The following is a 144,179-nucleotide window of genomic DNA, read 5'->3' on the forward strand; positions in this document are numbered from 1 at the left end:
AGCAGTCAAAAGGAGACAGAAATGTCACCAAACAAAATTTATAGAGAATTCAACAAAATTTCTAGAGAATTCAACAGAGAATTTATATATATATATATATGTGTGCACATATATATATACATATATATATATATATGCGCACACACACATACACAGTCACAAAATCATTCACAAGCAGCTCAAGTGTTAATAAAATCCATTCCATGCTCTTCTATCTACATTCTGTAGCACACCAGAAGCAACTACACCAGTACACTGTCATCATCAGGAAAGCACCCTCTGCTTATTGGGAAGGAAAGTGCAGCACTCCGCTCATTGGGAAGGGTGCTCTGTACACTGCAGCCCAGGTTGGCTGGGGTTGGTTAATTTCAGCTGAGCCTCCCTTTCTTGCCAGCCTGGATTTGAGCCACCAGGTTTGTGAAAGGGAGGGAGAGCCCAGAGCCAGGGGAAGAGGCATTCACCTGACCTGAACTCGGTGCTGCAGGGAGCCAAGAAAGTAGATTTAAAAAACAAAAATCTGCTAGCCGGACCCCTTCCCCCCGCTTCCAGCTTCTGAAAACAGCTGGGCAGCTGATGCCAGGCCAAGCCAGGGGAAGGAGTAAAGGGGGAGCCGAAATCAAGCTAGCTCCACCTTTGATTCTGTAGTAAGGGTTTCATTCCTGGAGGCACGGTGCCACTCCGCCCCATTGGAGCACATAGGCCTGTCTCATCCCACCCCACCTTTCATCCGTGCGGCTCTCCTTCTCTGGCTAACCTGCCTCCCCCACCCTGCCCATTTTGTTAGCCATCTTTCCCTACATAACAGGCTGTGCTACCTACTATGGAGTGGTGAGAAAGAACACATTTGGGTAAAAACAAGTCCTGGCTAATGTGCTGCTCTCTCCAAAGTGCGCCTGGCTTAGCAAAGTATTTAATTAGCCTCCACAAACCTTTTCCTCACCTGCAGATTATAGTGATCTCAGCCCAAGAAGCCCTAGAATGTGATTCCTTCTGAGGACATGCTCAATTGAAATGTAATGACATTGACTTGATGTGCAACAGAATGTAGTAAGAAGAGCATGGAATGGATTTTATTAACACTATTGAGCGGCTTGTGAATGATTTTGTGACTATAGATATTGGTGACTTCTTTTTCTGAATGTCACTGTAATTGGCAGTGAAAGTCCCTAGATTTGTCACTGGTCACTTTGACACTTATCTTCTTCCTAGGGAAACCAAAAAGTCACTAAATCTAGTGACAAAGTCACTAAGTTGGCAACACTGCTACGGATGATGGCAAAAATTAAGTAGGACTAACTGAATAGAATTTAGCAGGACCATCAGAGATGGCCTGAGCCAAAGAAACCCAGAGAACTTTTAGACTCATATAATTTAAGGTTATAAGGGACCATCATGATCATTAATGTGACCTCCTGCAGATCACAGGCCACAGAACCTCACTGAGTTGCTGAAGTCCTCAAATCTTGATTTAAAGACTTCAAGTTACAAAGAATCCACCATTTACTCCAGTTAAAACCAGCAAATTACCTGGGCTCCATGCTGCACAGGAAGATGAAACCCCCCAGGGTTTCTGCCAATCTGAGCAGGGGGGAAATTCCATCTCAACCTGAAACATGGCGATGAGTTAGACCCTGAGCATGTGGGTGAGACTCACCAGCTGGTCAACTGGGAAATAATTCTCTGCAGTAAATCAGAGCCCTCACCATCTAGTGACCCATCTGCAGCTGTTGGAGATATTTGCTAATAGTAGTCATGGGTGGGCCATATGCCATTGCAGGCAATCTCATCATCCCATCCCCTCTATAAATTTATTAAGCTCAGTCTTGATAAAACAAGTTAGGTTTTTTGCCCCACTACTTCCCTTGAAAGGCTATTCCACAACTTTACTCCTCTGATGGCTAGAAACCTTCATCTAATCTCAAGCCTAAATTTACTGATGGACAGTTTATGTCCATTTGTTCTTGTGTCAATACTGACCCTTAGCTTAAATAACTCCTCTCCTTTCCTGGTGTTTATTCCTCTTATGTAGTTACAGAAAGCAATCATATCTCCCTTCAACCTGTGTTTGGTTAGGCTCCTTAAATCTCCTCTCATAAGGTAGGTTCTCCATTCCTCTGATCATCCTAGTAGCCCTTCTCTGCATCTATTCCCATTTGAATTCATCTTTCTTAAACATGGGAGACCAGAACTGCACAGTGTTCCAGATGAGGTCTCACCAATGCCTTATATAACGGTAATAACACTTGTCCTATGTCTACAAGAAATACCTCATCTGAAGCATCCTAGGATTACATTAGCCTTTTTCACAGTCACATCACATTGGCCAATTCAGTTGCACTGAGCCACTTTAGGCAGCTGGCAGACACCGAGACAGATTATTTGCTCTAGTCTATCTTCTTTACACTGTTCTATAACTTGTCCACTGGATAAAAGTCCAATGTGTAATTAATGGGGTTTCTTAGACAGGTAGAAGTTCTGGAATCACCCTACATTGTCCACCAGCAGCGGGTGTGTACCAGTGGCATGTCCAGGTAAGGTGAGGGTGTAGTCAGTACATAGCACATGCATGCATTTCATTTCAATGGAGTTACTATTAATTAATTTGTCCCTTTGTGTTTATTATTAGGCTGTTTGCCTGACACTCATAGATGCATACCAATAGATGGAATTAAAAATTCCAGTAATGGTGAGGGCCTACAAATTGCTCTAATTCATAGAAGAATGACTCAACGTAGGACACACAAAAGCTGGGCTATAATAGGCTGCTCCCACAGAAGGAACTCTCTAAATGCAACAATAAACCTTGGGGTGTGCAGTAGGGCTGATAGAAAATTGGAAATTCCATCCTGTGGGAAAATCCAATAATTTGACATTTGTTTTTTCCTAAATCAGGATGGAAAAAGTCAAAATACCAAACCTTTTTGCAGAAAGAAAAGTTCTGATTTTTTCAGTTTGGAAATATTGAAATATTTAGTTTAAAAAATAGAATACATATTTATGATCAAAGTAAATAATTTCAACTTTCCCAAATTGAAATATTTTATTTTGGGTTGGTTCATTGAACTACATCTGCCCGAGCTGCTGTGATGTTTCATGGGAACTGTTGTTTGGGTACCTCATGTCCCCCTTCTCCTCAATGGGCTCTCTGGCTGGACTACATCTCCCAGGATATACCACGGTCATGGGATTCCCATGATGCATCAAGGCAGTTTAGCGAGAGAGGCGGCCACAGTACATCATGGGAAATGTGTCAGGCCAAGGGGCCAAGGCCATAGGTAAGAATGGGGACATGAGGTACCTAAACTACAACTCCCTTGAGGAAGTGTGGCAGCTCAGATGGACACAGTTTGTTAAACTGACTTGAAATAAAATGTATCAATTTGCTTTGATTTGGCTAAAAACGACCTGAAACTAAATATTTTGTTTAGTTTTTCCCAATTGAGGGGGGAGAGAAGGTAAAACATCAACTTTGGAAACCACATTTTTCATTGAAAAAACTATGGAAAACATCAACTTTGGAAAACATCAACTTTGTGGAAACCACATTTTTCATTGGAAAAAAAATTAGAAAGAAATTCCAAATATCTCTAATCAGATCTAATGTCAACAGATCTATTCTAGGGCTGAATTTGTTCTTGAGAGTCTTTGATATACATGTAGCCCTAACACAAAGCTATTGCATTCTGGTTCCCTCTCTCTTTCAAGACCAACATAATCTCTTATTCCAAACTCACATTAATTTAAATCAGGAGCAACTCCATTGTTTCTAGTGTAGTTTTACTGGTACAAAACCAGTGGAAGTGAGAAGCAGTCCCAATAATCTTTAGACCATGCACTACACTAGAACATGAAGAGTTCTCCATGAAGAGGCAGACTTTTAATTAATAGGCACTTTCTTCATTTTAGTAACCATATGGCACCAGATTCTGCTCTCAGTTACAACAATAGAATAAGTCAATGGATTTGAATCAATGGAGTTTATGTCAATGGAGTTATTTCAGATTTACTCTGGTGTAACTGTGAGCAGAATTTGGCCAGTAACACCATATTCTACCATTGATCTTCAGGGAAAATTAGCATTTACTTAAATGAGAATAAGACCGGTCCTCCATATGATCAAGAGTCAAAAAAACAGTGGATCAACAAAGGGGGTGTCTTTGTCATTCTGTTTGTTCCTCATCACACTTTTCCCTAGGCAAATTTTAGTCCCTAGAAAACAATTTTTATTTCTCTCAGCCCACAGCCTCCTCCACTTTGCTATCTAGCTAATATCATAGTATCTGGGTGCCATTAAAAAAGACAAAGTGAAAATTATGTTCCATTTTGCATTATTCTTTTAGAAATAGTCTTTTATATTCTTGCTAACCAGGGTTTCTTAGGATTCTGAGGAAGCAATTAAACAATGTTAAATATACATACATATAGGTTTTGGAATGAGAAAATAGAGGACAAGAAGGAATACAATGAGCAGAAAAAGGTGAGGATGGCAAGGCCATTGTTGAGAACTGTGCAAGAAAACAGATCAGAATACTGAGCATAAGTAGCTCTTCATTATAGTGTAAGCATATATCATTGTATTGTTAGATAATCTGGTATGCATACATCTTCATAGTGGAAGATAATTAAAGCAATACCACTGACCCTATAAAAACTGACCATCATTTAAACAATCCCAGTAATATTATAGGACTATGGGCTGGATTCAGTAAAATAGGACGTCCGACTTCTATGCAGTGGAAAACAGTAGAGCTCTGCAAAATATTGACTTTCATGGCTTTTTCAAATATGCCCAGGCTTCAGCAGTGTGTGCAAGTTGAATCTACCATTATGGAAACAGATGATCAAATTTATTACAGAACAGTACTTTTTATAGATTTTTTAAAAAAATCTATACAATTCCATAGGAATTCTCTATTTGTATAACTTACAAGTCAATGGCAAATGATAACATTTGCTATTAACTCCAGGGGTTTTTACAGTAACTTTTATAGAACTCCGTTAATTCCTGCATAACCCTATGGATTTCATCCCTAGTATATTCTAAACTGTCTGTAAATATTAAATCTGGCCATGTTTGATTAGTTTTTCTAACCCTTAAATCCTGACACATTATATATTTTAAAGGATTTTTGTATTGCAACATATTAAGACTAATTTGAAAAACCTGTGAAAAAAATCTCAAGGCTGATTGTAGTACATAGGAACACGGTATAAGAAAGTAACAGAAAAAAATGAAAAAAAATTGTTTAATTTATTTTACAGTTATACAAATAATAAAACAGTAATACCCAAATGCTGTACACAAAATAATATTAGAGGACAAGCGTGACAGAATACATCTTAATACTGTAAACTACACAAATGGTATTGTGACTGCTCAGTAGCAATAGTACTGTGCAGAAATGCTCTACTCCATAAACTCTCTTCCTTTATTATATACATTTAGAACAATTGTGCTTTTCCCTACACAAAGAAACATATCTTCAAAACAATAAAACTTAATGTGCAATATAAAGCTTAAATCCTGCAAGAGGCTAGGCGCCTATTTGTTCTGAGCACTTCAACTCTCAGTGAACTCAATGAGAGCAACGAGCACTCAGCACTTCACAGGATCAGACCCTAAAAAGAAAAAAAATGTACTGAACCCACAGGTATTTATCTGCAAATTGCAGTCAATTCAAACAAGTCGTCATCCTAATGAGCGTGTTGATTTTATTTTTAATGAGAAGTTTATTTCAGGGTAGGATTTATTAATTGTGGTTCAGTTTGCAAAACACATGAAATTGCCCAAACCCCTTCAAGGCTGGAAACATTCAGTAGATGTTAGACTTGGGGGGTGGGAGAAGGAGAACTGGCCCAAAGCTGCAAACTTAACAAGCAAATATATTATCCATTATTCTCCATTAAACCACAGGAGAGAGGGTCCCTGCCAAAGAAATGTGAAAATACTAGTTTATAAATCATTTACAACAAATGTGTCTGAATGAAAACGAATTCCTCTGCTAACTTTGTCTCACTGTAGATCTGCCTCAAGATTCTGGCAACATAACAAACAGTTTCCAGAATTTTGCTTTCAATTATTATTCTTTTTAAAACATATTTGCTAGAATCATTACTGGTGATTGCTACATCTTGTGTAGGAAGAAGTCAGTCATTTGAGACCATTCCTCATTCATAATCGGCTTAATCTGATGCCCAGTTTCATATCCCCACCAAATCAGGTATCATTATAGCACGCGGGCGACTTGTCCATTATTTTCTCTAGTTAACATAAGTCAGCGATAAGTGTTGGGCAATAATTACAATGGATGTTTATACTAGCAGTTCTGTAAGCAGTGTGGGGAGATGAAAACAACAGAACTCATCCAAAGCTGCTATGCAGATTTGAGCTAGATTGTTGTACTGTGAGTTGAAGAACCACACAGTGAAATCCATTCCCCTGCATAGGCCCTATGACCTATTTAAACCTCCACATAAGTTCTATGAGGCCAATCCTTCACCAACCTCTACAGGAAAAAGAGGGTCACATAGTGGAAGCAGTGTGATTTCACTGTTAAGGGAGGGGAGGATTTGGGGAATTTGAATGGAGGTTCAGGGGCAGCCCTGTACATTATGGACATCAGCTTTGTAATCCTCGTGCAGCAGTGTTTAGGAGCAGGGCATGGCAGGCCAGGGATGGGCTGGCATCCATGGATCTGCTGATGTGGAGAAGATTTACCGGATATTGACCTTCACAAAGGGAGATACAGGATCATGGGGAAGGCGGCTGCAGTAATGGCCACAGGACTGGGAATCCCCCTCTTCAGTCTACCAAAGAATCTCCCTACATTACATTGAGCTACTGGGTTTGTTTGTGGTTTTTGCACTGGGGTCAGTTTCATCAACAGAACTAGATGTGAACACTGCAAAATAGGCTCATGCATATCTTTTAAATTCTCATTCATATTCTGCCTACTTCCCCCAATCTTCATCTGCTGAATTTAAAATCTGAACAGAAAAAAACTCATCTACTATTCTGTTTCAAGGTCTCACTGGTTTCCCTAAGTCTACTAAAAAAGCGATTTATTTTTCTTTTTTTGTGCAATGGGAAATAAAGCATGTCCGTCTACTTTGAACTTTCTCTATCTTCATTGAACTCATATTGGAGTATTAAAAAGTTCCCTGAGATGGGGCAGAAAAAAACAGTTTTAATACACGAGGAAGCCCTTTTTTGACTGTAGACTCTGCCATCTCAACAGGGAGACCAAATTCACAGACCACAAAGTATGTAGTAATAAAGGTATGTGAATAAGCTAAAAAGGCACTACTCTGAGCTTCTCTGAGATGGATATCAGTAAATCTCTCAGTGGACAGTCAATCATTCTATAAAAAATAATGGGTGGAACAAGACAACCTCCTTGCATATTTACTGTTAACAAGGATATCACCCATATTTGTTTTAAAATGCAAATCTTTAATGTTTACCCTACACAGTTTTGCAAACCCAAGTTAAATACGTTCCATTCAGTGCTGCCAAGTAGCTCTAAGTGATTCCCCTATGATTTCTGGAATAAAAAAACAAAACAAAAAAGGTATTAATCCATGATCATGTAGGCCAAATCTTGGATCCCAGCACAAAGCCAAAGCAAACAAGTGTTGTGCAGGAAAGCTTGGTGGGGGCGGGAGAGAAATGTTGATTATGTCTATGAGATGGACAGCTGTGCCTTCAAACCTCAGTCTGTTAGCTGCAGTAATAAGTTCTGTGTCCTCCTGTGAGGGGAGTCTGGCTAGTGGACTTGCATGATCATAGACTTTCCCCTGCCATGTGTAATGAATCCTGGACCCTCAAATTAGGAACAAGATTTATCCTTTAGGGCTAAAACCCACCATGTGTTGTATAGATGCAGGGGGGAGGAAGGAGGAGTTAGTCAACAAGGCAAAGATATGCTCTTAGAACTTTCTTAAGCGCTAGTTCTGGAGCCTGACACACATGACTGGAGACATAATCAGGCTTCAGACCCCACTGTCATTAGGGAGCAATCAGAGTGAAAGTATGATATGGAGCTCATTCCACTAGAACCATCACGTCCAAAACCAGCAGTTGGGATCAGGGGAGTCTTCACTTGGCTACAGTCATTCCTCTACCAAGGTGTGAGTAAAGTTCTTTAAACTAGCTCTTCCCCCTTTTAAATAGGTGCATCCTTGCTCATGTGTCAGGTGTTAAGTTTCCTGATATACACATTCTAAAAAGGAAGTATTCTGATTTTACTTAACTCCAGTGCATTCAATCACTCTAATTACCCAAGTCTGTGATATGAACAGACTAAGAAATGGTACTACAGACTCTTCTGTACTAGATTCTGAAGATACTCCTTCTGCCACTTCTAAATCTCTTTCTTGGACAAGTACAGGACAAGAGCAGTTGTTCTGAGTAATAAAATGAATGAATGAGGTTTGGAAGAAAATAACTGATATGGGAATAATACAACAATGTGCTATTTTCATCAGTTACTTATCAACATGTTGGACTGATACAAGACAGGTATATTGTCCAACACTGTGAGAAATTTAGATTTAAAAAGGACTTTGTTCAATTTATGCTTTATTTTCCATTCAGTTTTTTTACCCATTCCAATATGACAGGGATATTACATATTGCAAAATTTTGCTACATTAATTCTTTGTCATCTTGGTTAAAAGAAAACAGATTCCAAATAATTAAAACCTCCCATTGACTATGTCATAATGTTTTTATTACAGTAATTAAAAACTGAATTTTGCTCCAATGGAAATAAAAATCACACTCATGTTTAAGTGCATGGAATAAAAATAAATTTGGATATTTCTAAAGAACAAATCACTTGAGACAAAGTCAGCTTAGGGAATTTGTTTGAGGCTCTTCATTCAAACAAAGTAGGCAACATATATTCCAGTAAACAACAATACCCAGAAACATTTTTCCTTCAGCAGCACAGCAACACAGTACTAAATGTACGTTTTCTGCATGAAAAGAAAAACAAAGGTATTTGTATACAAAAAAATCAGTGTAATCTTTGGTACCAAATGTAAGGGCACCTTCTTATTAAGTACGTCCTCTCCAGTTGGCAAGTAACAGAAACTTTTCCTTAAGAATGGCTCAAAATTACCAATCTCATAGTGGTTCTGTTTAGCTGGTACTGACAACCGCAGTTAAAAAAAGCAATCTGGAGGTTTAGAGTTGTGCAACAGCAGGATACAACATAAATACTTTTTAAGTATTTGATTTCCCCCCAATAAGAACTTATTTCTTCAAATACAACTTTTTGAAGATTTTATTTTTAATTGTTCCTATTGTCCTCATAAAATCCTTTAAGGATTCCAATACCCAAATGAATAAAACAGCAATCAGAAAAAACACCAACAAAACAATGAGGTTATAATACAAGGTCAAACAGTCCCCTGACTGAAGGCATTTACTTGCTCTATTTAATCTTATGGACATCACTTTCTCCACTAATTCCACCATGATTTCTGATGACAAAGGCTGTTTTATTTCCCCAAGGACAGATTCCATCTGTTGGGTATCTCTTCTATAAACTGCTCAATTTTGTGGTGGCAAGTCAGCATTAAATGGACTATTTGCTTCTTCTTTAATTGACGATGAATGCATCATTGGATCTTGTAAACACTACTGATTATACATTCAAGCTTTGTTCTTAGTGAAAGTGGCACTTACTTGAACCCTTGCAGTCAAGATATCTTAGTTTTATAGCACTTTACAGGTATAATATCAGCTGGTCATGGACTTCAGGTAAGCTTCCTTTTCCCAATGGCTTAGTGGGTATTGAAATATATCCTCTGTTGGATCCCATTGCCTTTTCACAACATCTTTATGATGAAGTGACTATTCTGTACTTTATATTGTACTTTACATGTGCTTTATTGCTGTACACATTTCCCTGTTGTTAATTTCAGTGCTCCTTGGTTATGTAACATATGTAAAGTTTTAAACTCTAATGGCATCCTATGAGGGCTGGCATTAGAAAAGTATCGATATTTTAGATCATCGTAGTAATGATATTTGACTGGTTTTCCATAGAAATCCTTTGGGAATGGCCAGAACCCATACAGGTGAATTTCATCACAAAATCTGGTAGTGAGCGTGTACATGAGGAGACCGGTGCTGGGTCGTTTGATGTGGACCTTGTTTGTCAGCCAGTAACTACAAAGCAAACAAGAAAAAGACAAGTCATGAAATGTACATACAACTCCTTGTAAACAAAACTTGTGAAATACACTTAGTTTATCTTCATTATATACATTATTTTTCTTTCACGCATGTTTTTATGGGCTTCATTCATTTCCTTGGAATGGATATATACAGATTAGCTGGTTTCTTCTCCTTTAGGGCAAGATGGTGAGCAATTACTTGCAAAAGTAATTCCATTAATTTTCAGTGGTATGACCTGTGTAGGTAACTGCTCACTTGTGTGAGAAAGGAGTTCACAAGTTTTTAAAGGGGTTAACTTTCTTTTTGGAGGAGGAAGTTGAAGCCTTGACCAACACAAGGTATTGCTCCTGAACTGAAGCTTTACATTGGCTCAGTTGTATACTAGGAGTTAGGAATTCCAAGACAAAATGCAGTAACCACTTGAGTTCTGGAACTGCCAGCTCCAAAAGCTATAAAAGGAGATTTCATTCATTTTGAAAAGACACTCTTTTTACATTATTTCATAGACATTAGATGAGGGGAAGACCTAGAATACCAGTTTACCTAGGTGATGGGGACTGCCACCCTCAGGGGCATTGTTAACAGGTCCAGAGGGTAACAACTACACCCTCTTTCTTAATGGGACAGGGCCTTAAGTTTTTTTTTCTGTTGTGAGATGGGTCATGGTATGGAAACGTTTGGGAACCACTGATTCAAGATTAGCACCTACTAATCAGGATCATTCGCTATAGTTAAACACTAAGATAGGAGGAAGTATCTGTGCCAAACAAATGTCTAAATAGTTCACTTTGACTATGAAATAGTTCAAATCTTTGGGCCAAAGTCTTTTAGACTATTCTTCAAAAATATGCATGTAGCTGTTCTAATTATCAGGTAACTGCATACGCAAAACGGGCCATGTAGACATATAGCTGATCATTTGTACTTAGAAAGATCCAGTTTAATAAATAAATATCTCATTAGCCAGTTTAAAACACACAAATATGCAAATTAATTGCTTGTGCAAAAGTAGATGCAGTTATAAACATTTTTGTGTAATGACCTTTAGCTTCACTTAAGAAAACACATGAAGGCAAAACTGTATTTTTGTAAAATCTGATTCATTGTTTCATTGAAAAATAAAGGACATTTTTATTAAAGTAATCTGACCCTTTAACTCGTTTGCATGTTTATTACAAATTTGAGACTATTCCTTTTCCCCATCACAAGGATTGCAACTTTTTTATAAATTTACCATTAAAATGAACTACCTCTATCCTTGAGTATCTTTATACTTACTAACAAAACCCTCATAAATCTGAACATGCTTTTGCAGACTTGATAGACAAATCTGTGTGCGAAATCAAGATGTTACCAAAAGGTGATGTATCTAATTTCTAATCTAAAATACTGAGCAGTGTTGTAGTTACACTGTTTCTTTGGTTTTCAGCAAGCTCTCCTTCCAAACGCAACAATGACAAATATACATCTTGGCAGGCTTAGTTCTGGATGTCATTAATCACAGGTTTCTCAGGTTTTTTTAAGCATATGTTGGCAATGAGATAGAGCCTCTCAACTGCAAAAGTTGATGCAAAGAGTGACAGACAGAGAAAGAAACACAAGAATGTGAAGAATCAGCTAAATTTAGGCTTTTTTTCTTGCGTGCCAAAAAGAAATCCTGACTGATGACACTCCACTGGAAGACCATTCACATCTGTTTTCTGGTACATTTTGAATAAACTGAGGGAACTGTATTCTGGGAGGAGGCACTGAGTTGAACCATGTTTTGACAGAATTTTATTTTCTTGGTTCTATTCAGGTTTGCCAAGTCTGTTTTTAAGAGATGGATGTGCCAGCATTTCACAGGTTTATGAAAAAGGAAACACTTTTGTTAGGGCCAATGGAACTAATCCACATAACATTAAGATAGAGCTACAGCTACACTGACAATGACTCATTAGGTCAACTTATTTTCTTCTAAGCTATATTAATTTTTATATTAACACCAGGTTAAAGAGAGGCCAGGCACATGAGTTTGAGTTCCAAATTCTAACAAGCTCTCAAGGCAAACAGGTGCTGAAAAAAATTGCAGATAACCTGCTCCGTCCATTGAACAATGAAGACAGCATGTTATTCTCTAATGATAAACCTTTACCTACACACTAGCTTGCCATTCTACTACCCAAGCAGACCTGCCTCGCACTGAACCTTTGACAAGCACAGAGGCTCTTTCACATATCATTCTTGCCTAAAAAACAAGTGAATGAAAATATGAAGTGCAAGGCATAACGGTACTGCACAGCTCTCATAACTGCAGACCAAGAGTTACATTTTGTCTTGCTCATATATATTTACTTAAAAGTTTCCCCATCTGTAAAACTGGGATAATGACATTTACCCTCCTTTGCAAAACACGTGGAGATCTCTGGATGAAAAGTGCTAAACAAGAGCTAAGTTTTATTATTAATTGAAACAAACAAAAGTGGTCTGATTTTTATGCAGAATATGCATACATTCCACTGAAGTTAATGGGATTATGTTTGCTCGCTCCACTGAAAATCAGGTCACTTTTACATAGGTACCTAAATATGGGTTTTAGGAACCAGCGGGCATTTTCAAAGACACAAATGGAAGTTGGGTGGAGTGCATGGAAAGTCAAAGGGAGTTAGGCATCTAATTGAAAATCTTCACCGTCTTCCTATCTTTAGGCACTTAGTTCTGAAAAATATGGCCATATTCATTAAATAAGGTTTTGGCGTATTAGTGGCTTGGTAAGGACTGGCCTCATTCTTGCTCAAACACTTAGTTAAGGTTTGTCGAGCACTTTGAAGAGGTAAAGGGCACTCTGTAAGGGTTAAATATTATTACTGTTTGGAGCAGGGGTTCTCACAACACATTTTTTGGTTGTCTCAGAGTGTGGCCACCAGCTCTTGCCATGCTGATACTTTTCTCTAAAACACTTAATTAACTTTAGGAAAAAAACAAATACATATGCTTATACACGTGTCCAAATCATTGTAATTTATTTATGTAGGTTTTTTTTTGCAAACTCAATAGTAAAAATAATACTTGTATGGTCGTTAATATCACTTTTCACAGCACACTTAGTAGCCAGCTAAGAGGCTGGGATAAGTGATACTAACAAACATACAAATATCACTTATCACAGCCTCCCAGCTAGCTAGTAAGTCTGCTGTGAAAAGTGATACTTGTATGTTTGTTAATATTACTTTTCTCAGCAAGCTCCAGGACAAATTAAGCCGGGGGGGGGGGGGGGGCACAGGAGGAGGCAGCGGGGCCAGGGGCAATGAATGTGGGGCCAGGGAAGGCAGTGGGGCCCAGGGCGATGGGGGTGAGCCTGCATGGCCGGAGCCGGGGGTCAGCGCACGTACTGTGTGGTCAGAGCTGGGGGCTGCACAGCTGAAGTCTGGGGTCAGAGCCTGATGCTGCGCAGATGGGACCGGGGGTCAGCATTCTGCTCCATCACCTCTGGAGGGCATTCTGCAATGCATCACCTCTGGAGGGCAGTGCATGCAGGAGCAACTGGGAGGGAGGGGGAAAGGTCGATAATTGCCCCCCACATGCCCCATCACCACCCAGGAGGTTTTCGTGACTGCATGAAAAGCCCCTAGTGGCCGCATTTAAGAAATGCTGGTTTGGAGTGCATACTTATGGTTGTGTGGTTGGTTTTTTTTTAAGATACACAGATTGTATTAATTTAGAGCAACATTGGGACCTCGTGTGAATACATGTGTTTACAGACATGAGTAAGAGTAGCAAAATTTAGCCTTTAATATCAAAAGTGTCTTAAAAGCATCAGAAGCTCCAAAATCCTAAAAATATTCATTCTGTTAAAATTGACCTTTTCAGACTTGCAGTCTGAGTCTCTGAAGTGGCTGTGGCTTGGACGGTGGTTCTTTCATCTCAGAAAAAAATGGCCTTTGTTTAAAAAGAAAAAGAACCTTCCCTCCTCCTCCCCCTCCCCATTCCGCTCCCCCCACCCCCATCATTCCTGTTGCACTCACACAGTTTTAAAAAGCTGACAGGTTCTGTGAGCTGAAAGCAGCTCCAGGCTGAGTCATGGACACTTTAAAGACAGCAGAGAAAGACTCAGGAATCTGTTTAGTTTAAAAGGCGTATGAATGAAAGCAAATTAAGAAAGCGAATATTATGGTATGTGGTTATGATAATTGCAGAGTACTATGTGTTATTCTGAATCTTTTCATTAACCTGCATTTTTAGGCAGGAGAGACCTCTGAGATGTTCCCTCTGTTGATCCAGCATTTTACAACTGGTACGATTTTTATTGTCGTGTTTTGTTTTAACAAATGCTAGGCTCCCTGAGCTGAAAACAACTTCAGACTGAGCAATAGTCAGTTCAAGACCTTCAAACCACAGATACAGATACCTGCTCAACATAGGCTGAAGCTGAACCCAGGGATCTAGTTTCAGCAGAAACAGGTGTTGCAGGGCTATGCAGAATTGGTGTGGCAGGCTCCCCACATGCAGGAGGTTGCAGAGTTAAGCTGCTTACTTACTACACTGCTGCCTTTCCCTCAGAAGCCCAACCAGGTGCTTCCATTTGTTTTTTTTTGTTGGGAACCTTCCATGGCCTCCTCTTACCCTGGGTGAATTTCACTCATATAAGAATTAGGGTTGCCAACTTTCTAATTGTACAAAACCAACACCCTTGCCCCGCCCCTTCCATGAGGACCTGCCTCCACCCCACCCCTTTTCTGAGGCCCCACCACCCATTCACTCCAGTCCCTCTCCCTCCTCGCTCTCCCCAACCCTCATTCACTTTCACTGGGCTGGGGCAGGGGGCTGGGGTGCGGGAGGGTGTGAGGGCTCCAGTGGGGGGTGCTGCCTGTGGGGTGGGCCCAGAAATGAGGGGTTGAGGGTGCAGGAGGGGGCTCCGGGATGGGGTAGGGACACGGGGAAGGGGGTGATTGGAGCCACCAGGGTCCCTTTTCCACCGGGCATTCCGGTCAAAAAATGGATGCCTGGGGACTCTAGTAAGAATGGCAGAGTTAAATGTTCAAGAAATAAAACTGCAATATACAGACAGTTCCGTATTTTTGGCACAAGGAATTAGTACAAGTTATTTCCAAGAGACAGAGATGAATATTCTATTACAGCTAGGATGAAAAACACCCCCAGCATGCCAAAGTCTATCACTAGTAGAGTTTACAGTAGGAATTAAAAACCTGCAAGGAAACTTTCTTCTACTTGTCAAAACTCTTATCCAAATCATACTGAGAAAAATGTTCGCCCACTCATACAAATGAGACATGGGTCCAAACTAAACTTCGCACTCAAAATATGGGGTTGGTTTAAATATGTAGCTGAATTTTGCAGCTTGAGATCAACTCAAATACAGATCCAAAGGACACAAGATGTGAAATGAATAAAAAGGTTAGAGCAGTTTGAAGCTTACAGCCTTCTTTAGAAATCAGATTTGTAATTAATCAGGAATGAACACATCTCACCTCTGCAAAGCCAAGATCCCAATCACTGTTTGAATTGATTTTAAAATAGACCTTTTCGTCTACTTGGCCTCTGTCATTTAGTCCTGGATTATATGACTAAAATGGTTAATGACTAGAATTACTGCCCCACTGTGAGATCAATTAAGGCTTAATTTTTGGAAATTCCTTAAGGTTGCAAGTAATTGTTTGATCAATAACCATATTGCACCTTTCCCTTCCTGCCTGTGAACACATTCAGTTAAATCTAAGCTATAATGACAGCCTCTTTTTATTTATTTTTAGGAGTATGCTTTGAGAGTATGGTTTCTCTGTAAGATTAAGAATTCCAAGTAGCAAAGGACAAGGCAGCTCTACTCAGGATCTGGAAAATGCAGCAGGCATCTTTAGTTTTTCACAGGTTATCTCTGGACCTACATTCACAGCGATCGACGTCCTAGACCTGATTTTCAAACTGGCTGTGGACATAGCAAAAACAAGAAACACCACCAGTCCTGAACAGACTGTCGTCTCCTTCAGGCTAAGATCAGAATCCTCCCAAGTCTCCTGGCAAGACAGAGCAGCCCTATTAACAAGAAGTTCCTGGATTCAGTCAAATTCTAAAACATCCTTGTATATTACTTCCACTCATCAAAAGGCCGTAAAACAGAAGACCAAGTAGGTCATTATGACCATTCAGTGTTAGTGTTAACATTAACCACAACGGCTGATATTCTGGCATTGAAATATTTGCTCCTTCCCCAAAGTTCTCAAGGGTTTCTATGGTTTTCTGATTATCTCTGACAAAAAAAAGGAAGACAGTGCATCAGTGACCGAAAACATAAACAGATATCGACATGCCCCAGTACAAGGAATACAAGCTTATGTCCTGGCTATTGAAGAAACAGAGAAATCCCACCTTTCTTCCACCATAGCAGCTGCTAACTCACATTCCATTGAACTGTCACAGATTGTGAATCCTCTTGTTAACGGAGTACTTCAGCTACTCCCACTGAGAAGTATTATCAGAGTCCTTCTTGGAGAAAGTCATCCACATCGAATATTGACTTTTGGAGCCCTAGGAAGCATACTGCAGGCATAGGCCTGATGACAAGATACCCTCTTGCTTTGAATTTTCCCATTCTTGGCCTAAAGTTGCAACAGGCAGTGAAAAAGTCAACTACTTCCATCCAAACTTCCTCATGCCTCTCAAAAAGCAATGACAGCAAGCATTTGCGTATCTGCTTAAAATGGATGTATATAGTAGCAATTTGCCAATTTAAATATCCTGATTAGTCATCTTAAAACAGAAGTCATTAGCAAAATACTGTTTGGCTAATGGCATTAAACAAAGATTAGTATACTGAGTGTATACTACATAGAAAGCTGAATTGGCCATTAAAGCCTTGCATTTTGTAATATTAAGATTTAAAAAGATTTGTGAGGTAAATTTTTTATGTATCAGAAAGAACACAACAAAAATATGTATATAAATGAGACCTGTTTACATTTTCAGTGTTTAGCATTAAGGATTATTCCTTCACATTAATGCATAATTTCTATTGAACTTCTGATGCAGAAGTCCCAGGTACAGGATTTTAGGAGAGGAGTGACTGGCAACAAGTCTGGCAGACACACTTAGAATAAAATTTTCATGGACAACAGACTTGGAGAAGTCCTATCGTGGTGGAAAGGTGATGTAAGGATGGATTTGTCTAATGGTGCAATGGCCTCACCATTTTGCATTTTTCAAGTGTGGCAAAGTTTTGAGACAGCCTTTCAGCACAGTGGTTTCACCCCAGTAAGATACAAGATAAAAGATGCTGAGGTACTGTGACTAGCAAAAATGGTGCCATATTAATCATTACATATTCCTGCATGAGAAGTTAAACAGCTGAAAATCTGAACTGACGTTATTAAGGGTGAAATCAAATGGAAAATGGTGGTGAGGGTAGATTTTATTTCATATATTTTACACCATTTTATTCAGTTGTGGATGGAAAATACAGCGTAGCTAAAAAACCAAGAGTAAACTTAAAAAAAAAAAAGTAACAGAATCAGCTGTTGGCTATCAAACTATGGCACATTAACTTTCTTGGTACATGTCCTGTAGCATTCTGAAACCCCACTGAAGTACAGCCCATGCTGTTATAGGCTAATGAAAAATAGCACAATATGTTTATAAGTACAAAGACAGACAAACTTTGTTCCCTATTGTTTAATGAGTATATACATATAATTACACACACAAAAAACCCTTGTTAAAAGAATGTAATTAAGGTTGCAAAGTCAAGCACTCAAAAGTTAGGAAATGCTAGAATTAAGGTTGCCTGTGCTACTTAATTTGGCCCTAATTTAAAAACTTGGCATTACGATATGACCACATACTATTTTTTCCCACAGGACTTCAGGTCCCAGCCTATGCCCCTCTACAGATTTTGTTCTCTTCTTCATTTGAATCAGGCAGCTTCCTCCTCCATGTTACCGGAGCGCAGGAGAGGTTAAACTGTTGCCAATTACATCTGTACAATGAGAGCACAAGAAGCACTGTTGAGTGCTTACCTATGAGCTAATTTGCAATATTTATTGTATGGCATTCTTAAGCAGTTAGTATACAAGACACAACTGTTTTTATCAAAAGTAATAATGCACTTTAATAAAGGGAGATGCACTTGCTCAAACTGTTAGTTTCTCTTTAATGAGCTCAGTCAATGCTACTGCCCCCTTTCCTCCTCCTTTGACCTGACGGTGCCAAGTGGTTTCTGCTAAATATTTTCAGGCACATTTAGGTTCCTGTTTATAAAGCAGATGGTGAATGAAAAGACCATTAGCCTGGGCTTTTGATGATAGTGTTTTTGTTCTTCTGCAGAATGAAGGGAAAAAATCAGTGACTGAAGCTGTAAAGACAACCAAGTTACAGGAGGCACTATATCTTGTTATGAATAAGCATGAATGTGCTAAGAAGACTGTGTATTCATCTTAAATCACCACTATGGAGAACTTTAAACATTTCAAATGTTCGTTTTAGTGACTGTGACAAAACATCTAACAATATATTAAAGCTCAGTTTGTACAACCTTAAAAATAATGGCCAAATTCTCTGCTATAATGTAGCTGGTTTACAGCACTCCAGGGGTGTAATCTGGGCTGAGAGCAAATTTAGCCAATCATCTAGAGAAGACCACCTTAGTACAAGGATGATACTCCAGTGACATAGATGTGATGTACGGGCACTTATGTCACACACCCCTCCCTGCAACCAGTGTACTGTGGAAAAGTAGGCATGGCAAAAAGACAGGGGGCCTGACTACTATGCAGCTGAACCACACCAACCTCTGGCTGTGTTTTGACTTGCGTTTAACTTGCCTTTATAACCTAGCATATGTTAGAACTGCCTTCAAGATGGCCCTGTGCAGAGCAGCATCAGGGTTGGGAAACTGCAAATATGAGCTTTAAATGGACCTTTGTACCTACCTCTACCTGCACTTTATTTCAGCTGAAGCTTGCTCACTGTCTTTATCTGTCCATGTTAAACGAAACACCTGAAAACACTTTTTTCCCTTTTAAGGTGGCTCTGAACCTTCTGGGACAAATTCTGTCTATATTTAGACCTGCAGAATTTATGATTTAAAGGGGAACAGAATTTAGCTTTATGTTTTCAGGAATGTCCAGAGGAGCTAGAACTGTACACTATCAAAAACATCAAAGGCAAGTTTAAAAATAAAATGTTGTAAGCCTACTCATTCAGGTACATTGTCTTGCTCCCACACAAGAATTTACTGTGTATATTCAAGTAGGGTGTAAATCCACACTAACATTAAAAAGCCCACTGAAGAGTAGGTGCATCGATGATTCTTAAAAAATAATCTGTTTGTGAAGTTTTCCAAAGGCTAACTTTACATGACCAAATAAAAAAAAACAAATATAAATAAATAAAAATCACAATATAAGCCTATATATCACTGAATAAAACACAACCAGAATAGACTGATATCCCATAATGGCTGCTGAAATGTCGATTGAGTATGAATTATTAAAATTGATTGTTAGAAGCTCAGAAGACAAGATCCCACATGGACAAGCTGACCCATGATACAGTAACTAGTTCAATTTGGACTTCACTGCTGAACAAGTTTTAGATGAATTTAAGAAAAAAATAATGTACTGATCTCTCTTAGAAGATCAAACACACATGTGTCACACTATAAATGTAATGGCAAAATACCATCCTATATTACTTTTCAAGCACAGGTGAAATGAACTCAACATGAACTTAGACATACTATTCCAAGGAGCCTCTATATGATTTCCTTTTGCAATATTTACAACTGCAAGCCATGCATAATACTAATAAGAAATCTATTCCATATGCTTCTGCGGAAAGAGTACGGACTCAGCCTCCAAAATGATAAACATTTCAAAATAAGAACAGCATGATTGTCTTAAAAGTTATGTAATTGTCATGTCATGCTTTTGTGTAGGAGCAATACTTCTATCCTCAAACTTCCAAGTTAACTTTTCTGGTTACTAATGTTGTTAAGACCTACCCAAAGGCAGACAATCTGGGAGCAAAATACTAACATGCTTGGAATGTCTCCTAAATAATTATCAACATATATGCATAAAACTATTTCAGCTTAGGGTTATTTAACTCAGAAAAGACCTAAATACACTCAGCACACATTGTAAAAACAATACAGATTGTTGTCTTGATAATGGCTCAATCTGCAGCCCCTACTCATGAAAGCAATCCTCCCTCATGAGAGTTGTTCTGCTGACTTACATGCAACTATTCATGTGATTAACAGTTATGCCTCATACCGGAAGTGAACATTTAAACTAGACCACAATCTACCAGACCTAAGAACTCCAGTGATAAATCACAAAACCACCTAACTAGGTGCTTAGAAGACTCTAACAACATATAAAAAGCTGCAAAACTGTTTTCTCCTAGATAAAAATATTAGAAGGATAGCAAGCTATGGGAGTAGTTATGACTATTAAGATATAGACTCTAAAAAAAAAAAAATCGATTTAAGAGTGCTATAACATGTATTTTCCAGGAATGGTTAAATAATGTATGCTGGCTATTCCTCTGTAATTGTGGAGCCATAGCAACAGAGCTTGTTTTTCCTTTACATTAAATGTAGTGCTACAAGATAAATTACCATTTGTTATTTTAGAAAGAAAATATGTTAATCTTATCTAAAATTTGGGTAAATCTTACCCTGTGCCACAGTAAATAACACAATTAAAATGGAAACATGAAGGTATTTTTTAAGAAGCTGTCAAATAAATGCAGTCAATCATCAAGGATCTGTCTCCTGCTCAAAATGGAGTCAATGAGAGTTTTATTATTGATGGCAATAGGATCAGGAGTAGGCCCAAATTTATTAGCTAAAGACAGCATTCAACATCTCTGTGCTGAACTTCAAGGCCTTCCATGGAATTGGCCCAATGTACCGCAGATGCTTTCCAAGACAAAGATTTCCCTTGACATTCCTCAGGAACTATGAAGCAGCCAAGTTCAAAGATGGAGTTCCTGAGAATAGGTGAAAAGTCTTATTTGGAAACAAGGCTAAGGCTTTGAAACTCATTACCAGAAATAAAGGACCACAAATCTCTCTGCCCTCAGAACAAAGTGTTAAATTCACTTCCAATTATCATTTCCTCAGCTGATATTTTGAACCACAAAAAAGGAAAAGAAAGAAAAAGCAGTGTAGGCAAAAAGGGAGAGAGAGAAAGAAGCAGGAGACAGGTAAGTAGAGAGAAAGTAAATACATTTAAAAAAAAAAAAAACTTCTACTGCTTCAGGAGGAAGGGAAAGCAGACCACTGGTCTAATGAGATTTTGGAGGCATTCTAATAATGGTGTGCACCATTATAAAGAACATAGGTGGATAATCTCCCCTTTCTAAACTATATAGGACTCAAATATACTCTACAAATTCTTCACTTATTTCAGCAAGATTATACTATTGTGCCTTGGCTAGATAGGATTTCTGATAACATTGTTATGTCTTTTCCACCTGTGTTTTGTCAATTTTGTTGCTTTTATTAAAATGAAAAACTTTAATATGATGGAGTTCATTGCTCTCTCTCAGATTTCTCAATTGTTCATCTCACCTCTCATTTTCAATGTACCATTTAGATAGGATGTATACTGTTAATCAAAACTAATTTCTAGTTTTGTGTTCTAATTTTAGTTTTCATAGTGGGCATTTATTCTGATTACAGATCTTTTACTTCCAGGGTGAAATTGGAGATTCATTTTATATATCAGATTCATTTTACATACCTGTTTCTTAGTCTACCAACATAACCAGTCTCTAAAACATTTGCATGTCCTTAAAAATCTCAATAATTAACCAATTCAGGAACTCATTATTAATGAGACAATTTTATATCAGCAGAACAACAATTAGATATATGATTAGAAGCTGAAAGCTTCATTACAGTTGCTTAAAGGAGGTTATTTCCTAGATTACAAAATTCCTAGGAAGCAACTGAGGCCCAGAGTCACAAAAGGACTTAGGTGCCTAAAATCCAAAAAGTAGGTACCATTGAGAACCTTACAATCCCCACTAAACTGCCACCTAACCCTCAGAGGTGCCTAAAATCCAATGATGCCTAAATTTCTGCTGTAGATGTCCCCTAAGCACCTATGTTTTTGGCTCTGGGCATGCACACAATCCCTCAGTATAGGGGCCTGGGTACCTATCTCATGCCTAAGCCACAGCGGGATCCTCAAACCAGGTGAAACTAGATGTTCCTCTGTCTGTCTCACCTGAGCACCTAACTCAGGGTTTGTAGATTCCACTGGGTGGCCAGACACCTAATCCCTTTGTGGATTTGGCCTGTGTCCTGTCTGGATCTCAGGGCAAGTCTACACTATAATGCTACATCGGCGAAGCTGCACCGATGCAGCTGTGCTGCTGTAGCACGTCTGGTGAAGACGCACTATGCCGATGGGAGAGCGCTCTCTCATAGGCATAATTACGCCACCTCGGCGAGAAGCAGAAGCTATGTCGGCGGGCAAATGTCTTCCACTGATGTAGCACTGGCAGCGAATGTGAACTCTATTCCTTAATGCAATGTCACTATGTTCTTAAAAAAGTGCCTACCTCACAAGTTTCTCCAAAGAAATGGCATTTCCCATCAGTGGTGAAGTTCAGATGTGCCACATACTAAATTGTTGATTGGCCCATGTTGCTCACATGTCCTTTTTATTCATTCCACAACCATCTGTTCACACACTTAAGGGACACACTGAAGTACATATAAACCTGGTAATGCTTGATTATTATCTTCCTCACAAGTTTCTTTATCTGTGCATCTCAAAAACTGTATTTTAATTGCTTTGGGTGTTGCCTCAGGTTTTGGCTTTAAACAACTGTCCAAAGAAAGTCATCAATTCACATTCTTGGTCGTAAAAGTGATAAGTCGTTACTGTGAAATTACAAAAGGTTCCCCATTTAATTCTTTTTTGGTCTCAATTCTCTTCTCATACACACATGCACAATCCTGAAAGAGTTTTTCTGCAAAATATTTTTGTAAACACTGATTATTCAGAGAATGCAAGTTTGCTCTTTTAAAGCACAGAAATTAGTTGAATCTATTTTTGATTAACATGGACTGTATCTACACATAGTGAACAAAACGTGCATTAATATTGGTTGAAAATTATCAGCATTAGTGTTTTCTTACTCTATTTGCTAAGTACCCTGATACTGCAAACCTTTTCACATATGCTCCTGTGAGTAGTCCAGTGGTAGTAAACATAAGAACGGCCATACTGGGTCAGACCAAAGGTCCATCTAGCCCAGTATCCTATCTTCCGACAGTGGCCAATGCCAGGTGCCCCAGAGGGAATGAACAGAACAGGTAATCAAGTGATGCATCCCCTGTGGCCCATTCCGAGCTTCTGGCAAACAGAGGCTAGGGATACCACAGAGGCTACGTTAAGCATGTGTGAGTTTACAGGATCAGGGCCTAAGATCACACTTGATTAAAATGTTTTTATTAACAAAAAGTCAGGAAAGAAAATATTTGGAATTCTTTAAGACAGAAAAACAGCTCTGCAAAGTAAAACAGCCAAACGGTCAAAAAGGAGAGATGAAAATTTATGTGTGTGAGTTGACGAGGATGGGGATATGAGGGAGCTAGGAGCTTTCTTCAGTCTGGTCACATCAGGTCAGGTCACATCAAATTAACGTTTATCCAAATCTTAATTCACAATTAGTGAAAGAGACCAGAATTTGAAGCAACTTGAGCAACTGGCAAAAATGTCATTTTTAACAAATGCAGAACCTTCAAGAAGTTTGGATAGTCTGACGGCAAGTGCACTCTACGAATCACATACTCTTATGGCACTATGTAACTAATAAAACATAACAACAGCCTCCTGTAAACCACAAGTAGAAGGTAGCAATACTTCCTGGAGACGTGGGTTAATGCTGATGCTCATGAAAGTGACCAACGAATAGCTCGGGCAATAGCATAATGTGAACAAGGAGCTGTGCTACACTGCTCACGTAGCTCTGCGAATGCACCTTAATTAGGACACATCTCTGTTGTTCCAGGCCCTTGTTTCCTCAGATCACAGACTTTAAATGATGCTGAATTGTACAGTTCCTTTTGATGTGGTTAAACATACACTGGAGACTGTATCAAAACCTCTAAGCTCATTTTCACTGGTGAGCTAAATCAGCTGTTAATGAAAATCTCCAGAGGTTAAAGGCTAGTGAACTACTACACCCCTTAGTCCACTGAAGCGCCAATTCAACACAAGGTCAGAGCAGTTAAGCATGCTGATAGCACAAGCATAAAGCCAATCTCTTTGGCAGCAACAGTAGTGTTATGATTAAAATTAGGAGAAACAATGGGCCTGGTCCCACGAACACATACTCTATTGAGTAGTCATTTTTCATGCTAGTAGTCCCATTGGAGTCAGCGGAACTACTCACATGAGTAAGTGTCAGAATCCCTAGATTTTTCTGTTAGATATACTTTAAATATTTCATTTTCCTTCTGTAAGCATACTTGTAAGAGAATTAAAACAGCACAAGACTGAGGAAAAGGGAGAACAGCAAAGAGATAATGAGACAGACATCAAAACATGCTTGTGAAAAGATGAAGAGTATAATAACCATGACTTGGAAACAAAAGTAACATGAGTAGAGGAATTAGTCAAACTATTATTGACTGACTATAGTAGCTAATCTGATACTCATTGCAATATTTGTTACTTTTATCTTTGATAAGAATATTTAAATCAGTAATACTATGGGAATCATAAACAAAAAAAATCCATTGTGGTATTTTATTTCAAACTTAAAAAAATTATATTTCATACTTTGCCTTCATTCTTAGTAATCCTGCATAAAAAGACCCTAACACTTAAAAAATAAGAGAAAAAAACCTAACTAAATATAAAATAAAGAGGTTCTAGTCTATTGAAGTTAACAAGCTAAAAGCAAGAAACTAGAGAGATCTAGACACAGACAGATAAATAGATAACACGTTCTACCCAGAAACGAATTTAGTGAGGTTAGTTAGTTATCCATAGTAATGTTTGAAATTATCAGCCAAGTACAATTCTCCATTTATTCAGATATGGGTCCTAATCTTTCAAGAATGACAAGACTTATGCTGTGTGTAAACACACACACACGAAGATGGAAAGAAATGTGCAAAAGAGTGAGTGAAAGAGTAAAAAAGGAAGTAGTGGACAAAGGATACTTTTTAAAGTACAGTAATACCAGCTATATCTAAAAGCAAAATGATAGGAACATATTCATAAAAGACAAGCAAACATTTATTGCATGAAAGACTAATGTTGTTTACAAAACTGTGCAAACCCACCCCGCTGCTCTGGGTACATAGTGGCATTGCTAGCCCACACTGAAGCCCAGTTTTTAGCAAACTAGATAGATGTAAAGCAGATATGATGACACAAGCTGCATGTTACACCTCCAGTTGGAGTGGAGACATAGCCTAGTCATTCATAGTTAGCGTGTACTAAATTTCTTAAACAAGAATCAACACCTAGCATAATTTACTGCAGATTAAGGGTTAGTCTTAATTGTGCTGGCTGCAAAAGTCCCTCTGGGAGTGCTGCCCCACACAGGGATCACGCAGAGGATTAGGCACCCATCCTACCTTCTTACCTCTTCCTGACACGGTCTCTACACCCCCTCCCCCGCCCCCCATCTGGAGGAATCTCCAGCAATCTCTATAAGGCAGTTTTATGGGGGCTTAAGCTTTCAAAAGAGATGCAGCCAGGGCAAGAGTCTGGCCCATAAGTTTTAGTGTGTCCTGTGCCATCATATGAATGTTTCTTGGACAAATTCATCCGAATCTATTAAAAGATTGGTTTTTGTTAGACAAAATGGTCTGTTTGTTGCAAAGGGGGGTAGCCTTTAAATGGTGGTCACACAAATTATGTTGTAGCTAATACAAGTCCTGGTTCAAAAAAGCACTGGCACTCAACTTTCAGCAAGTGTCAAATCTCCCTGAAATCAATAGATTGTAAATACATGCTTCAAGTTAATCATGACTTAAGTGCTCTGTTGCACAGGGGCCGTAGTTCTCACTTTTCCTGGGGATCTCTATTTGCAAGAGAGGGAGGTGTGAAATAGAATGAGGCATGCATATCACATGGTTTGTTGCAAAACAATATTTGGTTTGAATGGACAAGACTATGTAACCATACACCACTCACTCTGGAAAAGCCATATAGAATGAAGAGCTGTACTCCCCTAGTGAATAACAGACAACTTTTGGCTGACGAGAGATGATAACCCAGCAGTATTTAGGAGTACTTAGGAAAACAGCATGATGTAATCGAACTGCAAAATTATAGTGTTAGGAATATTCTGCCAGTGCAGAAGTCTGATTAGCTGATCCCTAAGTGCTTTGCAATAAACAGTATATTTCAGTTGTAATTTTTAAAACATGCATTAAAACACACACACACACACACACACACACACACACACACACACACACTTGGGAATCTTACTATTTTATGCAAGCATTATCACAAATTACCTTTTATCTATGTTTTGTTCTTTTTAAATTGCAAAAGCATACCATTGGAGTGGTATAATTAAAGTTAACAACTTGCACTGATTCTACCTTCCACCATTAGCTCTAGTCTTTCCTAATAACACAGATAATTGCTCTTATGCTAATATCCAAGAAATGTGTTTTCTCTATAGAAAATATCCCAATATATCTCCCTTTTGGACACACTGTCAACACTAAGATAAAAAGGAAAAATGTAAAAAATTAAAATACACTGCATGATGTTCAATACATTAAGGATGTGGTTAGCAGCCTTTACTTTTTAGATCTGATGTGAAGTTCAAAACTACACATCATGAAGTTTAAAATAAATGTCCTGTTCCACATACATATGGTGAAACACATGCTTATTATTATTTGGTGTTGTTTGTTAGAACAACTACAATCATACAGCTGAAAATTTGACCACTTTTTCTTTAAATCAAGACAATTTAAGGTCTCCTTTTTAGATATTATTATATATAAAATATTCATTACAGAGAATTAGATTTGATAAATATAATAAACCAGGACATATTAATCAGATATAAAACTATGGATTTTGCAGTTATACATCCCAGTTGTCAGTGTATTTTTATTAGCCAATCAGAACCACCATGATTAAGGCTACGATAAGGCACGGGTATTTTTAATAAAAGTCATGGACAGGTCATGGGCAATAAACAAAAATCATGACCCTGATTTGTCCTTGACTTTTACTAAAAATATACCTAACTAAATCTTAAGTGCTGGGGGGCGTGGGTGGGGGGCGCTCCTCTGGACGCTGCTGCTCTGGGAGGTGGGTGCTCCGGGCCCTGCCACTGCTGGGGTGCAGTGGGGCCCAGGGCCCCGCCAATGCTGTTGCTTGGGGAAAAGGGGGGGACAGCCCAGGGCCACCCTGCCGCTGCTGCTCCGGGTGAGGGGCAGCAGCCTGGGGCCCTGCCGATGCTCCCGGACCGCTGATCCGGGCAGCACCTGGGACCAGCTGCTTGGGGCTGCCTGAGCAGTGGCCGGTGTGGCTGGCCCTGGGCTGCCCCAGCTGCTCGGGCGGCACTGGGGTCAGCTGCATCGGTCGCTGCAAAAGTCACGGAGGTCCTTGAAAGTCACGGAATCCGTGACCTCCCTGAAACACTCACAGCCTTAGCCATGGTGGATACGTATACAAATAAAGTACTTAAATAACCAAAGAGGTACAAGTTACAATCTAGGACCCAGATTCAGCAGAGTCCTTATGAACAGAAGTTAATGGGGTTTAAACACATGCTTAAAATTAAGCATATGCTTAACTGCTTTCCTAAAAAGGCATGGTTTGCTGAATCAGAACCTACTGGAATTTAATGCTGTGAAAGATGCCAGACTGACAGCCTGGTAAAGTGAAGTTCTCTATTCATCCATAAAACACATACAGCACACCTACAGGCACCACTAGCTTCCACATACTGCCGTGCCAAAATGCCACAGTCTACTTCCTAGTTTCCATGTCCACTCAGTCTCTGACCTCTTGCTAACATAAGTGTAATTAGCACCAATTGTGAACAGCCACTAGGCCAAGGCCACCAACTTGTTTCATACAGGCCATATAGCCACCAGTTGACAATGACTGCCAATCACTGCTGGACTAGGTCAGAGAGAAACCTGTGACATATAGATGAAAGGCTCTAGATACCGTTATTAATTCCTTGAGCAACCACTTAACCACAAAAGAATCTGTGATGCACAGCAGGGGATGGCTGGCAGCATGTTCTCCATGAGGATCCCATGACTAGCTTCCTTCATTGGTCTGACAAAACCCAGATTTGATAGCTTTCTGTATCAGCCCATCTTTTCTATTGGGTGTTTGGGAAATTGAGATAATGGAGCATGCTTGAGGGGCTTTATTATATGACTATTAATTCTTGTCAGGCAAATATAAGGGTGTGAGTGTGTATATGTGTGTGGTTTATTATATAATTTGTTTTATTTTCTTATTGCAGGTTTTATGGGTTTTTAATATAGAACAAAGGTGTCCAAGTGGAGAGATGCCCATTATTACTATTATAAATCAACTCAATAAAAGAGTGTCATGACTAATTTCCAATAAACTAGCTAACCAGTTCCAATGAACTGCATGGAAGTCACAGTCTTAAAAATGAAACTGTGCAAATCTATTTTAATATTTTTTAAAATGCAAATATTATTCGCTTTGTTGCTTATACCCCTCAAGCAAATACTAAAATGTCTAGTTGAATAAATAAGCTGCAAGTCATTGTATATTGCCAATGGCCCTACTTATTTACCAACAACCATATAATTAATACTAATTTGAAGTGAGATCCTTAGTTTGAATTCAAACTACTCAACTTCAAGTCATCAATGTTATAGAAATTAAGTGTGTGTACATACTGGCACAGTTCCCAGACGTTCCATGCCCAGAAGTTTATAAAAATTGAAAAAAAAAAAAAAAATACCAAAAACAGAAAAAGCCTAACACTCGTAAATCCATGTACTACTTTTTTAATCTGCCCTTTCTTAACTATATTAATAGGCAAATATTTTGCCAGAATATCCACAACTGTTTATAGAGGTCTCCTGGCTAAGGCACTCAGGGAGTTCAATTCCTGGCTCTGCCACAGATTTCCTGTTTGACCTCGGACAAGTCATTCAGGCCCAGATTCCCACCCGTTGTCTCCCTCCACCTTGGGTCATGCTGTGAAATGACCCAAGGGATTTAGGGAGACATCAATTTAACCAGTGACTCGCTTCCTTTGTGAAGACCCCATTCAATGCCCACTGACTTATTGGAAAGACACTCATTGACTTCAATGTGTGCTAGATCAGGCCATGAGTTCTGTCACTGAAGCTGGTGGCCGGCATTCACCAGTGCATCATGCCTGAAGCTCCTAGACTCACTATGAAACTGGAGACCATTACAAGGATCTTGTCTAAATTCTCCTGTGAGGTTTCTCCTTAACAGATCTTTTTGTGACTGACATTTCTGCTAAGACAGAAAGAAACAAACACTGAGACCATGTCTTGTGAGAAGGGTTTTGTGCCTAAGCACCAGAAACCTGTGATTATGAGTCTTCCTTCCAAAGAGTTTCAAAGGTTTGCTGAAGTAGATTTATGTGTGGGAATGTAATGAGAAACTGGATACTGCTCTGATAAAAGTCATACCAATTTCAGGCCACACATGTACATCTTAAGATCCTTGTGGGTGTTACAAGTTTTACTTGAAGACATGATTTTTGTATGAGTGTAAGATGTAACCATTTTGCATTTTGGCACAACTCTGATACACCCACAACTTCCTCTTTGCAAAGTTTTCTGGCAACAGTGCACACATTTAGATTGAAACCGACACACAAACTCATGCTCCTCCAAAACACTGTGGAAAACGGTTACTGCATTTGCTAAAAATGACATCTTATCTCAGATTCTTTCTACAGATAGTGTTTAACTGTACAGCAGAAAATGATTATTAATTCTGAATGGAAATCCCCCAGTCCCATCTCTAGCACACAAACAGCAACCAAATTTAAAAAGTAAAAAAGTGCTAGCAGTAACTTCTATGCCTCAGCATTGTCATTGATGTACTTTTATGTTTTGATGGGGGCAAACTACATGAGATAAGACTCCTGTTCCCATTCTCTACACAGAGCTCATGTGAATTTGGGTATATTTTCAAGTGTGATTTCTATCAGGAAATAGAGTAAAAATGGAAGTCACAGTCTCAAAGAGGGGTAATGGTCATAACTTTTAAATGACCAGTTAACTCCGTTTTTAGGCACCAAGCCCACAGCTTGCATTTAAAAAGTCTCCTCTTACTGTTTCAAATTAATAGGTGTTATATGAAAAACAGATCCCCAAACGACCATTCTTAAAAATCTACATGTAAACTAAAAACAGCGGATTTAGAATGTGTTACACAAAGAATAATGGATTATTTATTACTTGACTTGTATGTTAGAGCTATCAAAAGAAAAAAAGTGAGCCAAATCCTTCCTTCAAATATATGCCCACTACTCCCACTGAAATCAGGAGTTGTTATGGGTCATATCTGAAGGCATACTTAAGCCCCCTTGATTGGAATTTTTGCTGCATTTTCAACAGTAGGACAACCAAACCAATTTGGTTTAGCTTACAATTGTTAGGGCTCTGCCCTGTTCTCATTGTAGCCAATGGCAGAATTCCCATTGATTTACTGGCAACAGGATTGGGCTATTTTTAAAATTCCATATAAAGTAATAAGCAATCCTGTGATTTGTAGTGAGTTAAAAGATACCAGTCAAAATCCTGTGGTGACATCATCTATACCTCATGATCACCTATGCAGTAATGTGTGAGAGCTGACAATATACATCTTCCAAGACCTCCTACAAAACCAGGTAAGATTAGAGCGAATACTCCTGAAATATCTAAGGTAAAAATCAACTTTAAAACGATAACACGAACAAATCTTATAGGATTTTCTTATACATCCTGTAGAACAGTGTTTTTCAAACCGTGGGTTGTGACCCACTACTGGATCGCGGCATGTAAGGCGCTGGGTCGCCTTGCTCTGGTCAGGACGTTAAAAGTCCTGTCGGCGGTGCTGCCCAGCTAAGGCAGGTTAATGCCTACCTTTTCCGACACCGTGCTGTGCGCTGGAAGCGGCCAGCAGCGGGTCCGGTTTCTAGGCAGGAGGGGCATGGGACTCCACGTGCTGCCCCCACCCCGGTAACTGGCTCTGCACTCCCATTGGCCAATGGGAACTGGGGGGGGGGCGGTGCCTGCGGGCGTGAGTCGCACGGAGCCAGACCTGCTGCTGGCCGCTTCCAGGGCGCAGCATGGTCCATGGTGCACCCTGGCTGCACTGCTGACTGGGAGCCGCCAGAGGTAAGTCCATGCCCCAACCCCCTGCCCCAGCCCCAAGCCCCCCTAAACCTAGAACCCCTTCCTGCACCCCAAATCCCTCATCCCCAGCCCCACCCAAGAGCCTGCACCCCCAGCCCAGAGCCCTGACCCTCCCACACACCAACCCTCTGCCCCAGCCCTGAGCCCCTCCCACACCCCAAACCCCTCATCCCCAGCTCCGCTGGGTCATGGGCATCAACAATTTTCTTCACCTGGGTCCCCATAAAAAAGTTTGAAAACCACTGATGTAGAAGCACTAGATGACACAAATCCAATTATTTTTAAATACTTTGCAAATTACCTTTAAGGGCAGAAACCTCCCACCATCGCCATGTGCACTTTCTCCCTAATATTATCCCCCAATTTGGGTGCGTAGCCCATAGAGCTAGCTTTAGCATTTATTTTATTTAGTAGTGACATAAGGAACCTATAGGCCTGTATCTTGTAACACACTGGCTTCAGCAGTTAGCTTAAGGCTTGAGGCCATCAACTTTGACGCAAATAAATAGCCTAACAGTCACTCTTAAGTTTTGGGGAACTGGGAATAGAGTGTTTAAGAGGGATGTTTGGCCATAATGACACTAGCCAACCACAGGAACATGAGCTAACACCAGCTTTTGTTATTTTAGGATGGGAACGTCTGCAGATGTCTGACCACAAAAGTGCCATGGCAATGAATGGACATCTATGATAGTTAGTTGAGATCATTAATTTGTACTTGTTTCTCCCACTATTCAAAGGGGGGAAGAAACAACACATCCAGCTCCACCCTCTCACCCTCCAAAGCTCTCATTCCCAATTTCACCTCACTCCACCCCATCCAACACCTAGAGCTCCACAGAGCAGCTTCATCTCTTTTCTACTCATGTCAGCAGAGGGAGCATGGACCTCAGAGTAAGGACCACAGAATTTGGCCCAATGTGTTAATTCACAAAATCAGTGCTATCTGGTATCCCATTTAAGGACTCTCTGCAAAGCCAGTTCTGTTGCTATCCTAAGTGAAGGTTGAAGGGAAATATAATAGTACAATCTATATTAGCATTATTTTATATTGGAAAGTGATATTTTCCTTTTTATTCTTCTAGTGTGGCATTCCTGTAATGCATTGAGCATTACTACATTGTTTACAGTAGCGTAAACCAGAAGTAACTCCATTAAACCTGAATCACACAAGTGTAAAATTGGTATAAGTAAATCAGAGTCAGATTCATGTGGGTTCAGAGATGCTCAGAAGTCACAACCTTTAATGTGAGTTGCAGCCCTGCTCCTCACATCATCAGGCCATTACTGCATTAAAAAGACACTGGCAAATCACATTTCAACTAAAATTTAGCATTTGTAAAACCCAACAGAAATATTTCCAATAAAAAGTTAAATCCTTGTAACTGAAACATTGCAATATAGGCTTACTGCATAAAAACCCAAATGAGAAATTGTGGAGAAACTCAGATTTCAGAGTGATAGCCGTGTTAATCTGTATCAGCAAAAAGAACAGGAGTACTTGTGGCACTTTAGAGACTAACAAATTTATTTGGGCATAAGCTTTCGTGGGCTAAAACCCACTTCATCGGATGCATACAGTGGAAAATACAGTAGGAAGATATATATACACACACAGAGAACATGAGAAAATCAGACGTCAAGAATTATAACATTCAAAAACCAGTTGGAGAACTCTTTTGGTCACTCAATTACAGACCTAAAAGTCGCAATTCTCCAACAAAAAACTTCAAAAACAGACTCCAACGAGAAACTGCAGAATTGGAATTAATTTGCAAACTGGACACCATTAAATTAGGCTTGAATAAAGACTGGGAGTGGATGGGTCATTACACAAAGTAAAAACTATTTCTCCATGCTAATTTTTCCCCTACTGTTACTCACACCTTCTTGTCAACTGTTTGAAATGGGCCATCCTGATTATCGCTACAAAAGTTTTTTTCTCCTGCTGATAATAGCCCACCTTAATTGATTAGTCTTGTTAGAGTTGGTATGGCAACACCCATTTTTTCATGCTCTCTGTATGTATATATATATATATATCTTCCTACTGTATTTTCCACTGAATGCATCCAAGGAAGTGGATTTTAGCCCACGAAAGCTTATGCCCAAATACATTTATTAGTATCTAAGGTGCCACAAGTACTCCTTGTTCTTTTTGTGGAGAAACTGACAATTAAAAATCAAATTACCCTGACTAGCGTATTTTCATTAGCAACCCGAGTTAGACACAAAATGGAAACAAAAACAGAAAAAGCAGTAAGGAAATTTTTAAAAGAAATCTTTCATTGTGAGTTGTTTAGAAAGACAGGTTAAGGCATTTACTGTATTAAAACATATACAATATATGATTTTTAGACGAATCGTGTCACTTAAATTTTTAATTTTCCAAAAATATATATATTTTGTTACTTTGGCAGCAAAAATAGAGAAAGAATGTTAACAGGACAAACCACAAAGTGCAATATTGATCCCTCCCAGCAATTGTTTAGCATAGAGCTACAGGAGGACAATTTGATTTATGCATGTTTGAGTTTCACAAAGTATTATTTTTCTGAACTGCCCGCTGTGAAGGACATCAGAGAGATAGTGAAGTTGTATAAAAGGTCATTCCCTTCAAAATAAGCTGTTTGTCTCAACTTATAAAGGACAAGGGCTATGCACTGAAAAAATAAACATGAACAGGCACAACCCTGTACTCTTTACTCAGGCAAAATTCACAAAGACTTCATTAGGAATTTTGCCTCAGTAGGGAGTACAAGATCAAGCTCATTACTGTCTTTCAAAAGAGGTGGCAAGATGAAAATCTTAATATAGGGAAAGCCTGAAGAATGGTTATGTGATTTCCCCTACACAAAAGACTATGAAGGCATGAAGAAATTTCTAGTGATGTGGCTGCTGAATGGTGAACAGTTCAAGGGAATGAACTGTTGCAACTAAAAAAAAACAAAAAAAAACAGGATCATGCATTACATTTAAATTAAGATGCACACGAGAATATTGTTTTTGGACTCCCAGAGGGGAACAGGGCTGGACAAGGCAGGTTCACTTAATAGAAGAATAGTATAAAAGACTGTAAAATTGTTTACAGCAGAGGGAATCACTGGCAGCTAATGATCTTTGGAGCAGTGTTAACAGCTGCTCAGTTATCCATGTGGTCTGCAGAGCGGCATGCCATGGAAGAGAGCATCCCTTGCTCTGCTAGTTTTAATTGCCCGCCATTAGTGGAAATGAAGAGCAGCATTTGGGCCACAATGCTAGCCGGTCCTAGTAAGTTCTGCTCCTCTCTTTGTCTCCTGTTTAATGTGGCTTCCATGGAAGTTCTGACTCAACAAGGTACTTGAAGAGGACCCTACATGTACACACTGCACTTACTTTCCTATTCAGCTGTCTTATGGTGTATCATTAAAAACAAAAACAAGCAATCAAACAAACAAACAAACAACAGCTCTGCATGAAGTCTCAGGTCCATAACTAAACCCTGGTTTCATCTTTCTGAATTTTTTTGTTCAATTCAATTATTTTTAAAAGCTGTGTGGTTTGCTTACTGGAATTACCCTATAATTAACCTTCTGGTCAGTGGCTAAAGAGAGTGAATCATTTTAATCAATTAAACCTTTAATTTAGAGCTTCTACTTCCTGCTGTTAATCTTGAACACCATGGGATATTGATTACCTCAATTATTTTGTCAATAATGCATGCACAATTACATAAAAGTTCAGTAAAAGCTATTAGACATAATGCATAAGCAAGTCACGCAACTGTCCAAAGAAAAACTCTTAGTGCCCCAAATTGTAAAGTAGTGATATAAAATGATATCTGAGCAAGCAATCCAACGCTTAAGAGAAATTTCTTTGTATTTGCCCACAGGAAATGGATTACAGCATAACGCTATTTGATCATCCTGGGCAAGAACTGCTTAAGTCAGAATCTGAATGTAAAGGTCACTAAAGATATGCAATAGCTTAAAAATGCAGTTATCATACTGGACCTAGTATTTACATAATATGTGCATACAAAGCTTTAAATCATCATGAGATTTCTGAGCAATACCCATCATTCACAGAAGTTTAATAGAGCATGAAATCTGCAAAAAGCAATTTCTTTTTCAAACACCACATTACCTTTTTTATGAACCAAACAGCCCACAAGTGACCAGAAAAAGAAAAAAGTTTTCTTTAAATTCTCTCAGACCGTGGAGGGAGACTAGGACACATTCTGAATAAGAAAAGTGCCAGATCCAGCTAAAAGTAATCCTATTAAAGACAACAGAGTTAAATGAGTAAGAAGAGAAAGGTTTAGTGCCATGTGTGATCACTGCAAAACTGTCTGGTTATTATATATGACAGTACACATGAAGATATAATGTGGTCATACTAGATCACCTCAATAGTCTATCAAGTCTAATATCCTGTCTCTGGAAACTGCTTACACCTGATGGTCACAGAAAGATGAAGGAAAAACCATGCCCCTGGATGACTTGGCAATGCTGTTCATAGGCAGAGAGCAGGCGTGATTCCTTCCTGAACCCTGCAGCCATCAGCCTACATGCTGAAGCATGAAATTTCTTTAACCCTTGCTCAACATATCAAGTTGGAAACAAGAATCATAAAGTCATCCAGCCTGTTTTACACCACAGGTCTCCCTAGAGCGCCAAATTTTTAATGAAAATTTCAGGTGAGTCAGACCACAGGGCTCCTCACATTGAATTAAATATAGAGTCGCACAGGACAAAGTTTTGCTTGTTCTACAAAAAAATGAATACTTTACAATTTGATTGTAAGCTCCTTGGGGTAGGGATTGTCTCTTAATGTGTGTTTGTAAAGCACCCACAGAGATCCATTGTATTCGGGATGTCTACATTGCCATAAGAAAACCATAGCACTGAGTCTCAGAGACCAAGTCAGCTGACTCGGGCTGCAGGACCATAAAATTTCAGTGTAGACAGTTGGGCTAGGGCTGAAGCCCAAGTTCTGAGACTCTCCCCTCTCATAGGGTCTCTTAGCCCAGGCTCCATCCTGAGCTCAAATGTATAGACTGCAATTTTGCAGCCTGAGCCCCACAGGCCTGAGTCAATTGACTCGAGCCAGCCACCTCCTAACAGTGATTCGAGCCAGCCACCTCATTACAATGTAGACATATTGTAAGACTGACTGAGCCTTTGAGCATTACCATCTTACAAATAATACACTGTTCTACTTTGAAGGCCTTTGTAGAATTGTACTTGCAAATCTAATAAACAAAGTCTCACTAAAGAGCCTCAGTTTGTACATCAGAATGCTATGGAAGTGCTCTATCTCTCAAAAGGAAAAAAAACCAACAGTGAATGTGTAAGCCATAAAGGGCCTCTTCTCTAACAGAGATGAAAATTCCTTTCTTTCAAAACAACTTTATGGAGTCATTTAAACATCAAATTGCACATTTTATTTATCCCCATTAGATTATCATTTCAAGTTCAGGATACTACTTTGGAAGATCCTCCTAGTATGTCTCTGACATGGTCTTATAAAAATCTCTCCATGTTTCACTTAATATAACTTTGGAAGGATCTCAAGACATAATAAAAAAGCAACATTAGAGCCTTAATGATTTGCAGACTGATACTCTTATCATGAAGTCTAATTTAAAAAACCACCTTCATATAAATGATTATTTAAATGCAAAATAAAATGTAAAACAATGAAGCCTTGATAATATGAATGCAAGTGAGAGGAAACACAAAATGACTATTCATGTGTTTAAAGGTTAAAAGGAAGTTTCTATGTCTTTGGAGAAAATGCAAATATTAATTTGGGGGAATGATTCTAAACGTCACATTCACATATGTGTACTCCAAGCTCTTTGTGGTCCTTAATGAAAGTCACCACACTATATTCAAGGGCAAGGATATGAAAACTATAAGAATCCTGATCTTTTGCAAAACAAGGATCACAAAAGTAATGGATATACAATTAGCACCATACTGTAAAATAAAGTACCTGAACAGACAATACCACTTTTTGCAGTTAGAACATAAGAATGGCCATACTGGGTCAGACCAAAGGTCCATCTAGCTCAGTATCCTGTCTTTTGACAATGGCCAATACTAGGTGCCCCAGGGGGAATGAACAGAACATGTAATCATCAAGTGATCCATCCCCTGTCACCCATTCCCAGCTTCTGGCAAAGGCTAGGGACACCATCCCCGTCCATCCTGGCTAATAGCCATTGAGTTCAGCCTTGCTATCTTTCTTTCATCAAAAGTTAAAACTTGATCTCCTCTGATTGTTTCAAACACTGATGTAAAATATACCATGTCTAACAGATTATTTAGCTGGTGTATACAATAAATTATATGTTTTTCACAAGTCTCACCCCCACCCCCCGCTTTTTTTTTTTAAACAAACAAGCAGAGTATTTGGGCGTACATATCCTGTTTCCTTTTTACCACGGAGCTAGCAGCAATCTTCTACATGTTTTCATGCTATTTCTTTCACTTCTGCAGTAGCTGAGGACTCCATTAATTATCACAGTTTATTTATTAGACAGTAACTTATGGAGACTTGTGCTTAAGCGTAGCAAAAAATACAGTTATACAGATGACAAGTTCAGCCTCCACATAAGACAGTTTTAGGAGTGTTGCTTCTGGAACGTGTCTTCTCAGGAGAGCACAAATCATCACACAATTCACATAGGGTTTGAAATAAAAATGAATGGAACAAAAATAAAAATAGAATTGTCATGTACTAAATGTTCCTCAAAACTACTATACTATAATATACAAATTATAGATACTACATGAGGTGGCAATCAGTGGTTCTGTATTTGTTTCAAGCTATTACTGAAGTCAGACAAGGTAACTATACAAACCTTTTTATATACACTAACCTTGCAAAGTAGTTGGGAGTCTGTGCGGGCGGGGGTGGACGGGGGGGCACAAATTTTACTTCATGTTTTCACATTATAGGTTTGCCACTGGGAAATGTGGAACTGAAATTTAGGCATAAATTTTATTTTTATAAAATCAGTCTTCAAGATTAATCTTTGCCTATCAACTTCTACCACTGCCATAACATACAAATTGTTCTGCTTGAAATACATAGACCAGATACATATTGTGGTGATAACTTTTGAGATTTATCTCTAAACATGAAAGAGATGGTACTTTTTTCAGAGGCATAAATTGTATTTAGTACTAAACCTTATTGCAATTTTTGTTTTAAAAGCCAGAAAAGCCTGCCTATTAGGAAATCTAGAAGGATATTTACTCTAAATTTAATCAATATATATCTGTATGCTACCTGTCAATCAGGCACATGAAGCCAAATTGATCCCTCATGTCACTTTGTGGAAGCCAATGGAGTTGGATCAGGGATGAATCAGACCCAGGACTTTTAGTTTTTGTTTTCATTAGATGAACTTTCATTTTTATTCATACTGTAAATGAGAACAATGAATAATGACGACTTCCATACACCTGCTGCAGGGGTGCAGCTAGAAGTCCAAATGAATGGGGTGATTAATCCCCTCCACCCCAAAAACTGACTTCAGAGTAATGATTTGAAAGAGATTTAACAGATTTTCTGAAACATCACAGAAGCTGAAGTCCCAAACTTTTCTAAATACGGGGTCTCAGAAATAGGGTAATCCTAACAGATTTAAAATTGTTGGCCTAAATTTTCAAAACTGACTAGTGATTTTTGGTGACTCAGTTATAGGTTACCAATTTATGATACAATAAAGGGACCTGATTTTCAGAAGGTAAGTGCACAGTGCTTTCAAAAAATTAGGCCCCTTCAAGGTGCCTCAAGTTGGCCACCCAAAATGTAAGCACCCTAATCACTAGTCACTTTTGAGAATGTAAGTTACTACTACTACAACAGTTGTTTGTTAACTGAATCTGGACTTACTTTAAAGGATTTATTAGGTTATGTATTTATTCATTCAGATTTATACATGTTAAATAAAGATCACCTATCCATATGTTCCAGGCACACTAGAGACAACCCGAAAATTCAACAAAATCAGTGCCCAAATGTAATTAAAGTATAGCAGTACAATTCAAAACAACCCACCAATAGCAACCAGGCAATCCAATACCAAATTTACCTCCCCCTCTAACAATTGTCCTCCTATTCTCAACTGGCTGAAGAAAAAAGACGAAGTTTGCCATCTGAAGGTAGTCCAAGTTAACCTCTTTGGACAAGAAGGTGAGCGAACTGTAAAGCAATTTTCATGGAAAGCACTATGCCACAGCAGCTCCTTCTCAGGTCTACTAGTGAGACTTCAGCTCAAACATCTCATCTGATCTCAGCTGTGGTGGTCTGGTAGACAGGCAGGTTCTAAGCTGTTTAGGGCTGTATAATCAAAATAGACACCTTAAACAACACCTGGAAACCAACAAGTCACTAGTGAAGTTCATGGAACATGGGTTGAATATGTTCACAGCAAGGTATTGCACTTAATAGATGAGCTGAAATATTGCACCAACTCCAGTTCGTGGTCTTAAGGTGTATCCCTATGTGCATCATGGTAATCTAATCTTAAAATGACAGACATGAATGACAGTTACAAAGTCCACATCCAAGAAGCGCACACAATTTTATCTGGTTGAAAAAAAAATAGTCTCCTAGCTCCACTGGACACATACATAGTTTTAACAACAACTACTTTTAAGCTTTCAGTTATTCTGACTAGTTGGCTGTTTTTGATGGCCCAAAAGGCTCTCAGTTCAGGACAAAACAGGGAACATTTTGAAAGGAGCTCAGGTTTTTCACATCTGCCAGACAGACTCTTTTGTAGAACACCATTTCTGGAGATGGAATCTAACTGTTTCTCATGAAATACCAATCCTTTTTGTCCTCCACAGCCTGGCCCAATAGAGAACATGAAGTACTTTTATTGCATTCTGTGTGCCAAAAGCTTCCCACCCATGCCTTGAATTCACCTTATTTTTCAGTAATTCCTCCTTATGATAATAAAAGTGTTCATGAAGGTGGAAAAGAAAAGTTACTAAGCTAAAACACCCCAAATATTTACCTTTGAACAGACTCAATGAGCGGACAACATTTATTACCAAACAAATAGCTTTATCAACAAATGCAATCCATTATGAAAATAATAGATATACCATAAACCCTTTTAGAGGTTTACTAGAGCTTTTTTCTATCTACTGGAAATTTTAGTTATGAGTTCCATTGTGCCAAGGACAGACCAGTCTTTTACAGACACTTACCCTCTGACAGCATGAATAAGTCTCAGTGATGGATAGGCGGTTCGCACTTTCAATTTATTCTTAAGGATTAATGCATTAACCCACTCCACATGCTTCTCTCCGCCTTTCACCATGAAAGCAGGGATCCAAAGGACACTGTCATTCAGCATGGATAGTCTATGCACAAATTTTTCTCTGTCACTCTCATTCCGAAAGCCTCCAAATGCTCTTTGTACAACTGATGGATTCATGGTAATAAAATCAGATTTAGTTCCCACATCTGCAGCAAACTCCACCACAGGGGCTAGATTGCACCTGAAGAGGAAAAAATTAATGGACAAATGAAAATAAATATGAACCATTAACTTAGATAAGGGTATGCATGAAGGAAAAGCTGAAAATGAACATGTAAAACTGTTTCAAACTTGGTGAGCTAAAAAGTACCAATGGTAATCTGCATGATATTACTTAGTGCTGTATAAAGCCTGGATGTTCCCAGCATGTTCTAAAAAAGGTATTAAGTGTAATCAACTCAGTGAAGAAGATACTGTATAGTACATTTAAAATTCATATAATTAGTGTTCAAACAGAATGTGTCAATACGTAGACAAGTGCTTAACAATAACAATATGTCTCTTACAGCTATTGTTATTTTCACTAATGTGCATTTGTTTAACCTATCTTGATTAAATTCCTTGGAAACAGCTCAAGCTCTTAAAGGTAGTCATGCCAATCAAGTAAAATTCATTTATTTTTGTTATCCATTATGTAGTTTGTACAGCATAGCATTTCATACCAATCACAAATAACTGTCAGAAAAATCAAACTGGTTTGGGTTTGTTTCGTTGTCAGTAAAGCTGGATGAAAAATTCTGACAATCACGATTTGGATGACATTTTTCATCTAAGTTTCAAGTTTTGACCAAAAGAGTGACTTTTTTTGTGAAAATTATGTCCCGTTTTTAGACCAGCGGAAGTTGTCAGTGACCCCTTTGCTTTCTCCAATTTTGAGCTTGTTCAGGCCTTTTCCACCAACATGTAACTTCTAATAATCACCAACTAAGCAAAAAGAGACCAGTCTCTTAAAGTTTTACTGTAACATATTGGCCACTAAGCTCATCATTAGTAACACATCCACATATTATACACCTGATAATATTTAAAATCTGTTCTAGAATAAATTGCATTTAAAACTTTTAATATATAAAATATATCTCCAGAAGAATATGAGAATCTATTTACTGCATATACGCACAGGACAAACAAGTATCAACATAGGTAGGGTTTTTCTTACTAATTTCTTTGTTTCTGCAGCTGTTGCCTTGCAACAAAATCTTTCTACTCTTCCACTGAGTAATCATTTTGTTTGTGACAAAAATGGGATGTAATTTTAGCAAAAATTGTCAGAAAATTTCATGTAGTGACTATTCTATGCTGCTCATCAGAATCATAAATGTGCCCCTTGAAAACATTGAATTTATCCTCACAACACTGCCGTCCCAGTCTAGTGCTTTAATCACAAGAGCTGCCTTCCTCTCAATAATTCTCAAACAGGGTAAGTTTAAATGAAGAAAGTTAAGTGTGAAGTAGGAGTTGAAGTGGAAAAACATATTGGGTCCACTTCATATCTGTGTTGTAACTCAAATGAAGTAACTAGAGTTTGTACAGGTGCCAGCACAATGGCTAATTCTGAATGTGATCCTTGGCACTACTATAATATAAATAATAGTTATTATAATAGAGGTTAATTCATTTCACAAGAAACAAGATTTGCAATGCAAATTCTATTACCTGCACATACAAGTGCTAGAATCACATGGATGTGAAGGATATGGTGCTGAAATTTTTTTTATGTAAAACTGCACTGACACAAATTTGGCCAATATGTCTTTAAGACAAACCTCTTCTGATCTGGCAACTACAGTACTGTTTAGGTAGCATCATCTCTCTTCAATTACAAAGGTTTTCTGCAGTTAGAAAATGGTGCCTAAATGTAATTTCCCCATAAACCTGAAAAATAATTATAAGGGCTAATATCTTGTGAGTTATCACCAATTCATGAGAAACATACCTAATGCAAAAGGTTATGTTTTATAATGGTGTACTTTTTTGACCTAATATATCTGGCAGTACATGTTTTATAACAGGCAGCATCACAAGATTTTTCAACCCTGAGTTAGAAAAGGTAATAAGCCAGCCCAAATTCACTCCTTGGTAATGGAGGTGTCCCTGCATTGTTATTAAACACCTTAATCAATTTTTTTCAAACCTTGGTGCCTCATTATATGGATAGAGGAATTTAAATAAGTGGTTTTATTGTTAGATATGCTGTGTATCTTCAATATTGGTGCTTGGTCCTCTGAGAATCTAGTCAGTTATTTTAGGTACATAATTATGAATTTAAGAGAATAATTTTAGATACTCAGTTTGAAAAACTTTTGTGATAGTAAAAGTAAGACAATGCTCTGTGAAACTCTAATTTCATGGAAGTACCTCAATGTTGCTATGCTAGTGCAGTGCCTACACTATTATTATTTTGGTAGAATACCAGTGTAATACTAGCTGTTACAGCAATATAGAATTGTGTTAGGAGAATGAACAATACTACCTTGGGAGCAGCTGATTGCTTTATAATAGTATTATCAGACTTTGCTCACTTCCCACCTATTTAACAGATTTTTTCCCCCTCCAAAAATGTGGCTTACAGAACAGAAGATAGCAGTACTTAACGTTTTCTCAATAGCTTAATAGCTTATAGCCCAGTCTAGAAGCAATGCAAAATCTTGCAAAATCTGTAAATTAAAAATAGCACATTCTTCACAAAGCAGCTTATGGTACATTGTTTCTGCCAGTCTAACTGACCCATCCAAGACTATGTTCACAATAGTCATCAACTGTATTTTTGACACCACACTGCCATTACCAATCAACTTATATTTCCATAGGATTCTTGGAAATCTGATATTAAGATGCCTTTCAGAATCTATTTTTTTAAATACTTTGGACACATGCACATACTACAATAATGTGGGGTCACAGAGAGAGAGAGTACACTACATCAGATATCTGTATGTGCCTTTCTGAAGGTTTCAGAGTAGCATACTTAAAAATAGATACGTTTCTGTAAAATTGGATGTGAATGATTTCCATAGAGATATTCAGCACTTGCATACATTATGCTTTGGTTTCTGAAAAAATTATTAGCATTTTAGAGACTTAGTTGTTACATTATCAGCAAAATGTTCTTCTTTCTTCGTGCAACTGGGATTTTTCTTGGAATTCAGCACTGCATTTTCTGAATGATAACTACCTATGTCTAAATGCATTTATATCTGGTATTAGACTTCACATATATTCTGCATTTCATTATATCTTTTTCTAGATCATAAACTAGTTACATTGCACATTTCCACTTTTCCACCCTCAAGAATCCACAATCAGGTCATTTTTTATTCTTTTTGGAAGGCTCAGATTCTAAAGCTTTTAGTTGTTGTAGTTTCCATTTAGGACTTCATGTTTTCAGATACATATACATGAACCTTATAAAACCAGCCACTGCCCTTGCACACAGATCTAAGTATATGTAGATAACTTCCTATATCTGTTTTCAAATGCTTTTTTGAGTCTGTAATGCACCACCTTTGTGATGTATCATGCTTGCAATACTGAACTTAAATAAACATACAGTTTTCTTAGTTGACATCAATTGTTTTCTACTGTCTATTCTGCAGACCTGTTTCAGGACAGCATCCTGATTCAGGAAAGCAGTAAACATGTGTTTAATTTTGAGCACGGGCTCAAGTCTTACTGAAGTCAATGGACTTAAGCAGATGCTTAAAGAAAAGCACAAGTTTAATGCATACCAGAATACAAATACATGGAAGAAAATATTTGATTGCCTTCCTGAATCGGGACCTCAGATGAATGGCATGGGAAAAAGGAATGGTATCTGAATTAGAATATGTCATATTTTAATCACATATTCAATTTTTAACCATATTTCAAACTACCACAGCTTTTTGCCCAACTAATTCATTTCTATCATGCTGTCAGTTCAATTCACTAAAAAGGTATGCATCTTACTCCACTTATTGTTTAATTAACCATAACGCATTGCACCCAACCCCATTGCAGGGTACTGCTGTGATACACCAGACTCCTTTATAGGTCTGGGAGCATGTTCTGTGTAACATGAGCTCAGAGACCAGCACTGAAAGTGCTCCAAGCACAAGGATCAATAGGTTTTATCCCTCAGTGAGTCCCTATTAACACTTACATATTCTGAGGAAGTAATTGAAGATTACTTTACTAGAGCTGCCAGAAATAAAGGGAGAGGAATAAGGTCAACCCAACCATTCCTAACCCAGTCCTTGGGGCAGTCTAAGAGAGGGGTATAAAGAGTAACCATGTCTTGTTCGGACCTCTCCACATCATAATCCTCCCAACCATATGTACTGTAGTCCCATGTCAAATACTTTCAGGCCATCATCCTGTATCTTGCAACTGCTGCTTGCCTGTGCAGCTCCCGACAGCCACAGGTAAGATGTTGCTTCCTTGCCCAGCTCTCAGGCCGCCTGCTACCCAGCCTTTACCTCAAAGCCCTCAACTGCTGACTCTGGCCTACTACTCGTGCTCACACACAGGCACAGCCTCTTATGCCCTCCTGAGCCTGTTCCCCTCTGCTTTCAGAATAGGGTGACCAGAGAGTGAGTGTGAAAAATCGGGTCAGGGGGTGGGAGGTAATAGGCGCCTATACAAGACAAAGCCACAAATATCAGGACTGTTCCTATAAAATCAGGACATCTGGTCACCCTACCTCAGGAACTCTCTTCCTTTTCTGTACTGGAGGGATTACAGAACCATAGAAATGTAGGGCTGGATGGGACCTCCAGGGATCATCTTGTGCACCCCGCACACTGAGGCAGGATTAAGTTTACCTAGGCCATCCCTGACAGATGTTTATATGGAGCTTTCTACTGGCCGGCGTTGAACTGCATAACATGATGTGTTCCATTCGCTAGAGCCTTTCACTGCAGCTCAGCCAGGGAAGAAGGTGGCTACCCAGTAATAAGCCAGCTGATTCATTACAATATTTTCCAGTACTGGACATTAAATGACAAGCTTCAAATTAAACTTTAATTTCTCCTGTTAATAAAAGGCTATTGCAGAAGTGTCCCTGCTACCACTCAGCCAGATTGAACAAGAGAGAATAAATACTACAGTGGTATTTACTGGGCTATTTCCTGCCCACCTACCCCAATATTGTTTTCTTCCTACTGCACTACTGTTTAAAATTCCACTCTCAAATACAATTCTCTCCCAGATCTCAGCAACTTCCTTTAAGCTTCAGAAGCACATGACCATCTTAACAAAAACAATATCACCACTACTTAAGTCAACCTGCAAGAAAGCAAGCCTAACTCATCAATGCCAAGGAGGACAGACTTGAATATAGGAAATCCCTGAAGTCACGTACTGAAGTTGGGAACATAAAAACAGGACAGAAATATCAGTTATATCCTACACTGAAGACAGACTTCAGGAAGCAGGTGAGTGGATCTACATATGAGCATCGACAAAACTTCATCACATCCTGCGGAAATTTGCAAGGCTACAGCACAGTATTCACAAATTCCTTACTGCAGCTTATTTTTAAAGGGACTGCAATGTAAACAGGGATTGCCCTGGTAACAAGAATGTTACAAAAAAAAGAGGTTGTTTTATTTAGTTCTTTGTTTTTTATCCATTAAATTTCACATTGGGAAATGGTTCTGGTCTTTGAGATTGAAAGAATAAATATTTTTATATGGAAAAAACAGCTTAGCAGCTTTAGCTCCTTGTTTTCCCCTTGCATTGACTAGTTTTATCCCCCAGTTCTTAGAAAGATTCTTCTTGGTCTGATTGTGCAGAAAGTTTAACTATAATGGTCTTTATCTGGGGGAAAAAGTAAACAGGCGGGGAAGGGAAGGGTCATAATACATGTGTTCACTAGTATCCACTGCATTGAATACAAGGCAACACACCTGGATTCCACAGCTCACTACTCTTCCTATTGGATGAACTAAGACAATATCCAAAATCCTAACTAAGCTTGTTCACCATCCCATAAAAAGGATATCCAGGAAATTACTGGCCAATAAGTCTAACCTTAACATCATATTAAAAAAAAAAAAACTAGAGTGAATAATAAGGATTCAAGAACCTAGTAAGGAGGATAAGTAAGCAGCAAGAAGATAGTTAAGGTAAGCAGTAAGCTCAGGTTCAAGTCAAACTAAACCGTATGTGTGTCTATGTGTCTGTGTGTGTGTGTATGTGTATTTATGACAAACATAGTGGACATAATATATGGAGATATTAAAAAACAGTTCCACGTGGAGTCTCAATTAGAAAGCAAAAATGTGGTTTGGATAAAAGTACTCATGTAAAAATATGCAAAAAGTAGAAGGATGGATACAGATCTGGCTGGAGGAGAGTAATTATTAATGGCCATGTGTAACAGTATCTTGAAGCATTCAACAAGGGTCAGTGTTGTATCCATTATTACTTAGTATCTTCATAAGTGACCTAGAGCAGTGGTTCTCAACCAGGGGTACGTGTATTCCTGGGGGTATGCAGAGGTCTTCCAAGGGGTACATCAACTCATCTAGCTATTTGCCAAGTTTTACAACAGGCTACATAAAAAGCACTAGCAAAGTTGGTACAAACTAAAATTTCATACTATGACTTGTTTATACTGTTTATACTATATACTATATCAGTGTTTCTCAATCTGGGTGTGGCAACCCCTGGGGGAGATGTCACAGGATGGGTTATTGGGGGGGGGTCGCAAGTTCAGGACTGCCATTAGGTGGTGGCAAGCATGTGCCCATTGCAGCTAAGATATATGCTGAAGCCCAAGCCTCACCACCTGTGGCTCAAGCTAAAGCCTGGGCCCCACCGCTCGGGGCTGAAATCAGACTCCTGAAAGGGGTACAGTAATCTGGAAAGGTTGAGAACCATTGACTTAGAGGAAGGAGTAGAGAGGACAGTGATCAGATTTGCTGATAAAATGATGGATGGACTAGCACAATGAACAAGAAAATTCAGTAGCCTGTAAAAAAAAAGTAGAGTAACAGAAATTAAGATAACAAGATTTAATAGATAAATTATGAGTTGGTTCACTTGGGGAGAAAAAATATTCTAAAGTATAAAATGTCTGTTTCCTTGATAGGAAACAATACTCCATTGGGGGTGACATGAAAGAATAAATTGAACATGAGCATGCAATGTGATGCTGTCACCACAAAAGGAAACAAAGTACTGAAATACACTGCATGTCATTTGGGAACCTATATAATGAACCACATCCTGAGATGTACAGAGTACAGGTTATGTGCATGCACACAAAGTGCTTAAACCCTTGATCCTCCTGCAGCACTGTCCAGGAACAGTCCCCCTATACCATGTCAGAACAGCTTGAGGACTGCTCTTAGTAAACTTAAGATCTAGAGGCCAAAGGAGTTAAAAATGCTGCCAAAGATTAGCATTGCACATACTTCTTTTCCTTTGGCCATGCCCCCGTGACCTACATCATGAGAGGATCTACATTCTTACAGAGAAATTATCCATGCTGGGCTCATTATGCTGGTTTTATGGCCCAATTAAGCCTGTCGCACAGCGAAGTTGCAGAACTGAATTACCTTATAAAGAAGGTATTGCAATCACATTCATGGAAGCCACAGCCAAATACAGATTTTATTATTCCACAGTGATGCAGTGGAATGGGCTAGATGACCCAAATGTACATATCCAACTGTAGTATTTATGGGCCAAATCCTGCATTCCTTGCATAGACAAATTCCAATGTAAAGCAACAGGTAAAAACTGAGAAAGGACCTCAGGATTTGGCCCTATACATTTTAAGTGTGTTGATCCATTGCCTAATCTGTGCAATTTGTAGAATACAGGCTTCTTGGTTGAAATAGAAGTGTTTGGCAACTGTTGCTGGCATCAAGCAGAACCTGCACAGAACACTGCTGTGAAAGTGTTTCCTCTTTCAGCAAACCATTCCTTGTGGATCAAAGGATAATATGCCCACCATATGGTATTAACTCGAGGTGTACTCTGGAAGCCAAAATATTAAGATTAACTGGTTGTTGGAAAATTGATATGTATTCATGTCACCTAAACTCTACAGATGGGCCTAAACTGGCACCAAGAACCCCCAAAGTCTTCCCCCTCACAGTCTGCAAACTTTGGTAATACAGATACAAGTCCTGATCTCTAAAATGGACCAAAACTGGAACCCTGAATCCAGATGCCCCTGAACTTTTAGAATGTATCTAAATCTGGAACTGAACTTCAAGGCTCACGTGCACTGCAACAAAACAAAAAACAAAAGCAAGGATAGCACAGAACCTACCAGAGAGAGTAATACCTGCTCATCTGTCTATTTACAGAAAGCACATCACTATGATGTCTGCATACTTAATAGAAAACAGCTTCACTGCCTTGCATTTGGACTACATAGAGCATGAAGCAAAAAAAAGGAGAGACCATAAGAACGGCCATACTGGGTCAGACCAATGGTTCATTTAGCCTAATATCCTGTCTTCCAATAGTGGCCAATGTCAGGTGCTTCAGAGGGAATGAACAGAACAGGCAATCATTGAATGATCATCCCCTGTCACCCACTCCCGGTTCCTGGCAGTCAGAGACTACAGACGCCCAGAGCATGGGGTTGCATCCCTGACCATCTTGTCCAATAGCCATTCATGGACTTATCCTCCATGAACTTATCAAATTCTTTTTTGAACCCCGTTATAGTTTTGGCCTTCACAACATCCCTTGGCAAGGAGTTCCTCAGCTTGACTGCGCTTTGCGTGAAGAACTATTTTTTTGTGTTGTTTTAAACCTGCTGCCTATTAATTTGATTGGGTGACCCCTGATTATGTGAATGAATAAATAACATTTCCTTATTCTTCTCCATACCATTCATGATTTTATAGACCTCAGTGATCTCTACCCCTTAGTTGTCTCTTTTCCAAGCTGAAAAGCCCCAGTCTTTTTGATCTCACCTCATATGGAAGCTGTTTCACACCCTTAATCATTTTTGTTGCCCTTCTCTGTACCTTTTTTAATTCTAATATAACTTTCTTGAGATGGGATGACCATAACTTCATGCAGTATTCAAGGCGTGGGTGTACCATGGATTTATATAGTGGCCTTATATTATCTATCCTTTTCCTAATGGTTCCTAATATTGTTAGCTTTTCCAACAGCCACTGCACACTGAGCAGATGTTTTCAGAAAACTATCCACGAAGACGCCAAGATCCCTTTTATGAGTGGTAACAACTAATTTAGATCCCATAATTTTGTATGTATGTAAAACAGCATCCCACCTAATGTGCAATATTTTGCATTTGTTAACAACTGGATTTCATTTGCCATTTTGTTGCCCAGTCACCCAGTTTTGTGAGATCCCTTTGTAACTCTTCACAGTCTGCTTTGGACTAGTTTTGTATTGTCTGCAATTTTTTCCATCTTACTGTTTAGCTCTTTTTCCAGATCATTTATTAACATGTTGACCAGTGCTGGCCCCAGTGCCAATCCCTGCGGGACACCACTGTTTACTTCTTTCTATTCTGAAAACTGACCATTTCTACTCTTTGTTTCCTGTCCTTTAACCAGTTACTGTCCTATGAGAGGACCTTCCCTCTTATCCCATGACTAAGGTTATGATTCTGTCATGGAAGTCATGGATTTTGAGACTTTCCCAGACTTCCGTAACTTCTTCTGGGGCCGCCTACCAGAAAAACTGGCTGGTGGCCAGGCTCAGGACTGCAGGGACAACTGACCAGCAGTCAGCCCTAGGGCTGCTGGAGATGCAGTCCCCAGCCCATCGGAGCAGCGGCTGGGGTTGGGTCAACCACCCTGGGGTTGGAGCAGTTGCAAACCTCGGCAGCGTTCTATTTGTCTCCCCTTGTTCCCAGGGTATTTTTAGTAAAAGTCAGGGATAGGATGCGGGCTTCCATGGATTTTTGTTTACTGCCCATGACCTGTCCTTTAGTGTGGGACCTTGTCAATAGCTCAAGTACACTATATCCACTAGATCACCCTTGTCCACATGTTTGTTGACGCCCTCAAAGAATTCTAATGGGTTGGTGAGGTATGATTTCCCTTTACAAAAACTACGTTGACTCTACCCCAAAAAAATCGTGTTCACCCATATGTCCGATCAATCTGTGTTTAGAAACTTTATCTCCGCATCCCATCCTGCGGTGACATGTACACAGTCAATATGAAGATAATAATGGGGGATTGTAACTGTGTTTTTTCCCCCCTATCTTATAGCCTCTCTAATCTCCCTGAGCATTTCACAATCGCCATCACTATCCTGGTCAGGTGGTCGGTAGTATAGTCCTATTGTTTTATTCTTATTATTCAAGCATGGAATTTCTATCTATAGAGATTCTATGGCACAGTTTGCTTCATTTAAGATGTGTACTATATTTGACTCTGCTTTCTTTCACAGATAATGCCACTCCCCCACCAGCATGACCTACTCTGTCATTCCTATGTATTTTGTACCTTGGTATTACCATATCCCATTGATTATCATCATTCCACCAAGTTTCTGTAATGCCAGTTACATCAATATCATCATCATCTTACTTCTAGCTTTTGTACACAAGCACTTATAAAATATGTCACTTTTAGTTGTCTGCAATTATGTGATGTAACTGAATGGGACTCTTTCATTTGACTGTTTCTCTTCAGTTCCTTCCTGGATTTTATCAGCATCCATCCTCACCTCTTTATAAGGATACAGAGACTCCCCTACAGGACATCTCTAGGCGAACGGTGTGCTCTCCACACCTGTTGGCTTTCCCCCAGCCCTTAGTTTAAAAAGGAATTTGTATTTCTTCCTAAAAGAACAGAAGAGGTCTGGCAATAGCAGTGATTTGAAAAGCATATGGTTTGGAGCCCTCAGGAGGATAGGATGGTTTGGGAGCCAGTGTGGTTCCTGCCATAAACTACAGCACAGGCTGGCCCAATTTAAGCTCCCAGCAGCTATCTCTAGGCTACTCCACAGTCTGCCCAGCCCAGAATCCCTTAAAGTGATGGTCTCACTTCCTACACAGCCCCTCCTAAGACTTTCTCCCATCTGCTAGGTATGCACGGTAGCCACTATAGAACTTCTTATAGAAGTCATATGATGTGCCTGTTCTGGGGGAGTTTTCCCAAGGCCCTTTGTGGCAGCACAATTCCAGCTCCTATCTGCCACTGATGTACAGGGGCCAGGTCTGCCCCTTAAGGTCTATCATGGTGATGTTATCATTTGTTAATTACCTACTGTAAGACTTGTCATAAGAATTCAGGTTTCATTTAAAAAAAAGTGTTGCCTTCTTTAAAGTCAGCTGCCAACAAGTTTCCTCATTTCTAGTACCCTTATTTCTAAGTTGTTTACGAAACAGGAATTTAAACTTATGACCACTAAGTTCTTTGTTCCTGCAATAACAGGGACTGTGATAAGGGTTCTTCCCATGTGAGGCCACAGAGTGAAGTAACAGGGAAGGTTTAAATGGTATTAAATACTTAGAAAAAGTGATGACACATTATTTACTTCTTTAGCAACAGACCTTGCTGCACCACTACCCATGAGTTACTGAGTAGTTACAGTTGATTCCAGTAGAGTTCTTCTGACATGGTTATAAAGAAATAAATTCATATAACTGAAATGTTGCTGCATAGTATATGCAAAAAACTAAGTAAGTGAAATATCAAGAATGAGATCTTAGTCACAGAAAGCCAGAAAACTGTAAGTTGTAGTTTCCACCCTGTCTGTAACTCCATCTTCTTGCATATATGTAGTTTTACTGACTCTATATAAGATTAGTCTAGAGGGCAGATCTCACACCACTAACTTTTTTATACTGTTTTAATATAGGTAATTTTAGAGCCATTATGTCACTCAGTGGAGGAAGAGAGGTTAAATATTATGATTATTTACACTTCTGGGAGGGTAAACGGAAGTCTCTTTTCCAGTCATGCAAAAAAAGGATCTTTGTGGTTGTGAATAGCAAGAAGGAGCACTTAAGATATTCAAAAGGGGAAAAGGGGGAGTTTTTAGGCTAATGGAGCTGCACCAACTGAAGGGTTAGTTTTTTTTAAAACCACAAAACCCCCCAAAAGAAGAAGGAGGCTAGGGCAGCAGACTTATTACAGAACTGGTAACTTCTGGTTTTTGAGTTCAGATTACAGTTTGATAGTATTTTTTGTTTAGGAGAGTTTTACAGAGTTATGGAATTATGATTTTTAAAAGGTAAATTTAGAGTTTTGTAACTTCTGAAGGAAAAAATATTAATGGATGTTCTGCATTAGAACATTCTTTGCTAGTGACTAACATGAGTGTCTTAACCATTAATGGAAATTTTACCTACTCTTAGGTGTCTCTCCCAGGAAAACCATAAAAAAAGCCAGACTGGATCTTGAATGCTCTAGAACTAGCTGTTCTACAAAGCAGTCATTTCGGATATCAATAAACTGTTTATCTAAATCCTATTTGTTGTATGCAGCATTATAGCTATGGTGGTCCCAGGATATTAGGGAGACAAGGTAGGTGAGGTAATATCTTTTATTGGACCAGCTTCTGATAGTAAGAGAGACAAGTCTCTCTCTCTCACCGCAACAGAAGTTGATCCAATAAAAGATATTACCTCACCCATGTTGTCTCTCTAATATCTTATGACATTTGACTAGCCTTCATGTGGGCAGCTGAAATCACCCATCGTTATTGTTTTATTGATTTAGACTCTGATCTTCCATCAAATTGCACATTCAGGGCAAGATTTATGAAACTGAGTGTCTGAAATTAGGCTTCTAAATCCTAACATCCCTCAACAACTGCCATGATTTTCAAAACTGCTGAGCACCTGACAACATCAAGTGAAATCAATAGCAATGTTAGGTGCTCACTGAACTGATGAGTCCCACTGGTAATGAAAAGTTTCTTAAGCTGGTTTTACCTCACCTACTCTGAGGCCTATGGCACAGCGGGCATGCCAAGACATGGAAAAGGCATAGCTACAGAAATCCTTGGCTGGAGCAGAAACTCAAATGGAAACATTCCGGCTGCAACAAAGTAAGAATAATCTCAGAGCTGCTCTAACTCATACAAGGGGCTTCCAGCCATCCCGAAGACAGGAAACAGTAGTGGTAGTAAGTCACTTCTGCCCTCCCCACTTCTCGGAGGCACCAAATAAAGAACAGCACCAGCTGAAGATATGACTTATTTTTTATGCAACTGTTTTGTCTGACAAAAGTAATTGGGAACACAATAGAAAAAAGATTAAGCAGCTGGCAAAGTAGTAATTGTCATGTATGGAAGAGAAGCGACAGAAGCATCAGAATCTATGATGAAGAAAGTGTCAGCAGAAGCTGAAAAGTTGTCTTTGAAGTGCCATCTATATTTATGATACCCTACAATATATTTTAAATAAAATAAATAAAAGACGCAATACAAGGTGAGATAGTGTTATCCAAAGACCAAAACAGGGTAAAGTGTCACCCTAAATCTTGTGCTACTGACAAGTCTACAGCAAAAATTTTTGCTAAGACACAGGAGGGAGAAAATAGAAGTAAGAGAAAGCTGGGGCCTATGCATAGGTAAACACTGAGTGAAGTGAGCAATATTATTCTCAACACTATTCTCACTCACTGCTCACATACTGTAATTAAAGCCATTTTACTACACAACAGAACAATTTGCAGAAAGAGAACAGACAATGGGCTGAAGCATTTGTAGAACATGAAAAGGAAGAGAGTTTTAAAGGTTCTATTGAAATTGTCTATCACACAGTCACATGATACCTTAAAATGCAGTTCTGCTCTGAAGAGGTAGTTTGTAAAATTGGCAACTTCTCAACAGATCTGCTACCTGTGTGCTTTCATTGTTGTAACTGCTTACTTTCAAAAAGAAAGTTTCTACTGCTTTCTTCCCTCTTATTCCTACAAAGCCAAGACAGTTAAGAGTAACCGAGCTGGATTATATTCCTTCAGGTGAATAATCAACAAAAGCGGTTTATCAAGTTTCAATTACCTACACCTGTGAAAACCATACTAAAGGCACGGGGAATGCACAGGTTTCACTAAGGGCACGTCTACACTGTAAACTTAAGTTGACCTATGTTAGGTCAACTTACAGCCAGGGCCGGCTCCAGCTTTTTTGCTGCCCCAAGCAGCGGGGGAAAAAAAAAAAAAGCCGCGATCGGCGGCACTTCGGCGGCTGCTCTACCGCGCCGCTTCATTCTTCAGCGGCAATTCGGCGGCCATCCTTCCCTCCGAAAGAGACTGAGGGACCCGCTGCAGAATTGCCGCCGAAGACCCAGACGTGCCGCCCCCTTCCATGGGCCGCCACAAGCACCCGCTTGTTGCACTGGTGCCTGGAGCCGGCTCTGCTTACAGCCACTGCAGTAATTATTGTGGTGGTTCATATCCACACTGCCCTTCTTCTGTTGGCAGTATGTGTCCTCACCAGAAGTGCTTCCACCAACTTAAGAGGGGCAGTGTCGGGGGCTGAGAGCCAGGACTCTCAGCTCCGCACACAGCTCCTTGCCGGTAGCCCAGTCCCCTGCCTGGAATGGGGCAGCTGCACCGGGATTTTCGGCTCCCCACTCACTACTGGGAATGGGGCAGCTGACCAGTCTCTGGGCACAGAGCTCCCTGCCAGGTGCAGCTGTGCTCCCAGCAGGCAGCCAAGAGCCTGGGAGGGCAGCCAGGTTCCCGGCCAGGAGATCCGCACCTGAAGTCTGGTCAGCTGCCATGCTCCCAGTGGGGAGTAGGGTGACCAGATGTCCAGATTTCATAGGGACAGTCATGATGTTCGGAGCTCTCTCTTATACAGGCACCTGTTAACCACCACCACCCCCAACCTGTCCCCATTTCCCACTTTCTATCTGGTCACCCTAGTGGGGAACCGGGAGCCTGGCTGGGAGATCTGCACCCGGAGTCTGGTCAGCTGCCGTGCATCCAGTGGGCACGGCCAAATCTGAGTGGAGAGCCAGAAGCCTGGCGGCAGCCCAGCTGAGAGCAGGAAGTTGGGTTCCCCAAAGGGAGTGGTGAGCCCAGCAGCAGCTTGAGTTGGGAGCCTGGGTGACAGCCCGGCTTGGAGCAGAGACCGGGCAGCAGCCCAACTGGGGAGCCAGAAATTGACAAGAATGACAGCCAATAGATATAAGTAATGCAGTATCTACAGGACACTGCATCACTCTAACTACATCAACATAAGCCCTATGCCTCTCATGGAGTTACTATGTCAGTGTAGTAGGGCACTTACAATGGCAGGAGCAAGGCTGTAGTATGTACACTGACATAATTAGGTCAACATAAACTGCCTTAAAATCAACCTAATGCTGTAGTATAGACCAGGCCTAAGGGAATAATTTAAAGACAATGAACACTGGAAAACTGAGGGCCTAATTTGACTGGCAAAATCTTTCTTACTGACGATGATGTGCAACCAGCGTGGATAAAAATCAATGATTTTTTAAATAAATAAAATCAGATTTTTTTTTATTTAAATCAGGTTTTTCCCTCAAAAAGCACTTTAAAAAAATCCATCTAAAGATAAAGATACATTATAGCTCAACGATATCTCATCATGGAATAAGGATTATAAATTCAATATTTTCATGTAATGTTTAAGAAAAGTTTTGCAAACGAGTTCCAATAGTTCATGGATTAGGGATCCAATCCTATGGGGCTCCAGGGGCTTCTGTATAGATTATTTAGGTTAAACTTTCTATCTACTCAATGGGACTCAGTGCTCAGTCTAGAAGATACCATCAGAGATGCTTAGTTTTGCAGTTCTCAAACTGTGGATGTGTCTCTCCAGAGATAACAATTGTTAACAGCAAAAATGTTTTTAAATATATAGAGGTGAGAAATAACAGACCTCAACCCTATTGTCCCTCTGCAAATTTGCATACACTGTGTACACAATCCCTTACTTCTTTCTAACAGTGCAAAGTTTCAAAAAGTTCAATGAATAGAAGATTGTTGAGGGCAGAATAGATCTGGACAAGGAGAAGAAGTCTGGAGATAAATGTGAGAAGGGAGGGACAGGCAGTAGAAACAAAAGTGAAACTGTTTGAGCAGCATATTCCAGAAGTCTTGAGGTCTTTCTGAGTGTAGCCTTCATTGATTTGAGACCTACCATACTATTCTCTCACTAGAAGGGAAAACCTATAATGGCAGCAGGCCGTAAAAGAGACCCAGTTTGGGAATAAGAACCATTCAAGAAATATATGTTTGCTGCTGATGTTTTGAAGAAAGTCACACCAGTGAACCAGTGGAAGTCACTTAAGTACTTGGATTCAGAGACTGTTGAAGTGATAATCTCACTTTTAACAGCAGTAGCTTCTTCTGCCGGTGTAGAAATAATATTTTCTTCCTTTGGACTAATTCATTCCAAACTGAGAAATCGTTTGGGACCTGAAAAAAGCAGGAAAGCTTGTTTTTACTTTTCCAGATTATGAACAAACAGGAAAATGAAGGTGAAGACGACTGAGTTAGCTGCAGAAGCCAACATTTTAAGTTTCTCATGTTGACTTGGCTGACATAGTCGATTAAATTTTTGTTTTTTTAAAAAAATATTTAACTATTTTAGTTAAACAATTTAAAAAAACTTGTGTTTAACTAAATTCAAAAATTCATATGCTTGTTTTGTTAAAATATTATGTTTGCTGTTGAAGGAAAAAAATCCAGAATACTTAACGTTGTTTTAGTTAAATAAAACAATTTAAATGTCTGTCTGCTGATGTTCTCCTCGTAATGTAGGAGCATTGCCAGCAGATTGAGGGACGTGATCATTCCCGTCTATTCAGCATTGGTGAGGCCTCATCCGGAGCACTATGTCCAGTTTTGGGCCCCACCTACAAGGAGGATGTGGAAAAATTGGAAAGAGTCCAGTAGAGGGCAACAAAAATGATTAGGGGGCTGGAGCACGTCTTATGAGGAGAGGCTGAGGGAACTGGGGTTATTTAGTCTGCAGAAGAGAAGAATGAGGGGTAATTTGATAGCTGCTTTTAACTACCTGAAAGGGGGTTCCAAAGAGGATGGATCTAGACTGTTCTCCGTGGTAGCAGATGACAGAACAAGGAGTAATGGTCTCACATTGCAGTGGGGGAGGTTTAGATTGGATATTGGGGGAAAACTTTTTCACTAGGAGGGTGGTGAAGCACTGGAATGGGTTACCTAGGGAGGTGGTAGAATCTCCTTCCTTAGAGGTTTTTAAGATCAGGCTTGACAAAGCCCCTGCTGGGATGATTTAGTTGGGGATTGATCCTGCTTTGAGCAGGGGGTTGGACTAGATCACCTCCTGAGGTCCCTTCCAACCCTGATATTCTATTATTCTAATACAGCATGGCAAGAAAATCCTCCAAGTATTAATGATTAATCTGTTGAATTGGAGATAGTTCACCTCCCAATGACTTCATAAATATCTGCTTCATTTACCTTTGGTAAATGAAATAACCAAACAATCATTCATTTTCTGATATAGCTGTAAAACTAATCTGAAGAATTTTCAAAAATCACTTTAAAAATGTATAGTGTGTAACTTCTAAAAATGAAACCCACATTTATCTCAGAGCTGTGAAGAATATGTATTAAGGTTATAACAACCAACAAGAATGCACTTTTATGCAGAAATCCATGATTAAATCGAGTCTTCCTGACTCCACCCTGTGTGCAACAAAAATCCATCTGCTTCCTAGAAAGAAGAGACAGCAGGAATAGCAATTGCAGAGGCCAGGAAGTATCTTTATACTTCTAAACTGTGCACTTTTGCACTAAAAATATGAGACAATTAACATGGAACCCCAAAATGCTGTTTTTACATATACAATTTTGAGAGTACAACCACACCTTATGCAGAGTTGTGTAACATGGCATATTAGCAGCATGTGGAGTTCAGTGGAGACAGATGGGATAAAGTGTTGACTGTTTCCCTTTTTGTGAGGAGGTCAGATAAAAGATCGGGGTAGGAGTTTGGAGATTTAGAAGAGAAACAAGAAGTTCTTCAAATTGAAACAGTATTGAAAAAAAAAAATGTTATTGCACCTGACCAGAAACCTCAGAAGCAGAAGTACAAATCTGGGGAACCTACTGGATTACCGAAGCAGTAATTGTTGCATGAAGATTACAGAATTTTTGTTTGGGGAAATTTACAGAGAAATTGGATTTCTCATTTTTATTTGGCTTTCTCGGTGGCTTGTGTGTTGAATTTTAGTCTTTGTAGAGTAATATGGTTAAAAGGGTTTTTATTAGAAGATATATGGGAAATATAACCTGTCTTTGTTATGAGAGATTTAAGTGGTTTAACCATTAAGAGTAGGTTCCTCTAACTTTTAGGTATCACTCTCAGTGAAGCTATAAGAACAAAAAAATACAAGGGCCAAGACAAACAGCTGCTGGCTAGTAAATACAATATCATCAGGAGGAGGTATGAAAATGTACAGTAGGTAACTTTATTAAGGTATCCCCTTTCTCTAAATTTAAAGAATTTCTCTGAAAATTGAGAAAGATTCCATCCACCATTCTGGAGGCATACAACTGCTGTACAGGAGCCACATGCAAGTGACCATGAGAACATTCCCCTGGTACAGGCACAACATAGGGCTGGTATATACTGCTCCCCCTCCCCCGCATTAGCCCTGGCATAGAGGGCATGCTGGGGACATGGCCAGAGACAAATCAGGGGTGGGCCCATACTGGTACTATGAGGATTCTGGGCAGCACTGCAGCCCAGGATGGGTTGCCATTACTTCGAGCAGCTAGGGACTACTTTAATTTACACCAGGGGCCATTTCACTTCTCCGATGTGCAGCATTAAACCATACGAATGCGGAAATGGTATGTTTGGGGATTGTCATACACATTAATCAGATTCAGACAAGTTCAATAAGACATTTAAAGGACTGGTTAAAAAGATAGCCAGATTCCTTCCCCCAACATGGGAAGGATTCAAACCCCTGCACCCTGCCCCTCTCCCCCCCCCTCATTCATAACCACAAATTTTAAAATTTTATTAAAGTTAATGTTTAAAATCAAATTTACACAAGTTAAGAGGGAAGGTACTGTACATCTGGGGTTGCGCTTGGGTTACGGGGGATTGTGAGTATCGGTTACAAGGTTCACGAGGTACATACATATACTACACTTGATCTCAACCAAAAGGCTGAAAGTGACTCTCCCCATTCCCACCTTTCTTCCTCCCTCACCTTTCTCAACTGGCAGAAATGTGAATGACTCACTCATTTCAAATCACTGGTACACAGTGATCCTTGTAATGACTTAAATACATGTTTTTGATGTTTCCCCAAGTTTGCAGTGCTGTCACTAATCTCTCTGGGAAAGGCATGGGTCTGGTCTGCAGTTGGGGAAGGCATATGAATGAGAGGAAGGAAGGTAAATGTTAGTGGGACTAGCTGGCCTGCTGAAAGAAGCTCATCAAAAGCTCGCCAAACCCTTTGAGATAAAAAAAGGGTCACCTTCCCTGCCATCTGTCCCCTATGGGAGGGGGAGAGGGGGAAAGAAAAAGATCAGTAAAACACAGACATGAGCAAAAAGAACTTTTCCAAGTACACAGACAAGATGGTAGTTCTTACTTCTAGGCTTCACTGGAGAACACTGTAGGCCTTCCAGGAAGCCATGATTAACAGTATTCTACTCCAAATGCTGGATTTCTGTCCAGAAATCATTATCATGAACCAACATAAAAACAAAGGAATCTGCTGTAGGTCATTTGGGGAAAACTGAAATTAAACTACAGTAAACGAGGCTCAATTGATGACATCACTACTTCAATGAGGCTATTTGTAAAAGCATGACTGTGCAGAAAGTGAACAAGATTAAGACTTAATTACTTGCAGATCCTGGGCAAACTGGAAGGCGATCTGATTGTGTTCTGGAATAAATGGCTAGCAGAAACCTAAAGAAATTTATTGAATGTGCTCCTGCACACCAAACTCTTCGGAATTACCTCCATTCAGACCCAGACAGGCACTTTGTGAATCTCTCAATTTAGGAAATGATTCTCAAAAAAGTAGGGACTCATATTTTGGAGTTTTATTCAAGATACATTTATCTAGTCTATAGACTAGAAATACTTGAAATAGGTACAAAAGCTGTATGTCCCTACATCTCTAGCAGAGAGAGAGAGTGAGAGAGAGTTGTTTTTTGTCATACATGTAGAGTGATCCTACAAACCCTTATTCACATGAATAGACCTTGGGGCAAGTGTCTTTCTGTCTGTCTCTGAAAGAGATGCATCATTTTCCTATATAAAGCCAATGCAACTAGTTGTACAAGTAAGGACTGAATCATATATGCATAAATACAGTATTCTGGTAAAAATGTAACTTAAGATGTGACAGAAACCCACATCTGATTAAATGTTTACTATGTGGACAGTTTTGAGGAGCTGTGAGGGAGTCAAAGTCATGGAATATAATGAAAAATCCTTTTCTCTGCTCAGCCTACATCTCCATGGAACATCTACTATCAAAATTAATATTTGGTAGGTTTATGCGCAACAACAGTTTGCTTAATACACATGCAGTAGTTGCCATTATCTCAGATGCCACTTCACAACTTACTCCCCCCCCACCAAACAAGAGGGGAGCAGGCAAGCTACAATTTCCTTAAGTAGAGCAGTAGGTGTTGCCCCTTACTCAAGGATAAGCCTAAATGCTCCATGTAGCCCACACTAATATATTTAGGTCTGGATTCTTTGTGGAATAAGGTGCTACTCAGTGTCAGTAAGGCTGGCAGAATCTGATCCTTAGTTTATTGTGCCAGTGCAAAGTATCTGCAGCTACACTGCAAAGGTTTCCTGAGTGATCAGAATCCTTACGTCCTGTGGAAAAAATGAAGCCGTTTTTCTAAAATCCTCAGCATTCTTAACATTCTGAACCTAAAAGTAAACTGAATTCTCTTGTGTGCTCACGAAATCATGAACTGTTATAGGAAAAAAATCAGAGAATCCTGAACTCATTTTTTGGCAGGTACACAAGTGGCTCTTCTTTTTGATACCTGGAAACATTATAATTATCTTACAATATATGACTAAAATATAAAATTTTATATTTTTAAATAAAGGTCTTAAAACCACCATATAACAAAAAAATTGCCACTTGCTTACCCTACAAAGGTTAGCTCTATACTCTTTAGTGGGTGTAACATCACTAGCAGAGTTCATGCTTGAAAAACTCACAGTGAGAGCTGGTACTCCATGACTGAGACACCTTAAACAGAAAAATGGTTAAGGTTAAAAATCATGTGTCCCCTGAAAGCCTATTTCACCCTCGGTATTTGGGGGCATTCAGCACATGTAGTCCTATGGCTATTGTCTGTTAAGTTGCAAATACTTAGAAAACCTATCTCTAAAGAAAAAGCACAATCATACTACGCAGACAAAGGAAAGGAAACACAAAGGTAAAGGAAACCAAAGAAATGAGTCCTTAGAGCTGCAGAGATCTACTGAATCTTACTGCATGTGTATTTTCTCATGTATCATGTATTTTTTTTCCTGTCAGCAATAGCAATAAAAATATTGTTTAGAACATCCTCAGTGGAGGAACAAGCCTGACATGTTTTAATCTTAGACAGGAGCACCATCTTATAGCGGTCTGATTCAACAGCTAGAGAACTGAAGAACAGCAGCAAGTGGAGCCAGGCCATATCTCAGCAACCTGCGAGCAATCAGTGTATTATCTTATTTTTTACAGCACTGATTCCTTTCATAGAGTGACAGGTGTTCTTAGAGTTAAGGAACCTTTTCATGGTATCATACAGAAATGCTACATGCTGTGATTTATCCCATCAGTACTGTGGATGCAGGGATCAGTGCTCATTTTCTTGGATACACTTAGCTTTAAAAGGTGACTAGGAAAGAATCTGAAGAGAGCAAACAATTTGCAATCAGTACCATTTTAAGAGAATAGAGGCCTGATTCTCCTCTCTCACCAAGTTAACTCAACTGAGTCAGACCTTCTGATGCTTAAGCTGTTGTAGCTTTACTGAACTTGACAGAGCTAAGCCACTTTACTCCAGCAGAAGATCTGGCCCCTTGACATTAAAGAAGTTACTCCTGATTTACACTGGTGCGTGAAGAGAATCAAGTCCTGTTTGTGTAGAGTTATGCTTTATCTCAAAAATAGCTGCTTAAGATGTGCCCTAAATATGGTAGAAACAGATAGTTACACTGACAAAGCATACAACTGCATTTGCAAAAAAGTGTGTGTTTACATATGCATTTTTAGCGCTCTGTAAAGAGGAGTGATAATTGCATTCTTGCAACTGTATAATTTACTAGCACAATTACCTGTTTGTTCCCATGTGTGCATACACTGTCTCTCGCTGTTAGGTACCTATTTTTAAAAATCTGGCTTAATAAACATATTCTAAACACAATCTAGTTATTTTCTTCTTTAGCTCCAATTGACTATGATAGGTCAGGCATCATCAACATATAGCACACGGTGATGTCTCACAGAAAGGGTCAGTTATTAGTGACCTTGGATGACTACCTTAAAGATGAGACACTATACAATTTAAATAAGCTAGATAGTGAATTCTTCCTTCTCCCCTTGATAATGCTTTTAGGGTGTCCAAGTCATATTTCATTGGTTATTAATATTTTCAGGTTACCTTTAACATAGTATCCAATTCCATCATATTGCAATGCAAGATTGCTGGATTTACTGTCAGGGCCGGCTCTGGCTTTTTTGCCGCCCCAGGGGGGAGGGCGGCCGGAGCCCCGGGGCGAGGGTGGCGAGCCCCGGCGGGGGCTCGGCTCTCCCCCCCCCCCGGCGGCCAGAGCGCCGGGGGCAGGGCGGCGAGCCCCGGCGGGGGCAGGGCGGCGAGCCCCAGCGGGGGCTCGGCGCGAGCCCCGGCGGCCAGAGCGCCGGGGGCAGGGCGGCGAGAGGGCGGCGAGCCCCGGCTGGGGCTCGGCTCTCCCCCCGGCGGCCAGAGCGCAGGGCAGCCAGGGGGAGGGCGCGGGGGGAGGGCGGCCAGAGCGCCGGGGGGAGGGCGGCGAGCCCGGCTGTGGCCCCGCTCTCCCCGGCGGCCCGAGCGCCGCGCCGCCCCCCTCCAGGTGCCGCCCCAAGCACCAGCTTGGTTGCCTGGTGCCTGGAGCCGGCCCTGTTTACTGTATCACAATCCAAATACTAACATAAGAACATAAGAATGGGCATAGTGGGTCAGACTAAGGGTCCATCCAGCCCAGCATCCTGTCTACCGACAGTGGCCAATGTGAGGTGCCCCAGAGGGAGTGAACCTAACAGGTAATGATCCAGTGATCTCTCTCCTGCCATCCATCTCCACCCTCTGACAAACAGAGGTTAGGGACACCGTTCGTTACCCATCCTGGCTAATAGCCATTAATGGACTTAACCTCCATGAATTTATTTAGTTCGCTTTTGAACCCTGTTATATTCCTAGCCTTCACAACCTCCTCAGGCAAGGAGTTCCATAGGTTGACTGTGTGCTGTGTGAAGAACTTCCTTTTATTTATTTTAAGCCTGCTTCCCATTCATTTCATTTTGTGGCTGCTAGTTCTTATATTATAGGAACAAGTAAATAACTTTTCCTTATTCACTTTCTCCACACCACTCATGATTTTATATACTTCTATCATATCCCCCCTTAGACTCTTTTTCAAGCTGAAAAGTCCTAGCCTCTTTAATCTTTCCTCAGATGGGACCCACTCCAAGTCCCTAATCATTTTAGTTGCCCTTCTCTGAACCTTTTCTAATGCCAATATATCTTTTTTGAGATGAGGAGACCACATCTGTACGAAGATGGATTTATATAAGGGCAATAAGATATTCTCCGTCTTATTCTCTATCCCTTTTTTAATGATTCCTAACATCCTGTTTGCTTTTTTGACTGCTGCTGCACACTGCGTGGACGTCTTCAGTGAACTATCCACGATGACTCCAAGATCTCTTTCCTGATTAGTTGTAGCTAAATTAGCTCCCATTGTATTGTATGTATAGTTGGGGTTATTTTTTCCAATGTGCATTACTTTACATTTATCCACATTAAATTTCATTTGCCATTTTGTTGCCCAATCACTTCGTTTTGTGAGATCTTTTTGAAGTTTGAAGTTACTGTAGAATGTCTGAAGTACTTTCCTTACCTTCAGACACTGGTCTCATTTTCACTATCACTGCCACCATCAAACTAACAAGACCACTGATATTAGGGGTAGTGTAATCAAGATACTCCTGTTCTAATAGAATCACACACTTTTTGTTATGTATTTCCTTTCATGAATCTCTTAAGAGGAAAACAAAGTATTACCAAAATTAACAGAATAATATTTAGTTTCACCAAAACAATATAAGCATATCTCTAAAATGGTTTGCTCATACTACACAAAACTGTTAAGAGTCCACAGAAATTTTCTTCATTAGTTTGTACGGACAACTGTGAGCCCAATATAGCCTATACAACTGCTTTTTTCAGAAAAAGCAAAAAAAACGTGGTGAATAAGATGTGTATTTTTATTTTCAGATAAATCAACCAAAAGCAAAGGAATCAGCAAAGTCAGATCATGGAGTTCGTACCTGAGCCCTTACAGCAATACAATTATCCAGCATGAAGGAAACATAGAGTGCTGTTTACTTTTATTAGGTTCCTTTCTCTCCTTCTCCTAGCAAAGAGATCTATTCACTCTTCTCCCATAATTCCTAAAGGACTTCCTTACTGTATACTTTAAGCAGTGAAAAGTCTCTGAATGCAGTTTAGCCATACACATTCTGTGCACTTCTGAAGAGTGTTAAGGTCTGACCAGTGAATAAAATCTCTGTACCATACATACTCCAAAGTGTCACACCCATTTGCTTGCCTCTTGTTCAGATGAAGGATTCACTCTTGGCTAATCTGACCCTATTCTGGAATACTAAGGATACTGATTATTATGGCTAGTCCCTCTGATGTGATGGGACTGCATTGACGTGATACATGTGCCTCCAATCTAAATTGCAGGTTTTGCTTCCTGATGTTCATATTGAGCTTTATCATTTTCCTTTTATTCACAGGCTAATTTCTGTAGATTAAACCTTTGCAAACATACTTCCTTTATTCCACAGAGCTCAAATTCTTTGTTAGTTCAAAATTCATATTAGATCTCATCCTCTGGTTTCACTACTAGCTAAGATGTGTTTTGGGGATAGGCATAGGCGGTTCTTTGACTTCAACAGGAATTAAGCACACGATTAAAGTTAAATACTGTACGTGCTTAGGTACTTTGCTGAATCCAGGCCTTTTTGAGGGACAATCATGAGTTTGCCTTCACACAGAAGAACTTCCTGCAGAAAGTATAGTATCTGCATCATTATGCAGCTTGTCAAGTCAAACACATTAAACCTGCAAGAGGGCATAACGTCAACAAAAAAAGCTACAGGCTAAGTGCAATGGACCGTTTATAATGAACTCTCTCGGCTATAAGCAGGAGTTCTAACTTGGCAGAATCAAAGCGTTCAGAGTAGGAGTCGAACATGCATGGAAAAGGAAAGGGCAGTCTCTGGCCAGTCACTGGAAAAACTCCAAAATAAAATATAGCTCCTATATCTGTGTGCGCAGTGTTTTGGTCACGTGTTGTAGGACAGAACAGAGAGATGAAAGGTGGAATGTGAAGAAAGACATTATAATATAGCTTCCAAATCTTTATAATTTTCTTGTCTCTGTCCTCCCAGCTTTCTGCAGTGTCACTATCCAAAACAAAAGTCAGGCCCTTCAGTTAGCAAGGTGCAGGAGCATCTGAGGTCTTTGGCAACCCTAAATGACAGGCAGCATTTTTCCATAAAAGAGTCCAAAGGATTTGTATCCATTTTTATTAGCATCTTTGGAAAAGTGTTCTTTTTGCAGATTAATACAAGTGATCATAAAATGGGATAACTAGCTGTAATGAAGTGCATAACGATGAAATGTATTTCACATTGTCCAATATACTAATGAGGTTTTCTTAAGTCTTGTTAAAAAACTTGCTGTGTTTCTCTATTCAAGCCTAAAATTGTGCCTTTGAAGAAAATACTACTCAATAATTCCTGCAATTGTTACTACTAGGAAAAGGGTGATGTATTTATTTCAAAGCTGCCTAAGAGAGCTAGATGTCCAACTTCCACTGAAAGCTTTTGAAAATACCAGCCTTAACATTATGAAAAGAAAAGAACTATAATTTTTCCTTTCATAAACGCCGTCCTTTTCAAGTTTCCACCAGCTTTGTACAAAATAGAAAAGGAAAAACAGGAACAGGAGCAGTGATGTGAGCTAACCCTACATATATAGTAATTCTCTATCACCACCATTAAGCCCTCCTTGTTCCATACCAATGGAGACTTTGCCTAAAAAGCAGAGTATCTTTTTTGTCTAAATTTATCTATGTATGTTCATATCATGACAGCTTGTCAAATGGCGGCAGTAACTGCTCTTAATTTGCCCCTAATCTGTGAAGTCCTAAAACAAAATTTTGTTGAGGTTGAGCATGTTTGAGTGTCTACACTAAAAAAAATAAAAAATTATATGAAACTTTTGGTACCTGCTGTGGGGATATATTTTCAGAGCAATGTGAAGTGAGTGAGATATGTGGCTTTCAGTTACCTTACCTGAAGCCATCTGACTAAATTCCAATGCATCACAATGAAATTTTGCCCCCCCATATATAAAGTAATTCAGTAATTTACTGCTAGGCCACGACTACTCGCCAAGAGACAGGAAGAGAGATTTTGGAAAAAGAAATTTTCCATTTACAGGAACAACTCTTCATTCAGAGTAATGATTTTATCTGGAATAACACAAATGAACAAACACAGGCAATGAGCAATGTGAATCTGTCTTCTACCTCCAAATGTGCACACCTCTCATTTTCAATATAGAAGTAATCTTGTTTTTTCCATACCAAAAATGTATTTAAATTTAGGTATCACACAGTGAAAATATCACTTCAGATAAATTACTCAGTAATTCCAAATAATCCCTGAAATTGATCTCTCAGGTTAAAGCATTTCTGCCTGTTTCCTCCTCCTCCCCCCCCTCCCCCAAAGTGACAGATAGCAGGCTATAATCCCCAGCTGCAGATGAAAGCTCACCTTATTACAAAGTCATGGTTGTCAATCTCCTTTCCACATTCACTGTCCAGGAGGATGCCAGAATTGCCCACAACTGCACATGTTTTAAACCGACGGTTCTTCATTGGTGAAACTTCAGGAAGGAGGCTATGCAAATCCTGAGAAATGTTCAGGGTGCGACGTCTGTCTAGCACATAGTGAATTACGTCTCCTGGCTTGAAGCTGCTTTTGACCACTGAGACATCTCTTTCAGCATCCAAAAATCGAAGAATATTCTTCCTATTTTGAAAGAAACAGGCAGACAGTATTCATTCCTCACAATCAGCTCATCTTTTAGTAATATGGTATAAAACATAGAACATAAAAGAGCATAAGGTTTCAGATTTTCATTCCCACAATATCAGACTATGCCATTTCAGGTGCTATAAAATTATGTTAGGGCTCCATTAAAAACCCTTATGGTCTTGATTAAAAAATGTAATGTGACAAACAATTACTCAAAGACAGTCTAATCACTAGATGTTAAAGAATTAAGTGACTATGGATTCAAGTTTTAAAAGTTGGACAGTGCATATGTGCGGTAACTGGTTTTGAGTAGTATTTTAGAAAACTATCTGGCATGTGGGTTAATGCACAGATTCCAGAATAAACTGCATCATTCTATTTTATTAACAACCGGTAAGTTAAAAGATATTTACAGGGATTTGAATGTAGCCTCGTGTGTCAAAAATCAAGGAATGAACTAGCATGTGTCTAAGCCTTGGTCGAGTTGTCAGAGCTGGCAGCTAGATAAAACATTTTTTTTAACCTCTAAACTGAGCATCTCTGTCATGGAAATCAGCAGGAGATAAGTCTGGATTCCCCACAGTGTCTTTTTACAGATTCATTATCACACTGGAACTGCACTTTTAAAAGATTTGCAGAGTTCCTCTCATCACCATGTCCTTCAGTTTTAAGCACCAAGTTGGTATTATTATTCAGTGTGCTTGCACATGTATAACTGATTAGAATTTAGCACTTGTCTACACAGAGAAATTGCAGTTTTGTAACTTAAATCAGTTTAAGTTCAATTTAAGCCTTGTCTACACAAACTTGCAATGGTTTCATTAAACAAGTTCAGTTGTACTGGTGCAAACCCTAACGTACACACTTATTTTGGTTTACTATTGGCTTATTTTGGTTGATCTTAAGTCAGTTAGGAACGGGTTTAAGATGAACCAAAATAAGCCACTATTAAACCAAGTTAAGAGTACCTTTGTGCGGACACTCAAAGATTTAAATCTGGTTTATGTCAGTTTAGCTTGCACCTCTGCAAGCCAAACAGCCAGGTTTAAACCAATATAAGAGTGTCCACAGCATAAGTTCCACCGTTTTAGCTACATCAGTTTTAAAACCACCAGTGCAACCAGTGCAACTGTACATGTAGACTGGGCCTTAGTAAACAATTTCCTTGATAATGAACAAGTTGGAAAAGATCTGGTCCACTCTGTCAGAGCCCAATTGTACAAATACCACCAGCTACAAATCCCGAATCAGCAAAGCATTTAAGCACACGTTTAAGTCTCTCTCTATTCAGCTATGTACTTACGTTTGTTAATGGGACTACAGTACATGTCTAAAGTTAAGCAGGTGCTCAATGGAATGCGGAAGTGGGGTTAGAACTACACTGAGGGCCTGACCTGGCAAAGACATTAGCCTAACTCTTACTAAAGCTTATTAAAGACTGCTCATTATATATATGTGCCATCTGGAAGGCAGAAGAGGGCTCTTAATTTTAAGACTGGTTATGGAAGAAGATTTAGTTAAAGCAGATTTGCTATCAATTAAATGGTGCTTTCCCTAAAAAGGTGTTCTACCTCAGCATTGGCTCTACAATTCTAACAGGAGAAAAAAAAGCTGTAAAAGACATATTTTTATCATTCAAGTCAGCAGATAAGACTCTGAATGCACAACAAGCATTTTGTTGAGTGTAAAAATAGCATTTTCTTATAGTCACTTTAAGGACTCTGCATTGCTAATCCTTAGAACAGAATCAATACTTACCAGGAAAACCATCCTGCTGTTTTAACTGCTGTACAAGCTATTTAGAAGCACCTACTGGGAAATGAAAGGGGGGAAATAATCTCCAGACGTGAAGGGACAAAAACACAACATCATCATGTAGGCCAGTCAGCTACCCTGTGTCACTGCCTCAAGATAAAAGAGAATGTCTGGTAATGAAACTGGTTACAAAACATTTGCTACACTGGAATTTACCTTAAAAGCCTAAGGGAAAGTGAAACATAGTAAGATTTGTTTCTAATGTTATCTCACATATCTTAAACCTAACTAAAATAAAGAGAAAACTTTTAAATTCTATGTTAGGGCTCTTGTGTATGTATGAAGTAGCATCAGAGCAAGGATATCTGATGATGTAGCATGCATGAGGGACCGAGAATAATGAAGCAGAATGGGAAATATTAAAACCTTAAATGCCTTAAGCTTTTGGTAAATGGTGTATATGGCAAGGCAAGGGATTTTTGTTTTGTTTTTTGTAAAGCAAGATAAATACTTTCTTCAGCCTGTAAGTTTAATAGACTTAAAAACCCTGTGGGTTTGATATGCCTAGTTTTGTGGGCACCTGCCATAGAGATGTAAATGACTAGGAAAAGAATGAACGAAGAAAAACATTTGAGCAGATTGAATTAAAATCCTGGTAAAAATATTTATTACATAGGAATGCACCCTTCAGAGTTGGGGCTTTTTAAAGGAGATGGTGACTACATCTAGAAGAACAGTGGCCACAATGGAGAGCCTCAATGAATAGGTGAAAATGTCAAAGGACTCTCGGGGACCTGAGTGAAATAAGAATCATAAGGGAAGAGGGATCAGGAGGATTCACTTTCAATACCTGATATACACTTTCAATATCTAAGAGGCACCTGGCTATTACGTGTGTGCTAGCAAACGTGCAGCTACATTTGCACATAAACAGGATTTCCCCATGTATTGTTTTACTGTGTTTTTTTAAATGTTAAAGGCATCCAAGTGGGGAATAACTTTCTATCTCAATTAACACGAAAGAAATTAGATAGAAAGAGCCCTGGCTTGAACTGGGACTTGTACTTATTAATTTGAATATGGGTAATTCACAGCGTAAACTCACTAGTTATCTAATTATTTTTAAATGCATGAAGGTCCTGATCCAGCTCCCATTAAAATTAATGGAAGTCTTTCATACATATGTATTGAATAATTTGAATAAGAGATCATTCACAATTTACAGCTTTGTTTACAGGACAAGTTTACAAGATAGCGCTATTGCTGACATGATCATTTGTTGGAGAGTTCGCTCTTAATATGAACTTCTGATTTCAGTTTCTATTAAAACTGTGGGCATAACTTCAGGTTATTTAATAAGCAATATATAATTATTAGCGATGACACTTATTTATAGCTTTCTGGGAGGTAGTCTATAGACTCCTTTTAATAAGCTGGCATTTTTCTCTTAATATGTAGTTTACCATTACAAAGCTCAAAATGCAATATTTGCACTGTGCCACAGTACCATAAAAATGGTAGCTTCTCCAATCTCTGCCTGAGAATTGTGTAGACTGAAGAAGAGTTGGGTGGGTAGACTTTTTGAACTTAAAGGCTCTAGATTAATTTGTAGCCCACTAATGATTGGTCCATTTTCTTGAACCATCTCCCAACTTCAAATCTCCCAGCAAGATCCACAGAGACCACATATCCTGCTTTCACCCATCTCCCAGGAAGATTCACATCCCCAAGCCAGCTAGCACAGGAAGTCCTAGTTTCCAGAAAGGGTCAGGGTTTATGTTCCAGTTGTCTCTAGTAGAAACAATTCATGAGGCGAATTTGCCAAAGAGCACCATAAATATCTAGGAAGCCAGACCAACCCCAGAAACACTAGTATTAAACCTGTTAGAACTACATTGAGAGGTCCTGCCCAGGCAAAGACATTAGCCTAATTCTTACCAAAGCTTTACCAGAGACCATTCATTAAGCATACACCATACGGAACGCAGAGGAAGTTCTTAATTTCAAAATTAGTTATGGAAGATTTAGTTAAAACGATTTGTTGTCAATTAAATGGTGCTTTCCCTGAAAAGGTATTGTTAACTCACCTTCTTTATCTGGCTGAATATAGATTTAGATAAGCATTTTGGGGGCAAATTTTGCCTCCCCCACACCTCACACTGACTCCTAATGAAGTCTATAGGAATTGCACATGTCTCTGAAAGCAGATTGTGGCCTTACGTTAATACAGATTTTTTAAATGTTTATATTAAGAGGGAGAACCAAAAATATTATTGTTTCACAGGGAACAACTGGGCTTGCCTTCAGCTGCGCATCCAAACAGAAAGTAGTATAGTATACTTGGTTATCTGAAAATACTATTTATCCAAATCCACACAGTGCCCCCCATGTAGTCCTAAGTTAGTAATAACACTTCCATTTATCCAAATGCCTAGTTATCTAAAAGTTTTGGATATTGCCCAGCAGAGCTGGCTCCAGGCATAAGCAGCAATAAGCAATTGCTTAGGGTCCTGAGCAGCTCAAGGGAGCCCCCTATTTGCTTTTTTAGTTTGTGTTGGGGTGGGGGCCAAAACAATTTCTGCTTAGGGCCTCCAATGGGCTAGCATCACCTCTGTCCCCCGGGCCATTTGGATAAATGAGAGTGTATTTGATTTTTAACAATTCTGAAGAAGTGAAAAATGCATACTTTAATTTGATTAACCAATTTTTATTTTTCTGTATTTCTTTTCATGCTCTCACTATGCATAGTGATCACTAAGAAACTTAACTGACAATAGCTACGCAATTCTAACAATTGCTTTACGTACTGTACATTGTTGAGTATATATATTTAGTAATTGCAATGAGCTTTCTGCATGCTATTAACTTCTCCAAGGAACTGCTGCTGATTACTTAAAGGCAAATGGTCACTATCAAGAATATCTGCATGTGTTTTTAATTGCCCTTAAAGCATCTCTGTAAACCAAGTCTCTGATTTTTAAATATCACATGGATCATTTTGACAGTAGCTAAAACTAATTTCTCTAATTAGAATACAAAAATAGCAAACCTTGCATGTCTTTTTACTTGAGCCCAACTTTGGGCTTTTTAGTTCTATTTTGGTCCTTGTATGTATTTTTGTATAGAATAAACATAATGTCTAAATATATAAAAGCAACTAGCAAGTCTCACACATTACTAACTGCTCCTTTAGAAAGATGCTACAGAATCATTCGGTACATTTGGCACATGTCATTTGTTGGCTTGCAGCAAAGCCTATGAAGCAAGCACAAGTTTATCCAACCCAATTAATTTTTTTTGTTTTTTGTTTTTTTAACTGTGCCCATCTGTGTGCTAGGCACACCACAGAAGGCACATAAAACAATAGGTCCCTATTCTGAGGAACTTACACTCTAATTGATGGACTTCACAAACAAATGAAGACAAAGGTGAGGGCAATCATTTTAGTTGTGAGTATTGATGCAGGATCATATACAAAAAACAGCTACTGACTTTTCCTGTACTAAAGCCCTGGCTGGGCACTTTGCAGGCTTCCACTCTTCTTACTTAACAGGAAACTCCATTCATTGCTCCCTGACCCAGCACCCTAGACATTTGGGTAATTTTCTCCTTGCTTTCCCTCAAAAGATTCAACCCCTAACAGTTTACACAGGGGATGTAAGGGATGTGAAGGAAGAAGGTCACACACACTGAGTGGGACTCTGAACACCTAGGAGGTTGTATATCTCAGATGTGCTTGAGTCATTCCTGGACAATAAGCTCCTCATCAACTCAACTGCACCCCACCCCCATCCTGACAGCAGTCTCTCCTTTGACACTACCCCCACTACCACCCACACAACCCTATTGTCATCCACTATAGCAAGGACTCAGGAAAAATATGAGGAGGGTGTCAATTTCCATGAGCAGGTGGAGTCTCCTCCATATGACTGACAGCCAGCAGATACTAAGGGAGCCAACCAGTCTCCTCCCCACAAGTACAGGAGCTGCTATCTGTTCTGAAATTAACTTGGCAGCAGGCAAAGGGTACCATCAATCTGAAAATCACTCTCTCACTAGAGCAGTCACAACTGGGAAGGCAGCAGATTTGCTGCAATCTCCAATTACTAACTAATTATGCCCCCCTCCACACTCTAAAAAGGCATGTTCTCAGGGGCTACCATTTCAGCCTCTGCTGATTCCCAGGTTAGAGACAGGAGCTAAGGATCCACAAGGGCCTGTTGACAGATGTCAGGAGCTCAGACATAAACCTCCCCACAGAGTCTTGATCATGGAACAGCTTAACAGCTACTCACCCTCCCACCCGTGTGGACCTGACTATCTCAAGAATCTGATTCAATATACATAAATAAATAAAAAAGTTAGGACTTCTGTGGATAGTGGAAAGCTGTCATTTACTCAAGCAAGTCAAAAATGGTAATGGAGAGTGCTCAAGAGATGGTACAAAATGAACCATAGACTTTCAGGTGCCTAGCTGTTAGGTCCAGGCACACAATGAAATATGCTATCCTTGTAGAAAGCAAATCCCAGTCAGAAATTTTTCACATTTTGAACTTTTTATGGTGGGTGTCAAGCTGATGTAATACACAGCAGTGGCTGCCATCATGGGTTTTATAAAATGCCTGTACACTGTACATTAAGGGTTTCACAAATTATTTCTCCATTGCAAAGAACTGACAACTTTTTATATATTATTCAATAGGTACTAGCTTTTTTTTTAATTGTGTGTTTCTCTCTGTGTTATTTGCTATGGCATACCTCACACCACAAGTACAAACACTTTATTCACACTAACAGTTGCAATAATAGGAATATGAATCATCTTCATGATCTACATAGTGCATTTAATGTACTTTGGAAAGCTAAACAATTACTTTAGCAGTGAAAACACTCTAGGAGTTTGCTAGAGACATTCTGAAATTAGTCCCTATGACTCCAACAGTATAAAAAAATATTAAGGGATAGATCCTATTTATTGTTGTGCATGGGGTGGAACGGTTGCAAAAGAGAGCCTGTTGTGGAGGCAGAAGAATAAGATTTCTTCTTAGGATATCTCCATTTAAAAAAAAAAATATTATCTCCTAGAACTGGAAGGGACCCTGAAAGGTCATTGAGTCCAGCCCCCTGCCTTCACTAGCAGGACCAAGTACTGATTTTGCCCCAGATCCCTAAGTGGCCCCCTCAAGGATTGAACTCAACTCTCTGGGTTTAGCAGGCCAATGCTCAAACCACTGGGCTATCCCTCCCCCAAATGCAGAGTATCAGAAAGGGGACCAGATATAGCAATGGACTGTTTCCAAAAGGCATGGTCAGCTCTGCAGAAGTTGTTCCCAACCTTCGTCCACCATTGTTGACTAGCATGTACCCTGGCAGTAAGGATTCCTTGAAAGGAGATGCATCTGACAGCATCCCTGATCCCCCTTGCATTGAGGACTAGGGCAAGATGTGGCCCTAAGTCATATTCAGCTAAAAGCTTCTATTGGATCCTCTACTTCCACGACTTGATGCTCATGTTCATTACCACTACAGCTCAAAAAGTGAGGAGCCATTTAGTCTTCAGCAGCTATTGCAAGTCTTCACACTGGTGTAGTGGAATATTTCCTACTTATACTAAGAGAAAGCATGTGCTCTTCTTCACATGTGTTCCTGGGATGACACCATAGCCTACATCATCATTTTAATAAGCCATTGTGTAATTTCTAATACTTACTCTAACAAAGGCCAGGTCTACACTACCGCAGTAAACTGATTTAAGCTACACTACTCCAGTTACATGAATAACATAACTGAAGTCAATGTAGCTAGATCCACTTACCGCAGCGTCTACACCATGCTGTGTCGATGGGAGACACTCTCCCACCGACTTACCTTACTCTTCCTGGGGAGGCAAAGTACAGAAATAGGTGGGAGAACACTCTCCCATCGATTTAGCAAGTTTTCACCAAACCCACTAACTCGATGCTGCTGCATCAATTGTAGCAACACCGATTTAGCTCCATAGTGAAGACATGCCCAAAGTATTTTAAAAAGTTCTCTTAGTAACATGTTATTTTTGTTTCTGCTGTATCTGCATTGTCTCAATTGTTTCTACAATGGATTTCTTTAAACTACCAAAAATCTTCTGAAAAGTGTAAAGATAGTGTGTGAGATACATTTCTAGAAACAGGCTTTGGAGCATTTATCTGACACTCTTCAACATTTGTTCTCCTTGTCTTAATGTTATATTTTGCTTTCTTGAAACTGGGGAAAATTAAGTTTGTCAACTGTATGACATGCTGTGCTTCCTTCTGTAACCTGTAAGCTAAATACTTACTACAGTGCTAAAGGTCACACTTATGGTTTGCCCTGCACAACCAGATAGATTTGTTTTAAATGGTTACATTTTGGAAAGTGACTAAAAAGGGGTATTACTGGGTTTCATAATTATGTTCTCTCAATTACTTCCATAGCAAATATGCTCAGTTTGCAAGTAAAACAATGATTTTGCTAAATTGCCAGCCCAACAACCTAGGATTTGAAAGTCAAGAGGTGTTCTTTTGAGCTCACTCACCTTCCCCACTTCAAATTGTTCTATCAATTACATCCATGTAAACCTGAAATAATCCCATTGATATAGGAATTACATTGATTTACATTAGGTGTAAATTAGAGCAAAATTTAGCTATTAACAACTATGCACGAGTCATATAGGCTCCAGAGTACTAATAGAAGCAAAAAGTAGCTTAAGAGATAGATTTTGCCACCCTTATTTGTAAGCAGTACTTTACTCTGCCCATTACCCCCACAGAGTTCAGTGGGACCACTCACACATTAAGGTACAACTCAGTACTAGTAAAGATGCAAAATCTGGACTAAATTGAGAAAGCACATGTGGTGCTACTTCTGCTCTCAGTCCCACCAACATAAAATTGGAGTAAGTAAAATCACTGGACTTACTCCAAATTTACACTGGTGTAACTGAAAGAAGAATGGGACCAAGTATTTGTTGAAGGTTAAAGGTCTCACTTTAGAGTTCATTTACTGATCACTGTAGCCCGTAGCTAGCTAGCTTTAGCATTTATTTTTTTCAGCAGTAATGCAAGGAACCTACAGGCCTGTATCCTGTAAGACATTGGCTTCAGCAATTAGCATAAGGCTTGAGGCCTATGAACTTGGGTGCAGATAAATGGCCTAACAGGTCATCCCTAAGTTTTGGGGAACCCGGAATAGAGTGTATTTAAGGGGGAAGTTTGTCCGTAACACCAGCCAACCACAGGAACTTGAGCTAACACCAGCTTTTGATATTTTAGGATGGGAACATCTGCAGATGTCGGACCACAAGAGTGTCACGGGCAATGAATTGAGGTATATGATAGTAAGTTGAGATCATTTATATACTAACCTATAGGAGAAGGGCACCTCAAAATTAGTAGAGTGAGGAAATACAAATAAGGAAGAGGGGAGAAACCTCGACTGAATATGCATTAGAGATAGTGGCATCAGCGTAACATAAAAGTTGTATCCCAGCCTGTGTGCTTGGGAAGGGAGAGATGTAGCCCTTGGGAGGTGCCAGGATGATGGCCACTGGTGATGAGGAAGATGGTGATGAGCAAGATAATGGCAAACATTTTGGGTTGTTCTGCAAGGGATGGTGCGAGTATATGGATGTTCAGATGTACATTCAGCAAGGCAGATAAAAATAATGCAGGGTTAGAGTAGTTTATGAATACATTTAGCAGGTCACAATTACAACATTCATACTTCAGGAAATATTTGTAACTGTGCACATCGGGGTTCCCAACTAAACAGTAATTTTAATACTGGGCCTGATCTTGGGACAAGAACCTGTCAAACCTCAGAGTGATAACTGGGAATTCTTCAGTAATCAATATAATTAATATGTGATGTAGCCCAATTTATAAATCATATGTTTAATTTAAAATTTAGAATCATTATTTCCTTAAAAAGCAATGAAGTCACTGAAATGCAAGTCATCCCAATTGCTGTTCAGTAATTGTTATAATGGTGAGGCACTGAGGTCACTCACAGCATAAGCTTTCCCAAATCTCCAGAGTCATAAGTATCCCACAGACTCCTTTTACCACAACTTTGCACATGCTAATTATCATTGAGCTATTAATATCTTCTCTTTGCTTTAGTATTCAAGACAAAAAACATTGGGCCCAATACAGCTGTCCTTACTAAACCTCAGGCAATCTACTCTTGTATAAATAGGAGTTTTACCTGATTAAGGACTTCAGGATTTGCCCCTTAAAAAAGGAAATGGTTACATAGGAAGGGCACAGATGCCCTACTTTAAGTACTAGACTGAATTTTTGCTCAATGTCCCAAATATGGGCCAGTACATAGACTTCCCTGCTGCCCCAACACAGAGAGAGGCAATTTGCCACAGTCCTTCACTGGATATAGCATATTCCACCACGCCTACTGGCTCAATTCTGCTAGCCAAGGCTCCACAGATTCCCTACCCTTTCTGATCCCTGCTTGCTTGACAGGGGGAGGAAGTACCATACCCACAGCCCCCATGCTGGGTCCCAAGGTCCAGAAAGCCCTGCTGTAACCATAGAGAGGTTGTGGCTTCCTCTTACTGCATGGTATGACCACCCTAGTGTCAGGCACATTCTGGCCTCAAGTAACTGAACGGAAAAAAGGAAACTGCACAAAGTGTCCATATTACTACTATTTTACTCCCTCACAAAGCGCAATCATAGTTATTTAAAGCTCCCATTTTATTCATTCTTATACATGAGGATGGAAGTATTACTTCTTTTCAGGGTTTCAGGTCATTCACCGTGTAACATTAAATAGAACTAGCACTGTATTTTGTTAAGCAACAGCTACCTTTAAACTGTAAATCAAGAGTTCTAGAGAAGTTTGCTAGACCCAGAGAATTATAGGCTATAGTAATATGAAATTAACTGTGTGTTATTCAAGGCACTCACCTTATCTCCAGGACCAAAGAAGAATTGATTTTCCAGCCTTCTACAGAATGTTGAAAGATTGAAGAGCCACTCTTTTGAATTATTTTATCAGAGCTATTGAGCATTGATCTACTCAAACTCAACTCACCATCTCTGAAATGCAATACGGAAAAGACACCATTAAGGTAAGGTTGGGGCTGCTGGGATGCTTTTTCTACACATCACAAAAAACTAGTGGGGGTTTATTCATATCCATGAGGCAAAGCAGCAAGAATTTCTCCCCCATCTCCACTCATTTTACATGTTCAAAAAAATAAATTCCACCTAACAAAATGGTATTTTAGATACAAGGAAATGCTTAATCTGAAAAATATATAAACTCTTTAATTACATTGCATTTAAGTTATTTTAAATCATATACCTTAAATACAGAGGAAGCTTTTTATTGTGAATGTGGGCCCAAACTAACCAGAAGTGGGCCAGAACCTGTACTCCTGGTACATCACATTCTCCCATCAACTATTAAGCTATGCACTAAGTTTTAGCTTTCAGCCCCCCACACACAATTTCTCAGTTATCATGCATGTGCTGGGCACCATCAATTCTTTTGACTCCCAATGATACTACAAGTCCCCCATATGTGGAGTTTCAAGCTACTGGGGCATATTCTTCCTTGATATGCTCATGGATTTTCCGTACAAGTTTGGAACAAGGGGGTGAATACACCCACAGTAACTTAAGCTTGATTTTTAGGAACTTCTGCACACACGTTTCACACAGCCATATAGCATCAAAGAATAATCTTATCATAGTTACATACTAAGCAGAGTCAGACGTGGACATTTTTTAGGTGGAAAAACCTTGTGCACTAGAGGAAGTGGTGGCTGATGATCATGAACATGTATAGAGGTATTGTAATTAAAAATCAGACAATAATAATTGCAATTATTGAATTGAATTGGTGTGTCCTGGTCTGTGGGAAGCTTGAGGGCCAAAGAATCACACAAATCTAATAGGACACATAAAAAGTTAGAAATAAAAATAGCAAGAATAATATTAAATCTAAATTCTTCTCTCTTGTAGGTAATCCTATTGACTCCAGCACACAGATACAAGAGACAAAATTTGGCTCCCTGAGTTCAAACTTGAGGTTCTTTAATCCAGAGTTTCTCAATCTGTGGGTCATGACCCAAAATTGGGTCACCAGAATGTATTGAAAGGTTGTGTCAAGGCCTGGTGGGGGAAGATTTGGTCCTAGTGCATGGGATTGCAACACCACTCTCGGCTGGCCTAACCACTCCTCCATCATGATGACAAGGGGCCAACTCAGCCAAATTTGATTGGCACTGCGACCCCACGTGCCAGTTCACAATCCCACTCACAGAAATTCGCTCCCTTCCAAATGCCCCCCACCCCTCCCATCAGGAAGGCTGGACCAAACATGAGCGGCACTGAAACTCCAGAGACCACAACACTCAGAGCAGGAAGCAAAACACAGCCAGCCCCACAGGACAGGAGCAGCCGCTATGGTACACCTGGTGTACATATGTGGTACTTATTACATTAATGTGTAGATTATATATCGTGAGTAAGAAATAGTTAGTAAACCAGATTATTTGTTGTGCTAAATCTATTTGCTGGGTCATGACAGGCCATCAAGATTTACAAATGGATCCTGAGTCCCAAAGGGTTGAGAATCACTGCTTTAATCCTTACTGGATAATAATATTTTAGAGTTAGAGTGCCTTTCATCCAATAGCATTTCAAATTACTTTACCAACTATGTACAGGAATCGCTTTGCCTACTAAGGAAATGCGCCACCTCTGAAATAATACATAAATAATCAAATTAATACTTGGCTCTAGTATGGAGCTTTTCATCAATAGATCTCAAAGCAAATAAATGGAACACGCTAGCTGTTAGACAGTAAGCTCTTTGGGGCAGAGTCTGTCTTTGTTCTGTGTTTATACAGCGCCTAGAACAAATGGGATCCTGGTTGATAATGAGGGCTCTTAAGCACTACAAAAAAATATTTGGCAGTATTCAAACAGTACAAAACAGATTAGTCTATGGTGATGAAGCCAATCGAATTTAAACTGCAGTGGGATTTTAGTTAGGCTGAATGTAATTATCTAAACTAAAATTTGGGTAGCATTTCAAAAAAGTCATGGTCACTAAAGAGCCAATAAGTGGCCAAACACGGTTTCACAACTCATCAAAAAGACATCATTACTAGCAACCCCGTGCCCCATTGCTATCATGCTGAGGCATTGATGTAGTATACTAATTCCGAGGTAAGATGCCACCTACTGAAAAACAAACTGAGTAATTTTACAGGTCTGGCACCTTTATGCAAATTATTCTATTTATTTTAACTTGAAGTGGATAGGAGGATGTTGCAAAAGTCCATGTGGAATAATCCCATTAGTGTCAATGAAAGTTATCTGCATATGTTCTATGGGAAAGATCTCAATCAGAATTCATTTAACCATTCCCTTGCGACTCCACCGGCAGTAAAATTTCTTTACAACAGTAGTGAACATATTTACGGCATATATTTGTCCTACAACACAATACAGTACATGCGTCTAAAGGAAAATTAACAAAATAAATCAAGGAAAGTATACCGTATAACAATACATTGGAGAGGATTCTGGTTTATGCTGAGCTAAGAGTAATCCATTAAGCACTTTCACACAGTGGCATACATGACAGAATTAGCAATTAATTAAGTAACTTGTACCTAAAAAGTACTCTACCATTTGAAATGTGGTTGACTTGAGTCTTCAAGATGTACTCTACAGCTACAACAAACTACAAATATGATGCAATAAAACAACTTAAAAAAAAACAACATGTTTTCAGGAGCTGAAAGTCCCAAATGTTCTGCATTAAAGCTCTACTCCAAATGCAGTAGAATTTTGCTTACTTTTAAAAGTGCTCTCCTTATTCCTTCTTTACCCCAATATATCAGTAAATACACCAGAGAAAAAGCTACCTTTACATCAAACTAAGCATGTGTGCCAAACACCCAGAAATTTTTCTTTGTGTAAATAGTCTGACAAGTATAACAAATCATTTGGGCCACATTCTACCTTCCAGATTTGTGTGGAACTACAACTGATGTAGTGGGAAATCCACTTAAAGACAAAGGGGAATTTAGGACGGAAAGCATCAACCTTGATGCTGACTCTCCTGACTTTGGAGATATATTAAACTCTCTGGCCATATACAATATCCATTAATATCAATGAACCAAACAATTAATCTTGGATAAAATATGGCCCAATATGATTCCAGAAAGAAATCTTTCATGACCCCTGTTTTCTGGCCTTCAAACAAACCCCCAACTTCACCAAAATCATCAGAAGCAAGCTTCCCACAAACCAGGACACACCAATTCAAAGCAGCACCAGACCCTGCCAGAACAACAGATGCAAAAACGGAACACAGATCTCCATTGCTATGATTACCAACACCCCAACAACACACCTTTCAAGTTCCATAGGTCTTACATATGTCTATCATAAGATGTTGGTATACCTCATGCAGGGCATGAAATGCCACAAGAACTATGTGGGTGAAAACAGTTCTTGACCCTCAAAGGAAACCTACACACCACCTTCAAAGAGACAAACCTAGAAGCTTAAATTCATAACTTTGCTAGACACTAAAAATCATGGACTCGAAGACACCGGTTTGATGTCTTATTACAACAGTTAGGGACTACTTTCTAACTGATTTTAAATACTTTCAGTTATATGTGCCCCAAAAAGCACTTGTATTAGGATACATGTTTATATTTATATAAACATATATATTTATTAGGAGACGTGTTTATCTTTAATAAGCTAGTGAGAAAGAAGGCTAGTTAGTTTGAAATGTCTTCTTGGGAACACAACTAAAACATTTAGCTTTAAATATATATACATATACATACAAAGACATCAAGAGAAGTTTGAAGAGAAAGGAACTCCAAGATATGGTCCAAAAGGAGCAGGGAGGGATTGTGGGCACCCCTGATCCTGTGTAAATGGGAAAAGGAGTTGAGAGTGAAGTGTGTATCTATAATACCTACATTTGTAAAGAAACTATACTAAACCTGAGATTTTAATATACCAAATTGCAGCAAGACAGAAAAAGTTATAGCCCAGGTATGTGTCCCTTTATAAAGGTGATACAAACAATACATTATTAACCATATAAAATACAAAGGGGCTCCCAGGCTTAACTCTGTGCTGGGAAGGAAAAAAGAAAGGGAGGGAAAAAGCAGGACAAGGAAGAAACAAGCTCGCTGCAGCCTGGCAGGAGTGAAACAATTTGCCTGGCCCCCCAGCTCTGTAATTAGTGGAGTTAAGGAAGGAGGAGGAGCCCTGCTATCTGAACTGTGCCTGCTCCTTTCGGGGACCGGGGCAACCTGCCTGCGCTAACAAAGGCTCCGTTCTTTTGCCTCTTTCTGAGGCTCAGGCTCGGCTCAGCGGTGAAATAGATGGGCAGCGCTTTTCCTGTCGACTTGCAGCGAAACGCTCGCAATGCAAATTTTCAGACACGCTACGTACGAGGCAACCACAAAGCCTGCCTGGAGCTGCTGCTGCTGCAGCTGCTCCAGCCCGCCGGCAGCAACCTTTCTGCCAGCTGAGCACAGCTGCTTGTCATGGTCCCTGCAACCAGGCATAGGGGGAGCAGGCGAGGCGCTCCAGCGGTGCAATGTCCGCCCCTCCTTCCAGCAGCACAGCTGCTTGTCAGGGACCCTGGTCGGGATGAAGGGGGAAGCGATGCACTGGCTTCCTTCCAGCATAGCTACCTGTCAAGGAACTTGGAAACGGGATGCTAGAGATGAGGGTGGGGAAGGGTCGATGCACTCGCCTCCCTCCAGCATAAAAAGGAGCTTGGGGCAGCGATGCAATCGCCTCCTTCACACTAGCACAGCTGTGCCCGCCAGCGGCTGGACCAAACCTCTCCGAGGCATTGGCAGGCTGGCAGTGAGGAGCAAAAGGACGCACACCAGCCACCGGCTGGCTCTCCATCCTCCGGGGCGCACATATGCACACACCCTCCTTCCCAGCCACACATGGGTAACGGAATCATATTGTATGCATGAATAGAAATGCACATACGGAGAGGACCATGCCCCCTCTGGGTAATACCTCCACAGCCCCACCGCGTTCACACATGGCACCTTCGTAGGGGGCACGTGTACGGGGCAGAGGTTTGCCATGCACCCTTTAGGGAGCTGTCTCCTTCCTGTAAATGATTCATTGGGGATCTCCTATTCTTCCTCTCCCCCCACTCCCAATGAACCCTCACAATAAGTAACCCTGCTTTGCATTTATATTGCGCCTCCAAACCAATGAGCTCTGGGCGTGTGCAAACATTCATGAATAAAAACCCGCTGCGAATGCTTCCAAAAAATCGATTTTACGCTTCTGGTGACATAAATAAAAACCAAGAATAAAATTCCGCTGCGTTATCGCATTTCTGCAGTCCATGGCTTTCTTTAAAAAGAAATCATGAAAGAATAAAAAGCTGACAATCATCTCTGGTGGACGGAAACAAAGACTTGGCTAAGAAACCAGCTTCTTCACGTTAGTTTCAAGTTTAAAAAAATAATGGAGTAACTAAAGACGAAAATAAACCAAGAGCCCAAGAGGACGACAGCAAACAGCTTTTGTGTTTTGTTTTAATCACAAATCGGAAGAAAGAAAGAAACAGGCGGTGGTCTGTGCAAGAAAGGGTTTGCAAGAGGAAACATCTGAAGAGTGAAGGGGATTTTCTAATCTATTCTCGGATCCCCGAGGAACAGTGTACCAGCAATAACAACCATCACCAAAGTTATGACAATCTGCTATACAAACTTCAAAGCAACAAAGGCAGAACAGCTCCTTGTTATTGCTCGCTCACTCACTCAAGCCAGGAAACGAAACATAACTTGATTTTATTATTATGGCCCGTGTAACCACCAGAAAGGTGTCCCAAGTCCTCAGTAAAAAGCCTTTTACATCTAACCTTCTTAGAAAATGTGTTATTGACTAGATCACAAAAACAACAAACCTAATGTGCCACCCGTTTCAAAACTACACGACACTGATCAACCCTTTCCCGTTTAAAAGTAACCGGCTTCCTTCAGCCTCTTTCTGCGCGCAAAAAAAGCAACCATTGTGGGGCGTGGGGTATTTAACAAACCTCTGATCACACTTCACTTTTTCTCCTTAAATCTAAAATCAAAGACAAACTCTTTATTGCGAGACCATTCTGCAGTGATGGTTGCTTTTGTCATTTGAACATGAAAGCAATCACCACGCTTATAAACGCAAAGTTGAAATAGATGCTAGAATATAAAACCAAGGAAATGGGGGGGGGGGGGGAGAGGGAGAGTAAGACAGAGCCTGAGTCATTTAAATTTCACACGCTGCTTTTCCTTTGTCAAATCCTTACAAGTCAAGGCTTTGCATTTACCCCGTGAGTTGCGTTTCCTGGTGCTCCTCAGTTCTTGCTATTTCTTTTGTCTTATAAAAGATCAGGAGGATACTTATCGTGCAGATAGTCCACCTCTTCCTGACGGAACGCATGTCTTCTCCCAGAGGCCCCCCCTTCTCTTTGTTTGGCAGGGGCGTGAAGAAGAAAAAAAAGCAAACACAAAACACAAAGACTCTACGCAAATTTGCAAAAATAAAAATAATTTAAAAAAGGAGCGGGCAGAGATGCTGCTGTCATGGGCAGAAATCACAGGCGGCGGGGGAGGCTGCTGCTCCTCGGCTGGGGGAGTAAGTCCTTCTCCTCTCCCCTGGCGCTTCCCGGAGCCCGTGTGCGCACCGACGCGCCGCGACTCTCTCTGGCTCAGCAGCCACTCTCACGTTTCTTCCCCGTGTACAGATCAGTCGGCAGCAGCCAAGCTCCGCGGCGTCGCTAGCCCCTCCCTTTCCCTGGCGGGGAAATGATGAGCACAGCCCGGCCAATAAGTAGCCAGGGGGGCGGGGACGGCTGCCTCCCCAACTTTAAAAGCCTTTCCCGGCGCCCCGAGCTTCTTTGATGCTGCTGCACGCGCTAAAGCTGGGGATGGAGCCGCAGCATCTCACCGAGCTGAAGGACGCGCCCCGCAGAAAACTCTTTAAGGATCCCTTTGCCTTCTCTTTGAGGCTGGAGGCATGAGCCATCAACCCCAAGGGAACAGCTACGTATTGTGCATGCACCGCTAGAGTTCGTACGCTGCTCGCAAATCCCGTGTCATACTAGCGCTTGGCACTAACCACCGGCATGAATTAAGTCATCTACTCTGCAGTCGGTTAGCAATTTCTTTGATGCGGGTGTTTATTACAGCTGGAACAAGGTTGCAAAACAATTTCTTTTATAATACCTTTTTTTTCCCCAAAAAAACACCCAGTGTCCCCAACCAGGCACTAGACGGTATGACTTGAATATTTTGGGGGGGGAGAAGAGGATTTCAGTAAAATCCCTTCAGCCACCCTGCAGCAATGGGATTGTAGGAAAATACATTTTCTTTTTAAAAGATTTTTTTAAAGGGGCGGTGAGAGCACAAATTGCCCCCACGTTTGCACCTTGGCAGGCTGGAGATGGTTTAGAGCAGGGGTAGGCAACCTATGGCATGCAAGCTGATTTTCAGTGGCACTCACACTGCCCAGGTCCTGGCCACCCGTCTGGGGGGCTCTGCATTTTAATTTAAATGAAGCTTCTTAAATGTTTTAAAAACCTTATTTACTTTACCTACAACAATAGTTTAGTTATATATTATAGACTTATAGAAAGAGACCTTCTAAAAACGTTAAAATGTATTACTGGCACGCGAAACCTTAAATCAGAGTGAATAAATGAAGACTCGGCACACCACTTCTGAAAGGTTGCCAACCCCTGGTTTAGAGGATAAAAACAACATTAACTGACCATGCTTATGCCCTGATCCTGCAAATATTTATGTATGTGTGTAGTCCCATCAAAGTCAGTAGGACTACTGGCATGCATAAAGTTAAATATGTGCATAAGTCTCTGGACAGCAGCTACTAAGATATTAGCAGGGTATAGTTAAATCCTAATCCACTCTGCTCAATTTTATTGTATATACTTGTTAGCTGGCTTGGCATTCAACAGGTTGTTACTATCAGACTGCTGCAGGGACAATTGATATTAAATGGATAGTGGCCCTTTAATAGCAAGTAAAACTGCGGGGGAGGGGCTGAGGAAGACCCAACAAAAAGACATGGGTAGTAGAAAATTGTAAAGCTTGACAGTCAAAACCTGGCTCACTTGGGGCTGTATTTACTCTCCTATGACCCCGCTATGCTCTCTTCCAATAGAGTTGACATGTCAACTGTATGGGGAATCCATGGAGCTTGACTGGGTAAATACATGGGATGGGGAGTGAGGAGTCAACCCCAGGCAGGCAGAATAGCTGTTTGTCTTTTAGCTTAATGTTGGCACAAGAACAAATGGGTATAAACTGGCTGTGAATACATTTAGGCTGGAACTTAAAAGAAGATTTCTAACTATCAGTAGAGTGAGGTTCTGCAAACAGCCTCCCCCTAGGAATTATGGGGGTCAAACAACCTAACTAGGTTTAAGATGGAGCTTAATAGATTTATATTCAGGGGCCTGGACTTGATGATCCATGAGGTTCCTTTTACAAGCCTATAATGTATACAGAGTAATTTATTTTTCCTCCTTTACTGTGCATTACTTTGCATTTAATCAACAATGTTCTTCATTTGTCACGTTTCCCATTCATCTACATTGTTTAGGTTCCTTCAAAGTTTCTCACAGTTGTTTCTGAATTGGCGCACAATTATTTATCTTAGGCATCTGCAAATTATTACATCCCTAGTCATCCCCCTTTTCCAAATCTAGTGCAGAATACTGAGGCACCCTATTGTTAACTTTTAGCCATGATGCAAATTGACTGTTTATTCCCACCCTTGATACATGACAAACCTTTATCTCTCATCCCACAACAGGTTAGTTTCTTTTGTGAGGAATCTTGTCAAAAGCCTTTTGGGGGGGGGGGGGGGGGAGACCCAACTACATCAAGCAGTTCTTCTTTAACCATTACTGTGATACATTCAAAGACTTCAGAGATTAGTGACAATTTTCTTTTGCAGAAACCATATTAGACCCTATCACATCATGATCTTGCAGATTTTTTTTTCCATTTCAACCAATTGATCAAGTACAGATGTAAGGCTTGCTGGTCTGTAATTCCCTAGATCACACCTTTTAAAATGTTAATTTGCTCTTCTCCAACCCTCAGCTCAGCTTTACAATTTTCATTCCTAAATTCCCTCATGAGAATCTGAGGTGTCCCCCCACCACAGCAGAACCTTCTCCCACACATTTGCATGGGTCACTGAAGCCCATCTTGTTGCAGGGTCTCTAACATTTGCAACATTCTACAATAATCTACAAATTCTAATATTTATTTAGAGAATGGGCCCAGTCCAGAACCAGCACCCATTGAAGTCAACAGGAATTGTACCAGTGATATTAATGAGAACTGAATCAAACAGCAAAGACAACTGGTGTACTACTGCTCTGATAACCCAGACTCAACAGATAGTGGTCTCCAGATAAATAGAAGTAACAGAGGTAGGAAACCACTTTACCTCTATGAGATGAGATCTTCAAAGGCTACTTGGGACCATTTAAATGTTACCATTAAGAGCAGGCAGTTTCTCTTTTTAAAAAAAATTATATATGAAATACAAAAAATCTTCACTGACATATAAAAGTGGCATAGCTAAGATCACAAGGAAATGCACAAGTTACAGTTCCACTTGCCATGTTAGCTATGTTGTACATAGGTGATATTTTCTATTTCTGGTTAGATGTGTATATAATTTGTACATGTCAAAATGTATACCATAATGGCATGCAGGATGTACAATATATTCATCTTTTCATGAACATACTCAGGTTTTGAATAAAGTGCTCTGAACTGCCATTCAGAGATGGCAATATGCAGTCTAATATTACAGTGGCTCTCAACCAGAGGTCCTGGGGTCCTGAGCAGGTTTCAGGGGTCTGCCAAGCAGGGCCAGCATTAGACTTGCTGTGGCCCAGGGCAGAAAGCTGAAGCCCCACCGCATGGGGCTGAAGCCTGGGGTTCCAAGCCCCTCCACTCATGGGTGAAGTTTGAGAAACTTAGCTTCACAGGGCCCCCTGTGGTTTGGGGCCCTGGCAATTGCCCTTCTTGCTACCCCTAACACTGGCCCTGACTTTTATATGCAGAAAAACAGCTGTTGTAGCACAGGTGGGCTGTGGAGTTTTTATAGCATGTTGGGGGGAGAGGGGGCTCAGAAAGAAAAAGATTGAGAACTGTAATATTACACAGTAATAGTGGGTTTCATGTTGTACAAAAATGGAGAAACACATGGTTCTCCCCCCCAAGAAGTTTACAACCTTAAAATAAAATGTTCATAGATTCCAAGGTCAGAACCATTGTGATCATCTAGTCTGTGTATAACATGGTTATAAACATCCACAAAATAATTCCTAGAGCATATAATTTAGAAAACATTAAATGTTACTGTGACGTTGTGCAGTCTATATGGTTTTATAAAAACGATAATAAGTGAATATACTGTAACTGGGATAGTTTTAGAAAAATATGGTAATAAGTGAGTATAACGTAACTGGGATATGCTTCATGCAAAAGGTCTCTTGTAAGGTATCATTACAAAGCTTATAATCTACTGAGTATGATCATCCGATTTGTATAAATGTACCACTCTTGTATCTAAAACTAGAAATATAAAATATAACTCTGAGGGCCTATTGTAATTATGTAAAGTGTAGGCCATTAATGATGGTTTGGAATCTTGATGACTCCCATTAACAAGGACCATTATCCGCAGATGGCTGTATTTACCTGTGAATCTTCCTGTATATGTGTGTGCTGGCAAGTGGGCAATGAAGTCTTGCAGTGACATGTGATCATGTCACCTGAACTGGAATCCATCTTTAACCTGGTGCTTTTCCAGTGAGAGGGGGTGGAAACCCAGAGGGACAAAGGGTTCCCGCCTTATGCAAAAGATATATAAAGGGGTGGAACAGAACAAAAGAGGAGAGAGGAGCCATCATGAAGAATCCCCTAGCTATCACCTGAGCTGCAACAAGAGCTGTACCAGGGGAAAGAATTGTGCCCAGGCCTGGAAGGTGTCCAGTCTGAGAAAAAACTTACCGAAGCATCTCTGAGGGTGAGATTATCTGTATTCAGTTTGATTAGGCATATATTTGCGCATTTTATTTTATTTTGCTTGGTGACTTACTTTGTTCTGTCTGTTACTACTTGGAACCACTTAAATCCTGCTGTCTGTATTTAATAAAATCACTTTTTATTTAGTAATTTACTCAGAGTATGTATTAATACCTGGGGGAGCAAACAACTGTGCATATCTCTCTATCAGTGTTATAGAGGGCGAACAATTTCTGGGTTTGCCCTGCATAAGCTTTATTCAGGGTAAAACAGATTTATTTGGGTTTAGACCCCATTGGGAGTTGGGCATCTGAGTGCTAAAGACAAGCACACTTCTGTGGGCTGTTTTCAGGTAAACTTGCAGCTTTGGGGCAAGTGATTCAGACCCTGGGTCGGTGTTGGAGCAGACTGGAGTGTCTAATTCAGCAAGACAGGGTGCTGGAGTCCTGAGCTGGCAGGGAAAACAGCAGCAGGGGTAGTCTTGGCACATCAGGTGGCAGCTCCCAAGGGGGTTTCTGTGATCCAACCCGTCACAGATTGGATCACAGAAACCCCCTTGGGAGCTGCCACCCGATGTGCCAAGACTACCCCTGCTCCTGTTTTCCCTGCCAGCTCAGGACTCCAGCACCCTGTCTTGCTGAGCCAGACACTCCAGTCTGCTCCAACACCGACCCAGGGTCTGAATCACTTGCCCCAAAGCTGCAAGTTTACCTGAAAACAGCCCACAGAAGTGTGCTTGTCTTTAGCACTCAGATGCCCAACTCCCAATGGGGTCTAAACCAAAATAAATCCGTTTTACCCTGCATAAAGCTTATGCAGGACAAACTCATAAATTGTTCGCCCTCTATAACACTGATAGAGAGATATGCACAGTTGTTTGCTCCCCCAGGTATTAATACATACCCTGAGTAAATTACTAAATAAAAAGTGATTTTATTAAATACAGACAGCAGGATTTAAGTGGTTCCAAGTAGTAACAGACAGAACAAAGTAAGTCACCAAGCAAAATAAAATAAAATGCGCAAATCTATGTCTAATCAAACTAAATACAGATAATTTCCTCACCAGTTCCAGAGCACTCCCTTTTACAGGCTAATCTCCTTTTAGCCTGGGTCCAGCAATCACTCACACCCCCTGTAGTTACTGTCCTTTGTTTCAGTCTCCTTCAAGTATCCTGGGGGGCGGGGGGGGGGTGGAGAGGCTCCTTCTTTAGCCAGCTGAAGACAAAATGGAGGGGTCTCCCACGGATTTAAATAGACTCTTGTGGGTGGGGACCCCCCTCCTCCCTCCTATGCAAAGTCCAGCTCCAAGATGGAGTTTTGGAGTCACCTGGGCAGGTCACATGCCCCTGCATGACTCAGTCTTTACAGGCCGACGCCATTGTCCACATGGTATCTTGCATGTCTCCAGGAAGACTTCTTATGTGGATTGGAGCATTCCAAGATGCATTGTTCTCCAAGTGTTTCCTGATCAGGTACTTAACCTGGCGAATTCCTTCCTAAAGAAGCTGACCAAATGCCTCCCAAAGCTTACTTAGAAACCAAGCAAGCATACAGCCCATATTCTTAACCTCAAGTAGAAAATGATATATATATGTACAAATAGGATGAATAGATATAGTAGACCATAACCTTTACGGAGATATGTTACCTGGCACAGGCAGCACAAAACATATTCCAGTTATGTCATACATATATTTATAAGCACCCCCTCCCCATAAAGCCTTATGGGGTACACTGTCACACAACCCGTCACAGTTACTTTAAAAGTTGTCAGGGATGGGATCCACTACAAATGGTAGTAAATTGTTCTGTGACAAGGGTGTAGTTCCTGTATTCCTGCCTCTCCCGTGAGACCACTCTGAGACCTTCTTGCTTGTAAACACTGGCCTGTCCTTTATTTACAATGTCTCTCTCTCTCTCCCCCAATACATATCAGTGCATCTACCCCTTTACACTGTATGTGTGGGGCAGTGGTTTGAGAGGGGTCTAAACTCAGACAACTCCCCTGGCCAGGCTCTCACTTACCTTCTCTCTCCCCCTGGCTCTTTTTAAACACTGGCCTGTGATGGGTTAATTAGCTCATTGACTTCCTAACCCCAGTCTGGCCTAATAATTGGATACACTCCTGACCAATTAGGCCTTCTCTGGGGCAATGTAATTGTTGCTAATACTGACCAGACTGCTGGTTCAAACTCCATCTCTCAGCCTTGTCACATGTTCCAATGTGAAATTACTCACCATTAAAAATGTGCATCTTATTTCCAGCCTGAATTTGTCTAGTTTCAACTTCTAGCTACTGAAGCGTGTTATACCCTCTCTGCTAGACTGAAGAGCCCATTAAATATTTGTTCCCCATGTAGATACATATTGACTGTAATCAAGTCACCCTCTCCTTCTTTGTTAAGTTTAATAGACTCAAAGAGCTTACTCTATCACTATAAGGCAGGTTTCTAACCTTTTAATCATTCTCTTGGCTCTTCTCTGAACCTTTGTCAATTTATCCTTTATGTTTCTACTTCTTGAATTGGGGCACCGGAACTGGACAAAGTATCCCAGCAGCAGTCACACCAGTGCCAAATATGGAGTTAAATAACCTTTACCCCTACTGAGTAGTCCCTGGTTTATGCATCCCAGGATTGCATTAGTTCTTTTAGCCTCAGCACCACAGTGGCAGCTCATGTTCAGTTGATTACACACCAATCACCCCCATGTCATTTTCAGAATCACTGCTTCCCTGGATAGAGTCCCCCATGCCATAGGCGCTGACTCCATGGGTGCTCTGGGGCTGGAGCACCCACGGGGAAAAATTAGTGGGTGCCCTGCACCCACTGGCAGCCAAGCTCCCTTCACCCCCCTGTCCCACCACCTCCTCCTCCTCCCCCCCCCCAAGCGTGCCACGTCCCTGCTCCTCCGCCTACCTCCCACCATTTCCTGCCCAGCTGCTGCCAAACAGCTGTTTGGTGGTGTGCTGGGAGGTGGGGGGAGAAGTGGGAACATGGCATGCTTAGGGGAGGAGGAGGGGGTGGAGATGGGGCGGGTACTTTGGGGAAGTAGTGGGGCAGGGGTGGGGCTGCATGGAAGGGGTGGAGTGGGTGCAGGGCAAGGGGGGAGGGGTCGAGCACCAGGGGAAAAGGGGGAAGTCAGCGCCTATGCCCCATGCTGTAAGTAGGGCCTACATTCTTTGTTCTCCATTTAGCTGTATTAAAATACATAGTTTGCTTGTAAATTGTGCACAGGCAATCCAGATCACTGAGTTAGTGACCTATCCTCTTCCTTATTTACCTCTCCACAATAGGGTTGCCAACTGTCTAATCACACAAACCTCACAATAGGGTTGCCAACTGTCTAATCACACAAACCCAAAAACCCTTGCCCTGCCCCTTCTCCAAGGCCCTGCCCCACTCACTCCATCTCCTCTCCTTCTGTCACTTGCTCTCACTCACTTCCATGGGGCTAGGGCAGGGGGTTAGGGTGCAGGAAGGGGTGTGAGGTGCAAGCTCTGGGAGGGAGTTTGGGTGCAGGAGGCGGCTCAGGGCTGGGGTGGGGGGTTGGGGTGCAGTAGGGGGCGAGGGGTGCATGCTCTGGCTGGGAGATGCTTACCTTGGGCAGCTTCTGGGTGGTGGTGCAGCGGGGTTAAGGCTATGTCTACACTGGTAACTGAACAACAAAACGTTTGTCTTTTAGAGGTGTTAACCCCCCACCCCCCAAAAGAAAAGTTTTGCCAATGACAAGCGCCGGTGTGAACAGCTTTGTCGGCAGTAGCACTCGCCTGCTGACAACGCTAACACCGCTCGTTGTGAGTGGAAATTTTTTGTCCACAGGAGAGCAGACAAACAGCAGCTACATGGCACAACTTTTAGCAGCACAACTGTAGTGACACAGCTGTGTCACTAAAAGCTGCATAATGTAGACATAGCCTAATGGGCGGGGGTAGCTGTGACAGTGTACCCCATAAGGCTTTATGGGGGGGTGCTCATAAATATATGTATGATATAACTGGAATAGAGTTTTGCTACATATGCCATGCAACATATCTATGTAAAGGTTATGATCTACTGGTTATGTTCATCCTAGTTGCATGCAGGCACCATTTGTGTGTTCAAAGTTATGAACATTGGCTGTATAATTGCTTGATTTCTAAGTAGCCTTAGTTAGAACATTTGGTCACTTCTTGGGAAAGGAATGTGCAAATTAGATGCTCAATCAGGAAGCACTTAACAGACAAAAAAAGCTTGGAAGACTCCAATCCACATAAGAAGTCTACCTGAGTACGTTCAAGGTAGTATGTGCTACTTCCTGCAAGTCCTGAGTCATGCATGGGCATGTGACTTGCCCACGTGATTCCGATTCTCTATTTTGTGACTGGATTCTACACAGGGTGAGGAGGGGGTCTCCACCCACAAGAGAAAGTCTATTTAAACCTCTGGGAGACCCCTCCATTTTGTCTTCAGCTGGCTAAAGAAGGAGCCTCTCCACCCCCACCCCCCGATACTTGAAGGAAACTAGAACAAAGGATAGTAACTACAGGGGGTCTGAGTGATTGTTGGACCCAGGCTAAAAGGAGATTAGTCTGTAAAAGAGAGCATTCTGGAACTGGTGAGGATCTTCTCTGTATTTAGTTTGATTAGACATAGATTTGCGCATTTTATTTTATTTTGCTTGGTGACTTACTTTGTTCTGTCTGTTACTACTTAAAACCACTTGAATCCTACTTTCTGTATTTAATAAAATCACTTTTTACTTATTAATTAACTCAGAGTATGTATTAATACCTGGGGGAGCAAACAACTGTGCATATCTCTCTATCAGTGTTATAGAGGGTGAACAATTTATGAGTTTACCCTGAATAAGCTTTATACAGGGTAAAACAGATTTATTTGGGTTTAGACCCCACTGGGAGTTGGGCATCTGAGTGCTAAAGACAAGCACACTTCTGTGAGCTGTTTTCAGGTAAACCTGCAGCTTTGGGGTAAGTAATTCAGACCCTGGGTCTGTGTGGGAGCAGACAGGAGTGCTGGAGTCCTGAGCTAGCAGGGAAAATAGGAACAGGGGTAGTCTTGGCACATCGGCTGGCAGCTCCCAGGGGGGTTTCTGTGATCCAACCTGTCACAGTAGCATTTGGAGAACCCCTGTCCCCCCCCCACCCCAAAGGCCGCAGGGATGTGCCGGACGCTTCCGGGAGCAGCAGGGGGCCAGGGTAGGCAGGGATCCTGCCTTAGCGCTGCCAGACTTTTAGTGCCTAAGATCTCCTCATTTGGCTTCAGTAGCTTCTGAGAGATAAGGCCTAATTAGACACAGGCAAAACCAGGAGGGTTGGCAATCCTACTCCACAAATGTGTGGGTCATCTGCAAACTATCAATGATTATTTTGTTTTGTTCCAGGTCCTTGATAAGAAATGTTAACTAGCATAGGGCCAAGAACTTGCAGCACCCTACAGGGGTAACACTCGATTATTCCCTCTTTACTATTACATTTTGAGGCTTAGCAGTTAGTAATCCATTTAATGGGTGCCATATTAATTATGTTGTTCTCTTTTTCTTTAATCAAAATGTTGTGTGATACTATGTCAAAACACCATACAAAAGTATTTTATGTCAGCGCTATTCCTTTATCAGCCAAACTTGTAATGTCTTTAAGAAAAGAAATCAAGTTACAGAAGATCTGTTTTCCATAAACCCATGTAGATTTGCATTAATTTTTTTATTAAAAAGTCCCCTATGTGGCCCAGGTTTGATGTCAGGTTGAGAGATCTAAGTTACCCAGGTCATCCTATTTACCCCTTTTTAAAAGTTGGGGCATTAGTTTTCTTCCAGTCTTCTGGAACTTTCCCAGTGCTCCAATACTTATTGGGAAAATGTCAACAACATTAGTGGTCCAGCTCTTTTTAAAACACTTGGATGAAAGTTATCTGGACCTGCTGATCTAAAAATATCTGACGTTAGTAGCTTCTGTTTAATATCCTCCAGAGATAATAGCAAAATGGAAAATGTTCTTCCCAGATACAGAACAGAAATATTTCTTGAACACTTCAGCTTTTTCTGCATTACCACCATCTAATAATGGACCAATACCATTGTTAGGTTTCTTTGTTTAATATTAAACTCCCTATTGTCCTGAACTCTGCTGGCCATAGATTTCATGGCCTTTTGCTTTCCATATCAAATATTCTACAATTCCTATCTTCTGATTTATATTCATTACTGTCAATTTTCCTTTTCTTCCAGTTACATCATTGGGTGTTCTCAGTGCATTCCTTATGCAGCATCTGTCCCCTTGGCCCCTTTTTGTGGCTGCTATTCCAGGCTAGGATACTGTAACACATCTGTGTGCACTATGCAGGGATTTTTTGGCCACTGGAATAGTTCAAATGTGTTCTATTGGCCCCTCCTCAACTTGACACAGTCCATTATCCAAAGCACCTCTGTGCCAGCCTGTTCAGCACCTACCTCTGAGCCCCTACTTCAAGGCCCACTGGGAGTATGAGGGAAGACCCTCTACCTGGATGCTCTGCCCATGTTTCCCCTTCTTGTATAGGGTTGTATTCTAGCTCTCATATGTAGTCAAGTAATAAGCAGAGGCATATAGTTAATTGAGCCAGGTGGTGCATTTTATTTCTAATGACAGTTTATTACAACACAAAATGAGTTTACTGTATAAAGAATTTTGAAATTCTTATCTAGTACTTCACCAATTCTTTTAATTACCTTTCTTTAATGGGCCATCAACAGCACTTCACAGCACTAACAAGCTATCTAAATTATGCCTTGAAATTATATGGCTTGGTTTTTTTTTATAAAAACTGATATTTACATAAAAAGAATACATATCAAATATAGTTTATAATATGAATTAAATCGTTTAGTTATACTAATCCAGAAACATGCTCAGAAAAGCTTATTTCATGGCAGCTAACAGTAAGATTTTTCACAGAGGGGTATTGGAGAAGCAAAAAGTTGGCAATACTACAAATCATGCATTTAAGCAGTTCACATTTTTGTGTGCTAATTAGTTCCAACATCAGACTTCATGAGAGAGCCTGAACTTTGTACTGAATAAATTTAGTGACTGGAAATATTTGCATTTGTTAAACCATATTAAGTCTTTTTCCATTAAATACATTTCATTCTATGCATCTGTGCCAAAAAAAAAAACAAAAAAAAAACCACCTTTTGTGGCCAAATTCTTCTCTCCTTTAAACTAATATAAATCCACTGCGGTCAAAGTAAAAATGTAGTTCTCTGAGCTTTATCATAGTCACTTTTTAAACAAGAATCTCCATCTAAATTCATGTAGTTCTACCTTAAAAAAAAAAAAAAAAAAAAAAAAAAAAGATATGGCTCTGTATTTGTAACTACATATACTGCAAGGAGGAGTTTGGTGGATGTCTGTTCTTGAGGAGGGAGGTATTCATATATGCTCAAGACTTTATAACTGATTTAGTTTTGCACACCACATCTACTACTACAAGCCATTCTATTTTTGTTGTGTAACAAAAATCTTAGATAATGAATGATTAATCCTTTGAGCAGTTTAAGCACTTCTCATGGTTAGATCTTTTTTCACAGAGGCATGATTCAATATGTATCATCATTTCCCTTGATAACTTCAGGTAAAGATAAACAATGACAGTGTTAACTTTGTCGTTTAGTGTTGATGTTCAGGAAACACTAATACTTCGAACAAAACACCAATCTTAACCCCAAATTTTAGTACCTCCCTGTGGTTTTTTTTCATTAAACCTTGTCCTTCAACATGTTTATGCTAGAGGAGCTCTTTGATATGCAACCTTTTTATTCTTGTAGCAGAAGCATAATCCTGTATTTTTAAAATTCCTAGCATTTCAAATAGCAAAACACTGCACATTAGCAGTGTAGAGGAATGGCTTTGCTATATGCAGTAGGATTAAAGTCATTTAGTAAATTGTATCATTTATTCCACCATATAGAACATGAAGTATGGGTGGATCATGCTGATTTTTGCTTTTCAGATTCATAAAAAGCATGTATTTCCCCCTCTTTTTTTGTGCTTAAAGTACGATGACTTATGTGCGACAGCCTGACAGAACAGCCACAGGATCAACATAGAATTGCAATAAACTTGCATGTATTACCAAATCTTTCTCAGCAATTTCTTGTGTAGTGGAAATCTCCCCCCATTCCCCCAGAAGTGCTGTAGTAAATCATAATGTTGATGTCAAATTCCAGTGTGTTTTGCTTGTGTGTTTCTTTTGCACTGGAGTAACTATACCAGTACAGACACCCCCATGCTACAGGGGTGCTGGAAAATTTTTATAGTGGGAGGTGCTGAGAGCCATTGAACCAAACTGTAAACCCTGTATATGATGGAAACCCCTTCAAGCCATGGGGTGCAGCAGCACCCAGTTCCAGCACCTATGTCAAGCAGTAGCTGCACTGTAGAAATGTAAGACAGAGCTTGCTCTGGTGCTGCAATGCATTTATTTTCGGAGTCTGCACCAGCGTAACTCAGTATAGTTACACCAAAGCATTGGTATTCAAACTGTGGGGTGCACCCCCCAGGGGGCAGAGCAACGAGTTTCCGGGAGGGCAGAAGGACCTGACTAGTTAAGAATTCTCTTGTTTCTTCAAACTATTATTGATAAAATAAGAATTCCTTTCACTAGCCTCCAAGTCACCTGTCCCAGCCACTGCTGCCAGGTTGGAAGAACAAGGAGATAGGAAGGATGGGAGGGCATGGCCTCTCTGTACAGGAGGTGGGGGGCACCCCATTCCAGCTCACTAACCTCTCCAGAGATTGATGCACATGGGCCCCACACTGGTGGTTCCTCCCAGGCTCTTGTGCATGTATGCTAGGGATTGTGTCAGGGTCAGAAGCCTGTGGCCTGTCAGTGATTCTGGGGAGAGTGGGTGCAACATGTGTCCTGCTGGGGCTGCCTGTCTGGAGCACATCCCAATAAGAGGATACTTGCAGGTCAGGAGCAGCTGGATGGCTTGGCTGGGTTGGGCTGCCACAGAAATACTGTTTCTTAGAAAGGGGCAGGCATGCAAGGGACATGAGAGCTCTGAAGGGAGCCCCCCACACACATGTGTGTGTGTGTGTGTATGTATGTGTGTGTGTGTGTGTGTATGTATGTATATACACACACATATATGTATGTATATACACACACACACAAATAAATAATTTGGGAGCCTCTGGACTAGAGCAAGTTTCCCTGATCCAGATGTGTCCTTGTATGGCCAGAACTACATTAAACACTCTTGGCAGCATAGCTATGTTTGTCAGCAATCACAGTGCTGACCAACATAGCCGTGCCAGCAAAAGTACCTAGCTTAGACCCAGCTATACTAGCAAAAGTACACTTCTGCCAATGTAGCTCATCTCACTCAGTTGGGAGGAGAGGGGGGGAGAGGGAGAATTCTTCATGATAACTCATCGTAGTGTGAAGTTGGATTAAGTAGTGGTAAGGAGTTCCTTAGGCCAGGTCTATGCTAGGAGTGTGCAGGGCTAGCCTTTAAGTTTCATGAAAACCGTGGCATCAGATCTCAGATTTGGTGGGGACCAAGATTAGTTTGCAGCTATGGGGAGCAGCATCACCTAGTTGTCTAACAGCATTATGACAGCCACAAGATCACTCCCAGCCAGAGGCCTTGCAGCAGAGTCAGCAAGCATATCTGTGGGGCAGCTGACACACCTTTGGACACAAGGAGATTAATGGTGTCAGCTACTCACTGCTCAGCAGCACCTGCTTCTGGTCACTCTGGGATTAGCTCTTTGAACCTGATGCTCTCTTCCTGCAATTCCTTGGCCTGTCATCTCACTCTGCAGCCCCTCTCTTGCTCCTCAGGAGTTGCAGTGCCTCAACTTTGTGGCTTTGTCCTCTGGCCAAGCCATAGGAGTCCTCTCCTTCCAGAGTAACATCAATGTCTTCCTTGCCTCGTAAACAGTCTTTAAATCCACTGCCCTGGCTGGGCCACTCCCTCACATGGTCCCAGACAGCCTTCAAGTACACTGCCAAGACTGAGCCACACAATGGCCAGTAGTGAATTCAGGCCCACCCTGTACTCTGGGGCATCTACTCCAGGGCCTTATCTCCAGCAGCAAAGGTACAGGCAATCACAAACCTTCCTGCCACTCCCCTGGCCTACTTCCTACCTTGCCTATCCCAGGCTTGCATTCTCCACCCTTCTAGCCAAACCCTTTTGCTTGGGTCTACATTTTTTCACTTGCTTCTCTCAGGGAGAGTGACTGCAGCCCTCTTTCTGCTACTAGCTTCCTGGTTTTATAGAAACCCTGCCTGTTCCTGCACAGGTTAGCTTCCCTTAATTAGGGATTTTCTCAGCCTAAATATCCCCCATCTTGCAGCCCAGTAGGTTAATTGGCCCACCTGGCCTACATTAAACGCATTAGGGCAAGTGTGGAGGGCACACTCCAGAGACAGCAGCAGCAGGGACTCGATTATGAGAATGGAAACAAGGACTCCACACTCTAATCCTCTCTGAAACTAACTCCCTCTGAAGCTTGGGTCAAGATATTTGACCTTTGTGTTCCCTCAGTTATAAAATGGAGTTAATACTTACCTACCACACAGCAAGAGGGCTGTGAAACTTCAATAGTTGCTGTTTGTAGAGAACCACGTGTGCATGCCAGATTTCGGCTGGATGCCACACAAAAGATTCCAGTGGCTGCAGACATAGTGGCTTCCACATACCCAGATTATCCATGATAATTTTCCTTGAAATGCTATAAACAGACCCCAGCACAAGCAGCTGACCTCCATATCTGCAGCTGGGGAAGTAGGAAGTAAACATTTTCCTCCACTTTTTATAAGCGAATTAGTAAATATTTGGGGTGCATCCCAAATAATCTTACTAACCCTTCTCCAAATCCTCAGGCTGGCCCTGTGCATAGTGGGGTGATCATAACATACAGAGGTCAGTTAGGTCTTTGTGTATTAGGAAGACTGGCTATATTTTGTTTTGCAAGCTTGCTTAAGACTACTGAGGCCACCTGTGGCCTACCAATAGGCAGGCCACTCGGTCAGTTTTAAATTGGACAGTCCTGCTTTTGTAATGTTTGTCCCCCATCTGGTAGTGAGATGAAACCCCCATCTGATACTGGGCAAACCCAGATATGGACACCATAATGGAGTGCACTGCTCTGCCCACACCTGTGTGACTTTGCACACACAGTTCATGCAAGTTCATGCGAGCAGAGGCAGGGTTACACCATTCCTGGAAGTATTAGAATATCCAGTATTCTGGGACTGTGCACATGGACACCCCATCTACCTCTGAGGAGTTTGCCCTGCAGGATGCACATACTGTAGGTCCCCACATCCACAGACTGCATATGGGGCCATTCCATCAGCCCTGTGACTAGGCTGGCCTGGTGCCCAGTTTTCAACCAGAGAGTCCACCCAAAAAGGGGACCTGGTGTCAGATCTACTGACTGGACACCCAAAGTCCGGTTACTGCAAGCAGGGGAGGCGCTGGGTCATCACCTGCACCACCCCTACTCATCTGGGGGCACCTCCTACCTGCACTGGGCAGCTGCAGCTCCCAGCCCTGGCTCCATGGAAGAGTCCCCCCTGACCCAGGCAGGGGGGTGGGAGGGCAAAAGCAGCGAGCGATGGGGGGAGGGGAGGAGAGAAGAGGAGTGTGTGACGTTATTGGCAATCTGTAACTGTATAGACCACTGTTATATATTTGCAATAAATATTGTATAAAGGTTGTCATGTAAGGGGTCTATGGAGAGGTTATGGTTTGCTGGTTATGATTATACTATGCTTATCATTTTTGAAGTTGAAGTTATGAATATTGACTCTATATTGTCTGTATTTCAAACTTATGCTATGCTTCTGGGTGATACCCCAGACAAGTTGGTGTCAGCTCTGCCTAGCCTGCTTCCTAACATGCTTGATGGCCCATTAAGGACCATCAGCTACACAACTGACCCATTGAAAGAAGGCAGATACACCTTGTGACTCAGTAAAGTATGCAGGGACTTGCCCATGTGACTCCAGACACCATTTTGCTGTAATTTTCCACAGTAAGAACAAAGAGGTGTTCTTACACTTGGAAAAGACTATAAAAGGCTGATGCCTCATCTCCATCTGGTCTTCAAACCTGCTTCATACCTCTGGAGGGACTTTGCTACAGATGGAAGCTCTAAACCAAGGACTGATGACCCATCCCAGCCGGGGATGTATTTCAGAGACTTGAGTTAAACCTGCAGTTTATTCTATCACTACTACAAGCCTGAACCAAGAACTTTGCCATTACTGTATGTAATTGATTCCATTTAACCAATTCTAGCTCTCATCTATATCCTTTTCCTTTTATGAATAAACCTTTAGATTTTAGATTCTAAAGGACTGGCAACAGCGTGATTTGTGGGTAAGATCTGATTTGTATATTGACCTGGATCTGGGGCTTGGTCATTTGGGATCAAGAGAACCTCTTTTCTTTTACTGGGGTATTGGTTTTCATAACCATTTGTCCCCATAATGAGTGGCACTGGTGGTGATACTGGGAAACTGGAGTGTCTAAGGGAATTGTTTGTGTGACGTATGGTTAGCCAGTGGGGCAAAACCAAAGTCTTCTCTGTTTGGCTGGTTTGGTTTGCCTTGGTGTGCATAGAAACCCCAGCCTTGGGCTGTAACTGTTCTGCTTTAAGCAGTTTGTCCTGAATTGATACTCTCAGTTGGGTCCCACCAGAACCAGCATCATTACAGTGGATGGGGCAGAGCCTTGGGGGGGGGGGGGGGAGGGGGGGGAGGGAGAGAAGGGGCAAGGGAGGTTCCAGCACTCCTGCTGGAATGTCTGTTTTTTAAATATTACCTATTTGACAACCGTACCTGTGACACTCATTTCTTTCTAGTTGTAAATCCAAAGGCATGCATGCACCCCCTGTGACCCGAAGGAGATGTGCACACCTACCTGAGATAAGTACCTACAGTAACAGTAGAGGGTTCTTTAGCAGACAAAGGTGTAAGAAAATTCAATGGCTGGAAGTTGAAGCTTGATGAATTCAGAATAGAAATAAGAAGCAAATATTTAATAGTGAGGGTCATTAGCTGTTGGAACAACTTACCTAGGGATGTGCTGGATTTTTCAAAACCCCCATCTGAAGAATCTGAACCTAACCCTGATAGTTTAAGATCAGGGAGGCACTCATGTAGAGCCATGGAAATTCTGTTGGGATTTCATCAGGAAAAAAGCTCACTGCTGTCTGACCCAGCAGGTACTCCTAAAGGGGACACCATTGGGGCGGAGTGCAGGAGGGCTGTATTTGGATTAATGTATCACCTAGGAGACCTAGTCATGGACCAAGACCCCATCGTGCTAAGCACTGTACAAAAAAACATGCTGTCACAGTGATCCATCATGGGTTATCATTAATTATTTGTATTATGGGAGGACCCCATTCAGGAAGAAAGGTTCTATCATGCTAGTTGCTGTATACATAGGTAATAAAAGAAAGGGGGGGGAGAAAAAGTCCCTTCCCCAAACTTTTAATCTTACCTTATGAAGATAAATATGTGGATACAGGCTAATGGGTGGAAGACAACAGCAAAACTATGATTATTGCAATGAACAGTGGTCTCAGCACATCAATTGTCAAACCCTCTTGTCACCTATCACCCCACACCCATACGAGGTTATCATTAAACAATTACAACACGTATTCAGTGGGGGACCACCCATATCCTGAAAGAAGCCTTTCCTGAACCCCTTCTTCTGGCCCTCAAACAGCCCCCAATCTCATTATTATAAGCTCCCCACAGACCAAGGCCCACCTACTCGAGGGAGCACCAGACTCTGCTATAACAGATGAAAAACATGCAGGCATCTCTCTACTTCTAGGATGATCAACACCCCAACAACATACCTTTCAAGATCCATGGGTCCTACATGTGCCTATCGCAACATGTAGTGTAACTTAGCCAGTGCAATAAGTGCCCAACAACTACATGGGTGAAACCAGACAATCACTATGCTTTCAGATAGATTCCCACCAAAAAACACCAATCACCACACAGTGGCAAACACTTTCAGAAAACGATCATTCCATATTTGACCTCTCAGTCTTCAAAGGAAACCTGCACAACACCTTCAAAAAATGAGCCTGGGAATTTAAACTGATAATTTTGCTAGACACTAAAAATCATGGTTTTAATAAAGACAATGGATTTATGGCTTATTACAACAAAATCTATAACCGATTAATACACCCTCCCCTTTTTTTGTCCCATGAATGCAAAGGTGTTAACAAGCCACTCCACCTTGAATGGTCTCTTAGAACATGAGTTACTTATGTTAAACAATCTCTTCCACCTTGTATTAGCTGTGATATGGTGAGTACCTTTCCCCAGACATGAAGAGTCCAGTGCATCTCAAAAGCTTCTTTCACCAACTGAAGTTGGTCCAATAAAAGATATTACCTCATTCAGCTTGACTCCAAAACAACGGTTCTTAGACATCACGGCAGACATAAGTTATAAGGGTCTGAAGGAGAAAATGTACTGCCTTTATGGATATTATGTGGAGCTTAGTGTCAGAGACAAGATGAGTGATGTGTTTTATTCGACTGACTTCTGTTGGTGAAAGAGAAGCTTTTCAGCTTATACAGAACTCTTCTTCAGGTCTGGAAAATATACTTTGTTACAGATAAATACAGATAATTGTGGAACATGTTAACGCATGTTGCAAGAGACACTTGGCACTGTAAATGAGCTTGCATGTCTGCATTTTGCAGCTTTGCAAGTGACTAAATAATAAAATCAAGGCAGATACATCTCAAAATCTCCCATTTATTTTAAGCATTGTGCAGGAGTTAATACTTCATAGATTACTAGTAAATGCAGAGTAGTACATTTTGTAAGCATGTCATAATAAGGAGGCAGTAATGAGAGAGCTTTACTGCATTATTTTGCCACTAAGACTGACAGTCTTTTTGGTGAATCAGGTGTGTGGATTAGTAGGATTCTTCTGTATTTTAATTATCGAATGGTCCTTCAGTGAGAGCTGTCCTTTTACTAATGCTTCCCTGCAGGAAGCCCAGCTTGTTGTTGTGGATTAAGGAAAGTAAGCTTTGTGTTTAAATTCAGGAAAACAGCAGGGGGCTTTCAGTGCCCTGAAAGATATTCTATTTTTTTTTTAAACTGTTGATTAATTTACCACTGTTAAAGTGTCTGTAGACAGAGTACAATGCACACCTGCCTTCCTCTGCTTTTCACAAAAAAATAAAGCTATGGGCCTTCAACTACATTTTATTAGGTCTTGTATGACAACAGCACTTGGAGGCCCTAGCTGAGGTCAGAGCCACATTGGGCTAAGCACTGTACAAACAAAGCCAAAAAAAAAAAAAAAAAATCCTGCCCCAGAGTCTATATTCTAACTAGTGAAGACAAAGGGTGGGAGGGGAAGCAGTGGTACAGAGAGGTGAAGTCATTTGCCCAATGTCGCAACTGGCCAGAGGTAGACCTGGGAAGAAAATCTAGGTGTGGAGTCCTGCATCCACTGAAGTCAATGGCAAAACTTCCATTGACTTCAGTGGAACCAGGATTTTACCTCAGCTCTCCGGACTCTCAGTCCACTTAGACCATGTTGCTAAATATCATGAGAGAGAAAACTAGTTTAACAAAAGTATGGTGCAGTGAAAGTTATTTTTGAATAAGAAGTTTCCAAAAATAAATGACAAATTCCATAAAAAAATTGCATTAATGATCCAATTATATTACTTTCATTCTGCTCAACTTTGGTGACTGAGACTTCCTCCCCATTCCACCCCCCCCGTCCCCATTCTGATGGCTTAGGGAAAGCAAACAAAGTTTTAAACTGGTCACAGTTATAGAAGTCCTTTAGAAGCTTTTCAATGCTAAGGCTCTCTCATCTGAGGAAATATAAGTACTGTATCAACTTCAGAGCATTTTTCTTTTGACTCTTCAAATATGCTTTTCATTAAATAAAGGCCATAGATCTTCTTTTGCTGAGAACATTTGAACTTGTGTTCTTCAAACAGCAAATTGTCACACAATCAAACAAATATTTTTGATACAAGGGAGTAGCACAATAAAAGCACTTCTAGTTCAGTGAAATACTGTGAAAAGCAAATTTGATTTACTAAGTCTGTAGGATAATGTGAACTTTAATGTTAAAGTTACAGGGATGTTTGATCTTGAAATCACTGTTTGAGCCTTGCCTGGAGTAAACTCCATTGTGTGAAGGAAAATTATTTTTATATATACACATATAAAGTGTTACAGGCTGTAACTATGTTTTAGTTACATAGAAAGGGTCAAATCTGAAGCTAAAAGCATTCTAGAGGAAAATTGCCTCTTACCAAGGGAGCATTCTGGGTTGGCAGATTGGGGATTGGGAGAGTTTGTATCTCTGGGCCAGGCTAATGAAAAGCTCAATGTGATCTGATTAATCCAGTCCTGTGCCCACACACAGGATTAGATTCACCTGCAATTTTGCTCAGGTAGCACAAGAGTGTTGTAATGTGGTCACAAATTCCAGCAGAGAATTCTTGTAGTGCAGGATGTAGATGTGCCAAATCTGGGTCTGCACCTCAGCCTCTCTACTATGTCTCCAGCATAAGAAGTGTGCCAGGGATGGAGGGAGGTAGTGTTGAGAGTTTAGCGGGAGCTCTGGGGCAATCTCCCATTGGTGAAATTTAGAGGTGCCTGGCAGCACCTAAAAGTTATGTCAGGACCAGGTCTTGGAGGCCAGAGCTCTGATATAGCAGACAGTTATATGAACACTGCCACCTACCTGGGCAGCAATCGGATAGCTTTTTCTCCCATAAGAACTTTTAGCCTCTGAATCTGGCCATGTGTCTGTCTATTCTACAGCATGGCGGTGTTGCACGCACTGTTACATCCCCTAACCTCCCTTTTAAAGTGTCACCATCCACACACAAAGCTTCATTGAACAGCACAAAGGCATTCACACCACTAATGTAATTACACTTGCCCTGAGCAAGGCTAAAGCACCACTAGATCCACTACATTTCACTCTTGCAGTGCTAGCAGGCACAAATAGCAACTGTGCCTGTGCATTTGACACTCTCAGCCAGTGGTTAAAGTAGATTGAAACAAGAGAGGGAGCTCACTGTACCAGATAAAAAAAAGAAAAAAGGTCTTGGGGTGCCACTGCTTTATTCAAACCAGGGAGAGAAGGGAGCAAAATTCCCCTGGCCTCCACCAGAAACTCCCCCCCCCCCCCCCCACAATGCCCAAGAAATCACTTAATGGCCTTTGTGGGTCAAATTTCCAAACTTCACAGCTAGTAGGGTTTGTAAGAATAGCCACTGGGATTAGTGGCTAGCAGCCTTTGCTAGGTATCAGGAGGAGGGGAAGACAGCAGAAAACACAGCAATGGCCAAAGTGTTAAATGGCACTTTGGAGGACAGGATTAGAATTCAAAGTGAGCTTGACAAACTGGAGAAGTGATCTGAAATGAACAGGATGAAATTCAATAAGGACAAATGCAAATATGTCCTTAGGAAGGAATAATCAACTACACAAATACAAAATGGGAAACGCCCATCTAGGAAGGAGTACTGTAGAAAAGGATCTGGGGGATCTAGTGGAAGACAAGCTAAATATGAGTCAACGATGTAATACAGTTGCAAATAATCAAACATTCTGGGATGTATTGGCAGGAGTGTTGTAAGCAAGACACGAGAAGTAATTCTTCTACTCTATTCAGTGCTGATAAGGCCTCAACTGGAGTAGTCTATCCAGTTCTGGGTACCACAGTTTTGGAAAGATGTGAATAAATTGATGAAAGTCCAGAGGAGAGCAACAAGAATAATTAAGTCTGGAAAACACGACCTATAAGGGAAGACTGAAAAAATTTGGTTTTTTTTTTAAGTCTGGAGAAGAGACAGTTTTCAAGCACATAAAAGACTGTTATAAAAATAAGGTGATAAATTGTTCTCCTTATCCACTGAGGACAGGAGAAGTAGTAATGGGTAACATTGCAGCAAGGGAGATTTAGACATTAGGAAAAGTTTCCCAACTGTAAGGACAGTTAAACACCGGAGCAAGTTACCTAGGGAAGTTGTGGAATCTCCATCACTGGAGGTTTAAGAACAGGTTAGACAAACACCTGTCAGGGATGGTCTAGATAATTCTTAGTCCAGTCTTAGTGCAGCAGTCTGGACTAGATGACCTATCAACATCCCTTCCAGTTCTACATTTCTATGTAGCTGCAAAAAAAAGTTCTCTCTATAAGGTTTCTTATATGGGTCTCTCTATAAGTGTACAAAGCAATGTCTAACCATGGACTGGTTTGTGGCAATGGAAAAAGAACTTTTCAAAATAGATAGTGAACATAGTGAAATGTACTCAAAGTTAGCATGTACAAGCTTACTGACTGTCCAACCTAAAAGAAGACATTAAAGTTTGACCCTGCAGGATACTGAGCTCTCTCGAAAAATCACTTATCTTAAATGTGGTGTACTCATGGGAGTATGCATATGCTTAAAGTTACCATCTGCTTAATTGGATTCAATCCAGACTGCTCAACACCTTGTAGGATTGAGCCCCAAGCTATCTTTCTGGACATATTTTGTTCCAGTACCTTGGTCTATTTCATCAAGCAATCCTTCAGAGTGCTTATAACAACATATTTTAGCCCAAGAGGGGTTTTGCTGAATTACAGCCCATCAACATACTTTTGTCCTCAATTGGTTATAAATCAGTTTGCTACATGATAGCTCAAGGACAAAGCACAATTTGTAAAGAGCTCCTGTTGGGAATTTACAGTACATTACCATTACCATGCCTATGTTTGCTCTGGCACATGCAGAAAAAAAATGAAGCCTGCTCTCTTGCTAAACAAAGATTTTTCTTTAATATTATTTTACAATTGGTCAAGATCATCTTTTTGTCCAACTGAGCAGTAAATGGAACTGTAATAGCAGGTGCAGTTGGAATGTTATCACCATCTCCATTTTCTCAGTTAGTTATGCCTTGTTCACAGGGTTTTTAGAATTCCCATTAAGACACCTATCAATCGTTGGCTTAAAAGCTGGTGGCAAGTCCAGATTAATTTAAAATAAATAAGCAACAAGAAAAAAATACAATGCCATTCCCCTACTTTCTGAGCCCACTGAGAGATATAAAACAGGTTCTAGCTTCCAAGGCTGTTTTCTGTGGACTTATTTCACATGTTAAAGACGTACTAGTCTCCAGGCAGAAGATTAACAATATTTTCATGGGCACACCTGCCATATGCTGTAATTACGTTTTAACTACTGTTTAGTTGTCATAAGCAAATCAGAGGGGTTGCATGACTCATTCATCAGCATTGGTGAAATTCTCTTCTGTGTGTAGTCGAGGTAAAAGGGTTTTATTTGCGACACAAACATGGGAAATTCAATATTCTCGCCAGTTCACAGACAGTGCATGGGCCACATGTGCAGAGGAGCTGCTCCTAAAATTTGTGGATCGAAATCAAGGCAGCAGCCCATTTTGATCTCCCACATTCCTGTGTGGAGCCTGTGCCATGTGGACCCTTCCTATTTCTCAGGACCCCAGCCACTCCCCAGGCCCCAAGGGCAAGCCAACCTAGAGCTTGGGACTGCAGTCAGGGCCGGCTCCAGGCACCAGCTTACCAAGCAGGTGCTTGGGGCGGCCACACCAGAGAGGGGCGGCACATCCGGCTCTTCGGCGGCAATTCGGCAGTGGGTCCCTCACTCCCGCTCGGAGCGAAGGACCTCCTGCCGAAGTGCCGCAGATCGTGATCGGGGCTTTTTTGTTTGTTTGTTTTTTGTTTTGCGAGGGGGGGGCAAAAACCCTGGAGCCGACCCTGACTGCAGTTTCCCCTGGATAGCCTCACCCAGTCTCAGGTTTCCTTGCAGGACCATCACAGCAGGTTAGCTGCAAACAGGGAATTTTATGGTCACATGGGACCCAAGGAGTTTCACTAGACAAAAGCTACTGTGGCTAGAGTTCAGTGATAAAGTGTACATTTCTGTTTTCTCCAGCTTCATTTAAGTGTTTTGGATGTATTTAAGAGCAGGTAGAGATGATTTTAAAAATGCAAAAATTCTAGTTAGAATCTAAAATTAGTAATGGTGCATATGTTGCCTTAGATTTATGCAAATATAGAGTAAAAGGGAATGGCTTTAAAAAATAAAACTTTACCTGCCAAAACCTGTACTCAGAGTTGCATACTTGTACTGAAAAGAGGATTGCACTGGAGTAGGCAGGGAACCAAACGTATCATGCTGCTTTAGGTATCAATGACAGCAATAATCCTCAGAGCAAAAATAGAGACCTCTGAGCAGATAACACTGAACCTTTGGCAGGTCAGTAACAGAAGATATGTAGTTTTAAAAGAATGTGCTTTACAATAGATTCACTTGTAGGGTAAAATTCACACCAAGTGCAAGTGTATAAACCAGATCCTACCATGCCTGTCTGGGAAGTTGTGTGTCGGGGGATTCAGCTGGTGGGAGGACAAGGCACCGGACGGCAGCCTAGAGCATCATTCCTGGATGCTTGCTCCATCTTCAGATATGAGCTCCCTCACTTCATCCAAGATACTCCAGGTCTCATAGGATTTGATCCAAATCAGCTCATATCTCTGCTGGTATGGCCCTTCCCATATACACCCTATCAGCGATGTTGGGTAGTTCTGGGCCTGACTTCAGACACCTGTACTACTGCACCCCTACTTATCGTGGAATTTCTGCCACCAAGGGAACACAAAAACTGAGCTGTGGTATTCAGGTTAAGTCCCTGTATGTATTACATGTGTGAATGCTACCCTTCCACCAGAGCCTCAAAAGAGCCACAGTACAAAATTGCAGTGGTAAAGAGGCCTTGTAGGAGATCTTTATGAACTCTGAACACTATAGAGTTGAGGTCAATTGCAGCCCAGTCCTAGGAGCACACAGACGGGAAGGGCTTGGGGGGAGGGGAAGTTATGGATTCATGTTTCTGGGCCTGTGAATTTCATAGATTCACCAGCTGGAATAAAATAAACACACACACACACACACTACTGCCATCTCATTGAGTAGCAGCATTTGCTCTCTCACCCCTATTCAAAGTTTGCAGGCCAATAAATGTGTACTGATGTGATGGTGCCTCATAGTCTGAATAATGTTGTGCAATGTTAGTTATTTTTTCAAATATTGAAAAAGTATTAAAAATAGTAAAATAAATGTGGGGGGAGGGCTCCCACCTCTATTCTTCAGTTTCGATAATCTCATAACTAAAAAAGAAATCCCATTCTATTTTTCTGGTCATAGACTCAGACTAACCCACTGGAAGCCTCACTATCTAGTCCATCCAGGACACTATTTTTGTTGTAGAACAGAACAAAAAAAAAAAAAAAAAAAACCTTATGACTGGTTGTTTCAAAGATTTATGCTTAAACAGGCTTATATGCAAGTTCCAAATGAAGTTCTATTTTGATTTTCAAAACAGAAGTTGTCCTTAGTGCCATATGTCCTCTAAATCTCTGCTTCTTCTATGAGCTAAAAATTGTCAGATGTTTCCAGATTTACTGCAAGACAAGAAACATGTGTACCACAAATGGAACAAGTGTAATTTTAAATCTTTGCTAACTTTATTTCTGATTCACAGCTATGACATTTTGACATTTTCAGGAGTGCTCTATAAAAGAAAATATAAAAATAAGTTTCTACTTGCAGTAAAGTTAATATACTACTAGTTGGTCTGGAACATGAGTAAAACAGGCCAATTGTTTTAAAATTGCCAGAGTCGCATTTATTTCTAGGGCATTACTATAATAAGTGCTTATAGGGCAGATATGTTTAAGATGAAATAAGATACGTGAGGCCTGTTTCTCCTCTCATTTACATGTGAATAATTCTAACTCTGCTGATGTCAATAGAATTACACCAATGTAAACTGGTGTAAGTGAGTGGAAAATTAGGTCTGATCTTGATATTTGATCTTGGCAGCAGAAAGAATTGCTAGCTAAAAGTTCAAAAATTTAAAGTAAAGAGACCATGGGCCTGATCCAAAGCCCACTAAAGTGTATGGAAAAACTCAGGTGGACTTCAGATTAGCCCTTATTGGACACTGATTTAAGTCAGGAACAACTCCACTGAAGAAGTGAATGGAATTACAGCAAATGAGGCAGCTTTGGTGTGTGTTCACAGGTTCAATTGCACCCACAGAAATCATGAAACCAAGAGTGCAAAAAACAGGAGAACATACACTGGTCCTGGTCTGACAGAGCAAGGAGGCGTTAGACTGGAGAACAAGCCCACCTTGCACTCATATCACAGCAGTGGTTCTCCACTCACTCAAATTCAGCCTGGTCATCCCTCTGACAGAGGGACAGCCAAGCCAAACCTGGGTGGCATTGTGACCTTGTGCACCAGTTTGCAACAGCCTGACAAGGGAGCTGGGCTCAGCCCCATGGGACAGGAGCCATTGCTGTAAGGTGAGTGTCAGACAGGCCTGCTCTCCAATATCTCCTTGCCCAGTGCCTCCCCTTCACACTGGGTTAGGACTAGGGCAGAGAGTGCTGCTGCAGCTGGCTGGTCAGTGCCCTCTCAGCAGCGAAGTATAGTACACCCATTGAATTGGGAAGCTACATTCAACCGCGGAGAACCAAGTCCTAAGTAAAAATGACAATTAATTAATGGAGATATCCTATCTCCTAAAACTGGAAGGGACCTTGAAAGGTCATTGAGTCCAGCCCCCTGCCTTCACTAGCAGGACCAAGTACTGATTTTGCCCCAGATCCCTAAGTGGCCCCCTCAAGGATTGAACTCACAACCCTGGGTTTAGCAGGCTAAGGCTCAAACCACTGAGCTATCCCTGGATGTATTCAGACTTACTAAAATACATACCTCACTTCTATTAGCACTACATAGGACACTGCTAATACAGCTACAGAAAATGAGCTGGTGCTAGTTTAGCTCATGTGTCATCAAAAAAAGTTAAAAGACTTTAACTGTTCCAGTTACAAGTAGAATTCCAAACAAAAGGTCTACATTAAGATGGAGTTAAGGTTGGATACATTTACAAGGGGTAAAACAATTACAGGGACATTGCAATTATCCAAAAACCAAGCATTAGAAACAGGAAATTCAGAATTAAGATGACACATAAGAAATCCAAACATGTAAAGGTATGGAAATGCACAGTTAACTCCTTAACGGCTTTCACACAATCCTTTAATGATATTATCTATTAGCATACAAGTATGATTGAGGCATTTTACTGTTTGTGGCCCCATATGAAATGAAACAGATGCTTAAGGGCACATTAGAGGTTTGTCATATATTTGATCTCCCTATGACACAGGGCAGAGTTATTTGGGTACCTTAATAGTAATGAAAAATTGTTCTTAAAAAAAACAAAAAACAACCTGCTGGCTGTTCATTACTGCTTATTAAGATGCAAGCGAGAGGAGGCAAATCATCCTATTTATCTTATTCATTTTTTGGACTATGATATATAAGAAACCTTTATTTCACACCATTCATTGAGTTATTTCAGAGGATGTATAGTCATGACAAGTTAATTGACATGTTTTCATGTGACAGTAAAGCAAAGTTAATGCAGTCTAGTTAAGACTGTTCTGTTTTAGAGGTGGGATGTGAATGAGCATTTTAGATCTGCAGCTCTAGAGCTCATGACCATTTGAATGGTCAAAACAAGAGGTAGTTAAGAAAAAAACATTTTCCTGAGGAAGATTTTGTTTTAGATTTCCATGGAAGTCTTTAAGGGCAGGGGAGAGGGAAGAAGGAGGAGCGTGCACACACACTTTTGGCCAAAAACTGAAGCGTTTCAGTCAAAAACTTTGTTTAAACAGAAAATTACAAGTTGGAAAAGCCACCATGGTGCCTCATGGGAGTTTTAGTTTGGATGCCTTGTGCCTGCCCCCTCCCACTCCAATCTCTCTCTATGATCCAGGCTCCTTGCTTGGACTGCATGTTCCATGATGCATCACAGGCTCCCTCTTGTGTTGCAGTGCATCATGGGAGTCCCTAGCTATGGTTCATGAGGGCAAATTAGTCCAGTTTGGGCTCACAGAGAATGAGGACACGAGGCAGCTAAATTGCAACCCCAGTTGAAGAGCTGCCTCAAAGTTCATTTGCCAATAACTTCCTTTATATATTTAAAGGAAGAGGAAAATATTTATAATTAAAGAATGCCAAAGTACGAAGCAGAAGTCAGGTATAATGGAAGAGCCATTTTCACTCCAGCAACAGAAACATGGGGCTCAACCAATGTTTCTTATCACTTTCAGGTTAGCAACCCCTTTTCTGGGCTTCAAATAAGGGAACTTATCCCATTACAAATTATATAGATATAGGAATAAGTATCAATGATAAGAGTTATATAAGTTTAATTGTGTGTGTCAAGAGATTAACAAAGCATTGCCTTGAAGGTGTTATGGGGCACACTCACCTTTAGAGCAAACTTCCCTGCATCAGCACATAATGTCCCTAGTATCCTCAACTCCAATGCCTCCTGCAGGCCATCTGCCTCTCACCAGGTCTTCCACAGCTCAGCCCTCCAGTCCTGTGACAAAATTCAACCACCTTCCAGGGTACTCAAAGTCCCAACAAACAAAAGGCTCTTTACCCCTCCTGGGCTCAGATCACAGTTCTTCCTATGCTTCTCTCCACTCCCCCGTTCCTTACAGATCCTAGCTCAGGACTTCCCCAACAGGAGTCTACCCTGCTCCCTGTGGGTCTCTCCTATTTTCTGTTCCCCTTCCAGAACACAGGTCCCAAGACTGCTTCCCTGGACAGCTCACCTTTGTTCCAGGGGCCCACTGCAGACGTTAGCTCGGTTCCTGCCACTTAGTCACAGCCACCCCCAAAGCATCAGACTTCCTCCATACATTCTCTGAACTGAGTTCACACAGGGTCCTTACAAGGCCCAGGTGACCAATGGCTCATGACCTAGCTCCACCTCCTGCAGCTGGAAGGAAATCAATCTGTCAATCACCTCATAGGTATGCGGCATGTCTCTAATTGGGTTTTTATTTCTTCTCTAGCAGATGATGGAGAAACCCCATCACAGAAAGGTGTGGGGGAACAAGATAGTGTGGCAGGGTCTCCTGGGCAGACATGAAAGGAGTGGAGCTACTACAACATTTGAAATCACAATCTTTGAAGGTTTTGACCACCCAGAAGTTATTCTGTGAATGTTTTTCATTTTTGTTTTAGAATTATAATAAAATTGTCAGTACCTTTTATGAACCTACTGGTTGAAAAACTCTAGGCTATACTGTATCATTTGGAAAAACTTCTGAAGCTCCCAAGCATGCAAAATGAGTACACCTGCTATCACACTCCTTTGTGGGATACAACTCACTTTGCCTTATATGGCTGGCCAATTCGTCTTGCCAGTGCATAAAGGGGATCAAAGTCATGATCCAGTCAACTCCTCCCACATCCTTTCTGGGTACCAGGCACCCCAGGATTGGAGAGGGAGAAGCCTCTGCACTCCACAGAGAACAGGGACTGCAAATTTGCCTGGCCCTTATGCAGGCCACAAAAGAGGAATGAAATCCTGTCCCCATCGAGTCAATGGCAGAACTCCCATTGATCTCATTGTGGCCAGGATTTCACCCCAGATGGCTCCTTATGCCCTTTCCGTTTCCTGCCCAACCAAATAAAGAGCAGGTGGAACCAGGCCCTCAGTCTGCAGTTTAAATTTGTATCCATCTTGGACAGTTCTCAGTATTCTCCTCCAGCAACACTTTTTAACCATTCATCTTACCATCCACACAACAGGTTATTAATGTACAAGGGGAACATTAAAAACAAACAAACAATCTAATATAACAGTGCACCCTGGCAAAAATCATTACAAAATTTTACCCATCCTACAGCGGACAGTGCAGAATATAAGAAGATAAACAAGCCACTAACAACAAATGAAGAAATATCCTTATCTGACAGGAACCTAGTCCAGAAAAATAAATAAATAAAATATATAATTTGCAGTGTGTTTTGTTAAAAAAAATTGATATCTTAGTTATGTCAAATAAAAATTCTTCAAACAAGGCAAAATCTCCAGTCCTCATTCAAGCCAGATCCTGCCAGTTCTGAGTATCTAAGCCATTTCCCTTTGGCTTCAATCAGAGTTGTGGTTGATCAGTGCCTCGCATTAAGTATCATGCATGAATGGGTTCTATATCTATGCCAAGTCTGATGTTTTAAAGCTATACAGTATTTGAATAATCTGTGTACAAAAAGCACATTAACAAAACCCTTTTAAAACTGCTTATTTGTATTTTAGTCTTGACAAGAGAAGCCTGATTTTTTCCCACATACTTACCTCAAAAATGGCAAAACTCAAAATAATTCACTTCAGTGCTGACTAGATCCAGAAAACATTAGCTCTGAGATCATGTTTTTAGAATGTTATAGACATAAAGTGTATATTTTTCAAATACATCTAAGTGACTTAGGGACATATATTCCATTGGCTTTTAATAGGACCTGTACTCCTAAGTCATTTAAGTGCTTTGGAAAATTCCACCCAAAACAGGAGGTGGTATATCTTACAGCCTTCTGTTAGTGCTTGAGGGTTAAAAGCTGGGGGAGAGTACAGGAAGAGCAACTAAGTTACACCTTCTTACTCAAACTTTCTGACCAGTTTATATCAGGTACATATTTTACATGATCATTTACATCACTGCTGTATTTGGCCAAACGTCTTTTCAATGGCCCATGAAAATCAACTATAACTCTCCACATTTTTTAAAAACTATTGGTGTATAACCTGCACTAGGGACCAAATTCTTCTCTCACTTATACCAGTGTAAAGTTGGAGTGATTCCATGAAATAAGTGGACCTACCTAGATTTACATTGGTATAATGGAGTAAAATCTATTCTAATCCACATAGGGTCCAATCCTTACCTGGTGTAAATTGGTGTCACTCCATTGGCTTCAATGGCCCTACTGCAATTTATAGCAGCTGAGTGTGTGGCCCATAATTTATAAAAATGGCTATGGTTAATTTAGGGAAGTTATTCTAGCATTTTGTTGGCTGTTTTAGAGGCAATCGTGTATGCTGCTCACATATGGCAGTCCATCTCTGGGTGGCCTGTAGAGGAGGTTCAGACTTTCTACTGAGACTCATCCCTTTTGCACCACTCAAACAGCAGAAAGGGGCTGGAATCTGGCTATAAGTGGCCAGCAGGAATTTCCCTGGTGTATGGAAACTCCCAGCTGGTGTAAAGCTGGTGGAGGCAGCTCCTGGACCAGTTGTCCCCATCCCCAGGTTACAGGGCTGTCAGAGGTAGGGAAAGGATGTGGCAGAATTTTTTTTGATATGTTGAGACCCTAAGCCAATGGCATTAGTTAGAGTAGCCCCTCAGCTGCTCTAATTCTCACCAGGACCAGCCCAGACCGACCCTCAGGATCAAGAGCTGTGACATGCTACTTGATATCTTCTCCCAATTCCCTCTTTCCTGCATTAAGCAGAGTTTAGCCACAGGAGAAACTCTGGGGCTCCAGGGTATAAGTGGGCTCTGGCTGTGGAGGTGGAAGACAGCTCCTAGCCAGGTGGCGGGAGGGGAGAATGTATTGGAAGAAAACTAGGAAGAAGCTTCTACATAGGGGGACCTGGAAGTTTGAGGGGTGTCTAGCTTTTTGATTAATCTGGGTCCTGGTTAGCCTTAGCTTAGAATAATTGTGTCATCTCAGCCTTAAGAATAGTCAGTGCAATTCTGTAAGTGGTAGAGGTACAAGTAGATTTGGCATCTTACATTCAGAGAAATTGTGGCTATTACTGTCAGTTAGTAACTAACTAAAAATGGCTGATTTAATGTTGGTCTTCGTCATATATCTCTGTCTAAGTAGATACTTTAGAGTTCCACTGTTCCTTTGCTAACTGAAGTTATTTCGCGACCACTGCATATTACTACAGGAGATGTCACTGATAACCCAAGAGAAGCAGTTTTTCTCATACAGCGCTCTTTAAAACAACCCATCTGACTTAAGATTTCACAGAAAACCTCAACAGAATCTTTGTAAATACTAGATGATAATAGGTTACTAAATTATTTTTCTCTATACAGGAAACTGCTGCTACACTTAATAGCTCTGCTGATTATTTAAGTCTCAGTTTGTAGTCAACTCCATGTTACTGCATCTATTAAAGTTCATTTTTAAAATTTTAACAATTCATATAATGTTTGATATTCCTAACAGTATGATGGTGTATGAAGTAATTGTTAAATCTAATAAAATAGCATGTAAAAAAGGTTTCTGTCCAGTTAAAAGTTACAGATTTTACTGTGTTGGTTTGTTTTTATAGTAACACAAATAATTTTTAAAAACTGATTTCAATCTCAAAACCTGCTCACAAATGTGGTGCTATTTCTGCGCTAAAATGAGCACAATGCAACTGTTTCCTTTTGGGTTTAATATTTTCTTATCCAGTATTCTTGTTCTTCATAAATGAAAAATTAAAACAACATTTTCAGTGCCTGTAAGATGCAAAATGACTCATCACCAAGTTGCTTCTGAGGCACTGAAGACAAAGAAACAGAAACAGCAGCTAAAAAGGTGATCCCCTGCAGCACTTGTTTATCATATATTTGTAAATGGATAAAAATACATTTAAAAAGTCTTAGAGCTTAATTCATCTGCAATTTTACAAGCTTTGCGTTCAACAGAAAACTCGCTGGGGTGATATTTTTGATAAGAAAAAAATCAAAGCCAGCTGAGTTGTTACAGAAAAAATGTTTCTGAACAAAAGCTCTATCAACCATCCAGCTCACTATTCCGAAACTAGAAACAATAATGATTTATGACATTTTATGACATTTAACATGACATTTAACAGAACATGAAATGTCATTGCCTATACTACATAATTTCATATATGTAAATATAAGTAACACAGTTAGATGAAACACTGGAAAATCTCTTCTGAAATATTTTCTAGTTAAGGATTTTTAGTAAGAGAGCTCAGGAAATCTGAATAAGTTAGACCACTCTTTATTGAAATCCAGAAGTATATATTTTTCCCTAGCACCAAAAAGAACAATAATTAGATGATATGTCTTGATATGTGATTTTCTTAGGCACTTAATGGAGTTCAACAACCAGTGGAAGTTAACTTAACTCCCTGAGATGCTTTTGAAAATCCCAATCTAGAACTATGCACTGGTATAAGTACCAGTTCAGCTCCTGGCACAAGTAAGAGGAGCCATAATTATGCCAACAAGAATAGCTGGACTGGAGTGTACTGCAGCCATACCATCTGCAACATGCCCTCTATACCAATAATATTGGGAATTGGTGTCACAGAACTAGCTATGCTGGCTGTAAACCTGCTAGGAATTTCCCTATGCAAGTTTTCTGGCCCATTTGTAGCACAGGAGTGGTGCAAAGGGGCTAAAGTGGAGATAAAGAATTTGGCCAGGATGTTTTATATCATTTTGCAATAGTGAAAAATCTGGAGGTTTCACTCAAACATTTCAAACAAAAGATTTTTTTATAGGAAAAACTGTTGAATGGATACTTTTTTGGGGGAAGGGAATTGTCTATTTGCACAGTGGCAAATATCTAAAAATTTGCTTTTTCTCGGAGGAAATTGTTACAATTTTTCACAATAAAATGATATTTTTGCACTCTACATATGGTCATAGCAACATAATCACCCCTGAATGTGCACATAAGTGAAATATACAGTTAACCAAAATGAGCCAGAACTGTGCCATTGAATGAATCACAGAGTTTTGCTCACAGTGCAAATCTTATCTTAGAATGGATGTTAAGACAAATTAATTTCAGTTAACATAATATATCATAATAAAATACAGTACAGGTATGTACCTACTATAGCTATGGTGGTGTGTTTTTTTCAGGAGGGTCAAAGAGAAAGGAAAGAAGTCACATCTCTCTAGCTGGGGATTCCTGTCCTTTCAAGGAGAAAGGGGTAAAGTGGATATCCCTGGATCATGCTGTTTTCCCTCAATCCCCAGCTGAAATATGGTCCTTTGGGACCACTGCAAGTTGGCAGAGTTTAGAGTGGCCCATGGACTGTTCTAAACTCCACTGGGGATGGGACCAGCCAGAGAATCCGGAAAACATTACCAGTTCCCCAATAATCCCTCCTGCTCTCCCTCCACTGTCCCCAGTTTTCACTGCACAGCAGATAATCTGAGCTACAGTCTCTGCCCCAAAGAATTAACAATATTATTGTAGGCAGCGCTGGTAGCACTGATTGTATTGAAAACATGCCATCTTGAGCAAAGGCATTTCATCAACCACATAAGTGCAGTACAATTGTGAATTAAATTACCTTACTTTATTTAATGTTTAGTTCCAGTAAACATGCTTGTTATTATTAATTATTTTAAGATATAGACCACATACAGCAGTGGTCACAATAGAATTCCTTATCTTTCAGTTATATGTGTCTTTATTTTGTTTCAAGGAAATCTGTATAAGTAAAACTTGCTTGCTTAAAATTATTTAAGTAAAAAATGATTTAGATTATACAAATGCTCTTCCTACAGGTTTACTTCAATATGGATCAAACTGTGGTACAAACAAATGAGTGAAAATATTTTGGTTTAAAAATTAAAATGCATTATTTTTGGAGAAAATAAATTCATTGTAAAGCAAAAAAGACTTAATGCAAAGACAAAACTACTTCTAAAGTGCATTTCATAAGACCATTTCAAGGTACTGGATATAAAATGCAATAAAAGCTCCCTTAGTAATAAAATTGCACCTTCTAACTCAGTATGACTCATGTCTGCCCACCTATTGACCAAAACCAATATTTTACGTGCTTCTAGCACCACAGAGCCAATAACAATATGGAAGGGTGAGTGGGATGCCATTTTGTTAGCATATTAAATTATTACAGAATAAATACACAAAGTCAGTTTTCATGCTGATGTGCATTGGCATAGCTCCATTAATTTCATGGTGTTAGGTCAACTTTCACCTGCTAAGGAGCTGGTCCAGAATTTTTATTATTTGTGAAGGATGATGTCAGAGGAAAAAAGCACAGCTTGATTTTTCAGATACCTATGCTGAGTTTGAAGGATGAGAAGTAGAAAGTCATTTTGTGACTTGTAGATTGAGCAAATTTTATATGAAAATCACAACTGAATATAAAACTCCATGAAGCTATTTTTTTTGGTTCTGTTTCTAACCCTATCCCTACAACAAGGCCTGTTTTCTTTGTTCTATTACACCAGTGTTCTGCCAGTTAATTCCATTGAAGTCTATGGAGTACACCAGCCAGGGGCGGCTCTATGTTTTTTGCCGCCCCAAGCACGGCAGTCAGGTGGCCTTCGGCGGCACACCTGCGGGCGGTCCGCTGGTCACGCGGATTCGGCGGCGTTTCTGTGGGTGATCTGCCGGTCCCGTGCTTCGGTGTACCTGCCGCCGAATTGCCACTAAAGCTGCGGGACCGGCGGACCTCCCACAGGCACGCTGCCGAAGGCTGCCTGACTGCCGCCCTCAAGGCGGCCGGCACGCCGCCCCCTGAGGCTTGTGCCCCAGGCACGCGCTTGCTGCGCTGGTGCCTGGAGCCGCCCCTGACACCAGCATAAAACTGATGTAACGGAGTGGAGAATTCAGTCCTAAATTGTAAATGGATGGCATGGCTGCTGCTTCTTCTACTTATGAAGACTAGTGAAGTGAGTGATCTTAGGGTTCTGTAATATTACCTTCACGGTTCTTCTGATATGCACCTCTGATTTCATTTAATTATTTAAAATGTATTCTAATTTTCTACTAAGTGATTTGATTATCAAGCTTGATATAGGATTGCAGTTTTGCAAATGTTGAGATGAAAAGTTCTTGGTACTGTGTTTTCAAGGTCTCAGGCTAAAAGAAAAGAGATTACAAATGAGTTTATATCAAAGATCCAGGTTTTGTTCTAATCAATCATTCATACCTTCCACACTGGATCTTTCAGAGGTTTTTAATCTATTCTGTGAACCAAAGATACATTGAATTACAACAAAGGTAAGTGTTGACTTCCTTTATCTACATTATTAGGTGTCTTTTTAGAGTGGTTCATCGCTAATTCTTAGCTTAGGCTGCTTTTTTAAACATCCATCTAACAGCTTCCTATCTCACTTTATTGTTTCTATTATAATTTAAAAGGAAGCAGCTGTTCAAATTAATTTATGTTCTTTTTTGCATCTACTCAGACCCATTGTATTTATTTTGGCTTCCACAAATCTGTTTGTATCCAGTGTCTTTATTCTTATAAGTAAAAGAGGAGGTTTTCTGGTTTTTCTTTAAACACACAAATTGCCTTCTTTTTGTTCCAGAACTGTTGTGTACATAGAAGTAGGCACTGAAAATAAACTTATGCCAAGAGAATAAATCAGATAAAAAGAGTTAAGAAAGTGGTTGTTGAGGCTTTGGAACAGTAAATCTGGCCTTCACTGGTAGTTTTATATCACTCCTGTGGTGCAAAATAGCCATACACTAAGAGTATGTCTACACTGGCAAGTTTCTGCACCACAAGTTATACCACTTTCATTAAAATGCTGGAATTAAACCGCTGTTGCGTGTCCACACTGTGCTCCTTGTGTCATTAGAAGGTGTTGTGCAGGTTTTCTTTGAGGATGAGGCCAGAGAGGTCAGATATGGCATGATTGCTTTGTGAAAAATGTTCACCCCTGGATGATAAGGTGTTCTTGTCTTTTATCATTTTTCTGTGTGAGTTTATTCAAGAAGGTATGAATTATGATTTTTCTGTGAATTAAGACATTTCATTTTCAAGTTGATTCTTTGTATGACAGAGTAAGATCTCTCCATTGAGATATCTTTGGCCATGATTTGACAGGTGAAAGTTATTGAATCCCATGTAAAACCTTCTTTCAAATAATGAGGGGCATATACCAACGCGTTTTAAGCAAAACACCCCACTGACTTCAGTTGTGAATATTGCTTAAACATCAGCAGCATATATCCCTAGCTTTTTATTTGCTTAGGCTTTCAGTTGTGAAGCTACATATTTTAAACATTGTGAAGCACTCAGAGGGGAGTCATAACTTTAGTTAAGCTTTCCCCATCTGAATAAATAATTGAAGAAGAAAAAGAGATTGTCTCCCACAAATTAACCAGAATGTATCAAAGTCAATAGGGCTCTGCCTGGGCAATGGAATCTGCCCACATGGATTCAATTTCAGAATCAGGACCCAAGTCAATCCTGTTCAGCTGAAAAACAGGTTATGCCATAATAATTCCACCACTTAGAAGTCACATTTGGGGGCCACATTTCAAAAAGATGTGTAAAAATGCATGTACAAATCTTGTGAACCAACCTTAGTCATGTACAGAAACCCCAAACTCCATGTCTAAATTGGACATGTGAAAATTTATGCATGTACTTTTGAGTAGGCACTGGTGAGAAATCACTCCTAGAGTACTAAATGCAGTTTTGGTTACTGAGCTTGACAAGGACATGAAATAGTAGGGTACAGAGGACAGAAATAAATTATTTGGGGTATGGAAGAGAAATCCTTGCTAGTCTTCAAGATCTAAATGCAGTGGACTCAGTTTATCCCATTAGAGCAAAGAGGTGCAAATTTGTGTCCCTCTGTGCCTAAAAGGGCTGCTGTACTCCAGGAAAGGACAGGCAATGTTAGCATGGTCACCCTCTCTTGCAGAGGGTGGTGAAGAAGTACAGTAAGAGCTCTATCAGTGCCCTGCCAATGGAGGCTGTTCAAGCATGTGCTGCTGACTCATTGTATTGAGCTCGCTTCACCATACCACCTCTCCAGGCAGCTGTATCCACTTTTGGGGGTGCAGTGGCTCATTCTGTACTTTAAAAATTGCAATGGAGTTTGAACCCTTTCATCAATCAGAGCATTAAATGCCCATATATCAGCATTTAAACCAGATTAATCCTCCAACCTGCAGTGATGGCACAAGTTTTTTTATGCTATCCTCAAGGTCCAAACACCTGATTAATTATTTTATATTTTGAAGGGGTATTTGAGATTATAGATTCTCTAAAAAGTGCTTTTTTTTAGCAGTCTTCCAGAATAAAGTGTAGCTATCATTAATGGGGTTTGAAGGCTGGTCTTCACTTCGGGGAGATCAATGCTGCTTCAATCGATGCAGCAATGGTCGATTTAGCAGGTCTAGTGAAGGCCTACTAAATTGGTGGCAGAGTGCTCTCCGGTCGACCCCAGTACTCCACCTCTCGGAGAAGAGTAAGGGAAGTCAACCGGAGAGCATCTCCAGTTGACGCAGCACAGTGAAGACACCGGGGTAAATCGACCTAAGCTATGTCGAGTTAGCATAACTTAGGTCGACTTACCCCAGTAGTGAAGACAAGCCCTCGGTAAATGGTTTGTATTAATTTTCTAAACAAATTGTGAAAGGAAGCTTCAAATAAAGCTCTGTTTGCCTTCCAGAGCTTCTTGCTCCCTTGGAGTTGGAACTTATTCAAAAGTAGCTGAAACTGTGGCATGATTTGAAATAAGAATACTGCCAGTGTCAGCATCAGCCTCTTGGCCCACACTTGAAATATTGTCTATCTGTCAAAAATAATTCTAGGCTGTGGGGAAAAGATATATTGAGGATCCTTTAAATGTAGTAGTCTCTAGAAGTCCACTAGTGAACGGAGAAGCTTAGTGAAGGTCTCTCATGAATTATCGTAAAACTGGAGTGTCAGACATGTAAACTCAACCCCAAATGACAATATACCCATTGACACAAGGGCCTTAAAGAATAACATCCTACTAAAAGCTTTTGTTTCTGGGTTATTGGGGAAATCCCCTCTCTCTATAAAATATCTCTAACAATAACTATTGGACCATTCAGGATCTGAAAAAGATCTTTATATTGTAATTATATTGTAAATATGAGGTTAGTATACAAGCTCACCCACCACCACCCAGATTTGTTATTGCATGTTAATGAAGACAATGTTCTTTCCACCCATTCATGCTTACAGTACTCTAACTGATTCATTTAATTTTCTGGAGTAAAACAATAGGAGCATGATCTCCTTTAATTAGAGCTGACCAAGAATTTTTCAACAAAACATGTTTGTCAGAAATTGTTGATTTACTGAACCAGAAATTGTTAACAGGAAAGACTATCTTGACTTTTTTTAAAAAAAGTTTCAAAATGATCAAGACATCCTGTTTTAACATTTTTGAAAAGGAACATATCTTTTTTTTCAATTCAAAGTGACTTTGTCTCCCAAATTAATTTATAGTAAAAAAAAATGCGAACCAATAACAAGAGATTGCAAGCTCAGCAAAATGTTTTGATTGACACACTCTGCAATTTTTTTGAGGGGGATTTTCAGTTTGAGAACATTTTAACTTTTTTGTCACAATTTGGGATGGGAAAATTTTTCAAAACCTCAAAAATGTTCATGGGATTGGAAAGCTGTTTCCTGCTGTAGCATGGGGTGGTCACCCGCTCTAGCCCTGAAGTGCTTAAAACAGCCCTTGGCGAGGGCTAGGGTAGGGGAAAGCCTGGGCTAATTGGGGAAGGCAGTAACAGCTGGGGCCACACTCCAATCAGGCCCAGCTGGTCCCTATAAGAGGCTGCAAGCCAGAAGCCCAAACAGTCTCTCTCTGCTTTCAGAGAGAGAGGGGCCTGGCTGCCGGGAAGCTCAGGGTACCTAGAGTAAGGCAGGGCTGGGGAAAGGCCAGAGGGGCTGGGGAGCTCCAGGCTGGCAACTCCCCAGGCTGCAGGGCCTTGTCCAAGGCCCTATAGAGGTACTGGGTTGCAGAGTAAAGCAGCAGGTCCACAACTCCCTTGCCTGTGCTAAGTGGCTTATACTGCAGTCTGCCCCAGGGAGTGGGGGCTAGTTGGTGACTGGCAGTAGCCTACAACTGAGGCGAGGTGGGGATAGGGGGTGGGGGTTCCCTGGGGAGGGGAGACCCTGAGACTGAGGGGTGTACTGCCAGGGGGCAGCATCCCAGATAACGGGGCACCGGAGTCCTGGGAGGAACACGGGGGCCAAGCGGCAGCGGGACACCAGCCTGCAGAGGGCGCTCCAGAGGCTGGAAATGCTAATGACCTGAGATGACCAGCAGGAGGCGCCGCAGGGGTGAGTCCCACACCGCTACCCCTGCCCAGCTCTACTTTTAAATATCAGCAGAATTCATGAGTTTTAGAATGAGGTGGGTATCTTATATAGTCTATATGGGCCAAACATGGAAGATTGAAGATAGCTGTGGAGAGAACCAATGATGTGTTTAGAGGGATTTCAGAATGGAGAGATACTTGGGGATTTAAGTTCTCACTTGCTAAGACAAAGGGAATGATCTTCACACAAAGGAAGATTGGGAAAAATGGCACTTTATATACAGAAAAAATGCAGGTAGTGCAAAATTTTACATTCTTAGGAGTTATGTATGAGAACAAACTACCTTTAGTCTTGATATTATCTATATGACACTTCCAAGTTAAAGAAAGGATGAATCTGCTTAAAAGTATTGCTGGGAATAATTGGGGTGCAGATAAGAACATGTTGAAGATGCTGTATAGGGCATTAATAAGACTAGTTGTAGATTAAGGATGACAAGCCTTTAATTCAGCTTCTAAATCAACACTAAAAAAATTAGATCCCATCCAAGCCCAAGCTCTGTGAATCACATGTGGTGCAAGTATCACAACTCCATTGTGTGCACTGTAGGTAGCAACTGGAGAAATGCCTAAACATTTAAGGATTAAATTGTTAGATTTAACCTTTTGGGCTAAAGTTAATGGAAATAGTGATGATAAGAGCTCTAAACGAATATATGAGGACAGCTGGGAATTAAGTAGACAAGAGATAATTGGATGCCACTAACTCCCATATGCCAACAGGGTCAAAAAGTGGGCAAAAGACTTAGGTGAAGAGGAAAATCTGGAAGAAATTAACATCTTTAGTTATGAGAAATCAGACTATAGCTGTACAGTTGTCTCTTCAGTTGTAGATTTGGAATTATATGATAAAGGGAAGAGCAGGACCATCAAATATGATGACTAAGATTTATGAATTTGTATATGACAAATGGGGTCAGCATTGCCAAATCTATACTGATGGCTCTAGAAATGACAATACAGGTAGAGTGGGAACAGTCTTTTGTATCACCAAATTTGGAGTTAAGAGATCAATGACACTATCCAATTTTATGGCCATTATGACAGCTGAATTGATGGGCATACAGTTGACACTGACCTGGATAAGGGATGTCTGCCGTACTATGACTGCTAACATCTCTGACTCTTTATTGGGTATAGTGGCAGTTAGAAAGGGAGCCTCAGAAAGCAGGAATCACTTAATCAATCAAATATTCTTAACTACAGAGATAGTTCAATTAGGCATACATATAGTAATCGTGTGGAATCTGGCACGTCAGGATACCGGGCAATGAAATAGCAGATAAAGCAGCAAATAATGCCTTAATGATTGAATATGTTGATATAAAGATTCCTCTGAGTAAACAGAAGTTCAAAATTTGGTTAAGAGAGAATTTAAGATGGAATGGCAAGAACTATGGACTAAAGAGAAGAAAAGGACAAAGGTTCTCTGAAATATGTCCTAAACTTGAGGATAATGGTATTTTTAATAGCTATGATAGAAAAGTGAAGCAACTAATTTAAAGTGCTAACAGGTCACTGTGACCTGAATGGAAATTCATATTTCCTAAACAAGCACGAAGACAGGTTGTGCAACACATGCAAAGTCCAAGAAATAGTTGACAATGTGCTGTGGCATTGCAGGGAGAATTACATGGAAATAAAGATTATTTATGAAGAACTGGGATGTCTCCAGGTGAAAAAAAATAGTCTAAAAGGATTGGTAAGAGTAACAGGAAAGTGGGGTAGTATTTTTTTTTAATTATTATTATTTTTAAAGGATACAAGACTGGGTGAGAGAATATAGATTTTTGTTTATGCAAAAACTCCAGTAAGTGGTGGTCATGGCCTCACATGCTGAGGCTGCTGTGCCATAAAGTGACAGGAAAGAAAAGAAAACAAGAAAGAGTGCTGGCAAAGCTGTTGGTTCCCAACAATGTCACATCCTGCTTCTTTATGGAGCTGTTGCTGACTGATGAAGATGCAACTTTGTTCTCTAGGTCAGAGATCCTTTTCTATGACTCCTCCATTTGCTCTATGATTTCCTGCTATATTGTTTGCAGGCGGAGAGGAAAAAAACAATCATAGGATCATGGACAGAGGAGTTGGCAGCTATTTATTTTAGGGCCAAAGCTTTTAATTAATGCATCAGAAATTCTTTTTACCATTACAGCTTCTTCAGTATCAGCTGGAGCATTCTTCTGCTCTCTCTTCTTCTAGGTTCTGCATAGCATCATTGGTGTTGATTTGCTTCTGCATCTTTCCCTGGAGCTGCTGAGCAGATTTTCCTGTTCCACTGTTGTTCCAAGGACATGTGTTGCCTGATAATTATTTCCTCTTTTTTATTGTTCCTTTACTCAAATAAAAAGTATGTTAAAAACAGGAGAGATGAGCTGGGATTTGTGCTATGAAGCACTTTACTCTTTTTTCCATGTTAGATGAGGGAATTATATGAGAGCTCACACAGAGAGAATGAGGTAACCCAACAACCCAAGACAAAAAGCTGGGAAGACTCTTAGCCCTGGTCTACTCTACGGGAGGGGGATCGATCTAAGTTATGCAACTTCAGCTACGTGAATAACGTAGCTGAAGTCGACGTACTTAGATCGACTTACTGTGGCATCTTCACTACAGTGAATCGACTGCTGCCGCTCCCCCGTCGACTCTGCCTGCGCCTCTCCTGGCGCTGGAGTACAGGAGTCGACTGGAGAGCGCTCAGGGGTCGATTTATCATGTCTAAACTAGACATGATAATCGATCCTCACTGGATCGATGGCTGCTCACCAATCCAGTGGGTAGTGTAGACATACCCTTACACTCTATTTGCCTGGCTCTGTGGTCCTAGGCCTCCTCTTCCACTCTCACATTCTCTGCCATTGGTCCTGTGGCTTTTTTGCTAGCAGATTATTAATTTAGGGCCAGGAACTATATGTGGAACTTTCGTCCAGAGAAGTAAACAGCAACTTTGTAAAAAGAATGGAACCACATGAAAACCTTGAAGGACCTTGAGAAAGGCATCTCCTTTCCAAACTGTGAGTTTCTGAAAGGAAAGGCGTATCAGAGGGGTAGCCGTATTAGTCTGTATCCACAAAAACAACAAGGAGTCTGGTGGCACCTTAAAGACTAACAGATTTATTTGGGCATAAGCTTTCATGGGTAAAAAACCCACTTCTTCAGATGTTTGGAGTGAAAATTACAGATACAGGCATAAATATATTGGTACATGAAGAGAAGGGAGTTACCTTATAAGTGGAGAATCAGTGTTAACAAGGCCAATTCAGTCAGGTTGGATGTGGTCCACTCCCAATTATTGATGAGGAGGTGTCAATACCAAGAGAGGGAAAATTGCTTTTGTAGTGAGCCAGCCACTCCCAGTCCCTACTCAAGCTCAAATTAATGGTGTTAAGTTTGCAAATGAATTGTAGCTCTGCAGTTTCTCTTTGAAGTCTGTTTTTGAAGTTTTTTTGTTGAAGGATGGCTACTTTTAAATCTGTTATTGAATGTCCAGGAAGATTGAAATGTTCTCCTACTGGCTTTTGTATGTTACCATTCCCGATGTCTGATGTGCGTCCATTTATTCTTTTACATAGAGACTGCCTGGTTTGGGCAATATACATGGCAGAGGGGCATTGCTTGCACATGATGGCATATATCACATTAGTAGATGTGCAGGTGAATGAGCCCCTGATGGTGTGGCTGATGTAGTTGGGTCATCTGATGGTGTTGCTAGAGTAAATATGGGGACAGAGTAGGCAACGGGGTGTGTTACAGGGATTGGTTCCTGGGTTAGTGTTTCTGTGGTGTCGTGTGTAGTTGCTGGTGAGTATTTGCTTCAGGTTGTGGGGCTGTCTGTAAATGAGGACTGGCCTGCCTCCCAAGGTCTGTGAGAGTGAGGGATCATTTTCCAGGATAGGCTGTAGAACGTTGATGAAGTGCTGGAGAGGTTTTAGCTGGGGGCTGTACGTGATGGCCAGTGGAGTTCTGTTGTTTTCCTTGTTGGGCTTGTCCTGTAGTAGGTGACTTCTGGGTACCCGTTCTCACTCTGTCAATCTGTTTCCTCACTTCCCCAGGGGGGTACTGTAGTTTTAAGAATGCCTCAAAGATCTTGTAGGTGTTTGTCTCTGTCTGAGGGATTGGAGCAAATGCGGTTGTATCTTAGGGCTTGGCTGTAGACAATGGATCGTGTGATGTGTCCTGGATGGAAGCTGGAGGCACGTAGGTAAATATAGCGGTCAGTAGGTTTCCGGTATAGGGTGGTGTTTATGTGGCCATCATTTATTTGCACTGTAGTGTCCAGGAAGTGGATATCTTGTGTGGACTGGTCCAGGCTGAGGTTGATGGTGGGGTGGAAATTGTTGAAATCCAGGTGGAATTCAAGGGAAAGGGAAATGGCTGTTCCTGGTTTTGCTTGCTGGTCTCTGCAAAGAGGTAGGGCTGCAAAATGGCTTTTTAATCAAAAGTCTCCATAGAGCTCAGGGAAATCATTGAGGTGCAGTTAGTTAATACAAGTTTTGGTGAGAGATTCACTTATGTAAAAATACCAGTACATAGGGACACCTGGTACAAGTAGTAGTTCGTGCTGTATGGTTATAGATCCTTTAAATTCTCTCTGTCCAAAATTTCTGTGAACTAGATTATCCCTTTTAGCATAAAAATGCACAAAAGAGAAGACTTGTCCAGCAAAAGTTCTGCTATTTCTGAGGCCAGAACTACATCACAAACTTCTGCTGGACAGGGGTGTGATTATGTATGGGTGGCACTGGCAGGGCCGGCTCCAGGCACCAGCCTAGCAAGCAGGTGCCTGGGGCAGCCAATGAAGAGGGGGGCGGCACGTCCGGCCTTTCGGCGGTGGGGCCGTCCCTCTCTCTCGGAGCGAAGGACCTGAAGCTGAATTGCCGCCATAGAATGGAGTGGTGGTAGAGCTGCCGCCGCTTGCGATCGCAGCTTTTTTTTTTTTTTTTTCCCCGGCTTGGGGCGGCAAAAACGCTAGAGCCGGCCCTGGGCACTGGAATAAGCGATCCCAGGAAAAGTGCAGTTTTGCCAGTATAGGCTGTCTCCACACGAAGAGTGCTTTACTGATATATAGGACCCTACCAAATTCACGATCCATTTTGGTCAATTTCACAGTCATAGGATTTTGAAAATTGTCAATGTCATGATTTCAGCTATTTAAATCTGAAATTTCACGGTGTTGTAATTGTAGGGGTCCTGACCCAAAAAGGAGTTGTGGGGTGGTCACAAGCTTATTGTGGGGGGTGGGGGTTGCGGTACTGCTACTCTTACTTACTTCTGTGCTGCTGCTGTCTACCATACTATGCCACTCTTACTTCTGTGCTGCTGCCTTCAGAGCTGGGCAGCTGGAGAGCGGTGGCTGCTGACCAGGAGCCCAGCTCTGAAGGCAGAGCGGCTGCCAGCAGCAGCGCAGAAGTAAGGATGGCATGATATGGTATTGCCACCCTTACTTCTGTGCTGCTGCTGGCTGGGCGCTGTTTTCAGAGCTGGGCACATGGCCAAGCGCCACCGCTTGCTGGCCACCCCACTCTGAAGGCAGCACAGAAGGGTGGCAATACCGCAGCCCCCCTAAAATAACCTTCCAACCACCTGCAACTCCCTTTTGAGTCAGAACCCCCAGTTTGAGAAATGCTGGTCTCCCCCATGAAATCTGTATAGTATAGGGTAAAAGCACACAAAAGATCAGATTTTAGGGCAGGAGAGAGATTTCACGGTCTGTGATGCGTTTTCATGGCCATGAATTTGGTAGGGCCCTACTGATGTAGTATACCGATATAGCTAGACCAGCCATACACTCCTACTGTAGTCATGGCCTGAGTTAGCAGGGTACACTCCATCCTCCTTCTGGAAACCTGGGAGTGGCAGTAGAATCAGTGAGTGTTCCAAAGCAGAATTTTAGTTCATATATTTTCAGTTAGGATTGTTACATATTTTTAAAGTTAATATACCAGCTTTATCTCTACTTCAATTCAATCAACATCATTGGTGGTATACAAGAGGCTAATTTGGTTCTATATTTTTCAAGCCACTTGAAATTCCAAAATATTGGCGGTTTTCCAGGCTGTGTATGTGTTGGTGTTTTTTTTTTTTTTTGTTGGGTTTTTTTTTTGGTACCTTCTTAAAAAAATGTGTTGGCTGTATGGAGCGAAGATGATTATTTCCCACATGTATGTGACTTTTGTACGTAGTAATGCATAGCTCTGAAGCTGCTAATGCACTTACAATTTACTGAACAGTTTTCTTTAAAAAAATATTAAATGGAGCTAAATTGATGTGTTTCACTCATAAATCCTTTGAGTATGAGCTGAAATTGAAGTGTCATATTTCATCAAGAGAAAAATGCCAAAGTATCTGAAAACATGATTCCACACACCATTTTTTGTTTTGTTTCTTTCTCTTTTTTTAGTGAATTAAGTACTTGTGAAAGGTGTCAGGCTAAGAGCCCTAGAGAACAAAGTCCTCCATCCACAACAACTCTACTGTGCATGGATCCCCATTATCACCCTGCCTGTGTGCTTCAATCCCAAAGCAAAGGGATCACCTATACAGGTACAGGACTAATAATGGAGGATAGATAGTGCTGTTCTAATGTCCCCAGCCTGGCTGAAGCAAAAGAAGTGGCCTAAGGGAATCAGCTGCAGCAGTAAAATAAAAATTAGAATTTAAATCAATATAATCTATAATGTTTTACAGGTATTCATACATATATATAGATAGATAGATAGATATAATCTTCAATTAATATACATCTAAAGACAAAACCAAGAACAGACGAATTGTCATATGAGATGAGACCAGTGATCTGTGTAATCCAGTTAGCTGTTTCCAATAGTGGCCAGCACAAGATTCTTTTGAGGAACATACAAGAATCCTTAAAATGGCCAATTATGGATTAACGTGTACACAAGGGAAGCTTCTTCCTATCGGCCAGACAAGTAATGGTTCATTTTCCTCTAGGGCTTATATCCCTAATGCAACTGTGGATGTTCTAATTATTCATATAAATATCAAATCCTTTTTTGAATTGTGCTAAGCGCTTGGTCCTAATGGTATTTTGGGGCAGTGAGTTCCACAGATTAATTATGCATTGTGAAAAGAAGGGTTTCCTTTTATCAGTTTTAAATTTATGACTTTTCAATGTTACTAGATGTCATTTTATTCTTTTACTATTATCAAGGGTAAATATGAGTTGCTGAGTTATCGTTTCTGTATAGTTATTTTACTGCCTCCATCATGTCCCGTGTTGTAGCTGTGTTGGTCCCAGGATATTAGAGAGTTAATGTGGGTGAGATAATCTCTTTTATTGGACTGACAGAAGTTGGTCCGATAAAAGATATTATCTTGTCTCTCTATCATGTCCCCTCTTGTTTATAACCTTACTAAATAGTTTTAACCTTTTCAATCTCACCTTATATGGAAAGCTTTCTGTGTCTCTAATCCTTTTCTGTTAACTGTCTCTAGGGCTCTTCTATTTCTGCTATTTCTTTTTTTGAGACAGGATGATCAGTATTCCAGGTAAGGGCACACCCTTGATTTATAGAATGGTATTACAATACTCTCACTATTTTCTAATCCATTTTTATACATTCTAACTTTTTATTTGCTTTTTTGGCCATTGCAGATGAGCAGATCACTACAAGGGGCACTCCACAGTGCCCCCCAGCTCTTTTTGCTGCAGTTAGTTTGGAACCCATCAATGTATATGAATAGTTCAAATATTCCTTTCAATGTGCCTTATCTTGCATTTACCAGCTCTGAATTTTGTCTGCCATTGTGCTGCTCAGTTGTCAAATCCTTCTGGAGTTTCTCACAGTTTTCTCTGGTTTTGAATCCCCTATATAATTTTATCTCATCAGTAAATGTTGCCACCTTGAATTCCAGGTTATTAATGAATATATTTTAAAAAAAGATCAGCTGTTGTGTAGTACAGATCCTTGCAGCATTCCATGGTTAACTTTTTGGCATGTTGGACATTGATCACTTATTCCTACTTTTTATTTTCTGTCTCTTAGCCAGTTTCTAATCCATGACAGAAGTTTACCTCTCACTCCCTGACTACGATAGTTTCCTTAGTAGCCCCTAGCAAGGGCCTTTATCATAGTTTTCTTAAAAGTCCAAGTAAATTGTATCTACTGGTTCTTCTTGATCTACAATTTTGTTGGCATTCTCAAAGAAATCTAGCTGATTAGAGACCCACAGTTTTTCTTTCGAGAAATCAGGCTGGTTTGTTTCTTTCAGACCACATTCATCTAGGTGTTACAGAACGCTGTATTTCAATTATTGTTTCAAATAGTTTTCTTTGAGCTGAAGTGAGGTTCACTGGACTGTAATTACCAGGATCAGCCCCAAACTGTTTCAATATAGACACATTTCCTACCCTCCAGTCCTGGGGTGGTTCTAATGAGAGATTGTATATTGTTGTTAACAGCTCAGAGGCTTCATTTTTAAATTCCTAATAACTCTTAGGTGAATAACATCCGATCCTAGTGACATGTTGCTATTTAATTAAGCAGTTTGTTCTAGCACTTCCTCATTTGACACCACAATCTTTAACAATGCCTCATTATTACATGAAAATCTCTAAGGTAGGAATCTCCTCCGCTTTCTTTGTGCAAAGAAATCACTAGATTTCTCCGCAGTGTCCTTATCTCCTGATCTGTTGTTACTCAGTGTCACCCAGCAGACCCACCAATCTCTCTCACGCTTCCTGCAGCTCATATTAGCTCTTTAAGTAAAATAGAAAAATATGGTCAGATCAGACTGCAAAGGCCATCAGCAGCAAAATGCAATAATGCTGCTTTCAGTATCTCTAGACATTACAGTTGCTAGAAAATATGCCTGAAAATTGACTGTGTGCATATTTATTAGCACAGATACTTAACTATAGCCAACTGTCTGTCACTGTATTGGATTAGGGTGGGGATAAAAGAACTAGCACGACTCCCTTTTAAGACTAGATCATAAAAGGTTCTAGGGACTCTGTGTATAGGGTAAAGTTTTCAAATGTGTCTAATGGTCACATGTTATAGATTTCAAGGTTAGAAGGGACTATTGTGCTCATGAATCAGACCTCATGCATCAGACAGGCCATACCACTTCCCCAAAATAATTCCTCGAGCGTATCTTTAAAAAAACCCAAACAAACCAAATATTGACTTTAAAATTGCCAGTGACTGAGAAACCACCATGACCTTTGGTGAGTTGATCCAATAGTTCATCACTCACTGTTAAAAACGTGATTTTTAATTAATCACATTTAATTTCCAGTATGAATTTGTCAACCTCCAGCCATTGGATCTTGTTTAAAAGTATTTAGGTACATCAAGATGTGGATAGGTACCCGCTGGGATTTTCAAAAACACCTAAGCAAGTTAGCTGCCTAACTGCTCTGAATACCTTTGAAAATCTGGCTCTAAGTCACTTTTGAAAGTGGGACTTAGGCTCCTGAGTCACTTCAGCGCTTGAAAATTTGACTCCTGGTGAGCCAAAAGATTTATTTCTTCAAAGAGTATGTCTGTGCTGGAAAAAAAAGGTGCACTCTTAACTTAGTTCAGCTAACCCACATTAGCTAACTCTGGTTAAAAGAGCAACCCATGAAATGAGGCCTCTGAGGAGTTAAAAAGGGAATGACTACTCAGATCCTAGGATAGTACTGTTATAGCAGATGGGACCTGCTCAACTCCCTCTGTTACCTTAAGATTTGACATTAAACAGAACATAAGCAATATTTTGAGAGAAATATATGTATATTTTATTGAAACCTTTTCAAAATAGGTAATTAAATTGGCCTTTACTTAGATTTATAACATTAGTAGGTGCATTTACTAAGGGCATGTCTACCCTACAAAATTAAGTCAATTTAAGTTAAGTCAACCTACAGCCACCACAGTAATTAAATTAGCTCTTTGTGTGCACACTATGGTCCTTCTGTTGGCGGTTTGCATCCTCACCAGGAGCGCTTGCAATGACTTAAGTGGAGTATTATGGGGCACTGATAGCCAGAACCCAGCGGGGTTCCCGCTGTCAGCCCCAGGGCGGCGGGGCTAGGCTGTCAAAGGCAGCAACAGGCGATGTAAGCAATGCAATATCTACATGGACACTGCATTGACCTAACCACTACAGCTCTCACAGAGGTGGAGTTATTAGGTCGGCTTAGCAGGTGAGTTAAATTGGTGGGAGGAACATTGTAGTAAGCTGCCTTACGTCTACCTAACTCTGTAATGTAGACCAGGCCTAAGTTAGGCACTCATTTACTCTGGTTATACAACAAATACAGGGTATAGTAGATTATAGCCAGCAAAATGTGCCCATTTATAGTCATAAGAACATAAAATGGCCACACTGGATCAGACCAATGGTTCATCTTCCAACAGTGGCTGGTGCAAGATGCTTCAGAGGGAATGAACAGAACATGGCAATTTACTGAGTGATCCATCCCTTGTCATCCAGTCTCAGATTCCGGCAGTGAGAGATTTGGGGACAGCGAGCGCATGGGGTTGTGTTCCTGACCATCTTGGTTAATAGCCATTGACAGACCAATCCTCCATGAACAATTTCTGTTGTGAAGGCCAAAAATATAGCTAGGTTCAAAACATCCCCTGGCAATGAGTTCCACAGGTTGATGCTGCGTTGTATGAAGAAGTACTTCTTTATGTTTGTTTTAAATCTGCTGCCTATTAATTTCATTGGGTAACCCCTGATTCTTGTGTGATGTGAAGGGATAAATAGCACTTCCTTATTCACTTTCTTCATACCATTCTTGATTTTATAGCCCGTTATTATATCCCCCTTAGTCATCTCTTTTCCAAGCTGAAATGTCCCTGTTTTTTTAATCCTCCTTTCCCAAAAGATTCCCAGTTCCTAATAAACCTATATCTCCCTTCTGAACACCATTGTTTCATCTATCCATTGAAACACTGCAGTTCTGCCTATCTAACTGGCCCTGCATGTGGAACTGGAAGCTTTTCAGAGAATGCTACCATGCAGGTCCTGGACTTTAATTCTTACCTCGCAGCCTAAATTTGGTCTTTAGGACCTTTCTCCTACCTTTTCCTAGGTCACTGGTACTTACATGCATCACAAACATTGGCTCCACCCCAGCATTGCACATAAGTCTGTTCAGCTGTCTTGAGAGGTCTGCAACCTTGCACCCAGCAGGCAATTTACCATACAATTCTCCAGGTCATCACAAACCCAATTATCTATATTTCTAATAATTACATCCCCCATTACTGTTACCTGTCTCTTCCTAATAACAAAGAGGTATCCTCAGTGTGAGGGAAAATGAGGAATGGTCCCATAGTTGCTTTCCGTGACATCTGGAAAGCAACTATGGGACCATTTCCCTTCACTCCAGCTCAATGTTCTCTTTGCCCAAGGCTTTCAGCAACACAACATAGAGGCTGTTACCCTCTATTGTGTCCCAGAAAGTCTCATCTATTTACCTCTCTGTCTCCCTTAGCTCCTCCAGCTCAGCCACTCTGGTCTCAAGAGCCTGTATTCTGTCTCTGAGGGCCATGAGCTGCTTGCACGGAATGCACACATATGTTACCTGCTCACAAGGCAGGTAATTATACATGCTGCATTCAGTGCAATAAACTGGATAGCCCCCACTCTGCTGCTGGACTTCCGCCTGCATTATTTTTTACTCTTTCAAGGGTTTTATTTGTTCTGTGTGTGTGTGTGTGGGGGGGGGGGGATGCTAGTGCCCTAAATTTAGAGAATGTTTATTAGGTGTACCTGGCTCTCATGCTCCCTCTATAAATCTCCTTCCAAAAATCCTGTTTGCTACTCGTCTGGTCATTACAAACTGGTTTTTTAAACTCCTGTTCTCCCTGAGTTAGCCTCATCCATTTGTCAAGAGATCCCAAAGGGATTAGGGATCAAAGCACAGCAAGCTAGAACCTCGTTAAGAAGCTCTCAGCCTTGCCTAGCAGGCCACTAGACTCAGCAAATAGACCCTCCAAAACAGACTGCACTATAAACTTCAACCAAGCAAACACATGGCAAGCAAGCATGCAACAACAAACAAACTAATAGACAAACATCCCAAGGTTCACGTAGTTGTTCCTTCTCCCGTGGAACTCTCTCTCAAAACTGTCCTGTTTCCTGCTCCTGTTTGCTAGCTCACCGTGCTAGTCAACGTGCTTATCGACAATACTTCTAGCCAGAAAGTATTACAGAATAATTATTGAATTAAGTTTCTTCGCTATCTTTCATTTTTTGGTATTTAGTGTAATAAATGACCCAGCTGATACTCTTTTAATATTACATTCACTTCTGGCTACTTAATATAGTGGGAAAAGTGATTAGCTTTAATTAGCCTTCATTAAATTCATTCTACAGCCTCAATCTCCAGTCATTATAAATCCTCTTCTGCAATTATGTTTAAATCACAGTTACATTTGAATGGAAATGATAGAATTTTATTTTGTAAAAAGAATATTTTATTAACCCAATAAGCTGGAATGTGTGGGTTGCCATTTTGGCAAAGTAGCACAGTGCACCACCACACAAAAGTTAAATAAAGAATTATTTCTAAATATATATATTTATGATAGCACCTACCATGTATTAGGCATTTCCCAAACAATGAAGGGATGGTTTCTTCTCTGAAGAGGCCCCAGTTTAAGGACAGACAGACAAGTAGACGGGTTGGAATGACAAAAGGCAATTTATATTCAAATTAAATCAATTCACTATAATCAACATGGCAATAGTAGTTCTGTAACAGAGACTTCAAGGGGACCCACCTCTGTGGTACCATTGCTACCTGCTCCATACCCTGCAGAGGAGCATCTATGACTCCAGCAATCCATGCATGGTAGGGGAAAGGAGACATGCATTGTCCATCATCCCCAACACTCAGCAGGAAATCCCTATGTTAACTTTTGTAATGTTGAGACCTCTCTGTGGTGGGGAGTCCTACCTAAGAGGGACCCTGATGTGAGGCAAAGGGAGATGTGGGAAATCCTGTCAACAAGAGTCCAATGAAGCAGGAAGTCTCAGGCACTAACATGACTTCCACATAGATGGACCAATGTATGTCTCTGGCAGTCTTCCTGAGTACTGCAAGCTCTGTTGAATACCCATCTCAATTGTTGGAGGACCACAGGAGGTGTAGGCCCCATGTTTCCCCTCCCCCAACTTCCCATCCCTTCACTCCTCCAGGATAACTGTAGTAGATCTCCTCAAGGATGATCTTTCAAGGGTTCTGCCACAGAAGGGGGAAATTCTCTTTGCTACTTTAGGTGGAATTGCTATGGATTTACACAAGTGGAACAAAGCACAGTTTGGCCAATATTTTTATTTCTTTGCCAAATTCTATAAAGCCATGGCTTGGAAATTGCTTCTAAAATAAAGCAAGGTATAGAGGTGTAAAGTCGTGGTGCAATCATTGTCACAACAAATGCTATTCATTACTCTAAAATGAATGCAGTTCTGCTGTTAGGCAACATCCTGGTCAATGGATTGGTGGGTTTGCACTAGCAGCCACAAATTCAGCAAACAAAGAACCACATCTATTTATTACTGGGAAGAGGTACAGAGGTAGCTCTCCTCCTGCTGCAAGCATTGCTATTAAAAATCTGTTTGTCTCTCTCCAAGAGGCAGGAAGGATGGACACATCTGTAAACTTCACCCTGGAATGACTTTCTGGGCCAAGGAAGCAGCCCTACCTTTCATGGGCTGTTTACGGGTATGCCGAAAAACACCCCCACACCGCACACAACACCTTTGTTACACTCTGTTACAAGAGAAGACTTAAGGAATTATTTTTTCTCCTTTGTTCTGTTTCCCCCACCACCCCATCAGTGGAGGGGTGTTAACAGGCCACTTCAACTTGAATGGTTCCTTGAAATAAGGCCTTGGCTACACTTGCGAGTTGCAGCGCTGTAAAGCCGCCCCCAGCGCTGTAACTCACTCCCTGTCCACACTGGCAAGGCATTTGCAGCGCTGTATCTCCTTGGTTGCAGCGCTGCATGTACTCGATGTCCCCGAGAGGAATAGTGTGTATTGCGCTGCCGCTGCAGCGCTGCGGCGCCAGTGTGGCCGCCCAATGCGCTGTGAATGGCCTCCAGAATTATTCGGCAGTATCCCACAATGCCTGTTCTAGCCACTCTGGTCATCAGTTCAAACTCTACTGCCCTGGCCTCTGGTAACCAACCATGTGACCGACCCTTTACATTCCCCGGGAATTTTAAAAATCCCCTTCCTGTTTGCTCAGCCCGGCGTGTCATAGAGTGCTATCAGCGAATCTTTCCAGGTGACCATGCCTCCACGCGCCAAGCGAGCCCCAGCATGGAGCAATGGCGAGTTGCTGGACCTCATCAGTGTTTGGGGGGAGGAAGCTGTCCAGTCCCAGCTGCGCTCCAGCCGTAGGAATTACGATACCTTCGGGAAGGTATCAAAGGACATGATGGAAAGGGGCCATGACCGGGACGCCCTGCAGTGCAGGATTAAAGTCAAGGAGCTGCGGAGTGCCTACCGCAAAGCCCGTGACGCAAACGGCCGCTCGGGTGCTCCCCCCGCGACCTGCAGATTCTACAAGGAGCTGGATGCGATACTTGGGGTTAACCCCACCTCCACTCCGAGCACCACCATGGACACTTCAGAGCCGGTGTGGGGGGGGGGAGGAGGAAGAGGAGGAGGAGGAAAACGGGAGTGATGGTGGTGGGCCGGATGGAGACACCCCGGAATCCCTGGAGCCATGCAGCCAAGAGCTCTTCTCGAGCCAGGAGGATGGTAGCCAGTTGCAGCGGCCGGTACTTGGTGGAGGACAAACAGAAGAGCAGGTTCCCGGTAAGCAGGTTTTTTTTTCGGGAAGGAATTTTTCAGTGCGGGCTCTTTGGGAGAGGAGGGTTAGGCATGCATGCCTAGATGCGGAATAGTGCATTGATGTGGTTTATCACATCGCGGTAATCGGCCTCGGTAATCTCCTCGAATGTCTCATCCAGAACGTGTGCAATGCGCTTGCGCAGGTTTATAGGGAGAGCCACCGTGGTCCTTGTCCCAGCCAGGCTAACGTGTCCGCACCACTGTGCCGCGAGGAGCGGGGGGACCATTGCTGCACACAGGCGAGCTGCATATGGGCCAGGGCGGAAGCCGCATTGCAGTAGAAGACCCTCCCTTGCTTCCCAGGTCACCCTCAGCAGCGAGATATCGTCCAGGATGAACTCCTGTGGAAAATGTTGGGACAGTGTTCAGTGTAGGTGCCCCCTGAAGCTGTTGGCTCTCCCCAAGGCACAGAAATGCAGAGGACAGTGCAGCCCTGAAACAATCAGTCCCCATTACTCACCATTTTGAGGCTCCCGTGGGATATGTGTGCTCTGTTTCGGATGGGAAAATTATGCTATTGTGTAGACCCTGTGTGTTTTCTACTCCTTAAGTGCGGGGGAATCATTACTCTGTCTGGTATAAACAATGCTGCCTCTGTTAAATGTTGCATTTTGCCTATACAGCTGCATCAACCTTGAGACCTCAGCCGTCCCTCTTGTCGCCTGCTCAGAGACTGCAAAGACTCAGGAAGAGACCGCGAAAAAGCAAAGAAGACATGCTGCAAGAAGTGATGCGGCAATCTATTAAAGAGAACGAGAAGGCACAGGACTGGAGGGAGAGAGAAAGCAGGATCCGCCAGGAAAACGCAGCGCACCGGCGGCAAAGCATCGCGCACCGGCAGCAAAGCACTGATAGGCTCATCAGCATCCTGGAGCACCAAGCAGATGCTATCCAGGAGCTGGTAGCTATGCAGAAAGAGGAGCAGTACCGAAAACGCAAACGCCACCCCCCCCCACAGCCCTTGTCCCAAAACTCTTTCCATTGTGCCCCACTGTCACCTCCAACCCACTTTCCCCAACTTCCGTGTTCTTCACGCCACCCGCTGCCTCCAACACCAGTATCTTCACCACCCAACCCTGAAGACCACGACCCTTACCCTCTGCACTCAACCCCCATCACCATGCAGGAAAGCTGCCCTGAAGTGCAGCACTCACTGCACAGCACACCAGACAGGACATACACAAATCTGTGGTTGCACTGTTCCCCACTCCACCCCCTTGTTTCTTTTCAATAAATAATTTTTTTTTCTTTTCAATAAATGGATTCTTTGGCTTTGAAAACATTCTTTATTATTGCATAAAGTAAAGGAAATAAACAGGCACTGCAAGTCTGCTTGACTGCTAAGCAGACACGGATTCCTAAAGATTGGAACTACTGCACTTCACTCCCGTGCAGGGCACCAGATATCACTGCTGGTTTTCAGCCTCAAATTGCTCCCTCAAGGCATCCCTAATCCTTGCAGCCCCGTGCTTGGCCCCTGTAATAGCCCTGCTCTCTGGCTGTGCAAATTCAGCCTCCAGGTGTTGAACCGCGGAGGTCCATGCCTGAGTGAAGCTTTCACCCCTCCCTTCACAAATATTATGGAGGGCACAGCACGCGGATATAACCGCGGGGATGCTGCTTTCGGCCAAGTCCAGCTTCCCATACAGAGATCGCCAGCGGGCCTTTAAACGGCCAAAGGCACACTCCACAGTCATTCAGCACCGGCTCAGCCTGTAGTTGAACCGTTCCTTGCTGCTGTCAAGGCTCCCTGTGTAGGGTTTCATGAGCCATGGCATTAACGGGTAAGCGGGATCTCCAAGGATCACAATGGGCATTTCAACTTCCCCTACCGTGAGCTTCCGCTCTGGGAAAAAAGTCCCGGCCTGCATCTTCCTGAACAGCCAAGTGTTCCGAAAGATGCGTGCATCATGCACCTTTCCGGGCCAGCCTGTGTTAATGTCAATGAAACGCCCACGGTGATCCACAAGCACCTGGAGAACCATAGAGAAATACCCCTTCCGATTAACGTACTCGGATCCTAGGTGGGGTGGTGCCAGAATAGGAATGTGCATCCCATCTATCGCCCCTCCACAGTTAGGGAACCCCATTTGTGCAAAGCCATCCACTATTTCCTGCACGTTACCCAGAGTCACGGTTCTTCTGAGTAGGATGCGATTAATGGCCTTGCAAACTTGCATCAACACGATTCCAACGGTCGACTTTCCCACTCCAAACTGGTTTGCGACCGACCGGTAGCTGTCTGGAGTTGCCAGCTTCCAGGTTGCAATAGCCACCCGCTTCTCCACTGGCAGGGCAGCTCTCAATCTCGTGTCCTTGCGCCGCAGGGTGGGGGCAAGCTCCTCACACAGTCCCATGAAAGTGGCTTTTCTCATCCGAAAGTTCTGCAGCCACTGCTCGTCATCCCAGACTTCCATGACGATGTGATTCCACCACTCGGTGCTTGTTTCCCGAACCCAAAAGCGACGTTCCACGGTGCTGAGCATGTCCGTGAATGCCACAAGCAATTTCGTGTCGTAGGCATTACGCGTCTCGATAGCATCGTCGGAATCCTCACACTCACTCTCACTGTCACTTTGGATCTTAAGGAATAGTTCGATAGCCAAACGTGACGTGCTGGCGAGACTCGTCAGCATACACCTCAGCAGTTCAGACTCCATTTCCCGCAGACAGATCGCACTGCACATAAACCGTTTAAAGATGGCGCCAAAGGTGGACGGAAACAAAGGGATTTCTGGGATGCGAAGCGATGCATCACGGGGCATTGGGACAGGACTCAAAATCCCCCACACCCACGCCCCCTTCCCACAACCCACGGCGCCAGAATGGGAAAAGGTGCTCTGTGGGATAGCTGCCCATAATTCACCGCTCCCAATAGCGCTGCAATTGCCGCAAATGTGGCCACGAAATGTGGACAGTGCGCTGGGCAGCTGTCAGTGTGGATAGACTGCAGCGCTTTCCCTACTCAGCTGCACGAAGTCAGGTTTAACTCACAGCGCTGTACATCTGCCAGTACCTATGCTAAACAAACTGCTCCACCTTGTATTTAGCTGTGAAGATTACATTTCTCTCACCAACAGAAGATGGTCCAATAAAAGATATTACCACACCCACCTTGTCGCCCAGAAAGGAAACATTTTTATCCACCGCTAAAAATTTAAATAACTTATTTTAAGTAATTATAAAGAATAGATTTCTTTGAGTGAGGCCAACGGCATCCCACTAACATCTGTCACTGTGCCATAGCCA

At 40.9% G+C, this 144,179-nt stretch overlaps 1 protein-coding gene across 1 annotated transcript; it reads right to left on the reverse strand.

Annotated features, from left to right (window-relative positions):
* Nucleotides 1–9,897: 9,897 nt before the first annotated feature.
* ST8SIA4 (ST8 alpha-N-acetyl-neuraminide alpha-2,8-sialyltransferase 4) lies at nucleotides 9,898–85,672 on the reverse strand. The gene is made up of 5 exons (XM_065406587.1): nucleotides 85,301–85,672; nucleotides 78,865–78,996; nucleotides 67,904–68,161; nucleotides 40,787–41,080; nucleotides 9,898–10,180 (listed from the first exon to the last, which is right to left on the reverse strand). The coding sequence occupies exons 1-5, from the start codon at nucleotides 85,411–85,413 to the stop codon at nucleotides 9,898–9,900; spliced, it is 1,080 nt and encodes a 359-aa protein (XP_065262659.1). The 5' UTR covers nucleotides 85,414–85,672.
* Between the last annotated feature and the right edge of the window lie 58,507 nt (nucleotides 85,673–144,179).

Source organism: Emys orbicularis, chromosome 6 (assembly GCF_028017835.1).
Source record: "Emys orbicularis isolate rEmyOrb1 chromosome 6, rEmyOrb1.hap1, whole genome shotgun sequence".
Classification (NCBI taxonomy): domain Eukaryota; kingdom Metazoa; phylum Chordata; order Testudines; family Emydidae; genus Emys; species Emys orbicularis.

What these genes read in the sequence shown, in the direction of transcription:
- ST8SIA4 (XM_065406587.1), bottom strand. Translation starts at nt 85,413, where the DNA reads ATGCGTTCCGTCAGGAAGAGGTGGACTATCTGCACGATAAGTATCCTC. An exon ending in TCTTTGGTCCTGGAGATAAG is followed by an intron (nt 68,162 to 78,864) that starts GTGAGTGCCTTG and finishes CTTTCAAAATAG; the next exon opens with GAAGAATATTCTTCGATTTT. An exon ending in AACCATGACTTTGTAATAAG is followed by an intron (nt 41,081 to 67,903) that starts GTGAGCTTTCAT and finishes TTTCCTCTTCAG; the next exon opens with GTGCAATCTAGCCCCTGTGG.